This window comes from Zingiber officinale, chromosome 4B (assembly GCF_018446385.1).
Source record: "Zingiber officinale cultivar Zhangliang chromosome 4B, Zo_v1.1, whole genome shotgun sequence".
Lineage (NCBI taxonomy): Eukaryota > Viridiplantae > Streptophyta > Magnoliopsida > Zingiberales > Zingiberaceae > Zingiber > Zingiber officinale.
Genome location: NC_055993.1, coordinates 137,926,604 through 138,070,133, shown reverse-complemented (window position 1 = coordinate 138,070,133; position 143,530 = coordinate 137,926,604). Strand labels below are relative to the sequence as shown.

At 40.6% G+C, this 143,530-nt stretch overlaps 8 protein-coding genes across 12 annotated transcripts; 3 read left to right on the top strand and 5 right to left on the bottom strand.

Annotated features, from left to right (window-relative positions):
- Positions 1-376: 376 nt before the first annotated feature.
- LOC121977008 (probable carboxylesterase 18) lies at positions 377-1,719 on the bottom strand. Its single transcript, XM_042529477.1, has one exon. It carries the CDS (start codon positions 1,536-1,538, stop codon positions 462-464), a length of 1,077 nt encoding a protein of 358 aa, XP_042385411.1. The 5' UTR covers positions 1,539-1,719; the 3' UTR covers positions 377-461.
- Positions 1,720-39,157: 37,438 nt separating this feature from the next.
- LOC121977007 (probable carboxylesterase 18) lies at positions 39,158-40,513 on the top strand. The gene has a single exon (XM_042529476.1). The coding sequence runs from the start codon at positions 39,255-39,257 to the stop codon at positions 40,329-40,331; it is 1,077 nt and encodes a 358-aa protein (XP_042385410.1). The 5' UTR covers positions 39,158-39,254; the 3' UTR covers positions 40,332-40,513.
- A 23,726-nt stretch (positions 40,514-64,239) lies between these two features.
- On the top strand, positions 64,240-68,562 carry LOC121977006 (protein FAR1-RELATED SEQUENCE 6-like). Of its 2 annotated transcripts, none has more exons than XM_042529474.1 (6): positions 64,240-64,395; positions 64,860-66,979; positions 67,126-67,236; positions 67,527-67,637; positions 67,794-67,862; positions 67,939-68,562. In XM_042529474.1, exons 2-6 carry the CDS (start codon positions 64,880-64,882, stop codon positions 67,975-67,977), a joined length of 2,430 nt encoding a protein of 809 aa, XP_042385408.1. In that variant the 5' UTR covers positions 64,240-64,395; positions 64,860-64,879; the 3' UTR covers positions 67,978-68,562. The 2 variants fall into 2 exon arrangements, with proteins under 2 accessions (XP_042385408.1, XP_042385409.1); XM_042529475.1 differs by having other exon boundaries at positions 64,243-64,395; positions 64,852-66,979.
- A 1,734-nt stretch (positions 68,563-70,296) lies between these two features.
- On the top strand, positions 70,297-75,039 carry LOC121977004 (flavin mononucleotide hydrolase 1, chloroplatic-like). The gene is made up of 7 exons (XM_042529471.1): positions 70,297-70,566; positions 72,371-72,446; positions 72,804-72,855; positions 73,437-73,551; positions 73,920-73,990; positions 74,593-74,680; positions 74,812-75,039. The coding sequence occupies exons 1-7, from the start codon at positions 70,379-70,381 to the stop codon at positions 74,933-74,935; spliced, it is 714 nt and encodes a 237-aa protein (XP_042385405.1). The 5' UTR covers positions 70,297-70,378; the 3' UTR covers positions 74,936-75,039.
- A 1,255-nt stretch (positions 75,040-76,294) lies between these two features.
- Positions 76,295-107,994, bottom strand: LOC121977001 (4-coumarate--CoA ligase-like 7). 2 transcript variants are annotated; one of them, XM_042529468.1, is made up of 6 exons: positions 106,915-107,994; positions 106,525-106,711; positions 106,302-106,447; positions 106,152-106,219; positions 90,907-91,009; positions 76,295-76,457 (listed from the first exon to the last, which is right to left on the bottom strand). In XM_042529468.1, the coding sequence occupies exons 1-6, from the start codon at positions 107,944-107,946 to the stop codon at positions 76,332-76,334; spliced, it is 1,662 nt and encodes a 553-aa protein (XP_042385402.1). In that variant the 5' UTR covers positions 107,947-107,994; the 3' UTR covers positions 76,295-76,331. The 2 variants fall into 2 exon arrangements, with proteins under 2 accessions (XP_042385402.1, XP_042385401.1); XM_042529467.1 differs by lacking the exon at positions 76,295-76,457 and adding an exon at positions 90,313-90,783.
- LOC121977003 (4-coumarate--CoA ligase-like 7) lies at positions 76,576-79,231 on the bottom strand. 2 transcript variants are annotated; one of them, XM_042529469.1, is made up of 4 exons: positions 78,195-79,231; positions 77,310-77,496; positions 77,027-77,172; positions 76,576-76,946 (listed from the first exon to the last, which is right to left on the bottom strand). In XM_042529469.1, the coding sequence occupies exons 1-4, from the start codon at positions 79,218-79,220 to the stop codon at positions 76,875-76,877; spliced, it is 1,431 nt and encodes a 476-aa protein (XP_042385403.1). In that variant the 5' UTR covers positions 79,221-79,231; the 3' UTR covers positions 76,576-76,874. The 2 variants fall into 2 exon arrangements, with proteins under 2 accessions (XP_042385403.1, XP_042385404.1); XM_042529470.1 differs by lacking the exon at positions 76,576-76,946 and having other exon boundaries at positions 77,051-77,172; positions 77,262-77,496.
- A 1,601-nt stretch (positions 107,995-109,595) lies between the features above and the next one.
- LOC121977005 (protein HEADING DATE 3A-like) lies at positions 109,596-110,705 on the bottom strand. Its single transcript, XM_042529473.1, has 4 exons — positions 110,461-110,705; positions 110,315-110,376; positions 110,188-110,228; positions 109,596-110,071 (listed from the first exon to the last, which is right to left on the bottom strand). The coding sequence occupies exons 1-4, from the start codon at positions 110,653-110,655 to the stop codon at positions 109,845-109,847; spliced, it is 525 nt and encodes a 174-aa protein (XP_042385407.1). The 5' UTR covers positions 110,656-110,705; the 3' UTR covers positions 109,596-109,844.
- Positions 110,706-112,511: 1,806 nt separating this feature from the next.
- LOC121977000 (F-box protein SKIP16-like) lies at positions 112,512-120,503 on the bottom strand. 2 transcript variants are annotated; one of them, XM_042529465.1, is made up of 5 exons: positions 120,234-120,503; positions 118,037-118,753; positions 113,201-113,419; positions 112,982-113,088; positions 112,512-112,894 (listed from the first exon to the last, which is right to left on the bottom strand). In XM_042529465.1, the coding sequence occupies exons 1-5, from the start codon at positions 120,444-120,446 to the stop codon at positions 112,816-112,818; spliced, it is 1,335 nt and encodes a 444-aa protein (XP_042385399.1). In that variant the 5' UTR covers positions 120,447-120,503; the 3' UTR covers positions 112,512-112,815. The 2 variants fall into 2 exon arrangements, with proteins under 2 accessions (XP_042385399.1, XP_042385400.1); XM_042529466.1 differs by lacking the exons at positions 112,512-112,894; positions 112,982-113,088; positions 113,201-113,419 and adding an exon at positions 116,479-116,691.
- Positions 120,504-143,530: the final 23,027 nt, after the last annotated feature.

The window sequence follows — 143,530 nt, the reverse complement described above, 5'->3', positions numbered from 1 at the left end:
GTTTATCCTTAAATAAAAATTATCTATAAACTCATATAGTTAAATAGTACATCTTAATCTCAACGAATCAGTGTAATCCTATTAAATGATTTTATTCACAAGAAAAATAAAAAATAATTTAAATATGACTTAAGAAATAATTCTCTCTACTTAATATAATACTTATCTAAATTTATCAAGCTTCAAATCCTAAATCTAGTCAACTTATCATAGCCGTGTTTTGTTATACTAGTAGTAATAGACACTTATAAGAAAAGGATGCGAACTTATTCCTAGGGCCTAGGAGATGTTCTTTGTTTGGATAGGAACCGAGCAATGAACGCATCGCGCGCACATCGCTCTTGTGAGCTTAATGCATCATTTGCTTTGCACGTGCTTTTTCATGTACGGAGCGTTGATTTTCTTCTTCTTTAATATGAAACTGGAAATTAGTAAATTAGGGCAAACAAATTGAGCTGCTATCATTGATTTCCATCGCCGGCGTCTCCATCTTTCTGTTCGGTGGTGATGGATCGAACTCGAAGGTCGTCGATGAAGCCTTTGATTTCCTCCAGGACGATATCCGACTCCTTGATCTCCGGGAAGGCGTAGAAGGCGTGCATGGCCTCCGGGTACTCCACTAGCCGAGCTGCCCTCCCCCTAGCCCGCAGGCCCTCGTAGTACCTCCGCTGCCAGTCCTGTAGCGGGTCGAATCCCCCCACCACCACCATCGCCTCCGGCAGTGCCGCCTCTAGCTCCCCCTCTGCCCTCGGCCCAAACGGGTTCGCCGCCTCGTGGTCCCTGTCCGCCCCCTCCGGCAGGAAGGCTCGCCACATCCAGTCCGTCCGTTCCACCGACACCATCGGCGCTTTCGTCAACCGTAGCTCCGCCTCCGTCCGCTCCTCCCCGCCGAAGAACGGCTGAATCAGCACCATCCCCGCCAACCGTATTCGCTCCCACGCGTCCGCCGCCCACCGCCGCCCCATGTGGTGCGCGATGTTCGCCCCCGCGGAGTCGCCCGCCAGGAAGCAGCTGGAGAGATCCGCCAGTCCCGCGGCAGCAGCGTCAGCGGTTGCCAGCCCATTGCCGTCGAGGAATCGAAGGACGTCCGCCCCGTCCTCGTATGGCGCCGGGTAGCGGTGCTCAGGTGAAAGGCGGTAGTTAACGGATAGCACCAGGGCTGGGATCTTTCGGCAGATCCGGCGGCAGACGGCGTCGTAGATACGGGAGTCAGGGGAGAGAAAGACGAAGCCGCCGCCGTGGAAGAAGACGATGACGGGAAGGGACTCGCCGGAGCTAGGGACGAAGAGGCGGAACCAGAGGTTACGGGAAGGGTCGACGGTGACGTCGGCGGTGCGGACGCCGCGGACGGGGGTCGCGGAGGCCGGAGAGCGGGCGTCGATTAAGGAAAGGAGGGAGCGGTTGAGGGAGCCGTTGGAGCGGCGGCAGAAGTCGGTGACGGTGGAGATGGCAGCGACGGAGATCCGCGTCTTCCACGGGAGCTTGAGGGAGGCGGCGGAAGGCCAGGGCTTCGCTGGCGAAGTATCGGTTTCCGTCATCTTGGCGCTCGGTTTCCGTTTATTTGGAAAGAAAGGGGAAAAGGAAGGTGGGCGATTGGCTGATTCACGCTCTTGTGGTGGCCACTAACCGTAAATAAACATCCAGATCACGTGATCAGCTCGAGGAAGGAAGAAGAACACGTGTCGGTTGGTTTCCCTTCCTTTTTTTTAAATATCAAATAAATTGAAATAGATATTTACCACCTTTACTATTAAAAAAACAAATATACTTCTGTATTTTAATGGATAAAAATTTCATATAATTAAAAAAAACAGTAATTTTTTAGAGGGCGTGCTCAAAATTTAGGATTGTCCACAACACACATCAAGATTTGAGAATGTTTAAAAGGCACATCTCCTCTTTACTAAAGAGAAGAATGCAAGAGAAAAACTTAATTTTGACGTAAGAGAAAAATGGAAAAGAAATATACTTTTGAGTATTCTCAAATCTCAGTGTGGTTTTTTTGGACAATTATAAATCTTGGGTGCCGTCTTCATAAAATTGCCATAAAAAAAACAAAGAGCGAAGGTAAAGAAAAGTCTACTCTTCTACTAAGTTAAAGTGTACCCATCCAAGTAAACGCAGCACAATAATTGTGATGGAGCTTCTTTTAGTTGGTAGACCACTAAAATTCTATTATTTCAACGAACGCCATTAATCACATTTATTGATGTGAGCGAGAGGGCGGTGATCTTGGTGTGGTCGGTGGCGTGGTACATGGCCACGGCAAGTGTGTTGTGCGGGAGGCTAAATCCAAGAGAGGTCCTATCCATTCATTGATTGGATGAATTGAGCTCTATCTATAAAAAATTAAGGATAATCTAAGGATCTTGTACCAAAAGATCCTTGTCCGATGCGCGGGAGTCTGTTTAAAGTAAACAGGGCCTTATTAAGACTTTAATTATTTGGTGAAGAGATAGATGGAATGGAATCCATCTGTTGGGTTAAGGAAATATTAAGGATAGACACGGTCCATGATTTAATTTTATTTTTAGTTTCATCATTTTATATATTTATCTTTAATTATTTCTTTAAAAAAAATTTCTTAAGTATGTATATATATTTTAAATATGTGATGTGAGTTATAGACGTTAACATACACAGGATGCCCCTTTATATTTCACAATTTTATTGGAGATCTTTATTAGAGTTACAGTAAAATTATTGCATTGAAAATTGTTAGAATTAAATTCAAACTTATTCCTCTTCAGATGACATGTACGGATAATCTTAAACTATCATACTGAGGAGTTGCTGGGTTGTCCGAGTGCACTCGAGTGGCTTTGAGTGTCATGAGGTTTAAGTGGCTTGAGTGCTTCCGAACCCAAAGTCTCCCGAGCAGGTTGTTAAATATCAAGTCAAAACATAAGCGCTCCCGAGTGGCGAGCTGGCCAAGTGGGAGTGTCGAGCCATCCGAGCTACTGAGAGGATGCCAAGTGGTTACATTGCTTGACTATTGAGTCGGCCAAGTCCAAGTCGACCAAGCTATCGAGTCGGTCAAGCTATCGCGAGAGAGATACTGAGGTCTACATTTAACATAAGTTTCTTAAAATTATTTTGTCTCCTTCAATGGTGTTTCAAGGCCACGTTGGACATTTTAGGATAAAATAGTACAATCACATACACAACCAAATATTGATTGTTCTTAGGGAACTGAGTGAGTATCCGAACATGGTCACTGAAAGAGCTATCAAGCAAAGTGCATGATGGGGAGAAAGAACAAGGGGAACGAAAGGTGGAAGGATTCTGTGTCTCTTTCGTTTATGAGTATGCACTTCTATTTGTTGGATCCCGTGGTTATTTTGATGTGATCCACTAAGTTAGGTTAGACCATGTTTGATTTAATCCCTATATCTAAGTGTGCAGAAGCTTAGGAGCACAGGAAGTCGAGCGGAAGACGCGACTAGAGAAAAAGACGACACGGGAGAGAGTCAATGGGTTCGGTGTATCCGAGGGACGAGGTGCCACGGAAGAGTACACCGGTGGACGAGAAAAACGTACGTGACGTTTAAGGAGCGAGAAGCCGGAGCGGAAGCCTGCTCGAGGACAAGGTCGTAAATTGGGTTAGAGTGAGCCCTATTCTGGTGGCCAAAATCATCCAAGCGAGCGGAGCCGAAGCGGAAGACTCGGATCGAGGTGAGCAGAGGGCCCGGACGGTCGACTGAAAAAAGTCAACCATGTTGACTTTGGTGGTCCGAGCGCCCGAAACTCAAATTTTATCAAGTTCGACGCGTACGTTGACCAACACGTCAGGAACCGAATTCTATCACACTCCAAGCGCCCGGAACCCTTCCAAGCGTCCAGAACAGTGCTATAAATATAGCTTTAATTTCAGTAGATCAAACAATGACTTGTAATTCCTTTCTTTCTGTTCTACTATTAATTGTGAGTTGTTAACGTTGTAAGAGGCTACTCCACCCGAAGGAGATCTTCATAAAGTGCGATTCACTTTCTTTGAATTAGCAATCTTCTGATTGCAAACCAAGTAATTCTCCTGGTGTCTTTATCTTTTTTATTAGTCTCTTAATTGTTATTTACAAGTATTCATAATTAAGCTATAAGTCAAGAAAGGGTTGAGTTTATTTTTGCAGGGCAATTCACCCCTCCCCTCTTGCCGGCCACCAAGGGACCAACAAGTGGTATCAGAGCGAGAACGCTTCAGAAGGACTAACCGCCGACCGAAGCAAAGAAACCAATGGCCGGACCAAGCATCGTTCCACCAAAATAGGAGAGCGAGTTCACACACTAGAAACGCCGAATGGAGGTTGATACGGTGCATGGTCGTGGGGCCAGTAAGATGATGTGGTTAGGAGTCAAGACCACAGGATGGTCAGGAGTCAAGCTTACGTGGAGCTCAGAAGTCAAGCTTACGTGGAGGTTAGAAGTTCAGCATTCGTGGCTGGTCAGAAGTCAAGCTTACGTGTAGGTCAGAAGTCCAGCCTTCGTGGCTGGTCAGAAGTCCAACTTACGTGGAGGTCAGAAGTCAAGCTTGCGTGGCCAGGGCCAAAGTCTCAGTTGACGGATCAGTCAAAGGTTAAGATTATAAGTCGGACAATAGCCAACCCTGATAGATATCAGGGACTGGGCCCACGGGCCAGGCACAGTTGAGGACTGAGCCCATAGGCCAGGTAAAGGTAAAGGAAAGAAGGCCTCTGGCGCAGAACAGGCCTGGCATACCGGTCGGAACGTACAAGCCATGGATAACAGCAGATGCAGGTCGGGATACAGACTTGACGTATAGGTCGGGATGTACAAGCCGTGGATAACAATAGGCAGATGCAGGTCAGAATACAGACCTGGCATACAGGTCGGGACGTGCAAGCCATGGATAACAGTAGAACAGATGTAGGGCGGGATACAGACCTGGCGTACAGGTCAGAACGCACAGACCATGGATAACAATAGACAGAAGCAGGTCGGGATACATACCTGACATACAGGTCGGGACGTACAAGCCGTGGATAACAGTAGAACATATGTAGGTCGGGATACCAACCTGGCGTACAGGTCGGAATGCACAGGCCATGGATAATAATAGACAGATGCAGGTCGGGATACAGACCTAGCGTACAGGTCGAAACGCACAGACCGTGGATAACAATAGACAGATGCAGGTCGGGATACAGACCTGATGTACAGGCCGTGGATAACAGCGGACAGAAGCAGGTCGGGATATAGACCTGGTGTACAGGTCAGAACGTACAAGTCATGGATAACAGTAGAGACAGGTCGGGATACAGGACGGGCGTATAGGTCGGGACATACGAACCACGGATAACAGCATACAGAAGCATGCCAGAGTACAGACTTGGCGTGCAGGTCGGAACGTACAAGCCATGGATAACAGCAGAGGCAGGTTGGGATACAGGACGGGCGTATAGGTCGGGACAGAGGTATTTCTAAAAATTGACTTTGAGATTTGTTTAATAATGAAATATGGTTTTGTAGTTCCTATGAATCAATACGGAGAGGAGAAGGAGGTGAGTCTTCGGACAAAGAAAGAACAAAATGATTCCATAGCAAATAACAGAGGGGAATATCACTTGCTGAGTGTGCTGCCACCTCAAGAAGTCAACCACATCGAGAGCTACTCGTCGGCCAAAGAACTCTGGGAAAAATTCTTGGAACTCCACGAAGGCACATCCGAAGCCAAGCTCAAAAGATGAGACATACTTCGAAACAAGCTGACGAGTATACGTCTGGAAAGAGGTGAGAAGGTAGCCGATCTACACGCGAAGGTCAAAAGAGCTAATCATCGGACTCGAAAACCTAGGTGAAACGGTAACCAACCGGAACTCGATACGCTACACACTTAATGCATTTCCTAGGACTCCAGAATGGACCTCGATAATCGACACCTACTACATCTCAAAGGACATTGAGGTAAGTACCCTAGAGGAATTTTTTTTCTACTTTAAAATTACATGAAACCAGATGTGCAAATACAACAAAAGAGTCAAGCCAAATTATGGCACGAAATGAAACCAAGAAGGATGAACTCGAGTCAGATTCAAAAGAAGATTAAGAAACTTACATGGTAAAGAAATTCAGAAAATTCTTTAGATCTAACAAATTTAAAGAAATGCATAACAGAAAAAATCTAAGAAATAGAAGAAGGGTTCGTTACTACCAGTGTCAAAAGGAAGGACGCATAAAAGAGGGCTGCCCAGAACTCAAAATGAAAAAAGGTAAGATCCCCAAGCAAAACAAGTACAAGACTCTAAAGGCTACTTGGGATGACAGTTCATCATCTAAGTCAGAAATAGAAGAATATGTCGGACTAGCACTGATGGCGAACCATGAAGAGTAAAGCACCTCAGAAGCTAGCATCGATGAAGGGGAGCAACTTCAGATGAATGCAACGAAGCAGGGGGAGAGTCAGGCTTTAAGTCTGATATGGTAAGTGAGGTATGCCTCTTACCTCCTGATTAACTCTATTTTGGTATTAAATCTATGACAAAATCAATGTGCAAGTTAAAAAGTAAAAATGATAAATTGAAAACTTAGAAATAAAAAGAATTTTAGTAAAATCATGTCTAATAGAAAATTTTGAAAAAAGTAAAACTTGAAAAATGCTAAATTAAAGGAAGAATTAGAAAACTTAAAAAATTTTGCATGTTCAAATATTTCTGATTTAAAGATTAGAAACTATAAAGGATTAAACTGGTACTATAGATTTCACAAAGGTTAGATCAGAAAAGTAACAAAATATTATATCCTTAGAAAATACCTAATTAACCATGTATGAAAGAACCGATATTGGGTTCCAAAAACTTGTTTAAATTAAAAGTGAAATTAGACTTAGGGCTTTCAGATAGAAGATTAAATATTTAAATTCATTAAAAGACTTTATCTGGAAGTGGTTGATGATCCAATAACCAAGAAGACCTAGTACCTCGCAACAGCTTGGAAGCCAATTTCTAAATTGAATATTTAATTGACAAACTGATAAGCATGAATTAGTTAATTTAATTAAATACTTTCAATATTTGTCAATGGTTTAACATTTGTTAAAATATTTTTTTACTTAAAAACTTCACTTAGAAATTTTTTAATTGCAAGCTTCATTTAAATTGTTTCTGTTAAAAAAATTTTTACCCTTAAAATTTTATCTAGTACCCCTCTTTTTAATGTGATCAAATGGAGAGAATTAGAAATTAAGTTTAAGGGGGAGGTATATTTGTCAATTTTCAATCTATTACATAATATTTCATGTCTTTAATATTTCATGTTATTTTTACCCTAACTTAAATTGGGTTGATTCACATCAAAAAGTGGGAGATTGTTGGACCCCATGATTATTTTGATGTGATCAACCAAGCTAGGTTATGCCATGTTTGATTTAATCCCTGTGTCTAAGTGTGCATGAACTTAGGAGCACAGGAAGTCGAGCGGAAGATGCGGCTAGCGAGAAGGATGACACGGGAGAGAGTCGATGGGCTCGGTGCGTCCGAGGGACGAGGTGTCGCGGAAGAGTACACTGGTGGACTAAAAGAATGTTGGTGCAACCTTAGGTCAAGGTTGACCAGGTTGACCCGACTCGAGTTGACCTGACTCGAGTTGTATTTTGATGTTTGACAAGAACAGAAGAGTTGTATTTTGATGGGAGATTGTTGGTGCAACCTTAGGTCAAGGTTGACCTGGTTGACCTGACTCGAGTTGACCTGACTCAAGTTGTATCTTGATGTTTGACAAGAACAAAAACTTGGGAGGTTGTGGGTGCAACCCTTGGTCAAGGTTGACCTGGTTGACCCGAGGTGAGGTGACCTGACTCGGAAAAGTCCAAGCAGGGAGCTTGGCACGGGAAAAGTCCAAGCAGGGAGCTTGGCACGGGAGAAAGTCCAAGTATGGAAACTTGGCACGAAGAAGTCCAAGTATGGGAACTTGGCAAGTGGAAGTCGGAGAGGGCTCGGTAGCTCGTTCTCCGGACTAGGTCAGAGAGGGCTCGGTAGCTCGTTCTTTGGACCGGAAGTGAAAGACGGAGAGGGCTCGGTAGCTCGTTCTCCGAACTGTGGTCAGAGAGGGCTCGGTAGCTCGTTCTCTGGACCGGAAGTGGGAAAGTCCTGGTGAGTGAAGCCAGGCAGTTGTGAAAACCCTAGTGAGTGAAGCTAGGTGAAAGTCCTGGTAAGTGAAGCCAGGCAGTGGGAAAGTCCTGGTGAGTGAAGCCAGGCAATTGTGAAAACCCTAGTGAATGAAGCTAGGTGAAAGTCCTGGTGAGTGAAGCCAGGCAGTGGGAAAGTCTTGGTGAGTGAAGCTAGGCAGTTGGAAAGTCCTGGTGAGTGAAGCCAGGTGAAAACCCTAGTGAGTGAAGCTAGGTGAAAGTCCTGGTGAGTGAAGCCGGGCAAGGGAAAATCCAGATGGATCAAGGGTGATCGGACATCTGGTGTTGAGAAGGTCAAGTAGGTCAAGGGAGTGATCGGATACTTGACACGAAGAGAAAAGTTCAAGTGGGTCAAAGGGATTGACCGGACACTTGGTGGGGAGTCTTAGCAGGTCAAGGGAGTGACCAGATGTTAAGCATGATGTACCAACAGGTCAAGGTTGACCGGATGTTGGTTTGGAAGGCTTGGGACTTGGTTTGGGCGAAAACCAAGCTCTGGATCGATTAGTGGATCGATCCAGTGATACACTGGGTATCTAGATCGGTCTGGTGACCGATCAGTAACTACACAGTGAGCTTCTGTGTGTTATCTGATCGGACTGAAGACCGATCAGTGATCGATCAGTAGCATACAGTGAAGTTCCTGATCGGTCTGCAGACCGATCAGGAGACGATCAGAAGGAGGGAAAGGCCCTGATCGGTCACCATGACCGATCAGGACCCTTGTGGACCGATCAGGATGAAGCCTGATCGGTCCACATCCTAGCCGTTGCGTAGCAACGGCTAGTTTCTGTTGTGTCTTCTTCGCAGGTTATAAAAGGAGTTGAGGAGCTACTGTTCTTTATTCTTGCTCTTCTTCCTACTGAGCTGCTGCTGTGCTCTTGAGCTTTGTTGAGTTCCGAAGCTTCGTGTGAGCTTCTTCGACTGGGTTCCTGCTGTTGTAGGCGTCTCGTGAAGTTGCTGCTTCAACCAGTCGACGAGAAGGCAAGCGTGTTTGTTTTACATTCATATTGTCTTGTGCTTCTTTGTATTTTGTGTACTTCTATCTTGCTGTTGCAAGAGTTATTGTGGCGAGGTTTCTCCACCCACAAGGAGTATATATTAGTCGGTTCTCCGGGGACTCATCCACCGACGAATTGATAGGCTTCGTCCACCTTACGGACACGCCGAGGAGTAGGAGTTTCATCTCCGAACCTCGTTACATCGACGCGTATTGAGGTTTGATTTCTTGTCTTCGTTTCTTATTTTTATTTCCGCTGCGCTAACCCTAGTTTGTAGAAAGAAACGCGAAGATTTGGGGTCGGCTATTCACACCCCCCTCTCTAGCCGCGACCATCGATCCTAACAAGTGGTATCAGAGCGAGGTCGCTCTTCGCCGGATTAACACCCGAGGGAGCACAAGCTAGAGATGGATCAATTCGGAGAAGACATCACCATTCCACCCTTCTACGATCGCGATGACTTCGCGTATTGGAAGGTAAGAATGAAATATTTTCTTATGACTAATCTTGAAAATTGGAGTTGTGTCCAATTAGGTTTCAAGCCTCCGACGGACAAGAAAGGAGAAACCCTAGAGAAGAAGGAGTGGACCAAGGAACAAGTCCACCAATCTCTAGTCAACGATGAGGTATTGAAGATTTTTGAATTTTCTTTACCTAATGATGTTTTGTGTAGGATAGGAGGATACAACAATGCCAAGGAGTTGTGGAACAACTTGGCTAAGTTCCATGAGGGGAACTCCACTTCAAGCCATGAAGAGGAGTCAAGTGAGCCAAGGAGTTCACATCATGGAGAGATGGATTTAGAAGTTGAGGGCCACTCAACATCTAAAGAAGAAGAAGAGGAGAGTTCTTCTTCAAGTTCGGAGCAAGAAGAAGAAGCTTCTACCTCCGGAAGGGATGAAGGAGAGAGCGTCCATCCCACCTCAACCCTAGGTAACTCAAGCAATTTAAGTTCTAGTAAATTGCATATATTATGCTTTGAGTGTAGGGAATTTGGACATTACAAGAGTAAATTCCAAAGAGGGTTAGAAAGACTCCACCGGTGCCAAAGATCAAGGAAGCCGGAGTCCCAACACGCAAGAGCAAGGAGCACGTGGTGTGCTTCCAATGCAAGCGAAGGGGACATTATCGGAGCCAATGTCCGAGGGGGAGGCAACCTCACAAGGACAAGAAGACGAGCACATCGATAGGGGGAGCTAAGGCAAACCCTAAGGTAATATCTAAGGCTCATTTTTGCAATTCAAATAGAACACATGCTAGTAGCCTTATTGCTATTGTTAATAATGGTAAGCATGATAACATTAGAAATCTATACACATGCTTAGGTGCTAAACATGTTAGCCTAAATAAGGACAATTCTAGAAATGTTAACCCTAGAATTAACTCATCTAAGGCTAAGGAGAATCTAGGTAGAAATCCCAAATCAACTAGACACATGCCTAGGAATACCTCAAAGAAAAATGATAAATTAAAGCTTGAGGTATTAGAGAAAGAAAATCAAGTCTTGAGGTCAAGACTTGACTCTCTAGAAAAGGCTCTTGAGGATTTGACTCTAGGGTCTAGGGGTCAAAAACCCAAGTCCAAGGACAAGAAAGATTTGGGTCACAAACCTAAGTCCCAAGTGGTCAAGCCCACTTATCATAATGTTCCATTCGATTATGGAACAAAATCTAGGGCTAGGAAGACCATCACTAAGGTCACAAGGGGAGTCACCCCTAGAGTGATCTTGATGAGTCCCAAATGACCAAGGCTCCAAAGCCTAGGAGGGTCATTAGGAGGGTTGCTAGAGAAGTCATCCCTAGTGAATACTTAGTGAACTCAATGAGCTCCAATAGGTATTGGGTTCCTAGGAGCGTGATTCCATCACGCTAGATGAGTTAGGGTGTGCCAACTTTACTTGAATAGGTAGTTAACCTAATCATGGCAAAAGGTGGCACTTTAGGATTTTTCAAGGTATAATCAAGCCTTGAAAATGAAATTAAGAATTATTCCTAAGGTGATTAGAATGTGCCAATCAAATTTGAGGAGTTGTCTAGAGTCAATCTAATTGGCACATAGTGATCTAAACATCTTTGGTATATGATTTGAGGTCTATCACACTTAGGAATATAGAATTTATGGAAAAATGATCGAAATTATCAAAAATGGCAACTAAGGCTAGAATTAGGTATTTCCTATACCTTTACATGTTATTTGCCATATATTGTTTGCCATATGCCATGTCATGACATCATATTTATTTTATGATTATTTGAAATGTCATGATAATGCTTAGGTTAGTCAAATGTCATGCTTCATACCTTATGCCATGACATCATGACATTGGCACATGTTTCCATTTATGATACAATTATATGCCATGTCATCATCTTGTGCATTAATGATCAATGAAATTGATTTAAGGACTAAAACACAATTTGATATCGAGATCAAATTGTTGTTTAGAAAAATACATGAGAACTTAGATTAAGCTAACCTAAACTCATATCTCACATCAAAATTGACTTGGATGTGTTTGATACACCTTAGATGTGTGTGAGATATTAGGATGATGAGTTAGGAACAAGGTGCATAGTTCTTGTACCTAGATGAGCCTAATTCTAATTGGGGATCATAGGGAAAGCTTATGTACAAGTCATGTACATTTAGCCCAAAGATTGTGGTCCTAAATTAAATGGGTTAAAATCATTTCAAAATTGATTTGAAAAACCTTGATGAAGCTTTTCTAGTGATAGCATTCATCATTGAGCAAAGTGATACAAAGATGAGTTAACTTTGAGCTATTTCAAAGACTTTTGAACTTTGTATCAAGATTTGAAAATGGAACTTATTTTCATAGAAAACTATTTTTCCATGATAGTATATGTTATGAGGAATGTATCCTCAAAATTTTACAATTTTTGAAATTTTCTGTGATTTTCTAGAGGTTTCTGAATTTCGGAAGGAAATTCAGAAACTGATATCAGAGGTTGTGGACCGATCAGAAGGGAGTCTGATCGGTCCAGCCAGTTGTGGATCGGTCACGGTGACCGATCTAGGGAAGACCTGATCGGTTTGGTGACCGATCCAGGGAAGACCTGATCGGTCTGGTGACCGATCAGGGCGTGCCAGTTTCGACTGTGCTGTCTGAAATTTCAGCAATGAAGTTGGTATTTTAGATTTCTAAAGGGTTGAAACTCTCCAAGACATTGTTGGTGCAATGATCAAGGGGGAGTTGACCTTTAGGGGGAGTTTTACCTATTAGTCAAGGAGGAGTTGACTTTTAGGGGGAGTTTTTACTCCTAAAAGACTTAAGTGATATGGGATTATCACTAAGTTAATTGTTGACTCTAGTGTCAAGGGGAAATTAAGGGTTTCAATGAAAGGTATGAGACTTTCATTAGGAAGAAACTCTTGACCTTGATTCACTCCTTTTGATGTGTGTCAAAAAGGGGAAGAATGTCTAGAGAATGTTCAAGGAAGAACATTGGAGTTAGTGGGAGAGTTTATTGATCACGACGAGTGAAGTTGTGAACAACGATAACTTACTCTTCAGGGGGAGAGTTTGTTGATGTGTGCCAATAGGGGGAGAATGAAGGGTTTAAGTTAGGCCTTCATTATCTAAGAAGGAGGTTGCCTTCTTAGAAGGAGAATGTAAGGTTGTAACTTATGTTTCATTACCAAGTGGCATGAGGAAAGTTGAGGCTATTGGATTAGCCTAACTTAAAGGTATTGTCAAACATCAAAAAGGGGGAGATTGTTGGTGCAACCTTAGGTCAAGGTTGACCAGGTTGACCCGACTCGAGTTGACCTGACTCGAGTTGTATTTTGATGTTTGACAAGAACAGAAGAGTTGTATTTTGATGGGAGATTGTTGGTGCAACCTTAGGTCAAGGTTGACCTGGTTGACCTGACTCGAGTTGACCTGACTCAAGTTGTATCTTGATGTTTGACAAGAACAGAAACTTGGGAGGTTGTGGGTGCAACCCTTGGTCAAGGTTGACCTGGTTGACCCGAGGTGAGGTGACCTGACTCGGAAAAGTCCAAGCAGGGAGCTTGGCACGGGAAAAGTCCAAGCAGGGAGCTTGGCACGGGAAAAGTCCAAGCAGGGAGCTTGGCACGGGAGAAAGTCCAAGTATGGAAACTTGGCACGAAGAAGTCCAAGTATGGGAACTTGGCAAGTGGAAGTCAGAGAGGGCTCGGTAGCTCGTTCTCCGGACTAGGTCAGAGAGGGCTCGGTAGCTCGTTCTCTGGACCGGAAGTGAAAGACGGAGAGGGCTCGGTAGCTCGTTCTCCGAACTGTGGTCAGAGAGGGCTCGGTAGCTCGTTCTCTGGACCGGAAGTGGGAAAGTCCTGGTGAGTGAAGCCAGGCAGTTGTGAAAACCCTAGTGAGTGAAGCTAGGTGAAAGTCCTGGTAAGTGAAGCCAGGTAGTGGGAAAGTCCTGGTGAGTGAAGCCAGGCAATTGTGAAAACCCTAGTGAATGAAGCTAGGTGAAAGTCATGGTGAGTGAAGCCAGGCAGTGGGAAAGTCCTGGTGAGTGAAGCTAGGCAGTTGGAAAGTCCTGGTGAGTGAAGCCAGGTGAAAACCCTAGTGAGTGAAGCTAGGTGAAAGTCCTAGTGAGTGAAGCCGGGCAAGGGAAAATCCAGATGGATCAAGGGTGATCGGACATCTGGTGTTGAGAAGGTCAAGTAGGTCAAGGGAGTGATCGGATACTTGACACGAAGAGAAAAGTCCAAGTGGGTCAAAGGGATTGACCGGACACTTGGTGGGGAGTCTTAGCAGGTCAAGGGAGTGACCAGATGTTAAGCATGATGTACCAACAGGTCAAGGTTGACCAGATGTTGGTTTGGAAGGCTTGGGACTTGGTTTGGGCGAAAACCAAGCTCTGGATCGATCAGTGGATCGATCCAGTGATACACTGGGTATCTGGATCTAGTGATACGCTGTGTTATCTGATCGGACTGAAGACCGATCAGTGATCGATCAGTAGCATACAGTGAAGTTCCTGATCGGTCTGCAGACCGATCAGGAGACGATCAGAAGGAGACGATCAGAAGGAGGGAAAGGCCCTGATCGGTCATGGGACCGATCAGGGAAGAACCTGATCGGTCACCATGACCGATCAAGACCCTTGTGGACCGATCAGGATGAAGCCTGATCGGTCCACATCCTAGCCGTTGCGTAGCAACGGCTAGTTTCTGTTGTGTCTTCTTCGCAGGTTATAAAAGGGGTTGAGGAGCTACTGTTCTTTATTCTTGCTCTTCTTCCTACTGAGCTGCTGCTGTGCTCTTGAGCTTTGTTGAGTTCCGAAGCTTCGTGTGAGCTTCTTCGACTGGGTTCCTGCTATTGTAGGCGTCTCGTGAAGTTGCTGCTTCAACCAGTCGACGAGAAGGCAAGCGTGTTTGTTTTACATTCATATTGTCTTGTGCTTCTTTGTATTTTGTGTACTTCTATCTTGCTGTTGCAAGAGTTATTGTGGCAAGGTTTCTCCACCCACAAGGAGTATATATTAGCCGGTTCTCCGGGGACTCATCCACCGACGAATTGATAGGCTTCGTCCACCTTACGGACACGCCGAGGAGTAGGAGTTTCATCTCCGAACCTCGTTACATCGACGCGTATTGAGGTTTGATTTCTTGTCTTCGTTTCTTATTTTTATTTCCGCTGCGCTAACCCTAGTTTGTAGAAAGAAACGCGAAGATTTGGGGTCGGCTATTCACACCCCCCTCTCTAGCCGCGACCATCGATCCTAACAAAGAACATACGCGACATTCGAGGGGTGAGAAGCTGGAGCGGAAGTCTGCTCGAGGACAAGGCCGGAAATTGGGTTCGGGTGAGCCCTATTCCGGTGGCCGAAATCACCCAAGCGACCGGAGCCGGAGCAGAAGACCCGGACCAAGGCGAGCAGAATCGAAGCAAAGGGTCTGGACCAAAAAAAGTCAACCATGTTGACTTTGGTGGTCTGGGCGTCCGGAACTCAAATTTTATCAAATTCGACGTGTACGTTGACCGACACATCGGGGATAGAATTCTATCCCACTCCAAGCGTCTGGAACCCTTCTAGGTGCCCAGAACAGTGCTATAAATATAACTCTGATTTCAGTAGATCAGATAATGACTTGTAATTCCTTTCTTTCTGTTCTACTATTAGTTGTGAGCTGTTAATGTTGTAAGAGACTACTCCGCCTGAAGGAGATCTTCATAAAGTGCAATTCACTTTCCTTGGATTAGTAATCTTTTGATTGCAAACCAAGTAATTCTCCTTGTGTCTCTGTCTTTTTAAGTAGTCTCTTAATTGTTATTTACAAGTATTCATAATTAAGCTATAAGTCAAGAAATGGTTGAGTTTATTTTTGCAGGGTAATTCACCCCTCCCCTCTCGCCGGCCACCAAGGGACCAACACTATTTACTCATGGTCACGACCTCCTTATATAGAAGCTTTGACCCTCAGCTGCATTATCAATGAGTCCAAGCATGCATTCCCCCATGCCTTGGCCACTACACTAATGGCTAGTAGTCATCCATGATTTACCTCCTTTGTGTTGGCATAGGTATGGATTGACAGGGATGCTGGGGGATTGTGAATCGACTTTTGCCACATTTGATCCTCTGTATTGAATCACCAAGTAGTGGTTATTCAATGCTCGGGCATAATGATAGCTATCGACCATTAATGGTCGGTTATTTTCTATCTCAAAGATTATGAATTTGCCATTAACATCCGACCGTTTCAGATCTGACATATTTGAGCATGTAACAAAAAGAGGATTCAAGTGTAAATTATTAGTTGATTCGCTTGTGTAAGTTTTGTGCCGATCAGTCAAGCATTCAACATGCACAGGTCGTATTCACACACGAGTCATCTTAGTTTATTAGAATTTAAGTTCTCAATGTGCACCTCCTACGGGTTCGTGAATGAGAGAGAGTATTTCATCATACATGTTATAATTTATATTAGTTGTGATTCAATACAAACAAACCATAAGTCAAAAAAACTTTCAATATGAGATTAAACTCGGACTCATAATCTATCTCTTTGTCATTTATAATTTTTCCAAAAAATTTTTGTAAGTATTCTAGATAAGTTTTGATGTGATCAATATAGTTAAGTTAGGTTCTGTGGTGTTTTGATTCTTGTGTCTAAATATGTAAGAACTTAGGAACACAAGAAATTGAGCGGAAGACGCAGCGGACGAAAAAGATAGCACAAGAATCAAGTCGACGAGCTCGGTGCATCTGAGGGATGAGAAGCTGCGGAACAGTATACTGGTGGAGCGAGAAGGACAAGAATGACGCTTACGAGGGACAAGAAGTCAGAGAGGAAGTCTACTCTAGTAGAGAAGGCCAGAGTTGGGTTTGGGTGAGTTCAACTCTGGAAGGCCGGAGGATCACCCAAGCGACCGAAGAAAAAACCAACGACCTAAGAAGGTGTCAGACAATCAGTGTCGGCTAAATGATTCAAACACCTAGACCGTCTGGGTGCCCGAACTATCAGGGTGCCAGGATAAGATGGTCCGGGTGCTCGAACCACTTTGGTACCGAAAGGGAGCCTCGTCGTAACAGATCAAATTTGGACCTCATCAGCAGCGGTTCGGACGCTCAGGAGTGGATAAATCATTTTCCCTTTACTGTTGCAAAGCGGATTGAGACGACCAGCTAGGCCACCAGTTGGGGGCGCCCAGATCGTGCCACGTCATCTAATGGTCACTTTGATTAGTGAGCCTATAAAAGGAGCCCTAGTTGTCGAGATTTTATACAACACTTTCTGTACTTGAATTCTTTATTTTGTTTACATTTTCTGTACTTTCAACACTAGTAAGAGACTTCTCTGGCTACGACGAAAGGAGAATTTTAGTGTACTTCATTTGTTTTTGATTAACAATCTCCCCGGTTATAACCAAGTAAAATCTAGTATCCTCTTTTATTTTTATGCTATTTAGTCTTACCTTTTAAAGTGTTTGTCTTACTTAAATCAGAAGCTACGAGAAAGGGTATTTTTATCTTTCCAAGACAATTCACCCCCTCTTACCGGCTGCACGGGACCTACAATTGGTATCAGAGCAAGGACACTTCAGAAGGACTAACCGCTGACCAAAGCACACAAGAAATGACCTGGCCAAGCATCTACCCACCAACATTTGAGGGGGAGTTCGTGTTTTAGAAGAGACACATGGAGGTATTTTTCAAAACTGATTTTAATATTTTATTAACAGTTAAATATGATTTTGAAGCACCCAAGGACAAGAATGGAGAAGAACTCGAAGAACACTGTTGGATTGAAAAATAGTGCAATGAATTTTACACAAATAGTAAGGCCGAGTTCCATCTTTTGAGTGTGCTACCTGCTCAAAAACTCGGAAGAATTGGAACCTACAAATGCTCAAAAGAACTTTGGAAAAAATTCTTGCGACTCCATAAAGAACCAAGAAAAGAAGAATCTGTCTCTTTGATGGGCATGATCTCGTCATCAGATGAATTTGAGACCGAAGATATCACTGACACAATACTAGTAGTCGAATAACTACCCAAATACGAAACCACTTTCGAGGAGACCATCGACGAAGGGGGAGCTACTTTAGAAGAAAGCAACACTGAAGGGGAAACATCAGACAATAAGATCGATAAGGTAAGTAAGATACGATTAAAAGACTTTGACAAGTTAAAAATAAGAAATTAAAACAACAAATAGAAATATTGAAAAGAAATGATGCATGCCCAAATCCTAGTTTTTCAAAATTCAAAATTTAGAAATTATGATAGGCTTAATTGATACATTAGATATCATAAGGGTCAAATTATAAATGTTTCATAAAAATTAATTCCTAGAAAACATTTGATTAATCAAGTTGTAAATAATTTATTTTGAATACAAATATCAATACTTAGTATAATAAATTAATTTCATATGAATGCTAGTAAAATATTTTACTTGATTTATTTTTGTTTGGGAAAGTCAATTATTTCATTATCTTTCTTATCATATTTGATACTCAAAATTTTATCGGTGAAAATGGAAACATTATCTACTAAAATAAAATTTTAAATTTTTTTGATAGTCATATTATTTTTTTTGAATTTTTCAACAATAATTATATTTTCATAATTAAAATTATTTCACAGATTCAGTTTTTGGAAAAAAAAATAATATTTTTCAATGATAAATCATTATGTCATCTGTCAAAAAAAAATTGTTTCAAAATTTTCTTATTGTTGATTTATTTTCTATGATTTTTTTATCACAATGTCAAGTTTTAATATTAAAACTTTTCAAAAAGTCAATATTTGAATTTTTTTTTTATAGATACCGTTTTATATATTTAGAAAAGTTACAAGATTTTTTAAATTTAAAATCTATTTTTATAATTTTTTTGGAAAATTACAACTGATTAGATAAAATAATTTATTATTGTTGATATGAATCATGGTTATTTGTGAAAATTTTATAACTATTCTAGATTATTGTATTTAATAGTGACAAAATTTTGTCAAATAATAAAATTATTTTTAAAATTATTTTTTTAAAAACCTAGTTTTTAAGTTGTAAAAATTCAAACTTTTGAAAAATAATTCCTAATAAGTTTTAGAGTGTTAGTAACTATGTATGTATCCCTTAAAATTGTTTCCAAATTTATTTTCGATGTTTACCTCTATTTTTAATGTGATCAAAAGGGGAGAAATTCGAAAGGTAAAGTTAGGACTTATTTGTAAAATCTTAGATGAACTTAAATTACGTACGCCTTTTGGATAAAGCTTCAATATCTTCTTAGACACCTCTGATTCGACCCATGTCAGTTCGAGTGGTAATTTAGAATTGCAAGGACTCCAAATATGTTGAAAAATCATTATTTAAAGCTCTATAGGTACTGGGAACAAAATAAAATATAATCAGCCTCCGTTGGGCCTGATATGCTTCAATATCAGGCCCAACGTGGGCCTGGTATCGTATCGTTTCATAAAGTTTGATTCTATCTCCCCCTAATATAAACTTCAAACATTCTAACAGTGTCCTGATAAAAAAAATTAAATAACATCAATTTTAAAAGTCCCCTTCCATAGGGTTGAAAAGAAAAACTTGCACTGTTCCGTGCCAACTAGCACGGAACAATACCTTCTTAGAAATGGGGTATAAATACGTTTTGATACCAGATATACCTTATCCCCAGTCAGACCTTCATAGGGAACGTGATTTCAGGTAAATCCAAGTAGGGGAGGGTCATCAGTGGGTTTTGATCAAAACCCACTGATGGACCTAGACACCTCTGATTCGACCCATGTCAGTTCGAGTGGTAATCTGGAGTTGCAAGGGCTCCAAATATGCTGGAAAATCCTTATTTAAAGCTCTATAGGTGCTGGGAAAAAAATAAAATATAATCAGCTCCCGTTGGACCTGATATGATTCAATATCAAGCCCAACGTGGGACTGATATGAGTGCATATCAGGCCCAACGTGGACCTAGTATCGTATCGTTTCATAAAGCTTGATTCTATCTCCCCCTAATATAAACTCCAAACATTCTAACAATGTCCTGATAAAAAAAAATTAAATAACATCAATTTTAAAAGTCCGCTTTAGAAAATCTGTGCATTGTTCCGTGCCAACTAGCACGGAGCAATACCTTCTTAGAAATAGGGTATAAATACGTTTTGACACCAGATATACCTTCTCCCCAGTCAGACCTTCACAGGGAACGTGATTTCAGGTAAATCCAAGTAGGGGAGGGCCATCAGTGGGTTTTGGTCAAAACCCACTGATGGACCTAGACACCTTTGATTCGACCCATGTCAGTTCGAGTGATCATCTGGAGTTGCAAGGACTCCAAATATGCTGGAAAATGCTTATTTAAAGCTCTATAGGTGCTGGGAAAAAAAATAAAATATAATCAACCTCCGTTGGACCTAATATGCTTCAATATCAAGACCAACGTGGGTCTGATATGAGTGCATATCAGGCCCAACGTGGGCCTGATATCGTATCGTTTCATAAAGTTTGATTCTATCTCCCCCTAATATAAACTCCAAACATTCTAACAGTGTCCTGATAAAAAAAATTAAATAACATCAATTTTAAAAGTCCCCTTCCATAGGGTTGAAAAGAAAAGTTGTGCACTGTTCCGTGCCAACTGGCATGGAGCAATACCTTCTTAGAAATGGGGTATAAATACGTTTTGACACCAGATATACCTTCTCCCCAGTCAGACCTTCATAGGGAACGTGATTTCAGGTAAATTCAAGTAGGGGAGGGTCATTAGTGGGTTTTGGTCAAAACCCACTGATGGACCTAGACACCTCTGATTCGACCCATGTCAGCTCTTGAAACTGAGTGCTGGTCCGATCCTATTTGATTTTCTAAACAATCCCAACCGTTACCATGTTTTTAGTTTTGAGAAGATAGATATGCAAGGGGTGTCAATTCGGGTGGGTCGGGTCGGGTTGGGTCGGGTTGAGTTTTTTTTTTTTTTTAACCCAACCCGAACCCGACCCGAACCCGAGTTCAACCCAAAACACCTCAACCCGAACCCGAACCCGACCCATATAACTCGAAAATCTGATTCAAAACGACTTTTTTGGGCTATTTCCCCTATAATTCTTCACTTTTATCTCAATACTCCATCATTATCATATAAACATGATATTAATATACATAAAAACATCTAAAATTTTAAAATAAAATTTGATTTAACCCCAAAAAAACTCACAAAACCTTATATTTAAGCCAACACGGGTCAACCCGAACCCGACCCGACCCAACCCGAAAATTTTTTACTCTCCAACCCTCCAACCCGAACCCGACCCGAACCCGAAAATGGCCAACCCGAACCTGATTTTTTTCGGGTCGACTCGGGTTGGATCGTCAGGTCGGGTTCATTTTTGACACCCTTAATATATGGTGTGTAGTACAACTTATATACATTATCTCTTTTTTCACTGATAAGCACCAGCATCGCAATTTGGATGTCACAGGATATTGTGACTTATATTTGACTAATCACTACGCAATATAATTAATATTCCAGTTCCAGTTTATCCTCTTCTCATATGATACATAATACTGTATTAAATAACAAAGACTACATACAAACATATAAAACTGCCTACACTACGTAACTTAATTTACATTATCTACAAGTTTTTGGCTTATAATACTATGGATATTTAATGTTTTATGAAACGATACAATACCAGGCCTACGTTGGGCCTGACATGCACTCATATTAGGCCCACGTTGGGCCTGATATTGAAGCATATCAGGCCCAACGGAGGCTGATTATATTCTATTTTTTTCCCAGCACCTATAGTGTCCTTTTTATTGTAACGACTCGGCCCTTTTGGCCTCTTGGGCGGCCATTGCGGCGGCCCACTGGCGGCCCCTTATGTCGTCGGCCCATTTGGCGACCTCTAATCTCGTCGACCGACGACCCTCGACCGTGCGTTACTCACTAGGACTTTCCACCCCTGACCAGTGGATTTTTGCCTCCCCTAGGATTCGAACTCTAGACCTCCAGGCTTAAGTACTAGAGTTTATGAATCCTGGTAACCAAGTGAGCGGCGCTCACTTGGTTACCAGGATTCATAAACTCTAGTACTTAAGCCTGGAGGTCTAGAGTTCGAATCCTGAGGGAGGCAAAAATCCACTGGTCAGGGGTGGAAAGTCCTAGTGAGTAACGCACGATCGACGGTCGACGACCCGAGGGTCACCAAATGGGCCGCCAAATGGGTCGGGTTGTTACATATAGAGCTTTAAATAAGAATTTTCCAGCAGATTTGGAGTCCTTGCAACTCCAGAATATCACTCGAACTGAAATGGGTCGAATTAGAGGTGTCTAGGTCCATCAGTGGGATTTAACCAAAACCCACTGATGGTCCTACCCTACTTGGATTTACCTGAAATCACGTTCCCTATGAAGGTCTGACTGGGGAGAAGGTATATCTAGTGTCAAAACGTATTTATACCCCATTTCTAAGAAGGTATTGCTCCGTGCCAGTTGGCACGTAACAGTGCACAGCTTTTTTTTCAACCCTATGGAAGGGGACTTTTAAAATTGATGTTATTTAATTTTATTTGATCAGGACACTGTTAGAATGTTTGGAGTTTATATTAGGGGGAGATAGATTTAAGCTTTATGAAATGATACGATACCAGACCCACGTTGGGTCTGATATACACTCATATCAGGCCCACGTTGGGCCTGATATCGAAGCATATCAGGCCCAATGGAGGCTGATTATATTTTATTTTTTTCCCAGCACCTATAGAGCTTTAAATAAGGATTTTCCAGCATATTTGGAGTCCTTGCAACTCCGGAATACCACTCGAACTGAAATGGGTCGAAATCAGAGGTGCCTAGGTCCATCAGTGGGTTTTGACCAAAACCCACTGATGACCCTCCCCTACTTGGATTTAGCTGAAATCACGTTCCCTGTGAAGGTCTGACTGGGGAGAAGGTATATCTGGTGTCAAAACGTATTTATACCCCATTTCTAAGAAGGTATTGCTCCGTGCCAGTTGGCACGGAACCTAGTGACCTTGTGCACTTGAAATCGACTGTTGGTCCGAGCCTATTTGATATTTTAAACAATCCCAACCGTTACCATGTTTTTAGTTTTGAGAAGATAGAAATGGTGTGCAATATAACTTATATACATTTTGTCTTTTTCCACTAATAAGCACTAGCATCGCATTTTGTATATTGTGACTTATATTTGACTAATCACTATGCAATATTATTAATATTCCAATAATAGTTTATAATCTTCTCATATACTACATACCACTGTATTATACAACAAAGACTAAATACAAAGATATTAAACTACCTACACTACGTAATAAGTTCATTTACATTCTATACAAGTTTTTGCCTTACAAGGCTGGATATTTAATCCAATGTTTTAAAATACTTATCCCTCAAAATTGATACCATTACATCAATTCTAATCTTTTTCATGTCTCCTTGTTTGAAGTCCATCTTCATATTATATAGGAGACATCGAATGTATTGCATCACAAAGAAGCCACAGTCAACGCTGTAAACAATAACATTTTTATGGTCAATATTTTTTTATCAATAATTTATATTCACACTATGTGCTCGATTTACCTTGCTTGTTGTTGTGGACATTCTATTGTACGAGAGACCCATTTATCGAAAGGATAATGCATTTCCAAGTTTGGATGAATAGCAACGTGCTCACGACTATATAATTTAAAATCTGATACCTGAAGATTGAAGAGGAAATTTCCATTTTCCATCAACTAGCATTTATATTAAAATACAACCATACATATTATTATTAGATGCTCACTGTAAAATACCGGAAAAATAGAGAAATATTAATAAGAGAATTTTCCGGAATTTTTGGAAATTTTTCGGGAATTTTTCGGAACTCGTACGAACGAGTTAACGGGGATGAAAACGGGCCCGGGGAAAGCCTGTTTAGGCTGCCCCGTTTACATGAGGAAAAGTTTAGTTTTTCTTTTCCTTTTATTTTTGTTTTCTTTATTTTATTTATTCTCTCCCTGCCGTGAACCCTAGCCTCACTCGGCGATTTCCTTCTCCGCACAGACGGCGTTTCTTCTCTCCTCGCGCACAAACCGCCGGCTGCTTCCTCTGTGGTGAGCCTTAGCGCTGGTCGCCAGGCAAAGTTTCCTTTCCACTGCCCTAGCGACAACGGCCGGCCGAAACCCTTGTGCGCCGACACCGACTCCTTTCGATCGGCCGACCTCCCTTCTCTTCTTCGAGCGCCGGCCACCGGATTCCTCGAGCCACTGCCGGCCGAGCTCGTCCCTCTGCCTAGCACCGGTGCCCTAGCCGTCTTCACAGCCGCTCTTCTCTCTGCCCGAGCCGAGATTACGGTGACAAGATAAGGCTGAGCGCCGCTGTCTGTGAGCCCTAGCCGGCCGACCGCGACTCCCTCCTTTTCCTCCTTCCTCCTCGTGCCTCTGAATTGGAGCGATGGTGTTGTTCCTCTCTGCACTAGTGCCGGTAGTCATTCTCTTTGTTTCTGCCAAGTGCCACCGACCCCTCTTGTGACCTAGGCTCCATCTCCTCTTCAGAGTAAGGGGTTTAAGTAAGGTAACGGCAAGGTGAGTTGGGTTGATGTTTGATCCGTAAACTCCATTGCTTGGTCTTGTTCTTGATTCGTTTAATTCCAACAGTAAGGTTCTTTTCTGCAGGGTTGTGTGATGTGGATCAACTAGCAAGGTTGGGAAGAAAGAAGTTGGATGTTTGTTTGGGTAAGGAACTGAATCTGATTAGACATCTAGTTGATAATCTTTAATTGATTTTGAATTTATTAATCTGTTGAGATTGGAGATTTGATTTCATTTTCAGTTGTGGATTTAACTAGAGTTTAGTTACAGATTTAGATTCATTAGTAATCATTTATTTGAGGAATTGTTAAGGTGGATTATGTTAACAGAAAATGATTATCAGGTGTTGGATGAGTTTTGGAAGAAAAGGGTGAGGTCATAAGATTGGATTTATTGAGGTTTCGGCTTGCATTATCCGATCTACGATAAACCTAAGTGTTGATTGTATATTTATTTCAGGGTTTTGATTTGAGACAAGAGCTCTAATTAGAGGACATACAACACGATCTACATTGGAGGCGGGTACCTCTTGACTTATCTTTTATGATATTGTCATTTGGATATGCATAGTATTTTATAACTACAAGCAATGAACATGTTTGCCTTTGGTATGTCACTGTTTGATATCTATAGCATGTTAGGTTTGTCGCCTGTGATGTATCCGTGCTTATATCTCGTGATTTGTTGCCATGAGTATCTTATTGCCATGAGTAGCTTAGTTTCTAGAGTGGCATACCATGTTTTACTGAGGTTAGAATTAGGCTCTGGATTTTTGTTTCTGGCATGTGTATCCAAATTATCTGATACTTAGGTTTTTATGCCATGCCTGGATTGTGTATTTCTATTGGTATATCATATATGATTCGTGTACCTAGACCTTGTGGCTTTGATCTGTGCATATTGTTGGTACATATGCTATGGAAGGGGGATATGTTTAGGATCTAGGTTGTTATACCATAGAGGATATGTATACCCTAGATCCGTGGATTTGACCTACTGATACTGTGGTACCCATATTATGTATATATGGATTTTTCTATGCTGATCAGGATATTCCATACTTATTATGTTCAGGACATAGGTTTTTGATATTCTATCTGACTTGTGTACTCTAGATCTTGGTATGTGACCATCGATTTTACAGTACTCATTTTATATATATGGATATGGTTATGTTGATCAGTTTTGTTATGCTTAGTGTCATGCATCATGATTGCATGCTGTGCAATTGTCGGCTCCACTATGGTTGAACCCATCGCTAGTTACATGTACTGCACACACCACCACTCATGGATTAGTGGTTTATCATGCAGGTGTGTGGCGGTTCTGCTGTTTGACTCCGTTGGTCAGGTGACTCAGCGTGGTAGCCGGCAGACAGTTCCGCTCTGTTTGGCTCCGCTGGCATTTAGTGTAGCAGCGTGGTAGCCGGCAGACGGTGGACTTTGTTGGCTCGCTGGTCGTGACTCAGTGGTGGCCAGAGATACCTCCCCGTCATCGTAGGGAGATGAGAGCATTGAGCTCCCCATTTATGATTTGGGGTCAGAGGACAGTACTCGTCCACTCGGTCACTGTTCAGGAGCAGTGATGTTAGAGTGCACGGTCATCACATGCATTGATTGCATTTATTTGCTTGTGTTTGCTGCACTTATATGCTGCATTTTGGTGGATGCATTTGTTTGACATGCATACAGGAGACATACTGCGTATCGGTTTGATGACCCTTTAGTTCAGGATAGGAGTTCCTGGTGAGTACAGCTTCCTTGATTACTTTTCAATTTTGTATATTTCCTATATATTATTCGGAAGCTGTATTCCATGTTTATTGCTGTTAGATATATATCTTACTAGGCATGTCTATTGGTATTCGCTGAGTTGTTGAACTCACCCCGTGGACACTATCTTTTTCAAGTACCAGGTTATTTATGGTGTCGCTTGGAGCATCCTGTTTGCTAGTCCCCGCGTCACATCAGAAGACATGTCGCTGTCTTTTTGCTGTTTTATCATGGTATATGATATGTGAGTTTTTGGTTCTGTGTTCCGATTTTGTTTCTGGAAATGTTGCTTTGTTTATTGTGTAAGCCTAGCCGGCTAGCAGTTTTCATTTTGGGTTGTATGTGTTGTCTTTTTTCGTTGTGTTTTTGGTTTTAGCACAGCCGTGTAGGCTGTTAAATATATATATAACTGCGTGGTTGTTTATTTTGTTCCAGCCGAGTGGGCTGATGATATAAACTGCGTGGTTGTGTGTATATTCCAGCCACTTGTGGCTGATGTATATTTTGTATATAGAATTGCTTCAGATTGTCACCCGTACAGGGGAGGTGCTGCCAAAATTTCTTCGGACAGGGACTTCTCGGGGCGTGACAATTTAGTGGTATCAGAGCAGGTATACGATACTTGTTATGTGTTCTGGATTTTTGAGATTTATCTGATACCAATTTATTTGGTATCAGAGCACAGTTTATGAGTCTTATTTCCGATGTTTCGGATTTCGTGATTTTGTCTTCTCGATGTGACTTTTCGGGTGATGGGACCTGGCAGCAGCAGGACATCTCCAAGGTATAGGAGGTATGTTGGTATATACTGTTATCCTACATTTCTGTTAGTATATGCCCTATATTACAGTTTATCATCTGTATTATCATTCTTTATTAGTATCTGTCTGGTTGTTGTAGCACATATTATATGTGATGGGATAGCCACTGATCTTGATCGACCTTAATAAAGATTAAGGAATATAGTCTCTGCTGATTTTTCATATCATACCAGTAGTAGTATTAGCTTCTGTTACTACTAATTGGTTAGGAGATGGAGGCACATACCAGCCTCTGTTATTATTAGTGTGTAGTAGATAGTACCTTCATATTCATGTTGACTAGTCAGTAGAATACCGATATACTTTAGTTAGTTTTCGTCGGTAGATGATTATTGTACTCTGGTTAGATCGGTCAATAGAAAACTGATTTACACATATTGACTTGGGGTAGTCGTGGGTTGATTTACCTTAGACGCTTGTAGAGGTTTTATTTGTTCTTGATTAGTTAGTTGATGACCGATTAGTTTTGTTGATCCGATCAGTAGGGGATTGACCTACTTTACTTTTAGATGTTTGAATCTTGGGTTATTCGTGCTTAGTTGGATATCTTGAGCACATCGAGTACCTAGCTTATACTGAAGTGGGAAAGGACTAAATTAACCATATACTATTGTCGGTTTGGTCAGTCGATAGAGGATCGATGTATCTTATTCCATGGGTACTTTAATTTTAGACTGTATGTACCTAATTGGAAACTTAGAAGGTGGCATAGGATTTGTGTGGTAGATTAGATTAAATATGCTGATTCTGCATATCTATGTAGTGTGTATAGGCGATTATTACGGGTTGTAGGAGCGTTTTGATGGACGGTCTAATTGCATGTAGTGGGTGCATACTTTTCCAGTTATGATTGTTGTGGGTTTCTAGTAGATTATACCCGAGTGGTCTGGTTGGTTTATTGGAGGATTATGTCGATCATACATGTGTTGAGTGTGCCAGGTGTATGGTGGGTAGTATCATGATGATTCTACCTATGTTGAATGTAGAAGGCTTGGTGTCTACATTATGTTATTGTTTGTATTACCCTGTCAACTACTTCTCCTATTAGTGGGTGACTGACCCACTAGGATGATGATAGAGTTGACTATGGATTTGATTCACTTACTAGGTTGCTATACCCTAGGCTAACCACAGTGATTTGTGGTAGAGAGATTTCGTGCAGTCTCAAACTGGATAGTTAGGTGCCTTGGGCACTTATGTATTGGTTGTGGTGAAGCGTTGCTCCCACACATGTTACGGATTGTTTGTGGTGGAGCGTTGCTCCAACATATTGCGGATTGCTTGTAGCGGAGCATTGCTCCCATAATTATTGTAGATACATATTTCGGATTATTTATGGTGGAGCGTTGCTCCCACATATAGAGGATTTCTTGTGGTAGAGCGTTGCTCCCACATATGTGGTGTTTTGTGTGATGGAGCATTGCTCTCGCACTAGAGGATCTATTCTTTGGTGATTATATATCGTTGGTGATCAGATCTGTTTATTGTTGAGGATCTTATGGTTAGGAATGTCTGTGATACGGACATTATGTGTCTTGGTTTTACCATTAGTGCTTGCGGTGCCCTAGATATTATCATGGACTCGATGATTTGGGTATCCCTAGGATGTTTGGATTGGTTTCCATTGTCTTTGTTGACGATGTGGTGATATATTTCCGATCCGAGGTGGGTCACGTACACCATCTTTGCATAGTTCTAGAGATGTTTTGTCGGAAACGTCTATATGTGAAGATCAGTAGTGTGTATTTTTAGTTGTCTTCTGTGAGATGTTTGAGACGCACGGTCACCAGTAGGAGTGTACCGTGGTTTCCATAGGAGATAGAGGTTGTTATCGTTGGGAGTAGACGGAGTCTATAGAAGAGGCTCGCAACTTCTTTTGGTTTGACTCGATATTTCCGGAGATACGTTGAGGGTTTCTCTCGGATTGTTATGCCAATGACACATCTGACCAGAAAGGGCGTGAAGTTTACTTGGACTGAGGATTTCAAGACCAGCTTCCAGGAGCTGAAGCGGAGACTAGTGTCGTCTCCGATTTTTGGTTTTACCTTCTGGAGAGGACGGATTCGTGCTCTATACCGATGCATCTCTACAGGGTTGAGCGCTGTTTTGATGCAGCACGGCAGGGTAGTCTCCTACTTCTCGGTAGTTGAGGGAGTATGAGGAGAACTACCCAGTACATGACTTGTGACTGAACGCCAGTATGTTTGACTTGAAGATTTGGCAGCATTATCGGTGCGGTGTTACAATTGAGATTCTCACTGACCATAAGAATCTCAAATGTCTGTTCACTCAGCAGGAACTTAATCTCCGACAGAGGAGATGGATGGAGTTCCTGAAGGATTATGATTGTACCATTAGCTATCACCCAAGGAGAGCTGATGTTGTTGTCGTTGCACTTAGCAGGAAGTCCGGAGGGACTCTAGCTTGCCACCGAGTTGTGGTCACAGACTTGATTCAAGGTTTCTCCGGGTTAGGCCTTGAGGAGTAAGAATGGACAGAGAAAGGTATTCTTGTTACCATGGTTGTTCAGTCGTCGATCAGGACGAGGATCCGAGAGGTATAGGCTGGTGATCAGCACTTGCAGTTCATTAGTAGCCAGACAGCTTCCGGGCAGCAGACCGAGATCACACGAGACGAGGAGGGTGTTGTATACTTCCGAGGCAGATTATGCGTACCTCAGTCTCATCCGGTCTTACAGGAGCTACTTCAGGAGGCTCATCGCTCTTGATTTGCGATCCATCCAGGCGGGACCCGTATGTATCAAGATTTGCGACGTTCCTGTTGGTGGAACGGTATGAAGGAAGACATCGCGGAATTTGTAGCTAGATGTCTTGTTTGTTAGCAGGTGAAGGTTGAGCACTAAATACCTGCCGGATTGTTTCAGCGGATTCTTGTTCCTGAGGGGAGATGGGAACACATTACCATGGACTTTGTGGTAGGATTGTCGAGGACACGACGAGGCATGACGTGATTTGGGTTATCGTCGATCGATTAACCAAATCAGCGCACTTCTTAGCGATCCGGAGGACTGATTCCCTGGATCGATTGGCAGATCTGTATTATCGGGAGATCATCAGATTACATGGTGTTCCTTTGACTATCATTTAGGATAGAGACCCCCGGATCACGTCTCGTTTCTAGTAGAGTCTGCAGCAGGCCTTGGGCACACAGCTCCGATTCAGTACAGCTTTCCATCCACGGACAGATGGACAGTCAGAGCGGACTATTCAGACTCTTGAGGATTTGCTGAGATCATGTGTTATGGATTTCGGAGGCAGTTGAGAGGGCCATCTGTCGTTGGTAGAGTTTGCTTACAACAACAGCTTTCATTCGGCTATCCAGATGGCACCGTTTGAGGCGTTGTATGGTAGACCTTGTAGGACACCCGTCCTCTGGGATGAGGTTGGAGAGGCCCAATTGTTGGGACCTCATAGAGCTCAGCAGAATGCAGAGTTGATCCGTACTATCAGACGGAGGATGTCAGAGGCGCAGGACTGCCAGAATAGTTATGCTGATCGGAGACGCAGACCACTAGAGTTCTCTGTAGGAGACCATGTATTTCTGCGAGTTTCACCCACGAAAGGGATGAAGAGATTTGGCCTCAGAGATAAGCTAGCTCCGCGGTATATTGGCCCTTTCGAGATCTTGAAGAGGATCGGAGCAGTAGCTTACCGACTGGCACTACCTCCGTCCCTGTCAGGCGTCCACGATGTATTCCACGTATCTATTTTGCGGAGATATGTGCTCGACCCGACGCATGTGTTGGCTGATATTCCAGTTCTAGTTCAGCCTGACATTTCATATGATGAAATTTCGGTACGGATTTTGGACCGGAAGAAGCGTCAGTTGCGGAACAAGACTATCCGGCTGGTTAAAGTCGGATGGCAGCATCATTCAGACGAGGAGGCTACTTGGGAGCTTGAGGATACGATCCGAGCTCGATATCCCCACCTTTTCACTTGAGGTATGTGATTTAGTTTGTCGTTCAGCATATATACGCTTTACCTGTTGTTAGTACTTGCTGATGGTAGATAACCAAATTTGGGGACAAAATTTTTATTAGTGGGGGAGAATGTAAAATACCGGAAAAATAGAGAAATATTAATAAGAGAATTTTCCGGAATTTTTGAAAATTTTTCGGGAATTTTTCGGAACTCGTACGAACGAGTTAACGGGGATGAAAATGGGGTCCGGGGAAAGCCTGTTTAGGCTGCCCCGTTTATGTGAGGAAAAGTTTAGTTTTTCTTTTCCTTTTATTTTTGTTTTCTTTATTTTATTTATTCTCTCCTTGCCGTGAACCCTAGCCTCACTCGACGATTTCCTTCTCCGCACAGACGGTGTTTCTTCACTCCTCACGCACAAACCGCCGGCTGCTTCCTCTGTGGTGAGCCTTAGCGCTGGTCGCCGGGCAAAGTTTCCTTTCCACTGCCCTAGCGACAACGGCCGGCCGAAACCCTTGTGCGCCGACACCGACTCCTTTCGATCGGCCGACCTCCCTTCTCTTCTTCGAGCGTCGGCCACCGGATTCCCCGAGCCACTGCCGGCCGAGCTTGTCCCTCTGCCTAGCACCGGTGCCCTAGCCGTCTTCACAGTCGCTCTTCTCTCTGCCCGAGCCGAGATTACGGTGACAAGATAAGGCTGAGCGCCGCTGTCTGTGAGCCCTAGCCGGCCGACCGCGACTCCCTCCTTTTCCTCCTTCCTCCTCGTGCCTCTGAATTGGAGCGATGGTGCTGTTCCTCTCTGCACTAGTGCCGGTAGTCGTTCTCTTTGTTTCTGCCAAGTGCCACCGACCCCTCTTGTGACCTAGGCTCCATCTCCTCTTCAGAGTAAGGGGCTTAAGTAAGGTAACGGCAAGGTGAGTTGGGTTGATGTTTGATCCGTAAACTCCATTGCTTGGTCTTGTTCTTGATTCGTTTAATTCCAACAGTAAGGTTCTTTTCTGCAGGGTTGTGTGATGTGGATCAACTAGCAAGGTTGGGAAGAAAGAAGTTGGATGTTTGTTTGGGTAAGGAACTAAATCCGATTAGACATCTAGTTGATAATCTTTAATTGATTTTGAATTTATTAATCTGTTGAGATTGGAGATTTGATTTCATTTTCAGTTGTGGATTTAACTAGAGTTTAGTTACAGATTTAGATTCATTAGTAATCATTTATTTGAGGAATTGTTAAGGTGGATTATGTTAACAGAAAATGATTATCAGGTGTTGGATGAGTTTTGGAAGAAAAGGGTGAGGTCATAAGATTGGATTTATTGAGGTTTCGGTTTGCATTATCCGATCTACGATAAACCTAAGTGTTGATTGTATATTTATTTCAGGGTTTTGATTTGAGACAAGAGCTCTGATTAGAGGACATACAACACGATCTACATTGGAGGCGGGTACCTCTTGACTTATCTTTTATGATATTGTCATTTGGATATGCATAGTATTTTATAACTACAAGCAATGAACATGTTTGCCTTTGGTATGTCACTGTTTGATATCCATAGCATGTTAGGTTTGTCGCCTGTGATGTATCCGTGCTTATATCTCGTGATTTGTTGCCATGAGTATCTTATTGCCATGAGTAGCTTAGTTTCTAGAGTGATATATCATGCTTTACTGAGGTTAGGATTAAGCTCTGGATTTTTGTTTCTGGCATGTGTATCCAAATTTTCTGATACTTAGGTTTTTATGCCATGCCTGGATTGTGTATTTCTATTGGTATATCATATATGATTCGTGTACCTAGACCTTGTGGCTTTGATCTGTGCATATTGTTGGTACATATGCTATGGAAGGGGGATATGTTTAGGATCTAGGTTATTATACCAAAGAGGACCTGTATACCCTAGATCCGTCGATTTGACCTACTGATACTGTGGTACCCATATTATGTATATATGGATTTTTCTATGCTGATCAAGATATTCCATACTTATTATGTGCAGGACATTGGTTTTTGATATTCTATCTGACCTGTGTACTCTAGATCTTGGTATGTGACCATCGATTTTACAGTACCCATTTTATATATATGGATATGGTTATGTTGATCAGTTTTGCTATGCTTAGTGTCATGCATCATGATTGCATGCTGTGCGATTGTCGGCTCCACTATGGTTGAGCCCATCGCCAATTACATGTACTTCACACACCACCACCACCCATGGGTTAGTGGTATATCAGGCAGGTGTGTGGCGGTTCTGCTGTTTGGCTCCGTTGGTCAGGTGACTCAGCGTGGTAGCCGGCAGACAGTTCCGCTCTGTTTGGCTCCGTTAGCATTTAGTGTAGCAGCGTGGTAGCCGGCAGATGATGGACTTTGTTTGGCTCCGTTAGTCAGATGACTCAGCGTGGTAGCCGACAGAGATTTCCTCCCCGTCATTGTGTACCGGGAGTTGAGAGCATTGAGCTCCCCCATTTATAATTTGGGGTCAGAGGACAGGAGTACTCCGACAGCATTCCGTCCACTCGATCACTGTTCAGGAGCAGTGATGTTAGAGTGCACGGTCATCACATGCATTGATTGCATTTATTTGTTTGTGTTTGCTGCACTTATATGCTACATTTTGGTGGATGCATTTATTTGACATACATACAGGAGACATACTGCGTATCGGTTTGATGACCCTTTAGTTCAGGATAGGAGTTCCTGGTGAGTACAGCTTCCTTAGTTACTTTTCAGTTTTGTATATTTCCTATATATTATTCGGAAGCTGTATTCCATGTTTATTGCTGTTAGATATATCTTACTAGGCATGTCTATTGGTATTCGCTGAGTTGTTGAACTCACCCCCGTGGACACTATCTTTTTCAAGTACCAGGTTATTTATGGTGTCGCTTGGAGCATCCTGTTTGCTGGTCCCCGCGTTACATCAGAAGACATGTCGCTGTCTTTTTGCTGTTTTATCATGGTATATGATATGTGAGTTTTTGGTTCTGTGTTCCGGTTTTGTTTCTGGAAATGTTGCTTTGTTTATTGTGTAAGCCTAGTCGGCTAGCAATTTTCGTTTTGGGTTGTATGTGTTGTCTTTTTCCGCTGTGTTTTTGGTTTTAGTACAGCCGTGTAGGCTGTTAAATATATATATAACTGCGTGGTTGTTTATTTTGTTCCAGCCGAGTGGGTTGATGATATAAACTGCGTGGTTGTGTGTATATTCCAGCCGCTTGTGGCTGATGTATATTTTGTATGTAGAATTGCTTCAGATTGTCACCCGTACAAGGGAGGTGCTGCCGAAATTTCTTCGGACAGGGACTCCCTCGAGGCGTGACACTCACCGCTGCTTCAAATTCATATTTGTATTTACTTCCACTTGCTAGAGAATTGTACTGATTAAACATCATTGATTTGGTGCCCACCAGCAGCAAGTGGAAGTGTGCATTATCACTGCACAAAGGTATAAATATATATACCTTACCTCTTTATCTCCTCTATCCGTCTTTATCAGGTGTTGGAAGACAAACTTACTTGACGATTTCATTAATGACTACAAATATGTAAAGTCATACATACATAACCAAATAATAAAAAGAATTCTAAATTTTACTATACTCAAATCAATTCCTTACTATGAAGAATGTTGAACAATATATTGACTTGTTGTATGTGCTTCCAGACGGGAATACCCCCCCTAAATAGAATTTTACAATACGTGTCGATTACATCCCCTCTTGTCAACATCTCTCCATTCACACCAGATAAAAGGGAATACAAATTTAAACAAAAGGGTGGTTCCTCCCAAACTAAATCATTTGTAAACCTACAAAGTAAACAAATCAGAGATTATTTTTACAAATTTAATTTTGATAACCTTAGCTCAACTATGTAATTAGAGAAGCATATAATAGTCTTAACTAATCAACTATGTAATTTACATACTTTATTTCCTCCAAGGCTTTTAACAAGTACGCCACCTCTTCATCTTGTTTTTTTTCTTGGAAGACTTAAATTGCTTTTTCACATACTATGCACACAAACAAAAAAGACAATTAGATAATCCATTAAATCTAACAAATTACAATGAAATTTGCAGATATCGCCTTACAACAATTGCTTGTTTCCTCATTTTGTTATATTTGGCAAACATATCTACATCCTTCTCTGCCTCTTCATCAGATTTGTCTTCCATCAATTGTACAATATTAATTTCTTCTTTCATTTCATCCAAATCAATTTTTCCTTTCCCCTTGCCGACAACAACATATTCTTTGACAACTTTTTTTCCTTCACCTAGACTTGTAACTTTCTCCGTAGGCTCACTTATTTGTATATTTCTACGCTGCCTCTTAGGTAAAGTTTTGAGCCACAATGGACTATCAATTGGAGTATCCCTGTAATCATAGCGACTTCTGTCATGTCTTCTCCTACTTCTTGTTGTAACACCTACAGGTTCAATTTGAGGATCGTCTACAGGCTCGCTATATTGAGATTCCATGCCTTTATTTTCAACTATTGTAAGTAATTTTTTCACCCTCTCCTTCAATTGCATGTTCTCCATTGTTAGCTCTTTAATTCTATTTGCTTGAATAATGCAATTACAACACTCCTTATTAATCTGCCTTCCTACTTCAGTGACTTCAATTTGTGATGCCTCCATTGCAGGTGGACTATCAGCAAGGCCAGCAAGGTTCTCAACCAATGATTTTTCATCTTGGTTAGGGATTAGGTCAATCACAACCTGTAAGAATATATTAAACCACATGTTAAAACAAGACTTTTTAACCAAGCTATAGTCAAAGTATTCAAAATTTACCTCTTCAGATGAGACTTGGTCAATCAATTCTCTTACCTTACTAATATGTGAAGGAATATTTCTCCATTTATTTATTCTTGCTCCTTTGATTTTGTATGGTTTTTGGATTGGAACATGCTCTAAAAACTATGCCTGATTCACCATCACAAGGGTTAACTATTTTAAAAATGTCCACAAAATATTAAAAAAATTCACATAAATTATACACTTACTGCCAAAAGACTGTTTTGTCTCAGTTGATGAAAATATGTCTCAGTTGGAGCCATAAATTCATGGATTGCTTCAACCCAGTTGAATCTATCAAGATTCTCAAAATCATCTACTATATCTATAAGACTTAACGGGACCTTATATGTACTAGAAGAAAATAAGACACAAACAAACATATACAAAATATAGAATTTGCAAAATAATAAAACATCATCTTCACCTTCAACGCAATTGCCATAAAATTTAAGCAACTCCTCAATTCTTGATCTAGTAGCTTCTTTTTTGTTTGAGAAGTAAGTTAGATAGAGGTCACTGGATGCTTTAGCTAAATTGATCGGAATTGAAGCTCCACGGTCTGCAATACCGAGCAGCAATGAAACGTCTCCTCTTGTGAAGCCAACCGGAACACCTGACCAAGTTAAATTATTATTAGACTTCTACCAACACATACAAAAGTATTAGGAACACCGTGGACATGATACGATGCCATATCAAGCACACGTTAGGCCTGATACGGCATCGTATCAGGCCCACGTTGGCCCTGATACGGCATCGTATCAGGCCCAGGTTTAGCAAAAGATTAAATTTTACCATATAACTACTTTGTGATTAAAATACAAAATTATAAATTGTACCTGAGAATCTAAAGGTTTGACTACTTGAATCCCAATTTTGAAATATATTTACCAAAATCCCACGGATGTGCTGCATATCTTCTATGTCCAAAAAAATACGAAAGGGTGACTGTTTGATCAGCACTATGTGTCGGTCATGTAAAATAACAGACCCTTCATGCGTTCCTTTCTTCGTGGATGCTTGAAAAAAACTTTTAAAGTGATCGAGGACACTGTTCCAATGCAGTTTCTGTCCAACATCAACTGAACCCTATACTTTATAAAAATAAAAAAAAATTAAATCATACTATTTCAGCTTCTCAAGATCACAGAGTTTGTAAAATGATAACATTTACGGCTAATTGATGTGGAGAGGATGATGATACACCCGATCGACGTCTTTGCGCCATTATGATACTAGCTGATTGATGTAAACCCTAGAATCCTTCACTGTTGGCGCGTGAACAGTCCTGCTTTTTAATTGAACTGAAATGCTTGATGTCGCTTGAGAAACACTCGAGATCACTAAACTAGGGTTTCACAAGAGGGAGTTGCACTCGCATGTCATGAAGGAGGGAGGTACACTAATGATCGAATTTATTTTTTTAAAATCAAAGTTATTCAAAAATGTAGTTCAGATGCCTGGGAAATGATGACTGATCAGAGGATATTGACGGAAGGGTTATATTCGGTATTACACATCATTTATCTGTGCCTTTTGGTAAATACCAAACGATGATACACCTTTTGATAAATACAATATACCATGTACATCTTTTAATAAATTGTCATTCAATTTAACATTAACGGATTTCGATATCTATCCATTTTTATTTTTATTATACATTAAATAAATATAACTTTAATGATATTTACACAAATTAAGTTATTATTGAAAAATTAAAATTTTCCGTTGATTAATTAAAAACTATCTGACTGAAAGACTTTTTTAAAATTTTTTAATTTTTTTAATAGAATATAATAATAATAATAAAAATAATAAGAAGTTTTACCCATATGGGGTGGGCCATATACGGATTAAAAATAAAAAAAAACACATTGAACTCGTTCAATGTTTGTTTTTGGATCTCATATATGTTATAACTATTCTTGCATTGATTTTAACGTCCTATATGAACGTTATAACATCTTGTTAATTCTCCAATGCAGTTGCTTTGATACTGGGTAGTTGTTGGGTTATCCGAGTAATTGGATAAGTGCCAAGTGCTTTCAAGTGGTCTTTAGTGTCATGAGGTTTGAGTGGCCCAAGTGAATTTGAGTGTCGCCCGAGCGGGTGGTTGAATGCCAAGTTGAGATATAAGCGCTCCCGAGTGGTGAGCTGTTGAGTGTGAATGTCGAGTTATCTGAACTACCGAGATGATGCAAAGTGGTTGTATCGCCCGACTATCGAGGCGGCCAAGCTGTCAAGTCGATCGAGCTATCACGAGAGAGATACTGAGGTGTGTATTTAACCTAAGTTTCTTAAAATAGTTTTTGTCTCCTTCAACGGTGCTTAAGGTCACGTTAGACGTTTCTGGATACAACATTACAACCATGTAATCTCCGAGCACTGCACCGACACCAAGCATGCAATCTCCTCCCAATCATTCCCCTTCAACTTCACTCGATTCCGGAGCACCCACTTCGACTCATAAACCTCCAGCAAATAGAGGACTCTGCCCTCGCTCCACTTGTCCCTCTTCCCCTTGTCCAGGACCATCCAAGGGAACCCTAGGCAGCAAGATAGATCCAGGAAAGTAAAGATCACACCACAAAAAGTCTCTCGTTTGATGAACAAGTAGCAAATCGAAAAAAAAAATCATCGAAAAAGAACAGGGAGTCTATCATAAGCAATTGAGTGGTAGCACCAAAATGATTGAAAGATTTTCTCCACATTGATTGAAAGTGAACGGAATTGGAATCGGCTCGCTAGTGAGCACGAGGCAGCCCTGCACAGTTGCCAGCAGCTCACGGGTGAGCGTGTAGGGTTGCCTTCGTGGGGTTGGGCAGGGCGACCATCTGAGAGAGGTCGGCAGCCGTGCAAGGCCACCTATGCGGGGTCGGGTAGGACGGCCATCCACGCGAGGTTGTGGGCGGAGACAGAGACGTGACGATGAGAGGAAAGGAAAGTTGTTCCGCCAGATTTTGAAGGGATAGAAAATTGTTCACAAATGGATACGCGGATGGATTTATAAATCCGTCCGCATATAATTTCGTAATAAGTAAGCATACAGAAGGATAAAGAATCCATCTCCTTCGGCAAAATAAACAGAAGAAAATTTTCCGTACAGAAAACTTTCTTTAATTTTTGAATCTGTCTTTCCAAGTAAACAGACCCTAAGTAATGACAAAAGAAAGGAAAGCAAACTATGTGTCCTTCCACCACGTGCTGATCAAGTGATCTTGATGTTTATTTCACGTGATGTGTTTACCCGGTATAATTTTTTAACCTGAGAAAGATATATATATATATTATTTTATTAGGTATATGACATAATTTTACAAGTTAAACAAAGTATATATGTATTATTTTTTTAATATATAATATAATTTTATAAATAAATAAAGATACATTATTATTATTATATATATATATATTTATTTAATTTTAAAACCATCAATTTTAACTTTTAAAATTATCCGTTATCTAAATTAAATAGAATTTTTATTAATAATCATTTATCCCTGATCTCCACCGCATGTGCGTGAACTCATGCGGACGGAAACCATCAATTTTTATTAATATTTAATATTTTATTTAATTTTAAAACCATCAATTTTTATTAATAATCAGGATAAGGCACCCTGATCTCCACCGCATGTGCGTGAACTCATCACTCACTCCCCCTGTTTTCCCTTCCCAAGCGGACGGAAACCGAGCGCCAAAATGACGGAAAACGATCCTTCGCCAGCGAAACCCCGCCCTGCCGCCGCCTCCCCCAAGCTCCCGTGGAAGACGCGGATCTCCGTCGCTGCCCTTTCCGCCGTCACAGACTTGTGCCGCCGCTCCAACGGCTCCCTCAACCGCTCCCTCCTTTCCTTACTCGACGTCCGCTCTCCGGCCTCCGCCACCCCCGTCCGCGGCGTCCGCACCGCAGACGTCACCGTCGACTCCTCCCGTAACCTCTGGTTCCGCCTCTTCGTCCCTAGCTCTGGAGAGTCCCTTCCCGTTATCGTCTTCTTTCATGGCGGCGGCTTCGCCTTTCTCTCCCCTGACTCCCGTATCTACAACGCCGTCTGCAGCCGGATCTGCCGAAAGACCCAAGCCCTGGTGCTATCCGTTAACTACCGCCGTTCTCCGGAGCACCGCTACCCGGCGCCGTACGAGGACGGGGCGGACGTCCTTCGATTCCTCGACGGCAATGGTCTGGCAACCGCTGACGCTGCCGCCGCGGGACTGGCCGATCTCTCCAGCTGCTTCCTGGCGGGAGACTCCGCGGGGGCGAACATCGTGCACCACGTGGGGCGGCGGTGGGCGGCGGGCGCGTGGGAGCGAATACGGTTGGCGGGGATGGTGCTGATCCAGCCGTTCTTCGGCGGGGAGGAGCGGACGGAGGCGGAGATACGGTTGGCGAAAGCGCCGTTGTTGTCGATGGAACGGACGGACTGGATGTGGCGCGCGTTCCTGCCGGAGGGGGCGGACAGGGACCACGAGGCGGCGAACCCATTCGGGCCGAGGGCGGAGGGGGAGCTGGAGGCGGCACTGCCGGAGGCGATGGTGGTGGTGGGGGGATTCGATCTGCTACAGGACTGGCAGATGAGGTACTACGAGGGTCTGCGGGCTAGGGGGAAGGCAGCGCGGCTGGTGGAGTACCCGGAGGCCATTCACGCCTTCTACTTCTTCCCGGAGATCAAGGAGTCGGCGATCGTCCTGGAGGAAATCAAAGGCTTCATCGACGGCCTTCGAGTTCGATCCACCACCACCGAACAGAAAGATGGAGACGCCGGCGATGAAAATCAATAATCGCAGATAAATTTCTCTGCCATAATTTAATAATTATCAACGAAAAAGCACGTGCGAAGCAAATGTCGCCGGCAAAGCAATAAATCAAAGCAATAAAGCATCCATAGATGCTGCCGGTAGCTTAGTTGCTTGCAATACAGCTCTTCACTAGCTTGAATCCAAAATAGTCTGCATCTGCACTACTTTCCTGCTTTTTATTTTCTTCTTCAGTTATTTCCACAGAGGAATTGTCTAAGCCTCAGATTAGCTGCAGATGAGAACAGAGATGATGGCATGGATGGCGTATACAGCTTTGTCCTTTCTGCAGGCGAGAAAGATGTTAAAGATTGGGCACTCTCACATGGGGCGGCTTGCCACAGACCTAAACCACATTGTTCCGTTGAAGCATGACCTCTGTCGAATAGGGTGATCATATATCGGATATAATATATTATTAAGATACAAAATTATCCGATCTTAGATCATATAATATATTATTAAGATTAAAAATTATCTGATCCTATTAGATTATATAATATAATATCACGTTCTATATTTGATTTTATATCTGATGATTATTATATATTATATATCTATTGGGTTGTCAATTATTTGAATATCTAATTTTATATTTAATGAAATATAAAATATTTTAAAATGATAATAGACATTAATTATTATACATTGTAATAATTAATCATTAGTAATTGTTATAACGTGTAGTAGTTTATCGATAGTAGTTATTATAATGTGTAGTAATTTATTGACAGTAGCTATTATAATGTGTAGTAATTTATCGATAGTAGTTGTTATAAGTAGGGTTAATCAAGGATCGAGTTGGTTCAATTATTAGGATAAAAAATTATCTGTTCCTACTAGATCGGATAATGTAATATCAGGATTCTATATCCAATTTTATAGGGATGTAAATGAGCCGACCAAGCTGAACAGTATTGGGTTCGAGCTCAGCTCGGTTAAGTTATATTCGGGCTCGAGTTCGGCTCGAGCTCGAATCGAACTTTTATCATAAGGCTTGAGCTCGGCTCGTTTTAGAATTATCAAGCTCGCGAACAGTTCGAGCTTGGTTCGTTATTAGCTCGCGATCGATTATCAAAGTTAACGAGCCTAACTCGTTAAGCGAGCTCGGGCTCGTTTGCGGGTTCGTTTAGAGTTTGTTTTTTGTTCGTTTTAGAGCTCGTTTTTTTGTTCATTTTAAAACTCATTTTAAGGCTCGCTTTAGAGCTCGTTTTTTTTTTCTCGTTTTAGAGTTTGTTTTTTGACTCGTTTTAAGGCTCGTTTTAAGGTTCATTTTTTTTTGACTCGCGAGCCTATAAACGAACATGTTCGCAAGCTCACGAGCCGAATATTCTTAAGCTCAAGCTCGGCTCGATAAAATTGTCGAGCTCGAAATCGAGCTCGAGATCGGTTCGATAAGATAAACGAACGAACTTGAACGAGTTTTTTATTGAATCGAGCTCTAAATAATTCGTGAATCGTTTGATTCATTTACATTCGTACAATTTTATATCTAATAGATCTTTTTTTCGATTTGAATCGATATAAACGAGTTAATCGGTTCGATGGATTGACTCCTCACCCTACTCTAATTCTTAATCTGACAAGTTCTTAATCTGACATCATCGCCGACATAAGATTCCACTTCGAATGAAGCTGATACAGGCCAACAAAAAAAGCAAAGCAGTAAACTTCAAAGTCTTCTTCTGCTGCCTCCATTTTCGTCTTGCCTCGCCGAGCCGGAACGTATCTGGGCTTGCATTTTCTATTGCTTACGTGGAAAAAATCAGATCGTGGTTTTCCTTTTGCTCAAAAGGAAGATAATTTTTTCGTCTAAAACTAAGCATCCAGAATCTATTTTCCTCCTATTGAATTTCTTAATGTTCTTCTGTGCACCCTATGCAAACCTCATATTTTCATCTCCATCTTGTTCATAATATTTGAGCCATTCACTCTTTTGGTCGTCAAACTCAGCGAGGAGCCTGCAACTTCAATTATTGGGCATGACTCCATTTACGTTTAATTCTCCTGGACGAAGGCTGTATACTACTCATACTGACCTAAGGCTGTCATCCAGTGATCTCCATTTCACATTCACACTTAAAAAGTAATTAAGGTGGCTTCATTCACAAGATCAAAATGATAATCTAGAGGAGTTTTCAATGATAAGCTAAGTCACACCTATCATTGCTGTAATTATTTATATTTCTAGCAGTAACAATATCACCAGGTTGATCGTTTGGACTATATATATGGTTTCTTTGCAATGTGAAATTATGGATTTGATAGCCTCTATTTATTTTCTGTTGTTCTCCAACATATACTGCACCCTCCACATAATTCTAGTGTCTTAGAAGCTGGTCTCAAGGGGTCTGCTATATATGTCCAACTCGAGCTCAATACGTTTCCATGATCATGATAGAGGAGCATTTTAGCAAATCCGACTCAAACATTTCTTTAAGACTTCTCTCTTATCTCATTATATATTTATGTTTCCTCAACTTGGGATGATCTTGGAATTTTCACGCTTATTTCCCCTTTACATTAAGAGGTTGGACATTCAGGAATCTTGAGATTGAGCATATCATTATATTCTTCTCGACTCCATCGGTATTTTAGGAGTTGAGGATCGAGTTATCATCCCCTGGATAATGGAAGGGTCACCTCGAAACTACACAAGGTTCGAGCGCATTTAGTTCTATATTTTGAATATGAATTGTAGTTTTTCCTCGCGGCTTTACTTGAAAGGCCCAAATTCCTTCAACTTGGATATCGTCAATGTCGAGATCTTCCAGGCTGTGATATCAACCTCCCCTTCTCACAAGGGTCAAATGCATATCGTATTGTCTGCGTCTTTTTCAAGGCTCATACTCCCCCAACTAGGATATAGTTGGGGTCGAGATTCTATTGGCTACGATATCAACATCCCCTTCTTACAAGGGTCGAGCGTATATTATATCGCTCGTATCTTTTTTAGGGCTCAAACTCTTCCGACTTGGATATAGTCGAGGTCGAGATCCTCCTGACTGCGATATCAACCTCCCATTCTCACAAGAGTCAAACGTATATTGTATCGCTTGCGTCCTTTTCAGAGTCCAGACTCCCCCGACTCGGATATACTTGGAGTCGAGATCATCCCATATATCATAAGAGTCGGGTTGCGATATCAACCTTCCCTCTCATAAGAGTCAGGCATATATCATATCGCTCACGCCCTTTTTAGGTTCCAAACTACCTCAACTCGGACATACACTACAAAAAAACAGTCGTATAGGAGCAATTGTTTAGGAGTGATTTTAATACCTCTTTTGAAAATCAACCAACTGAATTGGTTTGAACTAAACCATTTTTATTGCCTGACCTTTTAAGAACAATTATAAAATTAAACCACTCTTGTTGCATAGCTATAGCATCGATTCGAAAAAATCGCTATTGTAAATCGCTCTTAATGGTACAACTATTAGAAGCAGTCTTAAAATTATTGATATTAGCTACTTTTAGCGATAATTCTAAGTCAAATGCTGCTACTAACTGTTTCTATTACTCTAACTTCTAGGAGTAATCTTCTAGGAGCTACTGTAATAGCATATGGAGACTTTCATTTGGACTTATTGTATCAAGTTTGTAAAATGTATTTGAGTAGAGATCTCTGAAGAATATACAATTAGATTTTCTTCTTTAATGAGTTGAAAATTATTTTTACACCTATTGGACTCTAGTTGAAAATTGTTTATACATCTAATGGGGTTTAGAGCTAGAGTGGTTTGAAATATTTCTAAATTTTACTTTATGTTTTGAAGTGCACTTATACTCATGACATTTAGGTGTGGTTTGAAATTGCTATTAAATTTCAAGAATCAATAACGTTTCGAAAGCGCTCTTTAACCGCGTTTGAAGTGCTCTTATACCCATGAAATTTAAGAGTGGTTTGAACTCGCTCCTAAATTTTTAGCATCAATAGTGTTCCAAAATCGCTTTTATATATAGTGTATAGTGTTAGGACCTTCGGATGCGGCTAGAGAGGGGGGTGTGAATAACCGACCCCAAATTTTCGTTTCTTCCTACAATTTAGGTTAGCGCAGCGGAAATACAATGTAGAAACGACACAAAGAATAGCAAACCTTAAACTCGACGATGTAACGAGGTTCAGAGATGATACTCCTACTCCTCGGCGTGTCCGTAAGGTGGACGAAGCCTATCAATCCGTCGGTGGATGAGACCCCGGATAACCGGCTAATATGAACTCCTTCTGGGTGGAGAAACCTCGCCACAAACTTCTTGCAACAGCAAGATAGGAGTACAAAGATACAGCATAATACAAAGGCAGTAAGAATGTAAAAACACAGCTTGCCTTCTCGTCGACTGGATGAAGCAGCAACTTCATGAAACACCTACAACAGCAGGAACCAGCCGACGAAAGCTTCCACGAAGCTTCAGGAAGATGAGAGCTCAGCAAAGCTCTGATTGCAGTAAGATCAGAAAGAAAAGAGAGGCAGCTCCTGTAGCCCTCGACCTGTTATATAACCTGCGAAGAATGAGACACATAAACTAGTCGTTGTGTCGCAACGGCTAGGGCCTGGACCGATCAGGCTCCACCCTGATCGGTCCAGACCTTCTCTGATCGGTCTTGGGACCGATCAGGACCTATGCTGATCGGTCCCCAGACCGATCAGCACGCTTCACAGAGAGTTGCCCAACTCTCTGATCGGTCTGTGAACCGATCAGGACTCAGGTGGATCGGTCCACAGACCGATCCCCCTCTTTCTTCTCCTGATTTTCTTCGCTTCTGTATGATTACTGATCGGTCACCAGACCGATCAGGTAATTCACAGAAACACACTGTTTGGTTACTGATCGGTCACCAGACCGATCAGTCAACCAGCGTATCACTGGATCGGTCACCAGACCGATCTACCGAGCCCTCCCAACTTCGTCCGGTCCTGAGAACGAGCTACCGAGCCCTCTCTGACCTAGTCCGGAGAACGAGCTACCGAGACCTCTCCGACTTCGTCCGGTCCAGAGAACGAGCTACCGAGCCCTCTCTGACCTAGTCTGGAGAACGAGCTGCCGAGCCCTCTCCGACTTCGTCCGGTCCAGAGAACGAGCTACCGAGCCCTCTCCGCTTCGTTCGGTCCAGAGAACGAGCTACCGAGCCCTCTCTGACCTAGTCCGGAGAACGAGCTACGGAGCCCTCTCCGACTTCCACGTCCGGTCCAGAGAACGAGCTCCCGAGCCCTCTCTGACTTAGTCCGGAGAACGAGCTACCAAGCCCTCTCCGACTTCCCATGCCAAGTTTCCATACTTGGACTTTTCCCGTGCCAAGCTCTCTGCTTGGACTTTTCCGTGCCAAGTCTCCATACTTGGACTTTTCCGTGCCAAGTCTCCATACTTGGACTTTTCCCGTGCCAAGCTCCCTGCTTGGACTTTTCACCAGATGTCTGGTCAACCTTGACCTATCTGGATTTCCCTTGCCTGGCTTCACTCACCAGAACTTTCCAACTGCCTGGCTCCACTCACCAGGACTTTCCCTTGCCTGGCTTCACTCACCAGGACTTTCACCTGGCTTCACTCACCAGGATTTCCCGAATCAGGTCGACTCACCTTGGGTCAACTAGGTCAACCTTGACCAAAGATTGCACCCACAATCTCCTAAGTTTGTATTCTGTCAAACATCAGAATACAACTTTTCTACTCTCGTCAAACATCAGAATAGAACTTTTCTATTCTCGTCAAACATCAAAATACAACTCTTCTATTCTCGTCAAACATCAAAATACAACTCGAGCCAGGTCAACTCGAGTCAGGTCAACCAGGTCAACCTTGACCTAAGGTTGCACCAACAATCTCCCCCTTTTTGATGTTTGACAAAAACCATAATCAAGTTAGGTTAACCCGATAACCTAACTTAGGTTTTCCAATGTTCTTCCTTGAACATTCTCCCAAAACTCTAATGTTCTTCCTTGAACATTCTTTGGACATTCTCCAATTCTCCCCCTTTTTGACACACATCAAAAAGAGTGAATCAAGGTCAAGAGTTTCTTCCTAATGAAAGTCTCATACCTTTCATTGAAACCCTTAAATTCCCCCTTGATACTAAAGTCAACAATCAACTTAGTGTTAATCCCATATCACTCAAGTCTTTAGAGTAAAAACTCTCCCTAAAAGTCAACTCCCCCTTGACTAATAGGTAAAAACTCCCCTTAAAGGTCAACTCCCCCTTAACCATTGCACCAACAATGTCTTGGAGAGTTTCAGACCTTTAGAAATCTAAAATACCAACTTCCAGCTGAAATTTCAGACAAAACAGTCGCATCGGTCACCGGACCGATCAGGATCTCCCTGGATCGGTCCAGTGACCGATCCAGCATTTCTGGACCGATCAGGGAACCTCCTGATCGGTCACACATCTGATTTCTGAATTTCTTCCTCCCGAAATTCAGAAACCCCTACAAAATTACAGAAAATTCCAAAAATTATGAAATTTTGAGGATACATTCCTCATAACATATACTATCATGGAAAAATAGTTTTCTATGAAAATAACTTCCATTTTCAAATCTTGATACAAAGTTTAAAAACTTTGAAATAGTTCAAGTTTACCTCAACTTTGTATCAACTTGCTCAATGATGAATGCTATCACTAGAAAAGCTTCATCAAGGTTTTTCAAATCAATTTTAAAATGATTTTAAATCATTCAATTTAGAACCATAATCTTAGGGCTAAATGTACATGACTTGTACACAAGCTTTCCCTATGATCCTCCATTTTGAATTAGGCTTATCTAGGTACAAGAACTATGCACCTTGATCCTAACTCATGATCCTAATATCTCACACATATCTAAGGTGTATCAAACACATCCAAGTCAATTTTGATGTGAGATATGGTTTAGGTCATCTTAATCTAAGTTCTCATGCATTTTCTAAATAATAATTTGATTTCCATATCAAATTGTGTTTTTGTCCTTAAATTAAATTAATTGATTATAAATACAAAAGATGATGACATGGCATAAAATAATATCATAAGTGAAAACATGTGCCAATGTCATGATATCATGTCATAAAGTAATGAAACTTAAATAAGGCATGACATATAACTAACCTAAGCATTATCATGACATTTCAAATGATAGTAAATTAGATATGATATCATGACATGGCATACGGCAAACAATATATGGCAAATAACATATAAAGGTATAGAAAATACCTAATTCTAGCTTTAGTTGCCATTTTTGATAATTTTGATCATTTTGCCATAAATTCTATATTCCTAAGTGTAATAGATCTAAAATCATATGCTAAAGATTTTTAGATCACTATGTGCCAATTAGATTGACCCTAGAAAATTCCTCAAATGTGGTTGGCACATCCTAATCACCTTAGGAATAATTTTTAATTTCATTTTCAAGGCTTGATTACACCTTGAATATTCCTAAAATGTCACCTTTTGCCATGAGTAGGTTAACTACCTATCCAATTAAGGTTGGCACACCCTAAACCATCTAGCGTGAAGGAATCACGCTCCTAGGAACCCAATACCTATTTGAGCTCATTGGGTTCACTAAATATTCACTAGGGATGACTTCCCTAGCAACCCTCCTAATGACCCTCCTAGGCTTTAAAGCCTTGGTCATTTGGGACTCATCAAGATCAACTCTAGGGGTGACTCCCCTTGTGACCTTGGTGATGGTCTTCCTATCCCTAGATCCTGTTCCATAATCGAATGGAACATTATGATAAGTGGGCTTGACCACTTGAGACTTAGGTTTGTGACCCAAACTTCTCATGTCCTTGGGCTTTGATTTTTGACCCTTAGACCCTAGAGTTGGCTTTTCCAAATTCTTAAGAGCCTTTTCTAAAGTGTCAAGTCTTGACCTCAAGACTTGATTTTCCTTCTCTAATACCTCAAGCTTTAATTTTCCATTTTTTTTGAGGTATTCCTAGGCATATGTCTAGTTGTTTTGGGATTCCTACCTAGGTTTTCCTTAACCTTAGATGAGTTAATTCTAGGGTTGGCATTTCTAGTATCATCCTTACCTAGACTAACATGTTTGGCACCTAAGCACATGTATCGATTTCTATAGTTATCATGCTTATCATCATTGGCAATTGCAATAAAGCTACTAGCATGTTTCTTATTAGAATTGCAAGAATGTGCCTTAAAGGTTACCTTAGGGTTTGCCTTAGCTCCCCCTATCGATGTGCTCAGTCTCTTGTCCTTGTGAGGTTACCTCCCCCTCGAACACTGGCTCCTATAGTGTCCCCTTTGCTTGCATTGGAAACACACCACGTGCTCCTTGCCCTTGCGTATCGGAACTCCGGCTTCCTTGACCTTTGGCGCCGGTGGAGTCTTCCTAATCCTCTTTGGACATTTACTCTTGTAATGCCCAAATTCCCTACACTCAAAGCACATTATATGTAATTTACTTGAAAGTAAATTGCTTGAGTTACCTAGGGTTGAGGATGGTTGTATGCTTTCTTCTTCATCCCTTCCGGAAGTAGAGGCTTCTTCTTCTTGCTCCAATCTTGAAGAAGAACTCTCCTCCTCCTCTTCCTTAGATGTTGAGTAGACCTCAACTTCTAATTCCTTACCTCCATGAAGTGAGCTACTTGACTCACTTGACTCCTCTTCATGACTTGAATTGGAGCTTCCCTCATGGAACTTAGCCAAGTTGTTCCACAATTCCTTGGCATTATTGTAACCACCTATCTTACACAAGATATCGTTAGGTAATGAGAATTCAAAAATTTTCATTACCTCGTCGTTGATTACGGATTGGTGGATTTGTTCCTTCGTCCACCTCTTCTTTTCAAGAATTTCTCCTTCTTCATCGCTTGGAGGAACAAAACCTACTTGTACACAATTCCAATTAACTAAGTTAGTAATAAGAAAGTACTTCATTCTTACCTTCCAAAACGCGAAGTCGTCGCGATCGTAGAAGGGTGGAATCGTGACGTCTTCTCCAAGTTGATCCATTCTCTAGCTCGTGCTCCCCCGGGTGTTAATCCGACGAAGAGCGACCTCGCTCTGATACCACTTATTAGGACCTTCGGATGCAGCTAGAGAGGGGGGTGTGAATAGCCGACCCCAAATTTTCGTTTCTTCCTACAATTTAGGTTAGCGCAGCGGAAATACAATGTAGAAACGACACAAAGAATAGCAAACCTTAAACTCGACGATGTAACGAGGTTCAGAGATGATACTCCTACTCCTCGGCGTGTTCGTAAGATGGACGAAGCCTATCAATCCGTCGGTGGATGAGACCCCGGATAACCGGCTAATATGAACTCCTTCTGGGTGGAGAAATCTCGCCACAAACTTCTTGCAACAGCAAGATAGGAGTACAAAGATACAGCACAATACAAAGGCAGTAAGAATGTAAAAACACAGCTTGCCTTCTCATCGACTGGATGAAGCAGCAACTTCACGAAACACCTACAACAGCAGGAACCAGCCGACGGAAGCTTCCACGAAGCTTCAGGAAGATGAGAGCTCAGCAAAGCTCTGATTGCAGTAAGATCAGAAAGAAAAGAGAGGCAGCTCCTGTAGCCCTCGACCTGTTATATAACCTGCGAAGAAGGAGACACATAAACTAGCCGTTGTGTCGCAACAGCTAGGGCCTGGACCGATCAGGCTCCACCCTGATCGGTCCAGACCTTCTCTGATCGGTCTTGGGACCGATCAGGACCTATGCTGATCGGTCCCCAGACTGATCAGCACGCTTCACAGAGAGTTGCCCAACTCTCTGATCGGTCTATGGACCGATCAGACCGATCCCCCTCTTTCTTCTCCTGATTTTCTTCGCTTCTGTATGATTACTGATCGGTCACCAGACCGATCAAGTAATTCACAGAAACACACTGTTTGGTTACTGATCGGTCACCAGATCGATCAGTCAACCAGCGTATCACTGGATCGGTCACCAGACCGATCCAGGTTTAGAGCTCCCAACCCTAAACCCTACCTGGTCCTGAGAATGAGCTACTGAGCCCTCTCTGACCTAGTTCGGAGAACGAGCTGCCGAGACCTCTCCGATTTCGTCCGGTCCAGAGAACGAGCTACCGAGCCCTCTCTGACCTAGTCCGGAGAACGAGCTGCCGAGCCCTCTCCGACTTCGTCCGGTCCAGAGAACGAGCTACCGAGCCCTCTCTGACTTAGTCCGGAGAACGACCTACCGAGCCCTCTCCGCTTCGTCCGGTCCAGAGAACGAGCTACCGAGCCCTCTCTGACCTAGTCCGGAGAACGAGCTACCGAGCCCTCTCCGACTTCCACGTCCGGTCCAAAGAACGAGCTCCCGAGCCCTCTCTGACCTAGTCCGGAAAACGAGCTACCAAGCCCTCTCCGACTTCCCATGCCAAGTTTTCATACTTGGACTTTTCCCGTGCCAAGCTCCCTGCTTGGATTTTTCCGTGCCAAGTCTCCATACTTGGACTTTTCCCGTGCCAAGCTCCCTGCTTGGACTTTTCACCAGATGTCTGGTCAACCTTGACCTATCTGGATTTCCCTTGTCTGGCTTCACTCACCAGAACTTTCCAACTGCCTGGCTCCACTCACCAGGACTTTCCCTTGCCTGGCTTCACTCACCAGGACTTTCACCTGGCTTCACTCACCAGGATTTCCCGAATCAGGTCAACTCACCTTGGGTCAACTAGGTCAACCTTGACCAAAGATTGCACCCACAATCTCCCAAGTTTGTATTCTGTCAAACATCAGAATACAACTTTTCTACTCTCGTCAAATATCAGAATAGAACTTTTCTATTCTCGTCAAACATCAAAATACAACTCTTCTATTCTTGTCAAACATCAAAATACAACTCGAGTCAGGTCAACTCGAGTCAGGTCAACCAGGTCAACCTTGACCTAAGGTTGCACCAACATATAGGAGCAGTTTGAAATTGTTATTACATCTAATGTGTTCTAGAGCGGTTTGAACTGTTCCTAAATTTCAAACTTTAATAGCGTTTTGATGTGCTTCTATACCTACATTTAAGAGCGATTTAAAATCGCTCATTAATGTTTAGCATTAATAGCGTTTCAAAATCACTCTTATATCTATGGCATATAGAAGTGGTTTAAAACTATTCTAACATATAAAGAGTTTAAGAATGGTTTGAACTGCTCCTATATTTATAGCTATAGAAGTGGTTTGAAACTGTTGTTATATCGTGTAAGATCGATTTCAAACCGTACCTATAATGTATAATAAGAGCGGTTTTTAAATTTTTACCAATAGTTACAAAAATCACTTCTATAGGATATAAGGACGTCAACAAAAAGAGTGATTTTTAAACTGTTGGTAAAAGTGTAGGAGTGGTTGAAAACCGCTCTTGAAAGTCAAGAAAACTGCCCCTATATGGATGTTTTTTTTGTAGTAATAGTCAGACTCAAAATTCTCCCGATTGCGATATCAACCTTACATTTTCATAAGGGTCGAGCGCATATCGTATCACCTACATGCTTTTTAGGTATCAAACTCCACCAACTCGGACATAATCGGGATCGAGGTCCTCCTGGTTGTGATATCAACCTCTCATTTTCACAAGGGTCGAGCGCACATCATATCACTCATATCCTTTTCAGGACTCAGACTCTTCGACTAGGACATTGTCGGGGTTGAGATCCTCCCGATTGCAATATAAATCTCCTCTTCTCAAAAGAGTTGAGCGCATATCGTGTCACCCGTGTCCTTTTCAAGGCCCACTCTCTTCATAACTCATATATAATTGGAATTGAGCTCATATATTCCTGTAAGCCTCCCCTGAGCAAGATGTTGGTAAGCTTCTCTCTAAATCCGCCAATACTTGGGAGTCACGGATCAAGTACGATGCCATATATGCCTGTAAGCCTCCCCTAAGCAAGATGTCGGTAAGCCTCTCCCTAACTCTACGGATACTTGGGAGTTACGGATCGAGCACAATGTCATATATGTCGGCAAGCCTCCCCTGAGAACGATTATTATTATCTCCCAACTTGGATATAGTCACGAATCGACTTATTTTCTCTCCGACTCTATCGGTACTCAGGAGTCGTAAGATCGAACTTATTATTGTCTCCGGGGGGAATAGACGACCTACAAAATAAGTTAGAACCTTCTCTTGCTTTCTTTCTTAGCAAGGACACACATTGATTAAAAGTAAATAAATAACATAAAAATAAAAAAGAGATTCGAGAATTACTTGGTTACAATCTACGTGATTGTTAACCCAAGACAATTGAAAGCACTAAAAGAAAACACCTTCTTCGATAAAAGTCTGAGGCGAAGAAGTCCCTTACAACAGTTAGAAGCTCAGAAATGAAGTATAAAAGTTGATTCTAAGTGTGTTATTAAACTCCTAGCTCTAGGGCGCTATTTATAATATTCTGGTTACAAGTGACCATTGCTGATGTGGCATTAGAGGTGCCTGTAATGACATCCAGGGTTTGAGATAAAATCTCATCCTCGTCACAATGGCTCCAAAACAATTCTGTGGCATTGGAGGCGCCTCCAGTTGACCTAAGGCGCTTGAACCACTATTCATCTAAGTTATCTCTAATCAACTGAGACACCTCAGGTCTCTTCTGCAGCAGTTGGTCTACTGGGCATCCAAGGCTCCTTAAGCCAATTGAGGTGCTTCGGGCCTTTATGGTCAACTTCTGAGTTGACATAGTCACGGATCGACTTATTCTCTCTTCGTCTCCACTGGTACTCAGGAGTCGTTAGATTGAGCTTATTATTATCTCCGAACTTGGACATAGCCGTGGATCGACTTATTCTTTCTCTGACTCCATCGGTACTCGGGAGTCATGAGATCGAGCTTATTATTATCTCCTAACTTGGACATAGTCACGGATTGACTTATTCTCTCTCTCAACTCCACAAGTGCTTGTGAGCCACAAGATCAATAATTATTATTCTCTCTTGACTCAAACATAGTTACAAATTGAGCATTTCCTCTATCGAGGATGGAGTCACCACTTATTCCCCCGACTATGAATAAGTTATGAGTCTGACCTAGAGGTACTCAGCCACATGGACCCAGACGTTCGTTGAACATAATACTTGTTTGGTCAGTCGGCCTATACCCTCCTTTGACTAGACTTAAGAGGATACTTGTGATACAGAGGTAAGTAAGGGTCCATGTGACGAGTCCTTGACTTAGTCAATAGGGAAGCCATGTGGTAAGGTCAAGGTTCGGTCAATACAAGGATCATATGAGACTCTTCAATACTTTGTTAACATAACCTCCACGTCGCATATCAACAATCTCTGACCTTCCGAGTCGGTCCGATTTGCCGACCCACCGAGTTGCTGATCTTCTTGACCTCTAGACTAATTGACCTTTTGCCTAGCCAAGTCACCGAGTTGTCGAGCTGCCGATCTTTCGAATTTTCGGCATGTGACATTTACTAACATTAAAGGACATGGAGGTTACAAGCATATCCTTTAATGTCTCTTTAATGACATTTAATAACCTTTAATGACTTTTTAAGCGTGAGTTTCTTGGGCTTCTTCCTATAAGATAAGGGGAGGAGACTCTCTAAAAGGGGGGATTCAATTATGCTATCATCTCATATGCTCTATAATCATATACTTTACTCTATTTTCTTGTCATTTGCCCGCTTTATCTCTCTATCAAAACTCTATACTAACTTAGGCATCGGAATGGTCTCGCTGGGGCAACTCCTAGCAAACCCTTTGATGTTTGTTACTCTCCATAGGAAATCACCGCGCTACGAAAAAAAAATCTAGGAGAAGGCCTCAACATCATTGTTCTTTATGCCGAGAAGGATTTATGCAGCCGCGCCATTGTGGTAAGATTTCTAGATCAGTGCCGAGATGGATTTCTATCGCCGCATCATCGTGGTGAGATGTTCATGCCGGATCAACTAGGATTAGTACTTTAGGCATTTTAATGTTCAAAGTTAATATATGTAAACCATGAAATTCTTTTGCATATTTCCTGTCAAAAAAATAATGTGAAAAAAAAATCAGGATTTTATGTGTTTACTGAAACTTAAAAGAGAAAAATTAGGATTTCATACGTTTGTTAGTGGTGGGAGTACTAGATAATCGAATCTGATTTTGATATTGGCAAAGGTTTAAAGTTAAGACTTATTTATGTTCTAACTGTTGGATCGAGTCGCACGTGAGAGAGGGGGTGGGGGTGAATCACGTGGTTTTTGAATAACTGGTCTTTTTTGTTTTTAAGAACTCAGTACGCAACGGAAAGCTACGAGAAAAGACGGAAATAGAAAAGCAAGTAAAATAACACGCGTTCGATTTTACTTGGTTCGAAGCCTTTGGCGACTCCTACTCCACGACTTAGGTGGTCTCATGGACCTATCGATGGACAATCCACTAAAATACCTTTTTCGGTATCTCCGAAAAAGAGAATAAAGTACAAAAAGAAAGAACAAGTGCAACACCCTACACTTGTCATATTGCAAATACTTAAATACACAAATTACAGCTCGTTACCTAACACCTTTGAAGATTGTCAGCTTAGGCTCGGTGTCAGTCAGTTCCTCAGCAGTAGTCGGGTGCAACAGCGTCGTAGCAGAGTCACAGCCGTAGGTCGGAGCAGTCTGAACCTTAATCGGATACGTAGAAGCTTGTATGTGAGTTGTATCTTGAATCATGCCAAATAGGGCTTATATAGGTTGTGGAAGGCGCCTTCAACCTCCTCCAAGGCGCCTCCACAAGCAAATATTATCCCCCTATCTTCAATGATGATAAAATATGCAAACTGCAAGTTTTATCCTGTAGAAGGCGCCTTCAAAACACTTCAAGGCGCCTTCAAAGCAAGCTCAAGGTGTCTTCCACTGCTTGAAGGTGCCTCTAACTGCTGGTCTGACACAACAATCTTCCGAAGACCATAACTGTTGACTCTAAACTCGGAATCAAACTCTGTCAGTTCTTACACATGCAGAATTCAAAGGTCTATATTTTTCTCTACAACATAGAGTTATAAAAATATATTCATGAATATTTTATAAAGATTTATGAGTTAGATCCTGTCTTCCCGAGACCAGAATCTAGTCAGGGTCTCAATTTAGGTTTCCGAAATGGACCTAAATTGGACCGACGCCTATTATCCCCTCAAACGGGACACGTCCTCACCGAGTCACTCTCTTCCAGTGACCTACCTTTACTTACCAGTTTGCCTGTTGTCCGGTTCGCAGACCCAACTAAACTTCCTGCCAGATATCCGATAGGCCCGTCGACATATCTGGTCTTTGCACCAGATATCCGATCGGTTTGTTGACCTAGTTGGACTTCACACTGTAGGTCCCTTTGGAGGCCGGCAAGAGGGGAGGGGTGAATTGCCCTACAAAACAAAACAAAAACCCTTCTCGGATATTCAACTAACTTAAAAGAACTTGTAATTAAAAAAGCAGAGACTAATTAAAACAGAAAATAGACACAGAGGAATTACTTGGTTTGCAATCAGAGGATTGCTAATCCAAGGCAAAGAAAGCGCACTATCTGTTTCTCCTCTGGGCGGAGTAGCCTCTTACTGAACGTACAAGAAGAAAAGTAAAGCACACGAGTTGATTACAAGTTCGCTGTTCGATTAATTGATTTGCTTTTGGACCAAGGCTATATTTATAGCCTTGGTGGGCGCCTGGAAGGGTTCCGGCGCCGGGGATAAAACTTTATCCCCAACGCGTTCGATCGAGTTTGACTCGATCTGGTCAAAATCCAACTCCGGTCAGCCTTATGGTCCGGGCGCGCCGGACCCCAAAAGTCAACTCGTTGACTTTTTTCGTCCGGTCGCTTCGGTTCAGCTCGTCTCGGTCCGGATCTTTTGTTCCGGCTCCACTAGCTTGGGTGATCTTGGCCATCCGAATAGGGCTCACCCAACCCCCGGCCTTCTCCTCGAGCAAGCTCCCTCCGGCTTCTCGTCCCTCGAACGCCGACGTTCTTCTCGCCCACCGTGTACTCTTCTGGGACCTCGTCCCTCGGACGCACTGAGCCCGTCGGCTCTTTCTCCTGCATCCTTCTCGCTAGCTGCGTCTTCCGCCTTCTGTGTTCCTAAGTTCCCGCACACTTAGACACAAGGGTTAAATAACAAGACCTAACTTAACTTGGTTTGATCACATCAAAACACCCTGGGTTCCAACAATCTCCCCTTTTGATGTGAGCAACCCAAGTTAAGCTAAGAAAACAGATGCAATAAAAACAATTTATTTGTAATAGGGGTAATAAAAACAAGTTAAGATTTTTCATAAAAAGTTTATCTACCTCCCCCTAGATTTAACATACTTCTCCCCCTTTGATCACATTAAAAATAGGGGTTCTTTAAACAAGTCTAAAAAAAATTTTAAGTGAATTTTCATAAAACTTTCTAAGGCAATTAATATTAATTTCTAAGGCAATGTTTCACAAGAGAATATTTAGTTTAAAAAAAATCTAAGTCAATATTCAGAATATCTTTTATTTAGTTTCATAAAAGATTTCTAAGGCAATTTTCAAAGGAAAATGTCTAAGCCAATATTCATAGAAAAATTTATAAGTTAATTTAAAAAAATATCTAAGTCAATAATTTTCAGAAATTTTCTAAGTCAATTAAAAAAAATTATTTTAATTTTTTTTTTTAAATTAATTTTAAATATTTTCTAACACAAATTGAATAACTCTTTTAAAGCATTAGGTAAGTTAAATTAATACTTTTTCAGTTAGTCAATTAAACTTTTCATTTCGATACTTGGCTTCCAGGTCGTGGCGAGGCACTAGGCCTTCTTGGTTATTGAAGCAACAACCACTTCCTTAGCCAAAGCCTTATAATGAAATTAGTCGTTTAATTTCCTTGCTGAAAATGCTAAGTCTATTTTTAAATTAAACAGGTTTTTGGAACCCAGTAGAGGTTCCTACCTACAGGGTTAACCAAGTATTTCCTAGGTACATAGATTTTTGATATATTTCTAATTTGACTTTGATGAAATCTATAGTACCAATTTAAACCTCTATAATTTCTAAAAGTAGAAATATTTGAACTTTTATATTTTTTCAATTTTTCTATTTCTTCTTTTAGTTTTTCATTTTCAATTTTCAATCTATCAAAATCCTCTATAAGACATGATTTTGCTAAAATTCCTTTTGTTTCCAAAATTTCATTTTTTAATTTGGCATTTTCTTTTTCTAATTTATACATGGATTTAGTCATTGCCTTAATGCCAGAGTAAAGTTGATCAGGGGGTAAGAGGCATACCTCACTTACCATGTCAGACTTAAAGCCTGAATCTCCCCCTGCTTCGCTGCCTTCATCCGAGGTCGCTCCCTCTTCATCGTTGCTCGATTCTGATATACTTTGTCCATCGTAGCTTGCCATCAGTATCCGCATATTCTTGAGCTTCTGATTTAGATGAAGAAGTGTCATCCCAAGTTGCTTTTAGGTTGTGTTTCTTGGGAGACTTCCTTTTGTCCTTTTTGAGTTCTGGGCAGTCTTCTCTTATGTGTCCCTCCTTCTGACACTGGTAGCATCGCACCTTTCTTCCTCCTTTTTGATTCTTTTTATTCTGCATTTTAAATTTATTAGACCTAAAGAATTTTTTAAAATTTCTTACCATGTGCGCTTCTTGATCGTCTTCGGAGTCTGACTCGAGTTCATCCTTCTGAGTTGTGTTCAGCGCTATAGTCTGGGTTGTATCCTTTGTCGTTCCTGCACATCTAGTTTCGTGTAATTCAAGAGTGGAAAAACATTCCTCTAATGTACTTACCTCCAGGTCCTTTGAGATGTAGTAGGCGTCGATTATTGACGTCCACTCTGGAGTTCTGGGAAAGGCGTTGAGTGCGTAGCGTAAGGCGTCCCGATTTGTTACCTTTTCACCGAGGTTCTCGAGACCAGTAACTAGTTCTTTTACCTTTGCATGTAGACCGGCTACTTTCTCACCTTTCTCCAAGCGGATGTTCATTAGTTTGTTTCGGAGGATGTCCCTTCTAGCGAGCTTCGCTTCGGATGTGCCTTCGTGGAGTTCTAGAAACTTATTCCAAAGTTCTTTAGCTGATGAGTAGCTTCCGATGCGGTTTACTTCCTGAGGCGGTAATACGCTTAGCAGGTGATGTTCCGCACGGCTGTTTGCTACGAACTCATTCTGCTCTTTTTTTGTCCAATTGCTTTCTTCTTTTTCTTCACCGTTCTGATTTGTTGGAGCTACAAAACCGTATTTCATAATGAAATAAATTTCAATCTCGGTTTTTAGAAATACCTCCATACGACGCTTCCAGTCTGTGAAGTTCCCCTCGAATTTTGGTGGAACGATGCTTGGTCCGGCCATCTTTGTTGCTTCGATCGGCGGTTAGTCCTCCTGAAGCGTCCTGGCTCTGATACCACTTGTAGGTCCCTTTGGAGGCCGGCAAGAGGGGAGGGGTGAATTGCCCTACAAATTAAAACACGAACCTTTCTCGGATATTCAACTAACTTAAAAGAACTTGTAATTAAAAAAGCAGAGACTAATTAAAACAGAAAATAGACACAGAGGAATTACTTGGTTTGCAATCAGAGGATTGCTAATCCAAGGCAAAGAAAGCGCACTATCTGATTCTCCTCTGGGCGGAGTAGCCTCTTACAGCGTTGAACGTACAAGAAGAAAAGTAAAGCACACAGAAGTTGATTACAAGTTCGTCGTTCTGATTAATTGATTTGCTTCTGGACCAAGGCTATATTTATAGCCTTGGTCGGGGCGCCTGGAAGGGTTCCGGGCGCCCTGGGGGGATAAAACTTTATCCTCCAACGTTCAGATCGAGTTTGACTCGATCTGGTCAAAAGCCACATTCCGGGCGCCCCGGATGGTTCCGGGCGCCCCGGACCCCAAAAGTCAACTCTGGTTGACTTTTTTCGTCCGGTCGCTCTGCTTCGGTTCAGCTCGTCTCGGTCCGGATCTTCTGTTCCGGCTCCACTAGCTTGGGTGATCTTTGTTGGTGCAACCTTAGGTCAAGGTTGACCTGGTTGACCCGACTCGAGTTGACTTGACTCGAGTTGTATTTTGATGTTTGACTTGGGAAGATTGTTGATGCAACTTTAGGTCAAGGTTGACCTAGTTGAGTTGCATGTTGATGTTTGACACTCGTGAGGGAGTTCTATTCTTGATGTGGGACAAGAATAGATGTTTGGGAGATTATTGGTGCAACCGTAGGTCAAGGTTGACCTGGTTGACCTGATACGCGAAAAGTCCAAGTATGGAGACTTGGCACGGGGAAAGTCCAAACAGGGAGTTTGGCACGGGGAAAAGTCCTGGTGAGTGAAGCCGGCAAGGGAACTGGTGAGTGAATCCAGTGAAAATCCTAGTGAGTGAAGCTAGGTGAAGGTGAAAGTCCCGGTGAGTGAAGCTAGATTGGAAAATCCGGTGAGTGAAGCGGTGAAAATCCTAGTGAGTGAAGCTAGGTGAATGGGAAGTCCTAACTGGATGTTAGGCGGTGTGGAAAGTCCCGGTGAGTGAAGCCAGAGTGTGGAAAGTCCCGTGAGTGAAGCCAAGCAGGTGGAAAGTCTTGATGAGTGAAGCGGAAATCCTGGTGAGTGAAGCCGGTGAAAGTCCCGTGAGTGAAGCCGGCAAGGGAAAAACCTGGATCCAGGGATGGGACTTGGTGTTGGAAAGTCCAAGTAGGTCAAAGGATTGACCGGACACTTGGCAGGAGTTCAGCAGTCAAGGGTGACCGGATGTTAGGGATGAAGTACCAATAGGTCAAGGTTGACCGGATATTGGTTTGAAGTCTTGGGACTTGGTTTGGGCCAAAACCATCTGGATCGGTCACCAAACCGATCCAGTGATACTGTTGCTCGATCGGTCCGGTGACCGATCGATATCGAAGCTCTGTTGTTCTTGATCGATCGGTGACCGATCGCCAGCAACGAGGCAAAGAGAGGCAGCTGATCGGTCCACGCATCGATCAAAGATGTCCCGATGCGTGGACCGATCGAGACGCAGCATCGCGAGAAGGAAGGAAGGGATCGGTGGACCGATCCTGATCGGTCCACGCATCGATCGAGTACGCACGTATGTCTTCAGACCGATCGATCGGTCCGGGACCGATAGGGCCTGATCGGTCCACGCATCGATCGAGTTCTAGCCGCTGCAACGCAACGCTAGTTTCTTTTCTTCTTCGCGGTATAAAGGAGCGAATCTTCAGTGCATCTTCTTCTTCCTCTTCTCTTCTTCTTTAAGTGGCTGCTGGTGCTTGAGCTTTGTTGAGCTCTTCTTAGCTGAAGCTTCTCCGACTGAGCCGCTGCTGTGGTTGGCGTCTGAGAAGATGTTGCTTCTTCAACAGTCGACAAGAAGGCAAGGGTTGTTTACATTTGCTGTGTATTTACTTCTTGTTTCTCTTGTATTTGTACTCCTTATCTTGCTGTTGCAAGAAGTAGTTGTGGCGAGGTTTCTCCACCCATAAGGAGCTCATATTTAGCCGGTTCTCCGGGGACTCATCCACCGACGGATTGGTAGGCTTCGTCCACCTTACGGACACGCCGAGGAGTAGGAGTTCATCTCCGAACCTCGTTACATCGGTTTGTTTTTCTTCTCCTTAGTTTCTTCCTTGTATTTCCGCTGCGACTAACCCTAACTGTAGGAAGAACGCGAGAATTTGGGGCGGCTATTCACACCCCCCTCTCTAGCCGTACGAAAGATCCTAACAATCTTGGCCATCCGGAATAGGGCTCACCCGAACCCATGTTCCGGCCTTCTCCTCGAGCAGCCTTCCTTCCCGGTTTCTCGTCCCTCGAACGCCGCGCACGTTCTTCTCGTCCACCGGTGTACTCTTCCGCGGACACCTCGTCCCTCGGACGCACCGAGCCCGTCGGCTCTTTCCCGTGCTGTCCTTCTCGCTAGCCGCGTCTTCCGCTCGACTTCCTGTGTTCCTAAGTTCCTGCACACTTAGACACAAGGGTTAAACAACGCAGGACCTAACTTAACTTGGTTTGATCACATCAAAACACCTCGGGGTTCCAACACACACCAGCTATTCGATAGACCTGTTGACCTAGATGGACTTTACACCAGCTATCCGGTCGACCCGTTGACCTAGCTGGACTTCCTGTCAGATATCCGATCAGCCCGTCGACCTATCTGGACTTCTTACCAGATATCCAGTCCTTTAGATCTGTCAATTCCTACACACTTGGTAAACCCATTAGACAAATACTACATCTAACTTTAACCTATTTGTCATACATCAAAACTAATTATTAGTGCAACCTGCACCAGCACTAACGAGTTTGACTAAGTGGATTATAGTTAAGAGTATTTGTGGTCTAATTACTTTACCAAGTATGCAGGAGTTGACGGGTCTGAAGGACCTGACACCAGACTAAAATCCAGTTAGGTTCGTAGGACCGATAGCTGGTGTGAAGTCCAGATAGATTCATGAGACCCGATATCTAGCGAGAAGTCTGGTTGGGTTCGCGGGACCTAACAACTGGCCGAAGTCCAATTGGGTTCGCGGGACCTGACAACTGGCTGGAAGATCTGGTGGGTCAAAGGCAAGTCAAGCGATTGCAATTAGTAAATAAAAGGTAAGCAACTAGAGGAGAGATCCAGTGAGGACGTGTTCCTGGTTGAAGGAACTGTATGTGTCGGTCCAGCTTAGGTCTATTTGGAAAACATATACTGAGACCTTGACTAGATTCTGGTCTCGAGGAGACATGATCTAATGACTACTACCATCTTACTGTATTGTGCTAACTCTATTTTGCAGGGTGATTTTTATGCTTAGATTAACTTTTTATTGCAGAGAAGAAAAGAGACAAAAAGTGGCGTCGGAAGATGGTCTGGGCACTCGGAGTTGGTCTAGGCCCCCAGATCAAAAATTTCATCCCAAAGCTCAGTTGGAGTGCGATAACTGACCGAACCACGTCAACAGTCAAGGGGCCTGGAGGGGGTCCAGATGTTCGGAGGTGTAGACTCGACAGATCAAGTTTCGATGAGAGATCGCTACATCAGCAATGGTCCAGGCGCCTGGAGGGGTTCCAGGCGCCCGGAATAGACCTATATAAAAGCCTTCGACCAGTAGCTTTAGCATATCATCTGCTACAACTTTCGTTCTTGCACACTGCTCCGAGAAGGCTCCGACGATCCTATAAAACTGCTCCAACATCTGATGATTAAGGAACTCGATTCATTCTTTTTTCTTGTCGGTAACTTTTCAGTTTACAATTCGTGTACTAAAACTTTGTAATTCAAATATTCGAATTGATAGTGATTGCCCAACAAAAACGATCGACAATCGCAAGCCTTAGAACAAGAGTCGTCACAGACTCCGAACTAAGTAAAACTTGGCCTTGATAGCATTGTTTTTGTTTCCTTTATTCCGCTATGTACTTTTGACTTTTCAAAAAATCGACAATCACAATTCACCTCCCCCTCTAGAATCTTTCCGATCCAACAGGATGGGATAGACTCGACCAGGATAAAGCTTCGATGAGGTGTCGCCATGTCAACGATCCAGGTGCAGGGAGTGGTCTAGGCACTTGAAATTGGATAAGTTGGTCAAAGGTGGATCGGATATACCTCAGTGGAGGCGCCTGGAATAGCCTATAAAAGCAGTTTCAACCAGCCGTCTTCAACACCATTCTTCTACGATCAAACGACTTCCGAGCTACTCTGAAACGTTGTTATGATACTGAAATGCTACTTCGATGACTACGCTCAAATGTGGAACCGCCACATCAGCGGCTCACCTAGAGTCGGTCCCATGGATATAGAGGGAGGTAAATATAGGTGCACAGCTGTAAGCGCATGGCCAGGACGCTAACCCTAGGTAAACCGACGACTACACTCAAGCTTCTATTCTAAGTTGTTAGTATACTTGTTTCATTTAATAGTACTTTGAATTTTATATCTCTCTGTAACCTTCGTGTTATTAGTGAATTGTTCAACGAAAATACTCAACGAATGTGAACATTGAACTAGTAGTCGTCAGACCATGAACTAAATAAAAATAAACAACATTAGTTTTGTGTTTGTTTATTTCTTTTCCGCTATATCGTCTCTTGTGTTTTTTTAAAAAAATAAAAAAGTAATTTGTACTATTCATCACCACCCCGTCTAGCTCTCTGCTTTTATTCTTCAACCAACACCTTTAAGTTCCTTCATTAGCGAGTTATTTTTATTTCATTCAATATCAAATTTTTAATCTAATAATAAAATTAAATTAAATTTATTTAAATATATATGATAATATAAAAATGATACAATTTAATAACGTAAATGATTCATATAGTGAACCAATTTAATTATCATTGTTATTGTAAAAGTATTTCATGTAACTTATTGTAAATAATAGCGTGTTTGAGATTATTTCTCAAAGAATATGTGCAGCAAACTAAATGAACTTGAGACAACGTTAAGGGATGGTTGTGAGTCACATGCCAGCTTGTAATTTTGGATACTACTAACCCAAATGGATTGTCTACTTGCTATCAAAATCCAATTAGATATTTGCATTGGGTACTTATTCTACTTTTCTAGTGATACCCTAATATTGTGGTAATAAAGATGAATACATTTGACCCCAGTACCCCCGTCAATCCATCCCAAAATTAACACGGAGGAGATAAATCATGGACGACTATTAACCTTTAGAATAGTACCTAACACATAAAGGAGATAGTGATACTCTAATATGACGAATGGGTACCCAGCACAGTCCAATTATTTGCAACAACAATAATACTAATTAAATCTTATTCCACTATGTACGACTAGACCTTCGATCAAGGAGTCAAATTTCTTGAACAGAAATATGATCTGAATTGAGGGGAGAAATGATACGAGGGTAAAATAAAACAAATGATAAAGTGTAGGGGAGAAATGAAATTATTTTTCAAATTTCGAGAGGCATTTTGTGAAAAGGTAAACTTCAGGTGCAAAATGGAAAAATTTCCTCCATCACCGAAACTCCCAGTCCCACTTCAAGATCAGTGCACGTTTGATGAATGTAAAACCACCTAAATCCGGACCTGAAATGGTTTCAATCCCGGAGTCACGTCGTCGTCCGCCCCATCCATCTTTTCTCCGCAGCGTTGCCCCGCGGACCAACTCCGGCGATAGGTTGCTGCGACACTGGGGAGGGGCTCCGGAGGACGGACAAGTACTCTTCTCGTCCTTGCGCTATTATTTATCATCTTGTTGGCGCTGCTCGTGTTTTTAACCCCCCTCTTCTACCTGGCGGTAGATCTGCCGGAATTGGCCTATGCCGGTCCCAATCCGAAGAACTCTACAACCTTTGGCTTGTTCATGAGTTCTTTGGATCGTAACCAAGTAGGGACTGTGCGCTGGGGTCGTGCTCTGTAACCACTGGCACAGTGATCTCTAGCGTTTGTATTTCCATATGATTGATTCATAATGGAGCGAGTCGTTGTTCCAAAACCAAACTAGTTTAGAAATTTCCAAGCATCATAATGGAGCGTTTTGTATTTTCTTGTTTACGCCTGTACTTAGGTCCAGTTTCGGTATTTGTACATGTTGCCTTGTGTTAAGTTCCTTTTTTTTTTTTCTTGAAGCTTCTTCTTGTTTATTTTTGGGGCTTCGTTTGATGTTGTTGAAGGTTTTCAGGTTTTTCATTGTTGGAAGAGATGGGCGATGAATCTTTTATGGGCAGTGTATTAGACGAGAAACTGGACAATTATGAATCTGTCAGTGGGAATAACATAGCAAATGTGGAGGATGATAAGACTCCTGTCGTTGGGATGAAATTTAAGTCTTATGAGGAAGCTCTGGATTTCTACAGGCAATATGCACGGCTAATGGGATTTAGTGCACGCTTAAAAAGAACAAATTATAACAAGTTCGGTCAGTACCAATCTGTGGAATTTATCTGTTCTAGAGGAGGCAAGGGACGAACTGATGATCCTAGCTACTTGTGTAGGCCTACAGCTAAAACAAATTGTCCAGCTACAATCCTGTTTAAGTTGCGGGCTGATGGTTTGTTACATGTAAAGAAAGCTATTCTGGAACACAACCATCCGATGGATCCATTGAAGGTTGAGTTGAAGAAGCGCAGGAAAAAACTTCCTTATTCTTCGCCAAGACATGATGAGAACAATGGGAAGATCCCGATAAGAAGACTCAAGAGGTTCCAATCACCCTCTCTCAAGCTAGTTGAAGATGTGTCTTTTGGTGATAAAAACCTAAGAAACTCTGGTGAAAGAGGGCATTTGATGCTTCATGATGGTGATGCTTCTGCCATTTACCAATTTTTTACAGACATGCAGAAGAGATTTGCAAACTTCTTCTATTCCATGGATTTGGATGAGGAAGGACGATTAAGGAATGTGTTTTGGGCTGATGCTGTATCAAGGGCAACATACAGGTTTTTTGGGGATGTGGTTTTGCTTGATACATCCTACTTAACATGCAAATTTGATATTCCTCTTGTTCTATTTCTTGGTGTTAACAATCATGGCCAGTTAGTTTTGCTTGGATGTGGCTTGGTGTCAGATGAGACATTTGAGACCTACTTTTGGTTATTTAAGGCATGGTTGGCATGCATGTCAAGACAACCAGATTCATTTATATCCGACCAGTGTGTAGCTATTAAGGAGGCAATGGCAAAGGCTTTTCCAGGAGTTCATCATCGTCTTTGTCTTTGGCAAGTGATGAAAAGGCTTCCAATGCACTTTAGAGACCAAGAAAATTGCACTTCCATAAAGAAGGCACTAGAGAAGATAGTCCATGACTCATACACCACTGATGAGTTGGAAAAGGATTGGAAAAGAATGATTGAAGACTTTGGGCTTGAAGCCAATGAATGGCTGAATTGGTTGTATGAGAATAGACATTCTTGGATACCTAGCTATCTGAAAGGCACATTTTGGGCAGGCTTGACTTGTAGTGAACGCAACGCATGCTTGAGTTCATTTTTTGATGGATTTGTGTATCCTGAAACTTCCTTAAAGCAATTTTTAAGCATTTATGAGGTCGCTTTACAGAGCAAATATGAGAAGGAAGCTCAAGCTGAATTGGAGTCATTTAACAAAAACCCAAATCTCGTGTCTAAATTTTACATGGAGAGGCAACTTGTCGATCTTTATACTTACAACAAATTCAAACAGTTTCAAGATGAGCTGAAGGCTACAATATATTGTAATGTTTCATTGATCAGTGAAGATGGCCCAACTTCAACTTATGGGATCAAGGAATCTCTTCTCTTGGAGGACAGTAACCCCACAGATTACAGAGATTTTAAAGTTATTTACAAAACACATGAGCTTGAGGTCCAATGTTGTTGTGGTTCTTTCCAAACCAGTGGCATTCTGTGTAGGCATGCTTTATCTGTGCTTAAGTTACATCAGATATATGAGATTCCGCCTCATTACATAATTGACCGCTGGAAAAAGTACATAAGGACATTGCATCCAGTGTCTTGTCCGAGCGATGGGTTGGTTGGAAATAATCGATGGGAGCGCTATGACAATTTGGCTAGATGTTGCCTTCAACTTTTAGATAATGGTGTGGTATCCAGTGGCAAATACCATCTGTCTCTGAAGTTGCTAAAGGAGGTTGACAAGTTTCTATCGAATGATAATAATCTTGGAAACATAGATGTTAAGATTGTTCCCACTGAAACAAGGACAATCGATGAAACTGAAGAGGTACAAGTAGCAACTTCGAGGGCTGGCAATGTGCAGATTTTGTCGCAAATGAAACGGAGAGGTCGGCCTCCCAAAAGAAAGGTATGCTGCCTTATTCTTGAAAATTATTTTAAATAGGATAATGGAGCTGAGTTATGAGGTGAACAACTTTCACTTTTCTAAATATAGTCATTTCATTGTATTTTGTTTTCTTTTGTAAATATGACATTTCTGTCCATATTACACAGGATGATCAAGAAACCCTACCTTCTCGAGATCATAGTGGGATGAATCTTTCCTTTCCTTCTGTTTCGAATGCTGGGGCAGATATTGATGTACAAGAAAGCTTGACTGCGTTGGTAAATGCCAAAATCACAACGAGAACTTATAAGTTAACATCACTTTGAAATTCGTGCATTAACTATGAAACACCATCTCTGAGTGTGCCATAGTACAATAATTGAGGCACTAAACAGCTTGGCATTTCAGGATTTTGGTTACAGAAATAGTATTCTGTTTCTAGTAAAGCTGAATAATATGACGACCTTAAATTCTGGGAGGCATTGTGCCCAGAACCATCCATTTTGTAATATCTAATATATTCTGACATACAGTTTTGAACTGAAGAACGTACTTGATCAACATGCAGGCAGAGGTGAGCCCAAGTGATTTTTCACTTGGCTGTCATTATGGGCCACCACTGAACCACACACATCAAAGCAATGATCAATCGAGGATACCATTGGGTGGAATGTTCCAGGTTTGTATGCCTGGCCAATGAAAAATGTGTTCCACCACCTTGTCCATAAACAGAAATGATCAATTCGTTTCACATGTTGCTTTTTGAAGACTCAGCAGCATGAACTCTATTGTTGTACCATGTCTCATGATTCATGGAGTAATGTTTACACTGTAGGGTCAATTTGATCACCAAGCTGTTGAAGGGCAACCAAGAGCTCAGTGGATCTATCAGCAAATGCTGCAGGTTCACTTAAACTATCTTTCATGTCTTTCTTTTGGCGTTAACTTTGTTGCTGAAGTTTGATTTGACCAACCTGCAGGAGACTCAGACACCAAATGCACCTGGATGGACTGGCTAGAAGGTGCAACATGCCAACACTAAATTCTACACAAGTTATGAAGTTGCCCAACACGATTGTTCCCACTCCAAAAACTGCTGGAAGTTAATCGCACGATATTTGAATCAACCATCAAATAGTGTAATAGATTTTATCGGTGTTACAACAACCTTTCTAGATACTCATTCTGTTGTTGGAGCACTCTCTTTTCTACATTTCATATGGATAAAGAAGGGCTATTTGGGAGCAAGGCGTCCACTAAATCAGTTCGACATTTCAGAATAAGAAGAATAGAAGTTGAAATATCTGGTCAAGGCGTTAGCACTTGGTGTGATGCTAAGAACAAGGCTGTGATTGTGACAATAAGTCTCACTGTAAAATTTGGCACCCGAACAGGACCTATGGAAATGGAGTGCACTATCTTAAAGAATCTTTGTTTATATCATTTAGTAGCTAGAACAAAAAATACAAAGTGGGTGTGTATCTGTTTCTGAACTTCTTTATTGTGTTGTTTAGCCAACCCGGTTTTTCGGTTAATGGCATACTCTGTATGTATTGAACTTGTATTGTTTTGGAATTGATGAGTACATCGAAACCCTTATTCAATCATTGTCCATAGTTATATTCCTGAATCATCTTTATGGTATCTGGTAACCCTAATCTCAAGTGTGCATGAAAATCATCTTTGTGAGATGAGTTATTTAGAGGGAGAAGACTACCCTTGTAAATCATTAATGATAAATATGTGCCTTACAAGTTGCCACAGTTAGTATATGCATGTGTGCTTATTTCAATAGATTTGAGATTAATTTTTAACGGATGTAAAATATTTCGTTGGGTGTTTGATTATTTCTCATGATTTATTTACATGTGTTTTGTCGTAGGGTTGGGATTTTGGACTGTTCATTTCATTTTGGACTGTTTGGAATGAATGATATCATCCTTCAAAAATGATAAACAAGTGTCCTTGTATTATGGTATTGATTTAGAGAAATAAATAAAAATAATCAGGATTTAAATAAAGAAAATTGGGATTCTTTAAACTATTACTTTGAAGGTTGATTTTTGAGTTTTTATAATTATAGTAAAAGGTGGAATTTGTCATTCAGTGATTTCACACGATTAATCCCACGATCATATGTAAGAGCATCTACATCAATTTTCCTATTATTATATCTAAAATTTAGGGTAAATGACTCATTTTATTAAATTTAGACAATCACTTTTCACTACACACTATATCAACTACCCTAAAATTTCTATCATCCTTAATTTTTTATTATTTTCTTCTTTTTATTATTATTATATTTATGGAATAAGTGGAAGAAGGAAAATGGAGTGAAAGGAGAGAGATTAAAAAAAAATATTATTTTATTTTTAGAGTAGTGATTTCATTCCCTAAATTTAAAGAATCACTATTCATCAAATCTAAATTTAGAGAATAGATAAGGTAGCTCATGTAAAGATTTTTTAGCTACCTAATCCAAAATTGATAAAATCTTTAGATAGAGTAATTAACGTGGGTGCTCTAAGAAAATAAATCGAAATGCTATAGTTGATTAATACGGAGAAGGACTTTTTACTCGATTTTGATTTCTGAGTCTTTATAAGACCCTTTGTTCAGGGATACTAGATACTTAATGAAATATTTTTATATATATTGAAAATTAATTTTAAAATTTATTAGAACTATCCATATAGATACAACCATATCAATCTGTCAGAGCGAAAGTCGGCTATCTCTGGAATTAATTAAGCTTTGCTTAGACATATAGGTTATCAAAATAATAATGATAAACAAAGTCTTATAGGTGTGGTGTAGCAGTAAAATATTCAGGAAAAACAAATAAAAAAAATCAGAATTTGAATTTTAGTAGGGTGTCGATCTCTAAGTGATAGAGAGAAGGTCATCTATTTCCACAATTAATGTGACAATTATAAATAAAATCACACAAATATTTTAAGGAAAATGTAATTACAATTATGCGCATAATATTATCATCATTGAAACATTTTAATAATAATATTAATAAATTTATAAATATTGGTAGAGATCCACATTAATTTTAAATTTTAGGAATTTCAAATCCTTTTGACATTCTTAAAGCTTTCTTATAATCTCCAAACTAGCTTATTTTAAAACTTGATTTTTGTTGAAACAATTGTAATTGAAATTTAATTTGGAGTGAAGTAAACAGACGGTTTAGAAAAGAAATCCAGATCATTTTTAGTAAACAATTTTTGTTGAACAATTTGGACTTAAATTAATTGAGATTATCAATTTTTTTTTAATTTTTTTTTTAGAAAATTTGTTGGGATGTCCTTCTTTTATCCACTTATAGCACGTCTATATCGCGTGACTGGAGATGCAGATCAAAAGATCTACTCTTTTTCCCCCTTTACAAGTTTCAATTATTGCTTAATGGCCGTCGTAGTCTTCCGGCCTCCATCCATCGCCCCGATTCCGAAAGCAACACGGGTCATGGCCGCCACCGCCTTAAATAGCGTTTCTGGGTTGCGGCGACATCGGAAGCTCCCCATTTTGCTGTTCGACGTTATGGACACGCTCGTCCGCGATCCCTTCTACGAGGACATCCCCGCCTTCTTCCAGTTCGACTTCCTCTCCTTATCCCTTTTTCTTTTTTGACGAATCATCTGGGAAAAGATGGCTTTTTCCCTCGCTAAATCTTTTGCCTTTTGTGCTCATAATTTACTGCGGATTAGTCTGGGAATGCCAAAATCGTGGTAGATGTTTTGATCTGATCGATTTAAAAATGAACTAAAATGGTTGGGATATCGTTTCCTTTTTCTTTTATGTGATTGCATCAATTTCTAGTACAAATGGATGATTGCTGCTCCCGATATTTACCTTTAGCCAGTGGATTTGTACTCTGACATAATATGAGAAGCAACAGGATGGCTGTTAAACTAATTAGATTTCCTTAAGGTTGTATTAAGGCTGCACTATATTATGAGTTTAATTCGCGATCTCCTTCCTACCGACAAATAGTCAGCGATGTATTAGATCCCTTTCTCTGACAAAGAACTTTATATTATTTAGATCTAATAACATATTTCTTTGAGTAGTTGTTTCTGTTTTTTTTTTTTATGTACAATGTCTTGAATTATCTCTCAGTGATGATCAATTTAAAATTTCAAGTCAATAGATATATTAGGATTATGCATTCGGGTTAGTAACATTCCATCTGATGTGAGGCTGACACAATTAATTAAAACCTAACTCGTGGAATTTCTTTGAATGAATTTAAGCTGTCCTGTGAACTTTTATTTCATTAGGATAATTAATTTTGATTAGGAAACAATGGAAAAATCCATATTGAAGTGAGTAAATAAAAGATAACAGATGAAATGACGTCAGACTATGCTTGCATCAAACACATTTGAGATGTTATCATAAGGAGGATAAGCATGAGTTTATGAATAAGATCTAATAGCAACCGATTGCATAGATCTAATAGCAGCTGATTGCATAGGAGCCAACAGAAAATGATCAATATAACTGTCCCAGTAGATGTTAGTCCAAATCCAAGGCATCCAGGTGTACACTTGGACTGACTTAGGCGGGTAGACTGAGGATGCTGAGAAGGTTCCACCAAGTGATAGTGTAAGAAAAGCCATTCATAGTGTATGTGCTGGTAAATGAGATGGAACTTCCTTGGTAGCTTATGCTTGAATTGGATGGTCATTGCCATTGTAGATAGTCTTGTCAATGATTCAATTGCGATGTTATTATCTAGGGCCATATCGTAACACCTTATGGAGGTGGAGGCAAGATATGCCCTTGTTGAACCATTGTTCTCTCCAAAGAATTGGTGCTATATCTAATACCAACGTGATTGCTTAGATTTGCTTAAATTTATTTGTCAAATTTTAGTTATCTAGATTGATTTTCTTTCTCGTTTTAAAAAGTGTGTTAGAAAGAGTACTACAAGCTTCTCTATGAATCACAAAACTTTTTGTTGCACTTTAGTTTCCTTGGTCTTTCATTGCTTATTGTGGTGGTTTACTTCAGCTATTAACAATACCGAAGATACTATTTTCCAACAGCAATATGGACATTTTTTAGAATCTACCACTGTCAATAATTAAAATGTATAAATAATTAAATTAGATGAGTTCTTAGTCTTGGATCAGTCCAATTAGCTCACTAGCATGAGAACATATGAGAAATGATTTAGAATTTCTTAGTATAGATCAAGTATTTTCTTTTGATTTTGGAATAAATGATCAACCAATCTAACATGACATAAAAATTGTGATATGGTTGTGAAACTCAGTCCTTTGACTTTCTTAACACTCATTACAATATATTTTATTTTTTATTTTATGGCCAGGATGTGTTTATGTTATTTATCAAGTAATTTTTTTTTTTTTCATAATGTTCCATTTACAGAATGTCTATGAAAGAACTTTTAGAAGAGAAACACCCCACTTCATGGGTAGAGTTTGAGAAGGGATTGATTGATGAGGTAACACTCTGGAAGAAAAAATCTTCTCTGATATTAATCATCTCTAATCCAGATATTTCCTTCCTTTATCTCTTCTATGTTTTCCTTTTTGGTAATTAGTCTGAGGGATGTTCTAATTTCCTCTCATCATATATTATAGTAGTGGTGTTGATGATTTTTTTTTTGTGGCTCTATTTCATGTTAAATAATTCTCAGCACACCTTTGTTAACTAGAGATGGTTCATTTATGAATGAGATTAAACTCTTTTGAGATATATAAGAGTTTCACAACCACTTTGAGATATATAAGAGGCATTCATAATCTTTTTCTATTCATCATGTGTCATTAACTATTTTTAACATTATTTTTCCTTTCAGAAGGAGCTTGCTAGGAAATTCTTTAAAGATGGGAGATCTTTTGATTTGGAAGGTAAGAACAATTTTTTTTTTCTGTAGGGAAAAATCAACTGTTTTTAATTTTCTCATAACCATACATTTTGAAATTTGTACTTGGAGGCATCTGACATATTTTCTTGAAACTATCTACATACCTTGACCTTCACTATGTGGACACGAATGTTGCTACAATGCTACAGCTGCATTTGCTTTATCATAATTCAATTAAAAAAATGTATGCAACTAATTAGAGTTGTTATTACTTATTAGCAACTTTGCATCCACTCTTAACTTCTTTAGCTTCACTTACATGGGTCAGTTTGGTTCACACTATTGATGCTAAACTTGACTGCATTTTCTGCAAATGAACTAAAGTACCATTTAGGAGAGGTAACTTAATCCTTACAATAAATTAACCTAGGAACTAGACATTAAAACCAAACGGAATTTGCAATTCCACTGCAAGATGCTCACTGAGAGATGAGAAAATAAAATCTCAAATGGGTCAAGTGCAATTCTTGTCGGCACAGGAATGTTGATGGTAATAACCACCTTGTTTCTTTCATTTTGTTTCTTCCCAGTTGTGCATGGTGTTTGACTTCATGATTTCTTTAGGTCTCAAAGAATGCATGGTAAGAGGATATTCTTATCTTGATGGCATTGAGGCACTGCTCAAAAATTTGAAACTGAAAAGCTATGAATTACATGCGTTTACTAACTATCCAATCTGGTGAGTTAAGTTGGCCTCCTCATAATGTAATGATTTCCGTTCGCCTTTTCTTATCAAAACAGCTGATTCTAAATATTCATTTGAAGAATCTTGAAATGGAAGGCTAAAGAAAAAAGGGAATAGAAGAAAGGTTATTTCTATACTACAGTTTTGCCTCAGGCATCTCTAGCAAACTTCCATAGCTCTCTTTTGTAGTCTGTGTGCCTAATCAGCTTTTAAGGTTGTTTCTAACATGCTATAGTCTCATTTCAGGCTTATCTAGCAAACTTCATAGTCCCGTTTTATTTTATTAGCTTTAAGTAGTATGTTTGCCTCATGGACAACCTTTGCATATTTCTTATTTGATTTATTTGGGCTTTATTTTACAGGTACATAATGATCGAAGACAAGTTAAAATTGTCAAAGTATTTGTCTTGGACGTTTTGTTCCTGTAAACTTGGTAATATTTCTTCACAAGGCTGTTATTTGTTTAACTTGAATTGTGACTTGTGATATTGTAACTTGAATTGTTTAAATAATGAATTTGTGCAGTAAGAATTTTTGCCTAGCATAGATAATTAACAAAAAGACAACAGTGATAAAGACTCTGGGTAATGCTAAATTGTGAACTGAATTTTGTCTAGAATTAATTAATATTACCTTGGAACTAAATATTCTCCATTGAATTCATTGTCTCTACATATCAAACTCATTCAAAATACACATTTATTGGAGCAAAAGGTGAAGCCATCACCTTAGCAGCCCTTCCAGAATGACCCCACACTCTTTGGAAGGGGTAAACCACAGCGGCATTTGCCCTAACGCAGTAGCCCTTTGCATGGCAAGCACCTAGTGAGATATTTTGCATAAGTTAGAAATTGACCTCAAGACCTATTTGAGCAACCATCCATGCATGTACCAATTGCACCAACCTGTGGAGGCCAAAATACACATTTATGATCCTTATCAATGTGCATTGAACTAATAAATGTTATGATTAATCTACCATTTACCCACAAAAGTGTATACTAATGCATCCCAAACTACTGATTTATCTTATAGGAAAACGTAAGCCTGCTTTAGATTTTTATATGGAAGTTCTGGATCTTCTTGGAGTTGAGCCAGCAAACTGTATCTTCGTTGATGACAGGTTCTTACATTACCTGGTTTAACCAAACTCTTAAGTTTATGCTAGCTATTCATACTCCAACATTTGACATTTTTGATCAAACTGTGAGTGCTATGAACTACAAAAAGTTTTGTACTTAACTTCAATTTCAGGTTGGTAAATATTGAGGCAGCTAAAGATGCAGGGATGATTGGTTTGCATTTCAGAAACGCAGAGACTCTTAAAGAAGATCTGATATCTTTGGGAATTGAGGTAACAACTTCTGAAGTTGCATAACTCTTCATGTACTTTTTCTTTTCTTTTCTTTCTCGTCCATTGTTTTGTTAGTTTATATTTGTACCCCATACGATAAATTAGAGAAAGAGATTTTCCTATTCAAATGGCATGGTTTATTTTCCGAAATCCTGGGAAATTTATTTGCAACTTTCCTCTAAAAACTTACTTTGGAGGATGCTTATTTTCACAATTAGGATACATACTCCTGAAATTTTAGATGAAAAAAGAAAACCTCGATGCAGTATAATGTCATCAAGAGAAGCTTTTCCACAAACTCTTGAATATGAAAAAAATTATTTTAATGTTTGATTGTAAATATGAATTGGGAATTTCATTTCTTATGAAATTATGATTTCTTTCTTATTCATAAATAGTTATTTCCAATGGAACGGGTAAATGGATCAGTTGGATTGAGCGGATCAACCAATCAAGCATATTGTTTGGAACGGTTAGATGGGGGACTTGGATAGGTTAGACATGGTTCAAGCATTGATAGGTCGCATCACACTTGGTCCAAGCTACAATTATGCTTAGGGCAAGCGGCACTATCCTGTGTTTGATGGTTTAGAACTGCCAGTTTCCAGTCAGAATCAGCCGCTGAATCGGCGGAGCTCAAGCATGAGGGGGTTGGCTGGCATTCCTGGAGAGGTCAAGATTCTGGAGGCGGGGGGTGTCACAGGCGGCAGCAGGGGTAGGCATAACCGGTGACATTGGTGCCGGAAATTCCTGGCCCGCAGCAGGGGTCTTGGGTCTTCATCGTCCTCACTCCACCCAGCGACGAGGGTGGATTCAGGATCTTCAGACACGGCGAGGAGGGAAACACCCTCTGGCGACAATGCTGCCATGTGAATGGTGCAGAGTATACAGTAGAATCCGTCGTATCTAAGTTTCAGAGGAAATTTTCCAACTTGGCTAGGGAGGCCGCAGACCAGTATCAACTAAGATTAAAGGTGGTGGTAATTATGTGAGCAGCAGGGTAAAGTGAGATCATCAGTGGGAGTCTTAGAAAATGCATGTTGTTTGTCAGTTTGTGGCATAACAGTAGCAACTCCACTAGTTACTCCATCATGTCATGAAACCTTGCTTGAGAAATAGCTTGACATGTTAATTCTACAGCTTCGTCCTTTGCCATTGTATTAAGCAAATAGCAGGAAGGCGAAAAGATTATCTACCATCTAGAACACCACAAGCACATGGACATACTTCCAGTCTCAACTGTGATGGACTTTGTTGCGACCTCGCTATTGTTCATCTTCCTCTTCGTTAAAAATCAGGGTTTTAGCCAGATTTAAGCAAAACAAATGGACCTATGATTGGAGAATTCCATCTCTTCTCCAGAAGAGATTATTTTCATACTTGGAATAAGTGTTGATAATACATAGGATTTTATGTACAATCATGGTTTAGAAATGGAACTGAAAACTGAATGGTTGCGCAGTTCTGCCCTCGCTATCTTTCCAGTTGGTGTTTTGGGTATCGAGTCAATGAACACAACTTTGCGAAGCTTCTTGTATGGTATTACCTATTACACAGCAATATGAAAATAAAGGATTCAGTCCTAATCTTATTTTCTTCAAGATCAAGACCGGTTGAGTAAGAGAAGATTTGATTAAATGAATAAAAAAAAGGGTGAAGTTAAAGATAAACCTGCTTGGCTATGAAATTCATTATTTCTTCTTCACTGAGGTTGATTCCTGGCTGTAGTACTACGAAAGCCATGGGCACTTGACCTACCTCCTCATCAGGATATCTGTTCTTTAGCAAACAACCACATTAAGGTCTCTTGGCAAATAAGAAAAAGATTACATGATATATTATATTCCTTCTGTAACATTAAGTTGAAGTAGGTGCAGAGTTTCAAAGTCTTGCCGATGAGAACACTGGTGGTTCAGCCCAGCGAATTTCAAGTTCTACAAAAGCTAGATTAACTGGCTAGAACTTACGGAACCACAGCAGCATCGGCAATGCCGGGAAGAAGTTGAAGCAAATGCTCTAACTCAGCAGGTGAAACCTGCATTCATCCAAAGTGGCATAAACAAAATTCTATTCTATAGATTTGTTTTACTTCTATGGTTAGAGTTTTATCGTCACCGGGGCGGCTCCACACTTTATCAACTCCTTCAACCGATCCACAATGAAAAGAAACCCGTCTTCGTCAAAGTAGCAGAGATCCCCTGTTTTCAGCCAGCCACTGGAATCGAAGGTGGCATCATTTGCATCTTCATTTCCCACATAACCTGAGTTGGTAAACAAACAAACAAACAAATGTGAGGGTTTAGAGTTAAGATTTCTCGCCTTTCATTTGATTATGGATTGGGTAACAAACCTAGCATGATGGAAGGCCTTTCATTTGATTATGGATTGGGTAACAAACCTAGCATGATGGAAGGGCTTCTAAGCCATAGCTCTCCAGTCTGCCCGACTGACAATCTTTCTCCTGTGGTAGTATCCACAAGCATAGCTTCAACGTTTTGGACGAGACGGCCAACCGACCGCAGACGACGACACTCGTCCTGATCTATCATCATTGATATCGTTCCAGTTTCCGAGGATCCATAAATCTACAAATGGTAGATCATTTAAGCAAAATATCTACTTATGTATAAGTAAACAACCAAGCAGTAAAAGAGAATTTACTCTTGCTTCTCAATTTACTATTGCTACTTCAAGGAAAGGAAAAAGGTTTAAAATTATCGAAAATCTTATTTAATTTAATTAATACATCTATAAAAAAGACATACAATTCAGAATTTATCAAAAATATCTCCTTATATTTATACTTTGAGATAAAAATACCTTAAAATTTTTATAATGAATATTTTATTTTAAATTATAAAGGCTAAATAAAAAATAAAAATATCTGTTATTTTATTAAAAAAATAAATTTGTATTTTTAAAAAAACTATAGTAAAGGTAAAATAACTTAAATTTAAAAAAAATGTAAACTAAAAAAATAATAAAGTAAAAAACGTAAATTATTGATTTTGTAACGAATGATAATACAATACAATAAATATTATATTAAATTATACATTAAAATTTTAAAATAAATTAAATAAAATAAAATAATATTAAATTATATTTTATTCATCATAATATTAAATACATATAACCTTAGTTATTCCCATAATCAAAGTCATACATCATAATTTGAATCAAGGCACAGTGTGTTGAACAATGAGTTGCATGCATCTATGTTTTCTTTTGTTTAAATTGAAATTAATTAATTTAATTATTTTTCTTTTGTTTAAATTGATACCTGACGGAGCTCAACATTGGGAAACCGTTTCATGAATCGCACGGCGGCCGCCTCCGGGAGTGGTCCGCCGCCGCAGGTCACGTGCTCCAGGGCCACCAGGTCCAACGGTTCTGACCAATTCGCCATCTTAACCACCACGGGCGGCGTGGCCGTCAGAGAGTTCACCCGGTACCTCTCCGCCGCCTGCACCATTTCCTTCACTCTGGCCCTGCCCCCGGTCAGCACGGTCGTCTCACCCAGCGCCAATCCTTTTAACAAAAAGTTGTACCCCATCCCATGGAACAACGGCGTTCCCAGAACCGTCGCTTCTGGTCCGCCCCGACGACGCTCCGCCGCCGGGTTCCGTAACGAGTGAAATCCCGCCACGATCGCGATCATGTTCCGATGCGACGCCGCTGCCGCTTTCATCATCCCCGTCGTCCCCGACGAGAATTTCACGATGGCCACATCTGACTGCGCCACTTCCTCAGCCGCTTCCCCTCCATCGCCGTCGAGAAACGAGCGGAAGCGTGGCGAGTCGAGGATGATGGCGGCGAGGCCCGCAGGGAGCTTGGCGACGGTTTCGGAGGTGGCGAAGGCCACGCGGGGGTTGGTGATGGAAATGAAGTGGGCGATCTCGCGCGGGGTGGAGGCAGGGTTGCCGGCGGAGACGACGGCGCCGACGGAGAGGAGAGCGAGGTAGAGCGGGGGAATGTCGAGGCGCATCGGGGCGAGGACGAAGACGCAGTGGCCCCTGGCGATGCCGACTCGCGAGCGGAGTGCGGCGGCGAGGGATCGGATCTGTGAGAGCAGCTGGGGGAAGCTGACGGTGTCTCCGGTGGCGGCGTCGATGAGGGCAGGGTTGGCGGGGAGCAGGGAAGGGAGGAGGGAGATGGCGTAGGCCGCGACGTTGAGGCGGCGGTCGACCGGCGGAAGTGGAACGGAAGGGCGAAGGCTGTGGAAGGTTCTGGATGGGGCGTGGAAGCCGCTGGAGCGCAGGCGGAGGGAGGAGGAAGGCGAAAATGGCAGAGCATTTCTCTTCTCCATTTTCCTTTTCTTCTCTCTGCATTTCCCGAAACAGAAATGCAGTTTTGAAGCGCAGATCCATGGCGGATATGGCCCACCACGTCCGATTTAAATTGATTTACGGCGGTTCAGTCTGATTGATATCGAGATAAGATCCTTGATCCAAATTTTTCTGAATTAGAAGAGGTCTTATTCATTCAATGGATGAATTAGACCTCACCTATTAAATAAGTGGATCTAAGTCATTCAATCAATGAATGAATAAAAGATCATAATTGATCTAGGGATTCGGGATCAGAGGATCTCTGTTCATTGATATCTCCACCGACTCCGACTACTCATGTGGTAGTGGAGACAAGCAGATTATTAGAGAAGCCTAATTATTAGAGCCCGGATTTTCTGGATCACTTTTTACGGTCTAAGAGATGGTCTCTAGATATATATTGATGGAATAGATGACTTCCACTTATAAAATTGATAGAGATCATTCATCTCCATCAATACATATCTATTGGATCGTAAAAAATTGATCTTGAGGATTTGCCTTGAGTTACATGATGTTCTTGTCTTTTTCTTCTTCCAGACGGGTAATAATTAACGATAACTTAGGACTTACTATAACAATAAGTAATTAAGTAAGAATATTTTTATCTACAGGACAGCCGATAATATTAAAAATTAATCATCGAGCAGCACGTGTAATATAATATACGATGTATCGAACTGCAACAACCTATTTTTCTTGGATATTATAAGGCCAAAGAATTTTCGACTGCTAGCTATAATATTATCTTTATTTGATGATAAATAAATTATCTATGCCTCCTTTATCTTTCATATATTTCATAAAATAGAGTCTTTATGAATCTCCAATCTCACATAAATGGCTAAGAATCTAATAAGTCTAATATTGATTCCTTTCGATGTATCGATTGGACAAATACGTTTGTAGTGACATAATTGTTGTACTAAAAATTATAGCAAAATTGTTATAATCAAATAAAATTTTAATAAAATAAATAAGTATTTAAATATCTTTCGAGGGGTGAAACAAAAAATAAAATTCACTATATTTTTTTCTTACTTCTAAACTAGATTAAATCTTGAAATAATAGTAAAATAAAAATAATGATATTTTTTTTGTAAAATCTAAGCCACATAAATTATAAGAATAGTATAAGAATTCATATATAGAAAATATAAAAATATATGAACATAAATCTTCATTTTATCGATTAAACATGACATAAGAAAAATAAATATATAAATAAATATAACAAAGAATTTGATTGAAGAGTCATCCTTGTCTTTAGCGTCGTCCAGAAATAATCCTTATGAAAGAGATTGCAGTGGAAAGCAAAGGAAGGTCTTCCAAGGGGCTTAGGGGTAACGATGCCAAAAAACTTTAGGTCAATGGGGAACTAAAAGCTCTGTCAAGATTAAAGCCCTAAACTCTTGGGGACCAACCCTATATATAGTGGACATCTATTATCAGCTCATAGATGATAATAGATGCGAGACTATATATTCTTTACATAAAGTTCTAAATCCAATAACTAAAACCCAATAAGCCTAAATTAGATCACTTTAACGGGTTCAGTTTGTACTTATATGCACAACTTACAATTAAGTCCACCAATTAGAGATAATAACCAGCAATCTCCCATTTGGACTATTTGTGAGTTGTATATGAAATACAAGTAAAACTTCAGTTGATATCAAACTTTATGGGTATAGAATACCCCTGTAAACAATTTGGTCCATTAACATCATTTGTATAGGACTAAAGAGATCATAGCTACTATATATTATCGTAACAAGCCCCAATAGTAATCACAATACCAATGTCATTAATGACATATATCAAGATAAAGATGTGTAGAGTGAAAATTAAATGAAATACGATCAGTATATGCCAATTTTCAACTAGTCCTAAGGTGACCTTAAAAGAGGTTAGATCATATTTGTGAAAAAATTTATGCTAAACTGCAATAGCAAATCATGATCAACTTTATGATTCCAAAAGGAATCTGTATCATATTTACAAAGACCTAATGCTAAATATCAATAGTAAATAATGTTATCACAGTCAGAGTGTCAAACAAACATATAAATTCCCATTAATATTTTGAACTTTAAGTACGTATAATAATCAAAATAAAATGTTTATTTTTATTATCAAATATAGAGTAATAAAATAAATATAGACTCCCACTAAATGAGTTCTTCTTCCATAAGAAAGAAGGACTCCCAGATTCACAACATGCGCATGAAATACCTTAACTACCAAGCCTTTGGTGAGTGGATCAACCAACATGGAATTTGTGCTGATGTACTCTACTATAATCTGACTACTCTGAACTTTTTTTTAACCGTTAGAAACTTGATGTCAATGTGCTTGGACTTCGACGAACTACGGTAGTTCTTGACATAAAGTTCTGCGACTTTATTATCACAGTAGATCCTCAGTGGCCTGTCAATGCCATCAATGATCTGTAATGTTGTGATGAAGTTCCGTAGCCAAATCCTGTGATTGGATGCTTCGTAGCATGCTACCAACTCTGGATCTATAGTTCAAGTGGCTACTAGCGTATGCTTGACGCTCTTCCAAGATATAACTCCTTCAGCAAGCATGAAAATATAACTCAAAGTAGATCTCTTGCTATCCAAGCATCCAACAAAATTGGAGTCTGAATATCCAATCACCTCCAGATGATCTGATCTCCATTGGTATGAGGCCTTTTGGTTAGATCCTAAAAGCAAAACCATGAGGGCTTAGGCCCAAAGTGGACAATATCATGTCATTGTGGAGATATCTAAATTCTTTACAATCCTACAATTGGTAATAGAGCCCGGACTGCCAGAATGACTAACCGCCGACTGTGCACAAGAGTCATGGTCCAATCGAACCATGTGGGTGGAATATTGACCTCAAACGAAAAAGTGGGGGCTCCCGTGTCCGAATCAAGAGAACCAGACACTAGGCAGGAAGTCCTAGTTGCGGCTAGGCAAGAAAGTCCTAGTAGGTCGAATGGACCTAGGGGCAGGAAGTCCTAGTTGCGGCTAGGCAAGAAAGTCCTAATAGGTCTGGTGGACGGAGGGGCAGAAAGTCTTAGTGGGTCAAGAATTGGACGTTAGGGAGCCTGTGGTCTTTTGTTTGAGGGGGGGATTGTTGGGATTGCAAGGTTGCAAACATAGTCTCATATTGAAAATACATGGGAAAGATCATGAGTTTATAAGAGAAAAGATATTTCCATTGGTATGAGGCCTTTTGGGTAGAGCCCAAGAGCAAAATTATGAGGGCTTAGGCCCAAAGTGGATAATATCATGTTATTATGGAGATATCTAAATTCTTTTCGACCCTACACCTAACATCCCTACTATAAATGTTATATCTGGTCGATTATAACCTTGTACATACATGAGACTTCTCACTACTGGCGCATATGTGAATTGTTCCATCTCTTTTATTCAAGTTTAAGTCATGGACACTGCTGCAAGCTGAACTTATTATCTCTTGACACAGATGTGTCATCAGGTGTACAGTTCTGTATACCATATCTTATAAGCACATTTTCAATATAGGACTATTGTGAAAGTCTAAGAATGTCTCTTGAACGATCACGATAGATCTGTATGTCTAAAACAAAGGATGTTTCACTAAGATCTTTCATTTCAAAATTACTAGATAAAAATGACTTGATTTGATGCATCATACACTTATTATTACTCGCAAGTAATATATCGTCCATATACAAAACAAGTATAATAAACTTGCTCCCACTAAACTTGACATATATGCACTGATCAACAGAGCTCTCTTTAAATCCAAATGAGGTAACTACTTGATCAAATTTTTGATACCACTGATGGGCACCTGCTTTAAACCATACATGTGTTAGTACCCTAAGGTAGTTTTGATGTGATCAATCAAGTCTGATTAGATCCTGTTGGTATTTAACCCCTGTGTCTAAGTGTGCAGGAACTTAGAGTACAGGAAGTCGAGCAAAAGATATAGCTAGCAAGAAGGATGACATGGAAGAGAGCCGACGGGCTCGGTGTGTCTGAGGGACGGGGAGCTATGGAAGAGTAAGCGGGCAGACGAGAAGGAGGCGCCCGACGCTTCAAAGGGACGAGATGCCAGAGTGGAAGATTGCTCGAGAAGGCCAGAAATTGGGTTCGGGTGAGCCCTATTCTGGATGGCCAAGATCACCTAAGCCAGCGGAACCGAAGCGGAAGACTCGGATCAAGGCCAGGGAAACGAAGCGAAAGATCGGGACCGAAAAATCAACAAAAGATTATTTTTTGGTTCGAGGCGCCCCGAGCTAGTCCTGGGCACCCGAAACCCTTCCGAGCACCCAGAGCAGAAAATTATCTGAAATGCTACGTGGCATGTTTCGTTGCGACGGGAATAAAAGTTTATCCCCTCTCAGGTACTTGAAACTTTTTCAGGTGTCTCGACCAGGGCTATAAATACAACTCTGATCCCAATGGTTCTGTAGAACACTTGTAAACGCGTTTAGTTTGTCCTACTATTTGTTTATGAGCCATCAACGCTGTAAAAGGTTTCTCCGCTGAAGGAGACTGTTTACTGAGCTTTTAACTTCCTTGGATCAATAACTTTCTCGGTTGTAACCAAGTAACTCCTTCGTACCTCTACTCTTAGTTTACTTGACGTTCAGCCAACTTAAGGAAGGCGACTATCTCCCCGCCGCTCTATCAAGCAAGGTCATCAGTCGGGACAAGCTGATTGTGTCGTTGCCTGACGATGTATTAGATTATTTGGTGTGAGCCAGTTGAGAGTTTTGCCTCAATTAGATTATTTGGTGTGAGCCAGTTGAAAATTTTAAAGTTTTAATGAATGCTTGTCCGTCTTGCTAGCCATTATTTTCTTGTATTTCAATTTTGCAACTCGATTTTCGAGCATCACGTAAACTCGTGCGGCCTCATGTTTCTTCTGATTCGATCGACAAAAATTTATCTACTTGGCTGATCGATCCATTTTGTTTTCAAGGTTGCTTGACTATTTTAGCGTACACGAGGGATTAAGGTCGTCGCTCAACCGCTGACGTAGATAGGGGTTTAAGGTCGCCTCTCGACCGCTGACGTAGACAAGAGTTTAAGGTCGCCGCTCGACCGCTGATGTAGACAGAGGTTTAAGGTCGCTACTCGATCGTTTTAGCGTAGACGAGGGTTTAAAGTCGACGCCCGACGACTGACGTAGATAGGGGTTTAAGGTCGTCGCTCGACCGCTGACGTAGACAGGGATTTAAGGTCGTCGCTCGACCGTTGACGCAAACAGGGGTTTGAGGTCGTCGCTCGACCATTGATGAAAATAGGGGTTTAAGGTCGCCGCTCGACCGTTGATATAGACATGAGTTTATGATCGCCTCTCGACCGTTGACATAGATAGGGGTTTAAAGTTCCCGCTTGACCGTTGACGTAGACAGGGGTTTAAGGTCACCGCTCGATCGTTGATGAAGATAGGGGGTTAAGATCATCGTTAGACCTTTGATGAAGACATGGGTTTAAGGTCGTCGTTCGACCGTTGACATAGACAAGGATTTAAGATCACTGCTCGACCGTTGATGAAGACAGGGGTTTATAATCGCCGCTCGAATTTTAACTTGGCCTGGCGGCCCAAGAGTCTGGAAAACTTTAATTTTTATTCAAGTCGACCCTGCATCTAAGAGGTATATACACAAGTGTATTTATATTTGCTCACGCACCTCTCACCCAAGCCTGTAGGATTGAAGATGATTCGTGTTCCATGGCCGCTCGAGTAGTCTCCCACTTTCGTCTTTCTAGTAATATGCCCCCGAGAGGAGTTTTTGTATGACCCTGTAAGGTCCCACCCATGGAGCTTCAAGTTTGGTGACGTCGTCGGCCGACTTGATTTTCTTTCACACTAGATAACTGACCTGGAAGGACCTCGGGATCACCTCCTATTATAGTTCTACCTCATCCGTTGTCGATAATCCATTAGCCGAACGACGGCTTTATCCTGTGCTTCATCCACCAAGTCGAGCTCCATTAGTCTTCGCTCACCATTTCCTTCGTCATAGTGTCGCACCCGGTTGGATTCTATTCAATCTCTACCTGAACCACCGCTTCTCCTCCGTACACCAGCTGAAATAGTGTTATGCTAGTCGGCTCCTTTAGAGTCGTGCGAAGTGCCCACAAGACCAGAGTCGGGGGAGGGGGGCGGGTTCAACGATGGCATTCACCTCCAAGCGAGGTGTCTTCCGAGCGGCTAGTGCTTCCATTCTGACCATCTCAACGTAATAACGTCAAGCGGCCAATTGATCTCCTTTGAGTTCACCTACTTTGTTATCCACCAGGAATTTTGATCTTCTGTCAGTAGGTGGACACCACCGCTCGGAACTCATTGAGTGTCGGTTGCCCCAAAATAACGTTGTAGGCCGAGGGCTCATCTCCCACTATGAAATTTGTGGTTCTTGTCTGCTTCAGGGGTTCTTCTCTGAGTGAGATGGCCAACTTGATCTGGCCGATCGACAATACTTCGTTGCCCGTAAAGTCGTAGTGCATAATTGACATGGGCAGTAGTTTGACTTCGGTCAATTTGCAATTGATCGAAGGCTTTTCTGTATATGATATTTACCGAGCTTCCTGTATCAATAAAGGTTTGATGGACTGTATAGTTGGAGATTACCACTCGGATGATTAATGCATCGTTGTGGGGGGCTTCCACTCCTTCCAAATCCTTAGGGCCGAAGCTAATCTCGGGTCCCTCAGCTTTTTCCTTGCTGTAGCCGACAGCATGTATATTGAGTCGTCGAGCATGCAACTTCCTTGCTCGGTTACAATATCCGTCGGTCAGACCGCCGACGATCATTCCTATCTCCCCTCGGATGGCATTACTTCAGTTTTCTTCTTCCCTTGCGGGCGGTCTGGTCCGTTCGAAAAAGGCTCGGGTAGGGATTCGGCCCCTATGGTGGTGTCATGACCCGGTCGTACTCCCCTCCTTCCTTCGTTTTGCTTATCGACTTCGGTGACCCCGGTCTGGAAGTGGCGATCAACAGTGATATTCGCGTGGAGTTGCCAGGTCATAACAATCCCTGGTGTTGTGTGTCGTCGACTAGTGGAAGGCACAAAACATTGGTGTCCACCTCTTTCCTTTTGGACGAGCGGTCACCACCTACTGCACGACATGTGGCTTAGTCGCCTGGTGCGAAGGGGGCTCCCGACCAGGGCCCTTTAGGTGGTTGATGACTGCTCGATTGACGTCGCTCGAATGCTACTACGGGATTGGCGGTCGTCTCTTTCTTCCTTACCGCATGAGCTTCTTCCACATTAATGTACTCATTGGCCTTCTTTTGGAGATGTCCAAAGTCCTTCGGCGGTCGTCGAATGAGCGATTGAAAGAACTCTCTCTCGGTGAGCCCTTGGGTGAAGGCCTTCACTAATACATTTGAGAAGACTGCTGGGATGTCCATCGCCACCTGATTGAAGCGTTGTATATAGGCCCTTAGGGCCTCTTGGGGTCCTTGTTTCAGCGAGAATAGATTAACGCTAGTCTTCTGGTGACGGTGGCTACTAGCAAAGTGGTGTAAGAATGCCGCTCGGAAGTCCTTGAAGCTGTAGATTGAGTTGTTCGACAACCGTTTGAACCACCGTTGCGCCAATCTAGACAGAATAATAAGGAAGACTCGACATTTCACCCCGTCTATGTACTGATGAAGGGTGGCCACGTTGTCAAACTTAGCCAAATGATCGTCGGGATTGGTTGTTCCATTATACTCTCCGATCATCTATGGGGTATAATGCTTCGGCAGAGGGTCATTAGGATCTCCTCCGAAAATTGTTGATTGACTCGCTCGAGCGAGTCATCTTCCCTCGGCACTTGTCCCTTTCGTGCATGCCACATGGGTGCCTCATCCGAGGAAGATCCCTGGTCTCTATCCGTTCGGCCTCTTTCTACTGGGGGAGCCCATGATAGCGCTCGGCTGAAGGGGATTGGCGCATTACAAGCGTTCCCATAGGAGCCGATCGATCTCCTATTTGGCTCCCGAGCGGAGAGTTGATCCGCTCGATCTTCTCTTTCTCTTTTAGTCCGCTGATCTGCTGCAGAGGCAGCGGGCTCATGTATTGACCGATCGACCAACACATGTTGTTGTTGCTCCAGTATGTTCGTCACTTGAGCTTGTATTAATGCATCAAGTTCCTCTTGCGTCAGTGTCATTGTTGTACGTCGTCCAACATCTTTCATCTTCTTATTTGGATACAAGCAACGTTCCCACAAACGGCGTCAAATTGATCCTATCCGAATGAAGGAAGCTGGAAAGCCGGGGATGGGATGACCATTGACGGGGTGAAGACTTCAATCCTGCAAAACAAAATCAAACCAGGGAAGAGGTCCCTAGCGTTGGCCCTCTGACGCTCAAGTCAAAATCAGGAAGAGAGTGAGTAATCTAGAAAAATAGAAAATCTTGCCTTTCTCATACCTGACGTACCCTTTTATATCTTTTTCTGTGATCGTTCGTCTATCCTTATTTAATGATATTAATTGCCAGAGGAAGACTTTTTTGTCTTTATTTCCGTGCATTGATAATAAATGTAGTGTTCTGTTTTATCTTGGCTTCCTCATATTTAATGATAGACGGCGTGTTTTCTTTTGCTTTCTTGTCTTCTCTTGTGTAATGTCATTCCTTACGCCGGACGGGCTGTCCGAGCGACTTGTTTACCTGTCGACCGGCCCATGATTCCTCGACCGACCGTGTGATGTCCGCTCGACTACTCCTTTGCTGATCGGGATAACTGTAAGCCCGGCGTTGACCATCTTGACTTTGACTGATATCGTGTCAATTGACTCGTGATAGGTGGGTTCTTCCTTATCACTGCATCAATAATCATTCTAAGATGACAACTTAGTAATTATAATACCTACTTGCATAGATTCTAAAATTTCTACCCCATAGTCCTTAAATTTTGAAACAATCACTTATAGATTATGAATTTTATCTATTAGAGGAGAATTATTATCTAACTTAAACTCACATTATTTTTTTTAACAAGAAACTTATCTGGTCCTTATTTTTGGATAGCATATTCATGCTCCAAAGTTATCCAAATCTCTCTTGAATTCTTTACCGTCGTGAATAAATCATAGAGCATGTCCAAAAGTGCGTTGAGGATGTGACCCTTACATAACACTTCATCCTCCCGCTTGGTCCATTGCTTCTTTAATTCTTCTGAATCATCATGTAGGATCATGCGAAGATTAAGGTTGAGCACGTAAGCACCTTCAATGCGGTAGAAAGAATATCAACTTATCTTTCCACCGATTGAAGTTTGTTCCTATCCCATCAAGTCTATCTAATTTGACAAAGTCTTGATTCATAACCTTAATGGTAAATTCTTGAGTGGACTCCATGGTTATGAATAATTTAACTCTTTAAGATTGTTGAATAACTTGGGTTGGTGAGAGAATGACACATAACTTGAACAAGAATTGAATCTAAGGTACGTGAATACTTTCCTTAAAAGAGTTTATTATCTTTACTATCTTGCTAGACTTGATTATAATAGATAATTTCTTCTAAGATATAATATATTCTCAAATAACAAAGTAGTAAGTTCTTTGATTATTTGTATAAGAATATAGAATGATTGTAGTTTGTTTAATCTGACTAAGAACATTTATTTATAGAGTTCTTAAGTTTAACAATGGTTGTTCCAACATTGAGACATCAAACAACAACGTTGGTTTACACAGAAATACAATTATTTGTTCAAAATTAGAATTTGTATTTATTTATTTTTTTAGAAAATAGTGCAATGTTGCAGCGTTGGCTTTAATGTTGCAGCGTTGTATTAAAAATGTTGCATTGTTCTATGAATGTTGCAACATTTCAAAGCTAATTCCAATTTGAGTGTTGCTGGCTCGCTTTTGTAATGCTGCATTCGAATCGGCTACACCTTAGTAACGTTGCAGCGTGACTTCCAACGTTGCAGTATTACACTGCAACTTTCAAACTATTTTATTTTTAATCTATTACAATACAAACTAAACTTCAACAGATTGAATATGAATGAATCTTGCCCCTAGCCTCTACATCATGTCCCATGAGACAGCTACATGAGACAGCTATATGTAAGGTTGAGGATTCGGTCAAAATCGAACCGATCGAATCGAATAGACCGAAAATCGAATAAATCGATTTTTTTTAACCAATCAAACCAACCGAATTCTCTACAAAAACCGAATCGATAAAAGATCGGTTAATTCAGTTTTTGACCGAATTAATTAAATTTTAAAATTTTATTTGATTTTAATTAAAAAAAGAAGAGATTTTATTTTATTTATTATATTTTTAAATAAAAAAATTAATAAATATTTTTATTCGGTTTAACCGAATTACAAAACTTAAAATCGAAACCGAACCGAATTCACCGAAAACCGAACCGAATTTTAAAAAAAAAAAATCGAAAACCGAATTAACCGAACCGAATTCCTAAATTCGGTTGGTTCGGTCCGGTTAATTCAGTTTTACCGAATTTTTACTCACCCTTAGCTACATGTAAGTTCTCTCATGTTGTCACTATAAAATCTGGGTTCGAATCTCGATAAAGTCGAGATAAATTATTAGTCACTATTCCAAAAGCTAGTAGTCACCTATAATTTACCTCCTCTATGTTGGTCCTATATTCTCTCGGCACGGTCTAGTAGCTAGCGCATGAGATATTGCTATCATCAAGTCTGGGGTTCGAATCTTGATAAAGTTGAAGTAAATAACTCCCTTATGTGTTAGTCACTTTTCAAAAGCTAATAATCGTCTATAATTTATCTTTTTTATATTGACGTTCAGATAAATTGACAGAGACATTAGAAACAAATGTATTCATTTTTTACCGGCACGAGACAACTACATATAGATCGTGTGCAATGTACACATGGCACCCAATATGCTGATGCATGCATAAGTGCATGCACATGAGGTGCAATATGACTCTTTGTTAGTACACTTAACGTGTGAGATGACAATAATGGACCACTCATATCAATGGAATTGAATGGAATCGAATTTATTCGTAGTTGTGCGACCAATTGACCTAATAGGTTAATGTGAACTAGTAGTTTAAAAGCCAAGAGTGGGCTATGCAAATAACATTAAATTTTATTGCAAATTCACAATAACAACAACATCAAAGAAACAAAATATCATCTCTACATCTGATAATCAACCTTCTTTTTCCTACTAAAGAATTCTTTAAATCAAATGGACCACAGGCTCAGCCTTCAGTTTACACAATCTTCAAAATAAGTACACTTTTCAAGAACATTTGCATGTGTTGTTATAAGTCGATGGCATTCGAATGCTCTTGTAAACTTTGATTTTCAGTTCCATGTTTTGCAAGCTTAGCAGGAGTATCTTCTCCAGGAGATTATTTTCATACTTGGAATAAGTTTATAATACATATAGGATTTTATGCACAGTCATGTTTTAGACATGGAACTGAAAACTGAATGGTTGTGCAGTTCTGCCCTCGCTATCTTTCCAGTTGGTGTTTTGGGTATCGAGTCAATGAACACAACTTTGCGAATCTTCTTGTATGGTATTACCTATTACACAGCAATTTGAAAACAAATGATTCAGTCCTAATCTTATTTTCTTCAAGATCAAGACCGGTTGAATAAGAAAAGATTTGATTAAATGAATAAAAAAAAGTGAAGATAAAGATAAACCTGCTTGGCTATGAAATCCATTATTTCTTCTTCATTGAGGTTGATTCCTGGCTGTAGTACTACGAAAGCCATGGGTACTTGACCTGCCTCTTCATCAGGATATCTGTTCTTTGGCAAACAACCACATTAAGGTCTCTTGGCGATTAACAAAATATTACATGATACATTATAAGAACCTCTATGTTCCAAGTTCGAACAAATGATTCTTCTGTAAGCATTAAGTTTGAAGTAGGAGCAGTGTTTCATGTTGGATTTAATCTTCTATTAGGTGGCCTCACATGCGTTTTGTCATGCCGATTATGCCGTTAAGATACCGAACTCATTAAGTGATCTAACTCCGGTTTATTAGGTTTCAGATTATTGAATGTGGGTTAGATATGTAGAACCCATTAACCCGATCCGTTATCATTAATGGGTTGATAACATATACGAATCCGCTATATATTGGATTGGTCCATATTGGATTAGAGCATGAGACACAACTCCTCGTTTCTCATTGACGAGAGTTTTCGGCTCCGTCATCCTAACTCCTCCAGAAGACCTCTCTCTCCTTCTTCTTCCACAAGATCTCGAGATCAAGGAGGACGACGCTTTACAACAATAGCTCTTCAACTGCAATCATGTTCACTGTCGCTGTTGATGCATTTATTTTGTTATGCCATACTTTCTGATGAAACTAAATCTCATGCTTAGGATTGTTTTCCCTGTTTAGAATTCTCCTTCAGTTTGTAGAATTCCTGAGGCATAGGGATAACAATTTCTAACAAGTGGTATAGAGTCAGGTTGTTTCACCGTTTTATGGCAATAAAGTTAGAGTTTTTCGTCGATCTGTTAATTACATGCCAGATTAAGATTTGCTAGTATTTGATCGTCGAATATCTTGTAAAAGAAAAACCTAGGATAAGACTTTGTTTTCCTTGTGATTTGTATTTTACGAAGAACGGCGGAGATCGTCGCTGTTTTCGTGGAAAACCGTTGCTGTTTTCGTGGAAAACCGTTGTGTTTGATCTGTTTTTAGGTTAATTCGTGATGGCTCAATTGATTCCCTTGGTCGGGCAATCGATTGCCAAGCCAAAATCTTCGAACAGAATCATTTGGAATCGACTGGCTTGATTGATCGGTTGACTCGATCCTAAAATCGATTTGAATTGATTACTTGCATAGACACATAATCAATCGGAATCGAATGAAGCTACATTTATTAGTAGAAAGCCGGATCGACTGCTTGAGGCAATCAATTGCTGGTTTTCAACAATCGATTACCAATTAAGGAGTTGAGCACAGAAGGCTCTGGGATCGACTAGCAGATCGACCGGTAATCACCAATCGATTGCCAAGGATCAACAACTGATTGATTAGTGTGTTATCGAGCACAAAAGGTTGTGATCGACTAGCGGGATCGATTGGGTGATCCAATCGATTGACACACAACATCAATCGATTGATAGTCGCAAAGTCGGATACAGAAGACTTATTGGTCAATTGGGTAATTGATTATCCTATAGTATCAATCGGCTGATAAGCCCAAACTTGAGTGTTCGATTAAAATTCCAAGGGATTTTTTAGGTCTATATACACACGTGCTACTAAATTGAACTATTATGTCGACCCAAAGGGAAGACAAGTAGGTGTAGTGCATTTTGTGTAAATAGACGTATATCTCTGCTAAAAGTAATTAATCAAAGGAAAGGTACTTTTATGTCAAATATATGTTCAAGTGGAGCAAAATTTTTATTTTGGTCAAATTATGCATACAATATGTTGGCCCAAAGATAGGCATATTGCGTGATTGTCTAAGGTTGTTATGAGCTATGAACCACTATATCACTCATATAAAATGTCAAATTATGTGCACAATGGGTCGATCTAAAGGAAGACACATTGTATGGCCAACTAAAGTTTCAGTTATATAGAGAGTACCGCCAATAAATTACATTTTAGTCCAAAGAGTAAAATGTAATGTTATCTTTGATATCTCATAAGGATTCCATTCATATGCTTTTATTGCATATTTTTTATGATATTTATTATCTTACTATCTCTGTTATTGGCTTTAATTAAATTGTGAGCTTACATGTTTTCACTCTTACAATTTTAGTACAATTAGTAATTGTCAGTATTAATAACATCCCTACATTAACTAGATCAAATTTTGTAGAATTAAAAGAATACATCATCGTAGTCTTGAGCTACATGAACTTAGATTATATATTGAGACATGATCGCCCCGCACTCCTAGCTAGTACTAGTACTAGTACTTCAGAGCAGAGCAGAGCAGAGCAGAGGGCTGAATTTGAAAAGTGGAAATGATCTAACTGTATGAGTCTAAGTATCATGAGACTCTCTATTCCGACACCAATAAGAGGCTCAATAACTGAAAGGGAGGATGCTAGGAGTTTCATAAGCCAACTTGCAGACCGTTTTGTGACAAACAAAAAGGTCAAAACTACTACACTTCTTTACTGTCCATGCAATATAATAGCAAAGGAAATATCAAGGATTACATAATAAAAATGTCCAATATCACCACAAGTTTGAAAGTACTAAAACTCAAAATGTCTGAGAGTATGTTGGTGTATTTCGTCTTGATGTTTCTGCCTGCACGGTTCACTACTTTAAAATTTCTTATAATACTCAAAAGAAAAGTTGACATTTAATGAGTTTATAGCTCAATGCGTGCAAGAAGAGAAGAAACTGAGACATGAGACATCTAAGAGTTTTCACCTAGCATCTGGTTTTTAAGGTTCGAACAAGAAGCGAAAAAGGATCAACAATAAGGGTACAGGAAGCAAACTGTAGATTCTAGGGATTATGGTCATTAGGAGCATAAGAAACAAGATAAGGAGTCTACTTGTTTCTTCTCGAAAAGAAATGTGATATGAAGAAAGACTATCCCAAATACACCAACTGACATGTAAAGAAAGGTAAACTTCTTAATTGTTAGTTCGGAAGTCCATTTAGTTATAGTACTCACTGATACTAGGTAGATAGATACATGTACTACTACTCACATAAACGTCACTATATAGGGTTGTTTCAGAAGTCGTCTTCCATATGATACTGAAAGATACATCTATACAGGGAATGGAAAGAATGTGCAATAGAGTCCATAATTGTTTTTAGACTTTATTTAGGAATTGATGTCTTTCTGAATTTAGAAAATACATTTATTGTACTGTCTTTTAGATAGAATTTAATTTCAATTTCTTGTTTGAACAAATCATGTTATTCTTATTTATTTAGAAATAGAATTTTTAGTATTTTCTTTAATTCAGTGTTGGTTGGCAATGGTTGCTCGGTTGATAAGCTTTATAAATTAAGGATCTTCATTCCTACGGTTGACAACGTGATTATGCATAGTATATGTATGAAACGTAAATTGACTAACCAGAATCCTTCCATGTTGTGACATAGACGTTTAGGACATATATCCAAACAATGCCTAGAAAGGTTAATGTTACACAAAATTCTTAATTCCCTTGACATGTAAGACTTTGATGTCTACGTAGAGTGTGTTAAGGAGAAGATCACTATCAAAATAAATAAAGGAGCTAGCCGTTGTAATGATGTTTTGGAACTAATACATACGGATATTTGTGGATCATTCCCTAAAGCATCTTGGAATGAGCAGATATATTTTATTAGCTGCATAGACGACTACTCTCAATTCAGCTATTTGTACCTTATTCACAAAAAATCGCAATCTTTTGACATGTTTAAAATTTTCTAAACCGAAATTGAAAATCAACTAGGTAAGAAAACTAAAGCTGTCAGATATATATTGTTGGTGCAATTAGCACTAATAATCAAATTCAGATTTTGATAAATGACAAATGATTTAAAGTTAGATATTATGTTTGTCTAATCTCTTTACCAAGTGTGTAGGAATTGACGGGTCTAGAGACCTGACACCAGGCTGAAGTTTAGATGTGTGATTCTGACACGAAGTCTAGCTGGGTCTGGGACCTGACAACAGGCTAAAGTCCAGTCGGAATGCTCGATTCTAGACGATTGATTTAAGTCCGAATGTGCAATTCCGACAGGAAAGCCTGGTGGGTCAAGAGGCAAGTCAAAAAATTACAAATGGTAAGTGAGGTAAGTTAATTGGAGGAGGGTGATCCAGTGAAGACGAGTCCCAATGGGATTGTAGGCGTTGGACCAATTTAGATTCATTTTGGAAGTTTAAGCCGAGACCATGACTAGATCCTGATCTTGGTAAGACAAGATTTAACTCATAAATAAACTATTTATGCATATATTTTTCTAACTCTGTGCTATAGATACGTATGCAGATCTTTAAATCCTGCACGCGACAGAGCCTGATTCCAAGTCCGAAGTCAAAAGATATGGCCTCCGAAAGATTGTTGTATTGAATAGTGATTGGAGGAGCCTCAAGTGGATGGAGTGAATCAAACCGGACACGACTAAACTAAATCAAATTGAACCGAAGCAATGGATAAGATCTGAATTATTTAATTAGCTTTCTCTATAGAATTATCTGTAAAATCTGAAGTCGGAAAGTTTATCCTGAAATCAATGGATCTAATAAGAACAGGTTCATCTATAAAAGGATGCTAGATGTCCAAGAAAACAAATAACATTTCTACACGATTCTTTGACCGTCCGGCTGCTCTGACTTCGTACTATTGTTGTGTCGCGATGCTGCTACACCCGACTACTACAGACAAACCAGCACCAATGCACGAGCGGATTCAGATCTCCATCTAAGTATTGGGTAACAGTTTTGGTTTAAAGTTAATTATTGCTAAAAGAAAGTGTAGTTGTTGTTACACTTCTTTGTTTGTGTATTCAATTACGATTGATTAGTGGATTACCGGTCGAAAAGGTCCAAAGGGTCTGGGTCTTAGAGTAGGAGTCATCGAAGACTCCAAACTAAGTAAACTACAATCGTGGCGGTAAATATTATAGTCAATAAGATGGATCAGGCAAATAACGTTCAGGATCTTTTGTGAATTACCTTGCTGAGTGGGGGATTGTGCCTCAATATACCATGCCTGGTACTCCCAATTAGAATGATGTAGTTGAGTGATGCAATCGTACCCTAAAAGATTTGGTAAGAAGTACGATGACTTTTACTTCTTTACCTGAATTTTTATGAGGTGAAGCATTCAAGACTGCAGTTTACCTACTTAACAGAGTATCAATTAAGGCAGTAACTAAAACCTCATACGGGTAGGAAGCCTAGCATTAGGCATTTACACGCGAGGCTAGACCTTATAGGCCTGATAAAAAGAAACTTGACTCAAAGACTATTACTTGTAATTTTGTAAATTACTCTAGAAAGTCCTAGAGGTATAAATTTTATAATCCTCCTAATAAATTCTTCTGTCAAATGGGAAATACCAAATTCATTGAGGACGATGATGTTGGTACAATTAGCACAAATGGTCAAACTCAAGTTTTGATGAATGACAAATAGATTAAAGTTAGATGTTGTGTGTTTTAATCCTTTTACCATGTGTGCAAGACTAAAAGACTTGATAAGGATCATACACTAGGCTGAAGTCCAGTCGGGTCAGGGAGGACTAAATGATTGGTTGGAAGTCCAGCCGAGTTAGAGGACTAGACAGTTAGCAGGAAGTCTAGTTGGATCACCAGACGATTGACTGAAGTCCAAATGGGGCATCTGGCAGGAAGACTTGATGGGTCAAGAGATCAAGGCCAAGTAAGTCAGTAAGGGTAAGTGAGGTAAGCACTGGAGGAGAATGATCAAGTGAGAACGAGTCTCAATCACGTTGGGCCAGCTTAGATCCATTTTGAAAGTCTAAGCTGAGAGCATAACTAGATCTTGATCTTGGTAAGAACGGATCTAATTAATAATGTTGTCTTATTTCTATTATGCTAACTCTGTTTTGCAGAGTACATTTATTATTTGGACTAATGGGTTTTGAATGAGCTAAAATGCATAACTCAGCTTTAGATGAACAGTGCTCAAGGCACCTCAAAGCTACGGGGAGGCGCCTCATGTTGGTGCAATATCCTTTTGGTCAAGGTTGACCTGGTTGATTAAGCTTGAGTTGGCTCAAGCTTGAGTCTTGATGTTTGGGTTTCGATGTTTGACAATACATGGAGATTGCAGATGCAATTGCCCGTTTGGGGAGCTTGTTGATACAATTCCCCTCTGGTCAAGGTTGACCAGTTAGATATGAAGAAGAGTCAGGTAGATTAAAGGGTTGACTGGATACTTGACTGGGAAAGTCCTAACTGGAGTTTAGGCAGATGGAAAATCCAGGTGAGTGAAGTTAGGTGAAAGACCTAGTGAGTGAAGTTAGGCAGTTGGAAAATCCTAGTAGATGAAGCTAGATGAAAGTCCTAGTGAGTGAAGCCAAGCAGGTGAAAATCCCGGTGAGTGAAGCCGGGCAGTGGAAAGATCTGGTGAGTGAAGCCAGACAGGTGAAAGTCTCGGTGAGTGAAGCCGGGCAGTGGAAAAATCTTGGTGAGTGAAGCTAGGTGAAAGTCCTGGTGATTGAAGCCAGGCAGATGGAAAGTCCTGATGAGTGAAACTAGGCAGATGGAAAGACCTAGTGAGTAAAGCCAGACACGTGAAAATCTAGGTGGGTCAAGGTTGATCGAACACCTGATATTGAGAAATCTAAGTAGATCAAAGGATTGACCGGATACTTGACACAAGGAAATGCAGATGGGTCAAGGGTGACTAGACATCTGGTGGGAGGAAGTCCAGGTGGGTCGTGGAGGACCGGGCACTTGGCACGAGATAGTAAATCTAAGTGGGTCAAGGAGGACCGCACTTGGTGATCAAAAGTCTAACAAGAAGTTGGCAAAGAGAAAGTCCTGATGGGTTAAAAGTTGACTAAACACTTAGCGGTCGTAAGTCCAATAGGGAGTTGGCATGAAACTAGGAAGTTCGGACGTAGAAAACTTCCAAAAATCATAACTCTTGACTCGGATATCGGAATAAGGTGATCTCAGATGCGAAACGAAGCTCGTTTCAAGCTCTACACAGTTTTCTGCTTGCTAATCGATTGGCCAATCAATTGGAGGGTTCAATCGATCAGCCAATCAATTGGTTGACGCGATTTTGTACAAAAACTGTCTTGATCGATTAGGTAATCGATCAAGACTTCCCCAATCGATTGGTTAATCAATTGGGAGAGTTTCTGAGCGAATAGTAAGCTTCTGAATCGATCAGTTGATCGATTGAAACCTCCAATCGATCAGTCGATCGATTGGGAAGTTGGAAATCGCGCGATAGAGGCTGAATCGATCGGGCAATCGATTCAGGCATTTTCCAAAGAGCACAAAGGCGCTCTGAATCGATCAACCGATCGATTCAAATCTCCCCAATCGATTGAGAGTCATTCAATCGATTGAGATCCGACCGTTGCGCAGGTTATAGCCGTTGGCGAGTGTCTTCTTCGTGATCCCTCTCCAGCGACAATAGTGCATCTCAACGACGATTCACGAGCTCTCTCCATAATTTCACGGCCAGTTCTTGAAGGCACTTGGAGACAAGTGTAGTTACACTTTCAAGGTTCAAGAGGCAACAACAAGCAACAACAAGCAACAACTAAGTAAGATGAAAGAGTTTTCATTTGTATCTTTTGTATTTTCTTGTGGGTGTTGTATATTGTTGTGTAAGTTTATACGAGGCTTCTCCGCCTCCGGCTGCGACCGAGAAGGAGTGTTTTGATTAGTGTAATGTGTGTCGCGTGTGGATCCTTGGATTAGTCACCTCTTCTTGAGGTGGATACCAAATAAATCCTTGTGTTAGCGTTGTAATTTTGTTTCTTGTTCATTCCGCTGCATATCATCACCAAGAAGCAAGCAACGAGCTATTCCCCCCCCCCCCCCCCCTCTCCAGCACTATTTCGATCCTAACACCTCAGAGCTGCAGGGAGGCGCCTCAAAGCTCAAGAAAGGCACCCCCGCACGGATAAACTTCAGGGATAGAAGTTCACTGAGTGAATGCACCCTGTAGTAGATTGGAGGCACCTCGGAGCGCATTGGAGGCGCCTCGAAGCTAATGGAGGCACCTCGGAGCAGATAAGAGACGAAGACTTCGAATCGGATAAGTGACATTGGAGGCACCCTGAACCATTAGAGGCGCCTCCAATGGTGTATAAAAAAAGGTCTTCAGCCAACATTAATATACCACTTCTCTACGCTTATTTTTGACCATCCAACTGCCCCGAGTTCGTGTTACCACTTTGCTGCGACGCTACTACACTTAATTGCTATAGTTAAGCCATCTCCAACACCAGAACTCAATCCAGATATTCTTCATCACGTGTTGGGTAACATTTTAATTAAGTCATTTATTTCTCAAGAAAGTGTAGGGTTGTTACACTTTTTTTTATTTGTACTAATTTTACAATTGATTAGTGGATTACCCATCGGAAAGGTCCAAAGGACCTAGGTCTTGAAGTAGGAGTCGTCAAAGGCTCAAAACCAAGTAAAACTGATCACATCTTATTTTATTATTTTTAATTCCGCTGCGCACTTGCTTTTTAAAAATCGAAAAAGAACGAGTTTCTCAAATACATGTGATTCACGCCCCTCTCACGTGCTTACGATCTTACAAATGTGAGCGCTAAGGTTAGAGAAATATATTTTTAGGAAAGCGTTAGTGATCCTCCTGTGGTTATTACTAGTGTAATCAATAGTGGTATAATTACCATACCCTACATTATGGATATTGCACACCCAATAGGAGTAGTAAATCAAGATATTCTCATGTTATCTCCAATGAAATTGGAGAGTCCTTCCACTCAGAGTGAGATATTGTCTTATATTGATGAACAAGTACCTCAATCACCTTAAATACAAGGGTCATTAAGGCGATTCACGAGGGAAAGGAGATCCATGATTACTCGTGATTATGTTTATATTCAAGAGCATGAGTTTCACATAGGGTTGAAAAATAATCCTACATCTTTCTAAGAAATTAAACAATGTTCAAATCATAAAAGGTGGATTAACGTCATGCGAGAAGAGTTGAAATTTACGACAGACAATGATATTTGGAAACTTATCGAATTGCCTGAAAGTACAAAATTTGTTGGTTGTAAATGGATATTCAAAACCAAACAAGATTCAAAGGGCAATGTCGAAAAGTATAAGACATGTTTTGTTGCCAAGGGATTCACTCAAAAAGAAGACATTGATTACAAAAAGACTTTCTCACCTGTGTCAATGAAAGACTTCCTTAGGGTAATCATGACATTTGTAGTTCATTTTGATTTGAAGCTAGATCAAATAGACGTAAAGATTACATTCCTCACCAAAGAACTTTGAGTCCGAGGACTTAAAACGCCTAGTATGTAAATTAAAAAGTCCACTTATAATTTGAAACAGGTGTCCCATCAATAGTATCAGAAATTTGATTAGATGGTTATCTCATTTAGATTTAAGGAGAATCCTATTAATTAATACATATATGTTAAGTTCAATGAGAGCAAGTTTGTTATACTTATTAGATGATATATTGCTAGCAATCAATAATAAAAGTCTATTGTATGAAACCAAGTCATTTTTATCCCGTAATTTTGAAATAGAAGATCTTGGTGAAGCATCCTTTATTTTAGGCATACAGATCAGTCATAATCATTCGAGTCATTCTTGTATGCAAAATTGTGCCGCCTATGTCTAGAAGTGATAGATTCAATTTGTAACAATATCCATGGCTTAAGCTTGAAATAAAGGAGATGGAACAATTCCGTTATGCATCAGCTGTGGGAAGTCTCCTGTATGCATAGGTTTGTACATGTCTAGATATAACGTTCATAGTGGGGATATTAAGCAGATATGTAAGTAACCCAGGACTGTCGCACTAGAAAGCGGTGGAGAGAGTAATGTGGTATTTGTAAAGAACTAAAGGATCACGTATTGGAGATCAGATAACCAGGAGGTGATTGGACATTCAGACTCCGATTTTACTGGATACTTGGATAGCAAGAGGTCCAATTCAGGCTATATTTTGATGTTTGCTGGCAGGGCTATATCTTGGAAAACCATCAAACAGACACTAATAGTCACTTCTACTATAGAGGCAAAGTTGATAACATGCTATAAAGATCCAATAACGGGATTTGGCTGTGGAACTTCATCATAGCGTTGCAGATTGTTGATGGCATTGTCAAGTCATGAAAATCAACTATGATAATAAAACCGTAGAACTTTATGCCAAGAACAACTGTAATTCATCAAAATCAAAGCACATTGACATTAAATTTCTAATAGTTAAAGAAAGAGTTACGAGTCGTCAGGTGATGATAGAGCACATCAGCACAGATTCTATGTTGGCAGATCCACTCACTAAGGGCTTGGTGCCTAAAATGTTTCATGCGCATGTTGTGGATATGAGAGTCCTTATAAAATAAGTACTCATCTAATGGAAGTATGTATTTATTTTATTACTCTATATTTGTTAATAAAGACAAACATTTTATTTTGATTATTGTTTTATGTGCATGTCGTGAATACGAGAGTTCTTATAAAATAAGTACTCATCTAATGGGAGTTTGTATTTATTTTATTATTCTATATTTGTTAATAAAGATAAATATTTTGTTTTGATTATTATACGTACTTAAAGTTCAAAATATTCATGGGTATTTTGTTTGGCACTCTAAAATGAAATATCATGATTTATTGTTGTTGTTTAGCATATAATGTTTGTAAATGTGATATCGATTTCTTTTGAAATCATAAAATTTAGATCATGATTTGCTACCGCAATTTGTCATAAAGTATTTTGCAAATATGATCATACCCTTTTGGGTCACTTTTAGACAAGTTAAAAAGTGACATGTATTGATAAGATTTTATGTAAATTTCATCCTACACATTTGTTGGTGTAGTTAGCACTAATAATAAAACTCAAATAACATCCACATATTAATCTATTTCATTAATGACACTAGTATTATAATTATTCTCAGGACTTGTTACAGTCATATATAGTAACCATGGCCTCTTTAGTCCTATACTAATCAGGGTTTTCAATAGCGGCGAATAGCGCGCGACATAGCGCGCTATCACGCGCTACGATAAGCAAACGCTCTGCAGCGTTCGCTGATTAGCAATTGTCCCGAATAGCCCACGTTATTCGGGACAAAAGCGTAGATAGCGAACATAGCGTGCGCTATCATGATTTAGCGGCTCATAGCGGGCGCTATAATTGTAAATTGCTTATATAGTAGGTAGGGGGTAGGGCAAAGGCGTCGAATCGTGACCGTCGAGGTAGGGCAGAGGCGACAGGCGGCGATCGGCGAGCGACAACTTGCGAGAGGCGAGCGGCAAGCAGAAACCTATGAGCGGCGACGAGCAATGACCTGTGATCGATGGGCAACAAGGCGGGCGAGCAGTGACCTGTGAGCGGCGGCGAGGGATAGCGATTGGAGGTAAGCTTTTCTCCCTCCTTTCGTTTTCTTCATTTCTTCGTTTTTTTTTTCTCAAAGGAGCAAAGATTTCGCGAGTCGGGTATCTGGATCGATCCAGACGCCCTGGATCGATCCAATGATCGATCTTCTAGATGCCTTGATTGATTCCCATTTTTTTTAATTAACTAATTATTTGTTTTGATTTTTTTTCTTTTGTTTTTCTAGGATTTTGATTGTCTGGTTAGAATTTGCAATGTCTATGAATTTGTCAAAAAAAGATAAAAAAGATATTGGTTGGAAATATTGTTATCAAAATGAAGGGGAAAAATCTGTTCGGTGCAAATTTTATCATAATATATCGAATGGAGGGATTACTCGCTTGAAGGAACATTTAGCTCAAACTCATAAAGGGGTTGCACCTTGTGTTAGTGTTCCGGATGATATTAAGAAAGAAATTAGAGAATCACTTGACAAAATTAGAGCATCTAAAAGCAAACAAACCGAATTGTTACGAGAGATTGGTGAAGGTCCCGAGAGTATGAATACGCAATCATCAAAAGTTGGAAGTGTAGGGGGAAATTCAATTGGATGTTCTGGTAGTGGTGAATCAAAAGGTAAAGGTACCCTTCATGGGTTTGTTAGTTCTGAACCTCGACAAACAACTCTGAATTCGACATACAAAAAAGATTTACTGGTTGATGTGAAGCGTAGAGTTGGCCGTTTTATTTACTCTACCGCATTTCCGTTTAATGTTGTGAATGATCTTTATTGGTTGCCTATGGTTGAGGGCATTGCGGAATATGGAAGAGGGTTCATGCCTCCTTCAATGCATGAGTTAAGAACTTGGATACTTAAAGTTGAGGTTGGTGGCATCAACCTAATATATGAGGAGCATAAAAAAGCATGGAAAAAATATGCATGCACTATTATGTCCGATGGTTGGACGGATCGAAAGAATAGAAGTTTGATTAATTTTTTGGTAAATAGTCCCGCCGACACTTTCTTTTTGAAATCTATTGATGCATCAGCTTCTATTAAAAATGGAGAATTGATCTTTAAATATCTTGATGATGTTGTTGATGAGGTGGGAGAGGAAGATGTAATTCAAATTGTCACGGATAATGCTTCGAATTGCATTAAGGCAGGGAAAAAAATTATGGAGACTAGACATAGAATTTGGTGGACACCTTGTGCGGCGCATTGCATTGATCTAATGTTGGAGGATATTGCAAAGTTGAAGATTTTTTCTGACACAATTGAGCAAGCTAAGATGGTTGTGAAGTTCCTTTATGGTCATGGGACTATACTTTCTTTGATGAGAAAGTATACAAACAGTAAAGAAATTCTCTGTCCCGCTGTTACTCGCTTTGCTACTTCATTTCTCACTCTTCAGAGTATGTATAAGGTTAAAAGACCACTTGAGCAAATGTTTGCTTCCGAAGATTGGGTTTGTTCACCACTATCTTAAACAACTCATGGGAAGGTCGTGAAGAGAATTGTTATTAATGATCCCAACTTTTGGCCACATGTTGCATTTTGTGTTAAGAGTGTTGTTCCTCTTGTAAGTGTGTTAAGGGAAGTTGATTCGGAGGGGAGATCGGCCATGGGATATATTTATGAACTTATGGATAAGGCAAAAGAGACAATAAAATTTAATTGTGGGGGAGTTGACAAAAAATACAAGCCCATTTGGAAAAAATTGATTCACGATGGACTCCACAACTTCATCATCCTCTACACGCGGTCAAGTACTATTTGAACCTGCAATTGCGTTATGAAGAAAGATTTTCTGATTGTGATGAAGTTAAAGATGGATTGTATACTTGCATGGATAGGATGTTGTCTTCTGATGATCATCTTAAAGCAGACATCCAATTGGACTTGTATAATAAAGCTGAAGGAGAATTTGGAACTCCAATAGCAAAACGAACAAGAATATTACGAACTCCGGGTAAAATTTTCTTCTTGTAACCGTTCTTGTAAAATTATACTAGCATTCATATTTTAAAATTATATATATTCTTGTAATTTTTTTTAATGTTATTACTTATTAGTCTCGTGGTGGGAATGTTTTGGAAGTAAGACACCCGAGCTTACTACATTTGCAATTCGAGTGCTTGGTCTCACTTGTAGTGCTTCGGGATGTGAAAGAAATTGGAGCACTTTTGAATCGGTGAGTATTCTAAGTTTCTAACTCTACTTGAATTTTAATTGTTTTATAATTTTCATATCATTGTTTATTTTTAATTTTTATATATATGTTTTCTTCTTTGTAATATTAGATTCATACAAAAAAGAGAAATAGGCTTAAACATGCAAAGTTGAATGCGTTGGTGTTTGTGAAATATAACTTCAAGCTTAGGGAGAGAAGCATTAGGAGGAGAGACAAGATTGATCCCATTGTAGTTGATGAACTTAATTCGGATGATGAATGGATAACTGAGAAAGAAGGTTCAGTTCTCCCCGTAACTACTAAATGGCTTGAAGATGATGAATTATTTGAAAGTGATCCTATTGTGAGTGTGTCGTCGGCTACCTTTGAAAGTCTTTTCGACTCAGATAAGCGAATCGAAGATGTTGAGGATATAGCTGAAGTTCCTCCTACGAATTAAAAAAAAAAAAAAGAGTTGTTGAAAATTTAAGTAAGCACTAAGCATGCAAATTATTTATTTATATCTACTTCACCTATAATTGATTCTTAAATGTTGTATCTCTTATATAATAGGTGGAAGCAAAGACAAACAAGCAAGGTTGAGTCTTGTTGATGTGGAAGATAATCATCTTGATGCTGAAAATTATGGAGGAGTAATTCCAACAACTTTTGATAGTGGAAATTTTCCAACCATAGACATTATTGATGATGATAGTGATATAGAATTGGATGATACTAATTATTTTTAGGTTATGTTGTTTTAATTATAAGACTTTTTAAATTGTTGTTATGGGATATTTTGACATGTAATGAATTATTATGATTAATTTTAGGTTATGCTATTTTTATTTTACTTATATAAGTATATTTTTTAAAAAAATTTAAACATTGACGTGCACGAAAAGCTTACGTTATACGCTTCGCTATTTACGCTGCGATGACAAGACAAAAACGCTATGAACCAACGCTACGCGATTTAAAACACTAATACTAATAAAGTTAATGGAGCAGATTGAATACAGGTATTCTATACCTATAAAGTTAGACATTGTTGTTGACATCAACTAAAGCTAAATTCATGTGTTGTATATAAATCACATACAGCCCATGTGGGAGATTGTTGAATTTAATCTTCTATTAGGTGGGCTCACATGCATTTTGTCATGCAGATTATGCCATTAAAATACCGAACCTATTAAGTGATCTAACTTCAATTTATTAGGTTTCAGTTTATTGGATGTGGGTTAGCTATGTAAAACTCGTTAGCGTGATCCATTATTATTGATGGGTTGATAACGGATGTAGATCAGATTGGTCCCCGTTGGATTAGGGCATGAGACATAACTCGTTTCCCATTGATGAGAGTTTTCGGCGCCGCCACCCTAACTTCTCTAGAAGTCCTCTCCCTCTTCTTCTTCTTTCGCATGATCACGAGATCAAGGAGGACGACACTTTACGACAATGACTCTTTTGCTACAATCAGGTTTATTGTTGTTATTTATGCATATATTTTGTTATGTCATGCTTTCTAATGAAACTAGATCTCATGCTTTGGATTGTTTTCAATGTTTATAATTCTCCTTCCGTTTGTAGAATTCATAATAATGCTTAGGGATAACAATTTCTAACATTTCAACGCCCTGCCAATAGGTGCACTGGTGGTTCAGCCAATTTCAACTTTTATTCTAGAGCGGAAGTTACAAAAGCTAGATTAACTGGTTAGAACTTACGGAACCACAGCAGAATCAGCAATGCCGGGAAGAAGTTGAAGCAAATGCTCTAACTCAGCAGGTGGAACCTGTATTCATCAAAATTGGCATAAACAAAATGCTATTCTATAGATTTATTTACTTCCATGGGAAGAGTTTTATCGTCACAACCTGGGAGGCTCCACACTTTATCAACTCCTTCAACCGATCCACAATGAAAAGAAACCCATCTTCATCAAAGTAGCAGAGATCCCCTGTTTTCAGCCAGCCACTGGAATCGAAGGTGGCATCATTTGCTTCTTCATTTCCCACATAACCTGAGTTGGTAAATACGAGTGTTTAGAGTTAAGATTGCTCGCCTTTCATTTGACTATGGATTGGGTAACAAACAAACCTAGCATGATATAAGGGCTTCTAAGCCATAGCTCTCCACTCTGCCCAACTGACAATCTTTCTCCTGTGGTAGTATCCACAAGCATAGCTTCAACGTTTTGCCCGAGACGGCCAACCGACCGCAGACGACGACACTCCTCCTGACCTATCATCCCTGATATCGGTCCAGCTTCAGTGGATCCATAACCCTACAAACGGTAGATCTTTTAGGCAAAATATCTACATTTTGTATAGGTAAACAAGTAAAAGAGAATTTACTCCTTCAAGGAAAAGGGTCAGTTAGTTTGATCCCTCAGTGTCTTTAACAATGAGTTCTCTAATGGCGTGCGTATGTTTTCTTCCGTTTAAATTTAAATTAATTTAATTTAATTTCTTTTGTTTAAATTGATACCTGACGGAGCTCCACATGGGGAAACCGTCTCATGAATCGCACGGCCGCCGCCTCCGGGACCGGTGCGCCGCCGCAGATCACGTACTCCAGGGCCACCAGGTCCAACGGCTCTGGCCACCTCGCCATCTCAACCACCACGGGCGTCGCCGCTGTCAGAGAGGTCACCCGGTGCCTCTCCGCCGCCTGCACCATTTCCTTCACGCTGGTCCTGCCCCCGATCAGCACCGTCGTCTCACCCAGAGCCAATCCTATTAACAAAAAGGCGTACCCCATCGCATGGAACAGTGGCGCTGCCAAAAGCGTCGCTTCTGGTGCTCCCCGACGACGCTCCGCCACAGGGTTCCGCGTGGAGTGCCATGCCGCCACGATCGCGATCATGTTCCGATGCGACAGCGCCGCCGCCTTCATCATCCCCGTCGTCCCCGACGAGAATTGAAAGAAGGCCACATCCGACTGCGCCACTTCCTCAACCGCTTCCCCTCCATCGCTGCCGTCGAGAAACGAGCGGAAGCGTGGCGAGTCGAGGATGATGGTGGCGAGGCCCGCGGGGAGCTTGGCGTCGGTGGCGGAGGTGGCGAAGGCGACGCGGGGGTTGGAGAGGGAAAGGAAGTGGGAGATCTCGCGCGGGGTGGAGGCAGGGTTGGCGGCGGAGACGACGGCGCCGATGGAGAGCAGAGCGAGGTAGAGCGGGGGAATGTCGAGGCTCGTCGGGGCGAGGACGAAGACGCAGTGGCCCCTGTCGATGCCGGCGTGTGATCGGAGGGCGGAGGCGAGGGATCGGATCTGTGAGAGCAGCTCGGGGAAGCTAACGGCATCTCCGGTGGCGGCGTCGACGAGGGCGGGGTTGGAGGGGAGCGGGGAAGGAAGGAGGGAGAAGGCGTAGGCCGCGACGTTGAGGCGGCGCTCGACTGGCGGAAGTGGAACGGGGGGTCGAAGGCTCTGGAAGGTTCTGGATGGGGCGTGGAAGCCGCTAGAGCGCGGGCTGAGGGAGGGCGGAGTCGGAATTGGGTGAGCAGCATTTCGCTTCTCCATTTTTTTCTCTTCTTTCCTATTTTCGGATATGACAAAAAATGCATCATTTTCAAGCCCAGATCCATGGCGATTATGGCCCACCCCGTCCGGTCCGATTGAATTTCTTCAGACTCCAGTGGCCAATCATGTTGCAGTGGAGAAGAAGACAAATTAAGCAATCTGATCCGATGGTGGTCAAGTAGGTGAAAGACGCCCAGTGAAGTGATGTTTTTGTCCTTTTAGTTGTATATTAAAGTAATTTGTGTCATTTTCCGATGCCCCAGAACACTGAAGCTCCGCCGTTGTGGACGAATTAAGGAATACACTTGTCTAACTCCAAAACTAATCGGGTCTATTCGACTATGAACATTTGAATTTAAAAACAAAGGCGTTGGACGAAGAAATGGAAATATGCGTGGAAAACAAATTATTGAAATATCTACGATGGCGTATTTTAAATTAAGTATTCAAATCAAATATTAAATCCGGATAGTTTCTTCTATCACCTCGTTTGAAATCTCAATCAAATTGAGAGAAAACAGTAAATTGGATCCCAACTGCTGTCATGTCTTCTTCTTTAGCTGCTTGCTGACCTGTTGGACAAGACATGGAAGCTAATGCTCGTAGCACCACTTGGACAGGACATGACAAATTAGGTGATCAGTCTTGTAACTTAACAGACGTCCATTTCATTAACTTTAAAAAATTTTAACTAACATATAAAACGACGATATTTTAATATAACAATATTCCATTCGTAATCATTTTAATTGTGTGGTTGAGAAGGACGAACCTATTACGCTGGATGAGGTGTACATGTCCATATCAAGTGCAATATATGACTCTTTTGTTAGTACATGCACTACTTTTACGTGCAAGATGATCAATAATGGACTGACCACTCATGCTAATGGAATCAAATTAATTGAATCGAATTTAATCTTAATCTGCGACCAATAGACTTAATAGGTTAAGGTGAAGTAGTGGTTTAAAAGCCAAGAGTAGGCTATGCCATCCCCAATGTTGAACACGAATAATTAAGCTTAGTTTGTGGTTCATGAACATGAATAAACTCATTTATAGATAAGTTAATAAATAAATTTTTTTATAAATTAATTATAAATTTGAACCCTAGCTAGTCTACAGTAGTCCTAAGGAAAGGAAGACGACGCATTGCACCTCGAAAGGTCATGATTATTAATTTGAAGATAATGCATGATCTAAAAAGAGATAGAGAGGAATCTAGATGATATATAATGATTATATATGGTGTGCATCGATGCCATTTTAGTTGACTCTTTGAAAAATCTCACATGACTAACCATCATTAAGTGTTGTTAACATGAGACGATGCGAAGATAGCTTCGAGCATTAGTCCCGCGTAAGAAGAGAGGCGAATGACAAGATAAAAAGTCATATGAGCGACATAGTGCGTGCATGATTCTAAGAAAAAGTGAAGATCTAAGAGGAGATAAAGAGGAATCTAGCTAGATTGATATATAATCATCAATCGCCACTTTCTTTAAGTCAAATGGACCACAAGCTTTTAATTTCCTTGAGAGGGCAAACCGCAAAAGACTCGAAGAACTAATTGCACACCATTAGTGGAACAAATTAAGCCTCCAATTTACTATGTGCAATTGGTTCAACATAGACAACGAAAATAATCGACATTAGTTTGATTGTTGTAAGCTCTGAACAAGCGTATTGGGTCGAAGATTTCTCATATTAGTTCTATAGATATGGAATTACATAGCTAAAGTTCGTTCAGCCTTTGGCTATAGCTCACACAATTCTTCAATAATAATAAATACACTACTTAAGCAATGCCATTTGCGTGTGTTATTGTAAGTCGATCGATGACATTCAATTCAAATGCTGTCGATCGATCGTAAACTTTGATTTTCCGATCGCAGTAGTTATAAGTACCTTCTTCCACCACACCCATTCTCTCTTTGGCAATTGAAGTACATTGCGGCCACAGGGGCCCCGAGGTTGTAAAGCGCTGCGAAGTCCCTGCTGTTGAAGTTTTGCCTCCACCCGGGTGCATATATGGTCTGACGAACCGATTGCCGGAACAACACGAACACAAACCGGTGAATTCCGGCAGTCGGACGCGGGCTCTCATACGGAACGATTTCATTTCCTGAAAATTAAAGCACATGTATGGAGTCGGAACAACTTTACATTCCAAACGAGCAAAACAACAATTGCTACTTAATGAACTCGGTTAAAGTTCCAAAAATAGATAATGAATCTCACCATAACTAGCATTAGCCGTTTCCGGTATGTCGGTCACCAACCTGATAAAAAACAAGTTAGTTTCTTCTTCGATCAATCCATGACCACATTCCAATGGCACACAATTCGATCGATCGATCAATCTTACCAATGCAAGTGCTCCCTCTTAGTAGGGTTGCTCGGGCTCGGTGCATCAGGATCAACCATCACCTATAGTCAACACGACTAGCTGCCACGTTAGCAAACGGACAAAGTTTCACTCGACCGAACCCAACTATGATCATCAACACTTACAAGTGTGTAAAGAGTAGTCCTCGTATCGCGGCCCCGGATCTCGACCCTCGGCTCATTTACGACGGCCGACGGTTTGAGCTCGGACCCATTCATGACTTCCTTGTTGTTGTAGAGCAGCCGGAGGGTAGCCGACTTGACGAAAGGGTCCAAAATGTCCCCAATGACATTGCCCACCACAAGAGGATCCCTAGACATATCTTTGCCTCAGAGATGCCCTCCTCTGGGGATTACTGATGTGTTCTATATCATAGGAAGGTATTTATAGAGCCTGCAAATGATTGGACCACTCATTACATTGAAGACTCAAAGAGTAGTCTCCTCGATCCAGAGGACTCGGAATCTTGCTTTTTTGAGTGTAGAGTATTGATCGAGTCCTTGTCGATTCAAACTATCCACAAGAGCTAGCCGCCAGAAGATCGATCAATGGTGAATAAATCCGCCGACTTATTCTCAAGAACGATACGATCGATCGAAAAAGTTAGATTGCCTTTTGACCTCCTCACCATGCATGCTTCATCATCCAATCCCTTTCGTGGAAGTGGCGGCGATCGAGCTGCATGAATGCAATTCAATGGCGTTGTAAAGAGATTCTGTGGGGCTCGACGTTTTTGTTACTCCTTTCCTTCCTACCTTCCTCTGTTTTTGTCATGGTGCGGCATGTCGTATTAACGTAGATTCATCTATTATATTGTAGTCGACCAAGATAATATCGCATGGTCAAGGTCTCAAGGAAAAAACAAATGAAAGAAGGTCAATAAAGAGGAATCTAAATTGGTACATTTTCCGTCTGTCTCACGCAAGAAGTTAGAGAGCCGATGTTGGTTTTGAACTGGGCCAAGCAGAATTTGGATGGTGTGTGGTAGATATAGGTACTGTGGTCCGTGGAGTGAGTGGCTGATGATTGGTGGCAATGATGAGAAGAATGTGGGGTTTCGTTGATTGTTTTTCTTCCGCTCGTTTATCCACTTCCAAATTAGAAAGAAAGGTGAGTGAGTGAGGGAGGGAGAGTGATTCCAGCTAAGGAAATAAAGGCGAAGCAGAGTCTAGGACCACTAAATGGGCACGCAGCATTTTTGTTCTTATATATTTTTAGTGAAGAAGAACATGCAGACGCACCAGCCGCCGCCGCCGCCAGTGCTCCTTCTTTGTTCAGGTGGGTGGCAAATGGCCAAGGGAAAAAGGACGACTGCAACAGGCCATAGGCCATAGGCACAGGCCATTGAGAGAATGGATATGTGTTGTATTACATGCCAAATTGGGGTTTTGGGTGCGAGACAAGACTGGAGAGATGATTGCTTAGACTCGTGCGGTGGGATCTTCCACTCGGGCTAGACTGTGGCACCAACTCCAATTGAAGAAAGGACAAAAATCAAAAGGCCGTTTCAACTTTACCGAATCTTCGAATGGACTTTCCTTTTATAAAAATAACATCCTAATTAACATGAATTATTCAAAATAAGTCCATTGTCTTATCTTAATTTAAATTAATTGAACATAAAGACCTAAATAAAAATAAGTATTCAAATGCTAAAACAAATGAATGGACGTATAATCCCTATCTACTATATCAGTATTATTATCTTATATTAATTTTAATTAAATGAAATTGACATTCTGATTAAAATAAATATTTAAATTTTAAAATAAATACAGTGAACTTCAAAATTGCTCATGAAAAAGTTATAAATAATGCGAGAAAAGGAAAAGAAGAAATAAAATAGTTGTTTTGGATTTTAGGGACCATTTATCAAATCAGGTACTTGAGTTTAAGGAATACTCAAAGTGGGTATTTAAATATTTATTACAGGGCACAGTTTGTTTCAAACCAAATCTCTTTCTCTCCTCTCTCAAGTTTTGCCAACAAACTATAGGGAAGACAAATAGTCTTCTGTTGGTGCCGCAGTTTTGCGGCTAAATAATCACGAGTTCCATGGCCATGAGATTGCTGCGAGATTGTGATATACTGCAAGCTCATGGATGAAACTCGAGAGAGTACAGCTGAGAGGTTCTCTGGTTCGGTTCAAGTAACAAAAAAAAGAAGTTACAACAGATTCAAACCATGCCTTGTGTGAAGTAGTTGAGGATCAACCACTACACAACACAAGCTAAACGATTCAAATCTCATTGTGGCAACAGATTCGAATACTTCAATAATTTTTACATAACAAGCAAGAATAATGATCAATGCAGAAATCTACACCACTTTAAGCTCCATCTCCACGGCACATAGGAGCATGCAATATTTTTAATATAAGATGCGAACCATATAGGAAGATAGCATCAAAAACTTTGAGTATCATGACCACAATTATGGAATACCTGATAAGATAATATGAGAAATTTTGCAGTGGACAGCTAGAAAATGTAGTCTGGTTTTTCGAGGATGAAAGGTGCAACTTTCACATCAAATTGTCTTCCCTCAGGTCTGCTTAACCTAAAGCCCACAAGAAAACAAGATCAGGCTTTGAGAAACAAGAAAACAATATGTAGCTGTTGGAAGATGTCGATTAGCTGGGGATACCTGCCAGGAACAAATGTAAATGAGCCCTCAACAGATCCAGGAACACCGGGTACGGGAGTGCAACTCTGATATACAAATTCTTCCTCGCCAGGAAGTAGGAGTGGATACTGCAGAAACAGCAAGGAGACGTTCATTGATTAAGTTACCCGAATTCAATGTATGATAAATTCCTCATGACACACTAAATTTAATCAGTATCCGAATAAATAGAAACGATACCTGTCCTATTACAGCTTCTCCATGCACATTGGACACGATTGTATCTTTGGAACGGATAATCCAGTGACGTGAATGAAGCTGGCATGAGGAGTAGTACACGCCATCTAACATGCATCCTTCAGGAAGGAGAGACATGCGAATTGAGTAAGAAAAGTAGTAACTTTCTTCTCCTCCATTGGCATCAGAAGCTTCCGGCACAAAAACAGCAGAGGCACGAACCTAAAATATCAATTACTGCATTATAACAAAGCCAATAATTGCTTGACACTGCAACTCAGAATATATCAAAGAAATGCTATTAAGTCCTAGTTGATTAGCGTCAGCTATATGAATCTTTTCTTTGTTGACATATTTGGAAATTTCATGACTTTCCAATTGGAATCACAATGTACAACATGGTCATATTATCATCATAAAAAAGTCCACATGATCCGACAATTAGATATGTTGGTGCAGCGGGGCCGGCAAGAGGGGAGGGGTGAATTGTCTGTAAAATAAGAACTACCCTCCTCGTACTTTCAACTCTAAAATAGCAACAATAAAATAAAACAAAATAACAGAAAGGAAAGAAAGAAGACGCAGGGATTTGACTTGGTTACAACCTATGTAGTTTTTAATCCAAGCTGGTTGAACAGCTCTACTAGAAACGTCTCCTTCACTGTAGGCGGAGAAGCCTTTTTACGCACTAAGAAAGTTCAGATGTTGCTAGGAATTGAATACAGAGTTGAATGATTTATTTCCTAGCTCCAGGCGCCTTTATATAGCTCCTGTAAATCCTATCTCGAGTCTTGAGGGTGCCTCCAAAGGGGTTGAGGGCGTCTCCAAGGGGATAAACGGATAAAACTTTATCCGCTCGCAAACGGTCTGTTTAACCCAGTTGAGGACGCCTCCAAGGGCATTGAGGGCGCCCTCAATGCTGTTGAGGGCGCCCTCACTCTAGTGAGAGCAGAGGCGCCTCAACAGTTGTTGAGGGCGCCTCCAGCTCCTTTTCCAGCACTTCTTCATCTTCTCTTTTGCTTCCGAAGTCCCGATAGCTTGGGTGATTATGACCAACCGAAATAGGGGTCACTCGAACCTAATTTCCGACCTTCTCCTCGAGTAGGCTTCCGTCCCGGCTTCTCGTCCCTCAAACGTCGCGCACGTTCTTCTCGTCCACCGGTGTACTCTTCTGCAGATCTTTCGTCCTTCGGATGCATCGAGCCCGTCGGCTCCCTTCCCGTGCCGTCCTTCTTGCTAGCTGCATCTTCCGCTCGACATCCTGCGCTCATAAACTCCTGCACACTTAGACACAAGGATCAAAATCAAACAGGACCTAACCTAACTTAGTTGATCACATCAAAACAATCACGGGGTCCAACAATCTCCCCCTTTTGATGTGCATCAACCCAAGTTCAAGTTAGGGTAAAAAAAATAGACAAGTAATAATTTAAAGAAATTACTAAACTAACATTTTAAGCATAATGATTGCAATAATAGAATTTGCAACACTAATTAAACAAAAGATTTAATTTGTTTTTTAATATTATCTTGTTCCAAAAAAAAATTTTAAGTACCAATTTTAAAAAATATTAACTCCCCCTAAACTTGTTCCTATCTCTCCCCCTTTGATCATAGTAAAAAAACGGGATAGGAATTTTTCAAAATAAATTCTAAATTAACAAAGAACTCTAACTTTTAAGCAATTTAAACAAAGTATTTTTAGAGAAATTTCCAACAAATGTTTAAAAAAAACTTGTTAAAGCATTGTTTAATTTTTATTTTCATGCTTTATCAGTAAGTTAATTAAACATTTTATTTCAATATTTTGACTTTCAGGTAGTGGCGAGGCACTAGACCTTCTTGGTTATAGGAGCAACAACCACTTTCTTAGACAAAACCTCATAAAGAAATTAACTGTTTAATTTTTCTTGCTGAAAACGCTAACTTACAAAAATTTAGTCTAGAAAAGATTTTGAAACCCAGTATAAGTTCCTTCCTACTGGATTAATCAAAACTTAGGGGGTATATAATTTCTGGGAATTTTTCTAAGTTGTCCTTGGTGATGTTTAATATACCAATTTAATTTCCCATAAGTTCTAAATTTTATTTTTTGAAATTTATTTAAGCATGTATGATCATTTTTCAATTTTTAATTTCAATTTTCAATTTATCATTCTCTAATTTTAGATTATCGTACATTTCTAGAGGACATGTTTTTGCTAGGTTTAATTTTAACTCATCATTTTCCCTTTCTAACTTAACTAAGTCTTTATTAAGCACTTTAATGAACTGAAAGGGTTGCTTGGGAGTTAGAGCACGTACCTTACTTATCTCAATTTCTGATGCTCCCCCTTCATCGCAATTTTCTTCTTCTAATGATCCTCCTCCTTCATCTATGCTCATTTCCGAGCTAGTCATCTTCTTCTACTTGATGGTTGGTCATCAATGCTAATCCCGAGAAGGCTTCGACTACAGATTCGGAGGATAATGATTCATCCCATGTAGCCTTCAGACTCTTGCGTTTAGTGGAAGTTGGTCTTTGGGACTTCTCCTTGTCCCTTTTCTTCAACTTTGGACAGTCATCCTTGATATGCCCTTTCTCATTGCAGTTGTAGCATCAGACTGTCCTTTTGTTGCGTTGATGCTTTCTCGACTGCGATCTAAATTTATTAGTTTTAATAAACTTATTTAACTTCCTTACCAATAGCGCCACTTCATTTTCATTGATCGATACTTCAGAGTCGGGATCGTCCATCTCAACTTGTAGGGCAACATTGAGATTTGACTTCTCTACTTGTTTAGGTTCTACAATTCGAGACTCGTGAAGTTCAAAAGTTGAAAATAAGTTTTCTAGTGTACTTACCTCAAAATCCTTAGAGATGTAGTATGCATCTACTAAGGGCACTCATTCTGGAGTTCTTGGGAAAGCGTTGAGTGCATACTGGATCGAGTTTCGGTTTGTTACCGATTCTCCGAGGTTGTTCAGTTGAGTTATTAGCTCCTTGATTCTCGCTTGGAGTTGCGCTACCTTTTCGCCGTTGTTTATCCGGAGATTTGTCAGCTGAGTCCGGAGGATGTCGCGCTTTGTTAACTTCGCTTCTGAGGTGCCTTCGTGGAGCTCCAAGAATTTTTCCCAGAGGTCTTTGACGGAGTCGTAGCTTCCGATCCAACTTACCACCTGGGGTGGCAGGACGCTGAGCAGGTGAAACTCTACCTTTCCGTTGGCCACGAAATCAGCTTGCTCCTTTTTCGTCCAGTTGTATTCTTCCTTGTTTTTAAGGACTGCAAAACCGTATTTCATAATTAAAAGAATATCAAATTCTGTTTTGAAGAATACCTCCATTCGGCGTTTCCATGTTACGAAGTCTCCGTCGAATTTCGGGGGATGAATACTTGCACCGACCATTGTCTTGATCTTGATGCTTCAGTCGGCGGTCAGTCTTTCTGAGGCGGTATGGCTCTGATACACTTGTTGGTGCAGCGGGGCCGGCAAGAGTGGAGGGGTGAATTGCCTGCAAAAAAGGACTACCCTTCTCATATTTTCAACTCTAGAATAATAACAATAAAATAAAACAAAATAACAGAAAGGAAAGAAAGAAGACTCAGGGATTTGACTTGGTTACAACCTAGGTGGTTGTTAATCCAAGGCGGTTGAACAACTCTACTAGAAATGTCTTCTTCACTGTAGGCGGAGAAGTCTTTTTACACACTAAGAAAGCTCAGATGTTGCTAGGAATTGAATACAGAGTTGAATATTTTATTTCCTAACTCCAGGGGCTTTTATATAGCTCTTGGAAATCCTATCTCAACTCTTAAGGGCGCCTCCAAAGGGATAAGCGGATAAAACTTTATCCGCTCGCAAACGGTCTGTTTGACCCAGTTGAGGGCGCCTCCAAGGGCATTGAGGGCGCCCTCAATGCAGTTGAGGGCGCCCTCACTCTGGTGAGGGCGGAGGCGCCTCAACAATTGAGGGCGCCTCCAGCTCCTTTTCCAGCACTTCGTCTTCTCTTTAGCTTCCGAAGTCCCGATAGTTTGGATGATTGTGGCCAACCGAAATAGGGCTCACTCGAACCTAATTTCCGGCCTTCTCCTTGAGTAGGCTTCCGCCCCAGCTTCTCGCCCCTCGAACGTCGCGCACGTTCTTCTCGTCCACCGGTGTACTCTTCCGTAGCTCTTTCATCCTTCAGACGCACCGAGCCCGTCGGCTCCCTTCCCGTGTCGTCCTTCTCTCAAGCTGTGTCTTCCGCTCGACTTCCTGCGCTCTTAAGCTCCTGCACATTTAGACACAGGGATCGAAACCAAACAGGACCTAACCTAACTTGGTTGATCAGATCAAAACAACCACGGGGTCCAACAAGATATAGATAAATGCAATTCATTCCAAGAGATGGTAATATCAGATAGCTGAAGTTAAAATGGGATTGGACACTAAAAGTTTTGAAGGAGCTCAAAAAGATTACAGAAAACAGAGTTCATGCCCAAGTTATTATTTGCTTAGTAAGGTTTAATGAACTTTCGTGATAGAACTATTAAAAGTTTAAAACTACAGGAAACTTGAAGTTAAGAGCCATATCATTTCTATGTACTCTGATCAAGGATGAAAGGTCAGGCTGGCTGAACAGCAATCATTTATTTGTCCTCCCTAATCTCTCAACCTAATATGCACTTAGAAAATATGAAATTCGCATGGTACAAATGTAACAATTTCAAGGCACCAGAAAGAGAAAACAAATAAATCAATTAAGAATAACTTAAATGAAAGGATTGATACAACAAACATAATTGTTTCTTCTGGAAAGATTATAACAGTCATAGTTAGAAAAAATAATTATCATTGACAACTATTAGTTTCTGTACCTGAACACCGTTAGTTACTGCAACAGAACAATAGGGCGAAGTCTCTGGAAAAAGGCATATACTCCGAGAACTTGGGTGGCGGGTTTTGATCATGCTACTTCGCAGTCGCCTATTGTGCTCTTCTAACCACAACAGAAGTGCATCTTGTGGCATATCAAAGTTAGCATCAGCTTTTAGCCTTACCAATTCTCCAGGTACACATGGCATCATTTCTCCATTTTCTAGCAGATTGCTTGTGCCAACATAAAGTTGACCACTAGAACAATTTAGGCAAAAGAACTTTGCCATGTAGAAGGATGCTGCCACAACAATGTATTTGGGCATAGTCAACATGCTCACTTCTTTGGTTAGATTTTTAGTTTGTGACACAACCATTCTTAATGGCAACAAATGCACATTTACCAAATGTTCATAGAATTCGTATCCACCTATAATTCCCAAATCAGCAAGATATTTATTTTTAGCAGCGTTTGTAGTGAACGTCTCCTGACCATCACACAGCCTGTACAGCACCTTGGTTGGAGCAGGTAACTTAACCCCAAGTATTTTCTCAGCCTGCTGTATTTCAGCTTCAGAAACACCCTTCCTCAAAGTATCACTAATTTCAGGACAATTATCAGACAACCAACATCTTATCGAAGTCCAACATTCCTTTGCTCTTTTAACTAACGACAAAGGGTACATGGAAAAGGATCCAAACCAACTTTTGTATGCTCCCTGCAAACATAATACACTTCATAAAACTTTCATGTTCAGTTGACCTAAAGGTTAGAAAAATATCCATTTTTACAAATTACAAATATAAAAGAAAATGCAGAAGAATATTAAATAAGCTGGATTTTGTTATACAAGCAGACTTAGTTTAGTTACTTCATATGTTACGTCTTGCTGATCTACATCTCAGATAACAAAACCATCCTTAAAATCAATAATAAAAAAGAGCTTAAAACCAAACAACAATGAACCGTTCAATTGGTAAAATTGCATGGGGTAAAATTCACCACGTTCAACTTCTGTAAATGTACCAAATAGTAAAGATTAAAGAAGAATTCTATTTCACTGAAGTGATTTTCTGCAACTACAAGTTTGCCTCCTCTAGTCTGGTTTTTCTTTGCGGCCAATAGGGTGAAGGTAACCTCTTGATTTGCTTCTGCACAAAAGGATCAATGCCAAAGATCTAATTGCAAAAGAAAGGGATCACTTTAGCAACTGCAGCTTTATTTTTTGTAACAGCGACCTTGAAATTGCGATACACCTACTTCAGCTTTGTTGGGTGGCAAGGAGAGAATGGGTGTGCATCAGTAATCTCTTAGATACTCCTTCATCTGCTTGCTTCAGTTGCCAACGTTGCTGAACCAAGCACCCATGGGGGGAAGAGACCCAGAATACCAACCTAATGAGGAAGTTAAAGAGGATATCAAATCTTTAACTTTCACATGGGGCTCTTCAAATTTTCTTTTCCCTCTTTTTTGGCTAGATTTGACCAATCAATATTTGGCTGTAACTCCTCTCAAACAATTAACTTCACGGTCATTCTAGGTTCTGCTTATGTAATCATTTAAAAATCTTATATTAATACTGGTGTGCTAGCACACCAGATCCAACTTTAAAAAAAAGGAAAGAAAAAATGACCATCTTAAAGATTTGTGAATGTTAGTATAAAAATCCCATAAACCTTTCTCCAAATTTAGCAGATTATATATTCTCTTGTTAAATTCATTTGCCTGTTCACAACAATGGTTTTATTATTCTCTATCAACTTGCTCCTGAAATTCTTTTGCCGCCTCCTAGAGTAAGAGGCCATGCCATCAGCCATCAGGAGTTTAGATTCACAAAATCTATATGAAAAAGGAATTTCAGTTGAACTGCTTTGGTGTGTTGTTGTCGTCCATTCAGATGTCCAAAGGATGCCTGAACAAAGAACTTCAAAGGTATAAACATCTCCAGAATACGACTTACCAAGAGGTATAATCCTTCATTTCACTTTAAAATCTTAGACCCAAATGTTAATCTGACATCCAAAAATCCATACCATGCCAATCAATCATCTTTACCCACACGGATTACGCCCTAAAGTTGGGAATTTTCAAGCTTAAATACACTCCCAGACGCTAAAGAAGGGATTTGCCACGTTCTCTTCCTCGATCGGAAGCCTTGATATTGTTTATAAAGATCGAAAAGAAGGAGAAGACTCCACCTTGAAGGAGGGGCAAAGAGCTCCGTCGGGATCGAGGGGTTGATCGTAGAGGGCAAAGTCGCGGGCGCAGAAGTGACGCCAGACGGCGTCATCGGAAGCGGCGGAGCGTAGCCTAGTGCTGACACAGGCGGCGGCGGCGGCGTGCTTGGCGTCGAGCTTGAAGAGGATGCTCTCGAGCACGAACCCGCCCAACGACTCCAACCCTGCCGCCATCCTTCACCCCTCTCTCTGACTGCCCTCTGTTCCTGGGAGCGAGCTGCTCCACCAATTGCAGTAAATAAGTAAATAAATAAAATTTCTCCAAAAAGTATATTTTGCGATTTCCACTACATATTATCTAATTTATCAACTAACGAGACTTATTAACTTTAAAAAGATGCCAATTATTTGGTTTGAGATTGTAATGAACGGAGCAGAATTTTATAAATTAAGTGTGCCTTTTAGCGAATATTAAAGTAAGATATTTCTTAAATTTAAGTGGGTGAATTGATAAATTACTCAAATAATTACAATAAATTCCTAGATTTGTTTATTATTGGAAAAGGGAGAACTTCAATTTAAAGAATATATATATATATATATATATTTTGCTTCGACATTAAGTCAATTAGATTTTGCATGTAGGAGTTGGGTTCAAACTAAAAAAAAATTAAAAAAAAAAAAGTGCTTACGAGATATATATATTTAGGATGTGTGATAGTAGTTTTTTTTTATTATTTTGATTAATTAGATTTTATATGTAGGATTTAAGGGTTGTATTATAGTGTTCAAGCTAAAAAAATTTAAAGCTAAAAATTTTTAAGTGATCACAGTGTATAGTATATATATTTAGAATTTAAGATTTAAGTAAATGTTAATTTTTAAAAAATGAAAAAAAATAAATTGAGACACTTAGATCAAATCAGGCGCCTCAATTCACTGTAGTGCGGACAAGTCCATAGAGTACCTTTTATATAGAGAGAGAGAGCAGTAGTAATAGTAGAAATATCTCGCCTACTGTGATTTGTGATTAATCTATTGCAAAAAAAAAATAAAGTCTATGTTCCTGTTTGAAATCCATAAAAGTTTGACATTGTAGACTCACCCTTAGACAAAATTCAAATTTTTTTTTTATATTTACCCCTAATTTTTTATGTGATTAAAGAGGAAGAGAAATTTAGAGGTTAAGGGGAAGCTAATTAATTTAAAATATTTTAGCAATACTTAATTATAAAATTCATGTTTTAAATTGTCAATGTATTTTTTCAAATAAATTCTATGTTTATTTTACCCTAACTTTAACTTGGATTGATGCAAATAAAAAAGAGAGATATTGTAAGTACCTCGGGTGATACGGTGCATGATAGTGGGGTCGGATAACTGGCGTGGTCGGAGGTCAAGCCCATGGGGTGGTCAGAAGTCAAGCCCACGTGACGGTCAGAAGTCAAGCATACGTAATGGTCAGAAGTCCAGCCTACGTGGTAGTCAAAAGTCTGGCCTACGTGGTGATCAAAGGTCCAGATTCCAAGACGGTCCAGGTTGAGCATAAGTGGCATTCAGGGCTTAGGCCTACATGTCAATTGGGAACTCAGAAGGTAAGACATACAGGTCAGGGCGTACAGGTCGGGATATATGAACTCATATGTACAGGTTAGGATATACGGATCAAGGCGTGCAGGTCAGGACTCACAAGATAGAACAGGCAGAACAGGAGACACAGATCAAGACGTACAGGTCAGGATATACGGACTAAGATATACAGGTCAGGACGTACAGGTCGGGATATACGAACTCAGATGTACATGTTAGAATAGGCAGCCTGAGGCTTGCAGGTCAGGACTCACGGGATAGGACAGACAGAACAAGAGACACGAATCAAGACGTACAGGTCAGGATATACAGGTCAAGGTGTACAGGTCAGGACAGGAGGATTAAGGCGTACAGGTCAGGATATACGGACTAAGACGTACATGTCAGTATATACGGATCAAGGTGTTGGATCGTGATCGTTCGATGGAGGAGGGGTGAATATTGAAAAACTTTCGCAAAGAGTTAAGCAGCGGAAAAGGAATAAGCGAAAAGAGTAATGCTGACACAGTTCGATTTACTTGGTTCGGATCCTGTGTCGACTCTTACTCCAAGGCCCGCACACAAGGGTGCTTTCGATGGACAATCACTAATTAATTTGAGTAATGATTACAAAAGAATTAAGTACAAAAATGCTAGAATTAATTAGGAAAAATAAAAACCGACAATTAGTAAAGAAAGAGCGAACTAGAACTTTGTCGGAGAGCTTTTCGCAGCGTCGCAGGAGCACCAGAGATCGAAATCAGAGTTGTTGTAGGAGCTCCGCCTTTGACCCTCCTTATATATGTGACTCGGGGGCGCCTGGAACCTTCAGGGCGCCTCGACCATGACGTAGCCGACCCAACCAGGATGCTCCACATGGCGACGGCGCGAAGAGGATAAAATTTGCCTCCAGGCGCCCGGGTACCTCCCGGGCGCTCGGACCTCCGGGCGCTTGGGTACCTCCCGAGCATCCGGACCCAAGTTTCCAGCAGACTTCTTCGTGCAAGAAAAACTTTAGTCCGAGGCAATTATACCCTGCAACACAGATTGTTAGCACAATTTTATATATAAGAAAAATAGTAATTAGATTCCGTCTCTTCGAGCCCGGAATCTAGTCAAGATCTCGACTTAGATTTTCAAGATGGTTCTAAGTCGGATCGGCGCCTAAGCTCCCTTCCCGGGAACGCGTCCTCACAGTTACTCCCCTCCAGTGACTTACCTGCCAGACGTCCGGTCAGTCCTTCGACCCGTCTGGACTTCGTGTCAGCTATCCGGTCAGCCCGTCGACCTAGCTGAACTTCGTGCCAAACGTTCGATCAGCCTGTCGACCCGTTTGGACTTCGTGCTAACTATCCGGTCGGCCCGTCGACCTAGCTGGGCTTCGTGCCAGACATCCGGTCAGCTCGTTGATTTGTCTGGACTTCTCCTGCACACTCGGTCAGAGTGTTAGATCAACAGCAAAACTAACTTAACCTATTTTTTCATTCATCAAAACCTGGGTTCGACTGTCAGTGCTAATCGCACCAACACAAGGCGTACAGGTCAACACAGGAGAATTAAGGTTGATAGTTCAAGGTAAGCGGACTAAGGCTTACACACGGATCCAGGCGTACAGGTCAAGACAGGACCGAGGTTTACAGAACGGGGTCGTACATACGGAACGAGACTTAAGGAACGGTAAGTGAAGGCCTCGACTGGCAGGGCGGTAAGCGGAGAGCTAGATCTACCAGGATCTACTGAAGGGCAAATAGAGGGTTAGACGTACAGATCTGGATCTTCGGAGCGACAAACACAAGCCAGGGAATGCGCCAGGGAATGTAGGTCTGGGCCCACGGGTCAAGAGTTGCAGGTACAAAGACCCAGGTCAGGGTTAACAAACCGGGGCGGACACACACTATATGATAATCAAGCCAGAGAATCGTAACAACTTGTCAGAGAATATTCACCGCCTGTCAGGAAATATACTAACGGTCTAGGGTTCATTGCCCGCTGATCCCCTCCCAGACCTATGGGAGGACGCCACGTGTCATTCACCGCTAGACAAATCCTGACATCCGACATTCCCTGACACTCGTCAGATTCCAGAAGTACCCACTGTCATATAAAAAGGGAAGCTTTTTCCCTTACGCAGGTACGCTCACTCGTCTTTTCGTACTCATCTTTTATTTTTCGTCCTTTCACTGTGCTTCTGGGGGAAAAGTACATGACTTGAGCGTCAGAGGGCCTGACCCGGGGACTTTTTCCTTGGTTCGTGGTCACTAACGTGAGGGCGGCTTGTCTGAGTGTATGCAGATCCCTCGCCTCATCGTCCCTGTCATCACCCCCCGTCATCCACCCGTGGGAACTTTTCCAGGAGATACCAGGTCAACCAGGCATCTCAATGACTTTCCGTCAACACCAAGGACAACGCAGCCAGCCTCTGTCCGACTCAGCTTCCAGACAGGATCAAATTTGGCGCCGTCTGTATGCATTAACAATAGAGGCTTCAACTCGTGTTTTATTTTTCACTTTTTTCTTCAAATGATATAAGAATATGTTGGTAATATAACAAATTATATTAAATATTAATATATAATCGAGAATTAATCATTTTTTTCTCATTCAAAGAGTCAAAGTATAGAAAAAATAAATTCTACCTTTCAAATGGATACATCTATGAAAAATGGACAGGTCCTCCATCTTTGGCCTCATATGACAAGTGAACCAAAAGATGTTCCATGGAATCAAAAAAAGAGGGTGGAAATATCCTTTTCAAATTGCACAAAATGATTGGAATGCCTCTCTCTAACATCTCCATGTGTAAACGATTCAAAACTGTTGAGCAAATATCATGTAGGAAAATACTTAACTCCGTAATTTATTGAATCGAGAATATAAATCAATGGTTATCATTAATTAATATTAGTTAAATGCACATGGATTATATAATATATATAGTGCCCTGGTGAGCGATGCGCATGCTCCTCGCGGTGTGGGCACGTTCTTCAATTGGTCGAGGGCACATTCTCCAATTTATCCTATGAAAGGACTTGCTAGGAAAGTGCATCTGATACCATACTTTAACAGACATGCATATCCCTAACATTACAGTAAAACTTTTGTCGTACGATTCGCCGATTGATCATGTCGTGTGTTAGCGGTGTTATTTCCCAAAAAGATATTGAGAGATACTCCAATGATTCCACTTTTCGACCTAGCGGGGTGACCGATCGGCTGGGACTCCGCCGATCGTTCGACCTCTGTTGTTCTTTCTTGTGGTGCCTGGATATAGTTGCTTGTTATCGCCCGACCGGACTAACGTTCCGGTCATCCCAACGATCCTCTGCTCCATGACGAGCGCCTCAAAATCTTGGATGTACGGACGTTCTACTTGGACCAACACTTTACCGATCCGAAGCTTTACGCCTAATCGGCCATGAAGTAGAGCTCCGGTCGGCTCCTTTTTGGTGAGCCCATTGGTCCTCTGACATTGACCTCCTTGACTATGACCTCCACGTTGGTTACTATCTCTATCCTTTGACTCACACTTAGTGGGCCCTTTTTTATTACCACATTAGTCGAAATTCAAATCCTTACTCTATAATAATAATTCTATCCCATACTAACTAACTCAACCCTATACAGAAATAAAAAATTTACGCAAAATCTTACTATAATATAGAATGATAAAGACATTATGCTAAGATAAAAATATTCCTCATAAATTATTTACCTGTATTTAATTGGGAATCGACAATATTGAACCATTTAAAATGGACGTTATCATATTTTCAAACAACTAGATACTATGATAGTCAAAATAAATAAGTGCATTAATTTTTAATATATACATGTTAGAATGGTAAAAATATGATAAAAAGTGGGAATGATAATAAGGGGGTGTTTGGTTCTCTCCTAGGAATCGGAATGAGAATCGGTATCATAGTATTATGGAATGAGAATGCGTATGAGCTTGGGTATCATTCTTAAAAATGATGTTTGGTTAGTTAAATTTTTTCAATCGGAATGAACCTAAATTTCCTTTTTTACCCTTACAGAAAAATAAGAGAAAAAAATAGATGAGAGCGAAAATTGAATATGAAAGAAACATATGATGAGAGAAAATGATGAAAGAGAAAGTGTGATGAGAGAGAAAGTGTGTAAGGAAAAAATAAAGAGAGAGAAAGTATGATGAGAGAAAATGAGGAGAGATTGAGAAGAGAAAAAGTATGATGAGAGAGAAAGTGTGCTAAGAGAGAAAGAGTGATGGGAAAAAATTAAGAGAGAGAAAGTATTTGAGAGAAAATGAAAGAGTGAGGAGAGAGAAAGTGGGTTGAGAGAGAAAGAGTGGTGAGAAAAATGAAGAGAGAGAAAGTGTGACGAGAGAAAATGAGAGATTGAGGAGAGAGAAAGTATGATGAGAGAAAGAAGAGTGATGGAAAAAATAAAGAGAGAGAAAGTATTATGAGAGAAAATGGAAAAGCGAGGAGAGAGAAAGTATGATGAGAGAGAAAGAGTGATGAAAAAAATAAAATGAGAGAAAGTATTATGAGAGAAAATGAAAAAGCGAGGAGAGAGAAAGTATGATCAAAGAGAAAGTGGGTTGAGAGAGAAAGAGTGATGGGAAAAAATAAAAAGAGAGAAAGTGTGATGAGAGAAAATGATAGACTGGGGAGAGATAAAGTGTGTTGAGAGAGAAAGTGTGATTAGAGAAAATAAAGAGAGAGTGTGTGATGAGAGAGAAATTGTGATGAGAGAAAATGAGGAGAGAAAGTATGCTAAGAGAGATTGAGGAGAGAGAAAGTACGATGAAAGAGAAAGTATGATGAAAAAATAAGGAGAAAGTGTGTAATGGGAGAGAAAGTGTGATAGAAGAGAATGAAGAGAGAGAAAATGAGGAGAGAGAGTGTCTGATGGGAGAGAATATAGAGAGAAAATGATAGAGAATATGTGATGAGAGAGAAAGTATGTTGAGAGAGAAAGTGTGATGATAAAATAAGAAAAGAGAAAATATAATGAGAGAGAACAAGGAGAGAGAGTGTGAAATTAAAAAAAAATGAACAAATATATTAAGGGTATTTTTGTCGATCAAAACCCAAGAGAGTTGGTGGATTTCATCCATATCCAAAATTTTGAATTCCATTCAAAAATCTTGATTTCATTCCCATCAACCAAACATAAAGTTTAGGAATGAATTTAATCCCTCATTCCCAAACTCATAAATCAAACATCATCTAAATTAACACTAGTAATTTATTGAATCGAGAATATAAACCAATGGTTATCATTAATTAATATTAGTTAACATGCACATGGATTATATATATATATATATATATATATATATATAAATGTGTTATATAAACTCGTATAATAGTATAATGAAAGGCAGTACTCAAAAACTTTAATAATAAATTATTATAATGGATCCTACCTTAAAGAATAACATTTAATCAGATGAATAATTTTCAAAGGTGATTTTACCGTGATAAAAAAAAAATGGCGGCAATCTTTGAAATTTAACGCGATGCTCAGTTGGATTAATCTGTTAAGAAAATGTAGGTTAATTAAAACTATATACATATATATATACCTCAAAGAATGAACGACCGAAACTTGTTCCACAATCAGGCTTCAATCCCTCCATCGGCGGCGACATGGCGACCAGGTTGGCCAAGGGGAGCAGAGTGGAGGTGATGCGGCGAAACGCCGACGACAGCCGCACACCTCCGTATTCATGGCGCTGCGGCGATCTCCTCTCCTTCAATTCCCAGCAGTTCATCGTTCGCCGGCCTGGACGACCCCGAGGTGCCGGTGCAGTGCGTGTCGAGGGGCTGCATCCGCCCTTGCCCTCCTCCCTTCGTCTGCCGCTTCCGGTGGAAAGCCGGCGACCCGGCCGAATTGTTCGAGGACCACGCGTGGTGGCCGGCGAAGGTCGTCGACGTGGATGATCGCCGTAGGGTCGTCGACGTTTGGCGCTGGAACTCGGCGACGCAGATCCGAGTTCGCCCCTCCAAGCTCCGGCAAAGGAAACAATGGATTCACGCGAAGTGGTCGGTGATCGATAAGTCTGAGGTATTTATAAATTATGACATCGATAAAAAATCGAATTAATTAATTTTATGCTTCTTTGTCTTATTAACATCTGTAATGGCAGGCGGAAGCAGAGGTTCCTTCTCAGCCGTGCGAGGACAGAGAGTCCTGCAACATGTCCGGTCGGAAGAGGATGAGTCCGTGGGAGGGAGAGGTGGAGAGCCGTCCCTGCCGGCGCCAAGTTGTTTTCTGGACGTCTTCGGTGGATTATTCCAGTGATTCGACATCGTCGTCTTCGGTTAACAGTCCGGAAAATTAATTGCTAATTAGTTGAGGTAGGATTACAATTTCGTAGGTTAATTTGGTTAACTGATGTTGTTTGTATTGTATTGTAGACTGTTGAACAATGTGTAAATGATTTGATTATGTTTATATTAGAAAAACAATTATATGTAAATTGTAGTGCATTTATGGACTCTGTGTTCTTCAATTGGACTACTTCTCAGCCGTTTTATTGTAAATAAAGTGAAAAATGATGGTGTTATATATATATTGTGTTAGGTTTGTGAGTCTGCGGCTTAATTATATTCTTCTGGTTAATTTCCTCTCGTTGTTTGCCATCTCTTTTTTCTCTTGTTATATATTGTGGAAGGCAGGCCGCTCCCAAGGGCGCTGCGCTAGGGATGAGGAGAGCAAGACCCGGCTAGATCTGTCGCCTGTCAGCTAGGTCTCATCCTAGGATGAGGAAAGTAAGACTTGGATAGATCTATCGTGTCGGTTAGCGATCCGGTTCAACTAATCAGATCTAAATAAATTCATCTTATGTATACTTATTCTATACTTTTATTAAAGTCAATTTATTTTAAATTCATTAATCTTATTTAATTCTCGTGTTAATCTTATTTTATCTTTTTATTTAATCATACATTTATTAAATATAATTTATTTAATAATAAAATTATATATATATATATATAGTAAAAATTATCATTAAGCATATAAAATTGATATATGATCATACTAAAATATAATAATATTAATAATAAATAAAAAAATAAATAATCGGTTCTCGATTTTTTGGAAGTTCATAAATAATAATAATATTATTATTATTATTATTATTAATATTATTATTATTATTATTATTATTATTATTATTATTATTATTATCTTACTATTTTATTAAAAATCTCCCCCTTTACTAACTAACTTTGGTGAAACTTAAAATGAATTTACGTTAATATTCTTTTTTTTCTATTCACACTAAAAAATAATTCCAAAATTTATTAGTAATTTCACAAAGCGAAACAATCAGTGATCTAGAGTTCGAGACTCAGCTGCGGCATATTATTATGAATTTTTTTCATCATTAATTTTATTTGATTGTTTTATATAAAAAAATATAGTTCTCTTTAGTCTCACATCTTAGAATTGACAACACTATGACTTCTATAAATATTTTAGGCCAACAATGTTAAAAAATATATTTTTCTTAATTTTTTTAATTAAAATAAGTATAATATTAAATTAAATTAATTTTTTTCATATGGAAGTCGTAAGGGTGACATTCGAAAATCCAAACAATTTGAATTTTCAAAGACTCAAATAATTTAGATTTTCAAAAGTCAGGTACTTTTATCCTAATGACTCTACTTTAGTATTTTAATGCTAAAATACTTTAATTAATATAATTTCATTATAAAGGGTCAATGTGATTTCAATGTATTATATTACACACGCGATGTTTTTTAAACGATCAAACTATTCTGAAGTATTATCCGATTTAAATACCCGACAAAGACAAGGAACTACAATTACACCAGTTAGTTGCTAACTAGATACACATTGCATGCATTTCTTCTACGATTACTTGAAATACTATTGCAATATGCGTACTCTGCAACATAAGTATTGTGTCAAAAGGATATCCACATATCTCCATAATAGTATAATATTATTCATTTTAGACTTAGTCCCTCATGGTTTTGCTCTTGGGTTCTCCCCAAAAGGCCTTATGTCAATGAAGATATCATGCATCCTTTTAACCTCATGATCTTTACCAAATCTTTCTAATGTGGGACTTTGATTGAACCCCAATAATTCTCCCCTCAAACGAAGGACCACAATTACTTTCATGGTCCGGACCTCCCCGTGAGCATCTAGTTACACTTACCTGCTCTGGGCCTCCCCGCAAACATCCGCACCCGGTCACCTTGACCTACTCCGGACCTCCCCGTGAACATTTGGTCACCTTGACCTGCTTCGGGCCTCCCTGCGAGCATCTGATCATCCTGACCTGCTCTAGGCCTCCCCGCAAGCATCCAGTCATTCTGACCAGCTCTAGGCCTCCCCGAGAGTATCCGGTCACCTTGACCTGCTTCAGAATCTCTCCCACAAGTATCCAGTCACCTTGACCTGACCTGTTCCAGGCCTCCCTGTAAGCAGTATGATCCGGTCAATCTTGACCTGCTTCGTGCCTATCCGTGAACATCCGGTCACTTTAACCTGCTCCAGACCTCTCCATAAGCATTCAGTCATCCTAATTAACCTGCTCCGGGTCCACCCTCAACTTCGTTCAAGGCCACCCCACATGACATCTAGTCCGAACCATGGCTCTGATTCCATTTGTTGTGCCCAAAGGATGTCCATATATCTCCACAATGACATGATATTATCTACTTTGAACCTAGGCTCTCATGACTTTACTTTTGGACTCTCCCCAAAAGGTCTCATGCCAATGGAGATATCATGCATCCTTTTAACCCCATGATCTTTACCAAATTTTTCCAATGTGGGACTTTGATTGAACCCCAACAACAAGAAACGTCAATGCCGAGCCAGGGAAGGGGTCCTCAGCGTTGACACTCCGACGCTCAAGTCAATCACCAGAAAGAGGAAAAAGATGGAGTAATAGTAGACACGGGCGTGAATAGTGAATAACGCGTACCTCCGCCGGTGTATAGACTCCCCTTTATATAGTGCCCTGGTGGGCGACATGCACCCTCCTCGAAGCGTGGGCACGTTCTCCAATTGGTCGGGGGCACATTATCTAATTTGTCCTATGAAAGGACCTGTCAGGAAAGTACCTCTGACACTATACTTTAACAGGACATGTATATCCCTGACAAGACAATAGAAGTTTCCATCGTACGATCCGCCTATTGACCATGCCGCGTGTTAGCGGCACTATCTCCCAAAAGGATATTGAGAGATACTCCAATGATTCTGTTGTTCGGCCTAATGAGGTGACCGATCGGCTGGGACTCCGCCGATCGATCGACCTCTACTGTTCTTCCTTGTAGTGACTGGGTATAGTTGCTTGTTATCACCTGACTGAACTAATGCTCCGATTGTCCCAACGGTCCTCTGCTCTGTGTTGAGCACCTCATGATCTTGGATGTACGGGCGTTCTGGTTGGACTAGTACTTTGCCGGTCCGAAGCTTAACATCCGATAGACCAATGAAGTAGAGCTCCGCTCGACCCCTTTTTGGTGAGTCTGTTGGTCCTCTGACATTGACTTCCTTGACTTTGACCTCCACGTCAGCTGCTATCTCCATCCTTTGACCCACACTTAGTAGGCCCCTCTTTATCACCGCATCACAAACTTTCTCCTTAAGTCTAATCGAAGAAGGTTGCAAGTCCGACTGACTGAACGAGCACTACATCGGGGTGATCTCCTCTGATCGGAAGCTCTCTATGCATCGGATGTCGGTCGACTATGAAGGGCGCTGGAATTCCGTTTTGTTTAAATTTCCCGTACAAAAATTGTACAAGTACAGAACTATTCCTAGCAACCCGCACGTTCGATCAGGCATGTGTTTAATCAATCAAGCAAGTTCTTGAATGATCAAAGCACGCCTTGATCGAAGTACAAGATTGTTGGCCTCTTGTGTTGGTATTCAAAATCGATACCCAAAATCGATAACACCACTATTCTTTTCTTCTATTCCAAACCGCCGGCCACAAAAGGAGTCTCTAGGATGGGGCACCTTCTAATCTTCTTCCTTTTATTCCTCTTCTTCTTCTCTTCCTCCTCTTCTTCAAGCCGCCGGCCACCAATGGATGGGAAGAGGCGCTGGTCAGCAAGGGAGAAGGGGAACTGTCGGCCCTAGCCAAGGTGGAGGAGGATACCGCCGGCCCTTTGCAAGGGAGAGGTTGGTGCCGGCCCTAGGTGGGGAAGAAGGTGGTGCCGACCACAAGGGGAGAAGAGAATTAGTTGTGCCGCCGGCCCTAGCAAGGGAAGAGGGGGCGGCAACCACAAGGAGAGAAGGGAGTTGTGGAGAATTAGAAAGTTAGGTTTTATGGACCATATCCTACTCCTTTTTATAGACTTATCGTCGGTTACAAGGAAAGAAAAATTAACAAAATTTTGTTTAGAAAAAATCTAAACAAACTATGTTAAACCAAACCAAGTGAAGTTAGACTAAACCAAGTTAAGTTAAACCAAACCAAGTTAAATTAAACCAAACCAAGTTAAACCAAACCGGTTATGGATGGGTGGATGCGAGACTTTATATGTAGAGGCTACAATAGGGACTTAGAGGAGGAATTGGTTTAAACCTCCTGATGGACTTGGGTTTCCTGAGTTCGCCCCGAACACCCAACTCAAGCCCATCAATAATAACTCATACCAATAAAGGGTTATTATTGAACTACCACACCAATCTCATATTACAATATGAGCTCATTCTTATTATGAGTGTGTTAATCTCCCCGTGTTTAAGATATCATATGTCCGTTAATTAAATAAGTTACTGACAACTCAGTTTATTAACATCTTAGTCCAAGAGTAGTACCACTCAACTTTATTATCATGCCAGACTAAGCCCACCTATAGGGTTTACATGATAATCCTTATGAGCTCCTCAAGGGGACGTCATCAACCTAAATAATTATGACACAGTTTCCTTCTATAATCAACAACACATCATATAAACAGTACTATTTCCCAACTCATCGGGCCTATTGATTTAACGAATAAATCTCACCCATTGATAAGTTAAAGAAATAAATACTAAGTATACATGCTTGTTATTATATAGGGATTAAAAGAACACACATCCATAATAACAGAGGTTATGTTCTTTTATGTAGTCAGCATAAATCGAACAACCTCAAATGGTCATGCTCAATACACACATAGTGTACTAGTGTAATTTTATAGTCAAGACAGACTAATACCAAATTACACTACAACCATTCCAATGGTTTGTCCCAATCCATCTTGGTTGTGAGCTACTATTTATAATTTATAAGGAACCAATAACATGATCTTCTATGTGACATCACACATCATGCTATCTACAATATAAATTAAATGGATAACTGCATTGACATATACAGAAATATAAAATGCAGACATTTGACCAAAGTGATTCTCATTTCAAAATATTTCAAAACAGATGTTCATACAAAAGCTAGACTTATAGTATACATCACAACAGGTTAATGTCTTCTAATCACTGTTCGACTTTAGTTTATTAACTTGAGTCGAAGCGTCGTCCGGATATATTGAGCGTCGAAGTTCTATTGTCGAATCAGAGATCTAATTCGCCGACCAGACATTCGTCTCTCTGTCCCAAGATTCTCCTGAGCTTGATGGTGGATCAACCGCTAGGCTATATCATAATAAGATATCTATACCGATCAGGATTGTTGACGCTAGTACTTAGCGAATTTTTCCATTTCTCTATGCTTTCTTGGACGAGCGCCCGTTCACTGCCATGCCTTTTAATTAAGTCTCATTAATGTTCTCCCCCGATGCCACATGTCCTACCTTCTGCCGTCACACGTTTGACATGATAGACGGATATCCACTAGTGATGTGACAGACACCTTTTCAAATTCCACAGCCAGATTTCATCCTAGTTTTGCGCAACCCTTGATGGGAAGGTTTTGGGCGATCGACCACAAGGTTTATAAACCTTCGTTTGCTTGCCGTCGTCCTTACCTTGCACTTTCCTCTTCGAGCACTCTCTGCGACGCTTCTCCTCATCTTCGTCGACGGCCTTTCTCAATAAGGTTCTTCTGTTGGATCGTGAAGAATCGATAGAGGGGGGTGAATATCGATAAAAATTTTCGTAAATAGTAAGCACAGCGGAAAAAGAATAAGCAAGAAAAGAGCAAGGCTAACACAAATTTTTTTTACTTGGTTCGGAGCCTTTGGCGACTCCTACTCCAAGGCCCGCACACAAGGGTGCTTTCGATGGACAATCCACTAGCAATTCGAATAAGTTTTACAAATTGAAAGTATAGGAAATGCTAAAAGAAATGAAGTACTGACAATAATAAAAATAAATGAAAGAACGTGTTGTCGGAGAAGCTTCAACGACGCAGGAGCACAGGAGAGCAGTTCTTCAGTTTTTTGAGCTTCTGACTCCAGCCTTGACCCTCCTTATATAGGAGGTTCAGGGTGCCCTGAAGTGACGTAGCCGAGCCAACCAGCGAACTCCACGTGGCATCGCGATGTTGGGGATAAAACTTTGCCTCCGGGCACTCAGGTACCTCCCGGGCGCCCGGGTACCTTCTGGGCGCCCGGACCTTGATTTCCAGCAGCTTCCTTCCTGCAAGAAAACGTTAGTCCGAGGCACTTATATCTCCTGCAAAACAGATTATTAGCACAGTTCATAGTTTAACAGAAAGAGTATTAATTAGATTTCGTCTCTCCGAGACCGGAATCTAGTCAAGATCTCGATTTAGAGTTTCGAAATGGTTCTAAGTCGGATTGGCGCCTAAGTTCCCTTCTCGGGAGTGCGTCCTCACAGTCACTCCCCTCCAGTGACTTACCTTTACTTACCTGCCAGACGTCAGGTCAGCCCTTCGACCCGTCTGGACTTCGTGTCAGTTATCCGGTCAGCCTGTCGACCTAGCTGGACTTCGTGTCAAACGTATGGTCAGCCCATCGACCCGTTTGGACTTCGTGCCAGCTATCCAGTAGGCCCGTCGACCTAGCTGGGCTTCGTGCCAAACATCAGATCAGCCCGTCGACCTATCTGGACGTCTCCTGCACACTCGGTCAGAGTGTTAGATAACAACAAAACTAACTTAACCTATTTTGTCATTCATCAAAACCTGGGTTAGACCGTTAGTGCTAACCGCACCAATATCTTCTTCCTTCTTTTCGTTGAATCCGTGCTTTGCTTCTTCTCGCTTCCCTTGACTTCGATGACCGATTCTCTGCAACCTCTTGTGCCCCAAACCCCAGGTTGTGGTGAACTTCCACCGCGTCCAAATTTAATGGGGATGAGATAAACCAGATGAAATATACCTACCATTTCCCCAACGATTATCAAATAGCCATTCCCTCCGCCTATGACCGGCCACACAAACCTCCCGCCAGCTTCCTTCCCTTTTTTTAAGGACCTATTTTGTGCCAGTCTTTGATTTCACGCTCATCCTTTCTTTTCTGTCATCTGTAAATATTTTCATATATTCGTGCACCAACTGGTTCCGAACTCCTTTAGGTTGGTATCGGTCCCGGTCTTCCGCACCAGTTCCCCCCGCATTTGTCCGGGTCTTCCGCTCTCGTTCCACTCTCTTGGGTGATTTCGGCCATCCAGAATAGAGCTCACCCGAACTCATTTTCCAGCCTTCTCGATCAACCTTCCGCTTCGATCTCTCGTCCCTCGGAAATGTTGTACGCCTCCTTCTCGTCCACCCGCGTGCTCTTCCGCAGCACCTCGTACCTCGGATGCACCGAGCTCGTCAGCTCTTGTTGGAACCCCAAGGTTGTTTTGGTGTGATCAACAAGTTAAGTTAGGTCCTGCGTTGTTTCTAACCTTGTGTCTAAGTGTGCAGGAGCTTAGGAGCACAGGTACTCGAGCGGAAGACGCAGCTAGCGAGAAGGACGGCACGCTGTGCGTCCGAGGGACGAGGTGCTGCGGAAGAGTACACCGGCGGACGAGAAGGAAGTGCGCGCGGTGGTTCCGAGGTACGAAAGTCGGAGCCGAAGACGCAGCTAGCGCGAAGGTCGGCACGGGGTGCGACCGAGGGACGAAGTTTGCGGATGAGTACGCTGGTGGACGAGAAGGGACACGCGGTAATTCTGAGGGACGAGAAGCCGGAGGGAAGCACGCTCGAGAAGACCGGAAGATGGGTTCGGGTGAGCCCTATTCCGGATGTCAAAGATCACCCAAGCAAGCGGAGCCGGAGCAGAAAGACCCGGACTAGAGGCGAGCTGAACCAGAGAAGAGAGCACGGACCAAAAGTCAACTGGGTTGACTTTTGGCTCCGGGGCGCCCGGAAGGGACTTTTTCACAGGATCGAGCTTTGACTTGATCCAACCGTTGGGGGATAAATTTTATCCCCCCAGGACGCCCGAAACCCATCCAGGCGCCCCGACCAAGGCTATAAATATAGCCTTGGTTCAGAAGCTTTTCAACGATCACGATCATTCTATTTCCAAACACTTGTATGCTTTAGTTGTAGTTAAGCTTCTGTTTTCTGTGCCTAAAACGCTGTAAGAGGCTTCTCTGCCTGAAGGAGTTTTTGAGCTTAATCTTCCTTGGATTAACAACCACATCGGTTGTAACCAAGTAAACATCTAGTGCCTCGTATTTAATTTTATGCTTTTATTTATCTGCTTAATTCATTTTACAAGTGTTAGCTTAATCGTTCGAGGAAGGGTTGTCTGTTTTTAATTGACAGGTTATTTACCAACCCTTCTAGCCGGCTCAACGGTCCTACAAGTGGTATCAGAGCCGAGTACGCCTCAGAAGGACTAACCGCCGTCTGAAGCAACAAAACAATGGCCGGAGCTAGCGACTACCCACCAGCATTCAAGGGGGAGCTTGCTTCATGGAAGCAACAAATGACGGTATTTCTTAACTCTGATATTGGTATTTCTCTAATAATGAAAACAGGTTATGAAGCACCGAAGAACACGAACGGAGAAAGACTCGATCTACGCCTCTGGAACAAGAAGCAGCGTAACGAGTCAATGGCAAACGGTCGTGCAGAGTTTCACATTCTAACCGCAATACCAAATGAAGATTTCGATAGAGTTGGCGAATACAACAGCGCAAAAGAACTTTGGGAAAAGTTCTTAAAACTCTACGAAGAACCAACTGAAGCCGAATCCGACTCTTTGATGGACACCGAGCTGCCGACAGAATAGTCTGAGATGGAAGAAATTACCGAGACAACCCCAACAGCCGAAGTACATCCCGAGAGTGATGAAGGGGGAGAATCTTCGGATAAAAGCAACTCGACAGGGGGAGAATCAACTACTGAAAAGGTAAGTCAGGTATGGACTCGAACCTCTGATCAATTAAATGACTCAATCGAAAAATTGCCTGAAGAGTCTTTCGAATCAGAAATTGAATCATCGAAAGAATTTTTCGAATTAGAAAATCAATTGTCAAACTTGCCTTGCAAATTATTATTAAAAGAATTTTGCAAGTTAGAAATGATGTCAAAAACTTTCTTCGAATATTTTTTCGAATTACAAATTATTTTCTTGAAAGAGTTTTGCAATTCAGAAAATGAGTCATCGAAAAAGTGTTTCGGATTAAGAAATCTATTATTAATAAATTCCTGCAAATTAGAATTTTTTTCTTGCAAATTACAAAATATTCTTTCAAACGAATTTTGCACATTGTCGAAAGAATTTTTTATAGCGTCGAAAAATTTTATCAAGTTAGAATCTATGCTATCGAAATATTTTTGTGAACTTGAAATTCAAAAAATAATAGAAATTAACATGATACAAATTGTTGCATGTTTAATATTTTCTTCTTTAAATTTGAAAAAGTGTGACTTAAGAATTTTTGATAAATTAAAATGAAAATTTAAATCTTCTGATTAAAGCATAAAATATATAAATAAATAAATGCATAGAAAATTTCTCTTTATGTTATTAATTCTCTGAAATTTTCTTGCATAAAGCTTTCTGTTTAGAAACTTCTTAAATCTTGATGTCGAATGACTTAGAAATTTGTCTTGACTTAGAAATATTTCCCTGAAAATTATTGAAATATATTTTCAAAATTTTTTTTAATGTCAACCCTTAGATTTCGTTTGTACCCCATTTTTATTGTGATCAAAGGGGGAGAAGGGAAAGTATGAGTCTAGGGGGAGGTAGAAAAAATTGAAAATTAAAATTTGGAATGTTTGAAATTTATTTTTTTTTCTATCATGTTGCATGTTATTGCAATAAACTATTTAATTTCATATCTATTGTTGACCCTAGCTTAACTTGGGTTGATCACACCAAAAATGGGGAGATTGTTGGAACCCCAAGGTTGTTTTGGTGTGATCAACAAGTTAAGTTAGGTCCTGCGTTGTTTCTAACCTTGTGTCTAAGTGTGCAGGAGCTTAGGAGCACAGGTACTCGAGCGGAAGACGCAGCTAGCGAGAAGGACGGCACGCTGTGCGTCCGAGGGACGAGGTGCTGCGGAAGAGTACACCGGCGGACGAGAAGGAAGTGCGCGCGGTGGTTCCGGCGGAAGATTGCTCGGGGAGCAAGAGACGCAGCTAGCGCGAAGGTCGGCACGGGGTGCGACCGAGGGACGAAGTCTGCGGATGAGTACGCTGGTGGACGAGAAGGGACACGCGGTAATTCCGAGGGACGAGAAGCCGGAGGGAAGCACGCTCGAGAAGACCGGAAGATGGGTTCGGGTGAGCCCTATTCCGGATGTCAGAGATCACTCAAGTAAGCGGAGCCGGAGCAGAAAGACCCGGACCAGAGGCGAGCTGAACCAGAGAAGAGAGCACGGACCAAAAGTCAACTGGGTTGACTTTTGGCTCCGGGACGCCCGGAGCTGTCCGGGGCGCCCGGAACCATCCGGGGCGCCCGGAAGGGACTTTTTCACAGGATCGAGCTTTGACTTGATCCAACCGTTGGGGAATAAATTTTATCCTCCCAGGGCGCCCGGAACCCATCCAGGCGCCCCGACCAAGGCTATAAATATAGCCTTGGTCCAGAAGCTTTTCAACGATCACGATCATTCTATTTCCAAACACTTGTATGCTTTAGTTGTAGTTAAGCTTCTATTTTCTGTGCCTAATGTTGGAGTGTATACTGAAAGCCTAAGCTTTGTAAACATTCATTATGAATAAAGAATCACATTTGGTCAAATTGTCTACATTTGTTTGTAGTTGTTCATATAATTTATATTGTAGATAACATAGTATGTGGTGTCACATGCAGAAGATGATGTTATCAGTACCTTATAAATTATAAACAGTAGCTCACGACTAAAATGGAAAGGAACAAACCATTAGAAGGTCGTAGTGTAATTAGGTATTAGTTTATCTTGACTATATAATTACACTAGTACACTCAGAGTGTATTGAGTAGGACCATTAGAGGTCGTTTCTTTTATACTGACTTTATAAAGGAACAAAGACCTCAGTTATTATGGAAGTGTGTGCTCTTAATCCTAATATAATAACAAGCACATATGTTTGATATTTATTTCTTTAATTTATCAATGGGTGAGATTTAGTTCGATGAATCAATAAACCCGATAAGTTGGGAAATGGTATCACTTATAGTGTGTGTTGTTGATTATAGAAGGAAATTGTGTCCTAGAGATACTAGGTTGATAATGTCCTCAAGAGGAGCTCATAAAGATTGTCATGTTAAACCCTGCAGGTGGACTTAGTCCGACATGATAATAAGGTTGAGTGGTACTACTCTTGGATTTAGATATTAATTAAATGAGTTGTCGAACTCACTTAATTAGTGGACATTCGATATCTTAAACACAGGAGACTAACACACTCATAATAAGAAGGAGCCCAAAATGTAATTTGGGATTGGTGCGGTAGTTCAATGATAGTTCTCTAGTGGAATGAATTATCATTGATAAAATTAAGTTGTGTGTTAGGGGAACACGGGATGCTTAATTTTATTGGGAGACCAAACCAATTCCTCCTCTCGGTCCCTATCGTAGCCTCTTATTTATAGAGTTCTATACCCACCTATACCCACCTTCTATACCCACCCAATAGGGGCCGGCCAAGCTAGCTTGGGAACAAGCTAGATTGGGTGGCCGACCCTAGCTTGAACCCAAGCTAGTAGGGCGCCAAATTAAATTAAAAGAGAAATTTAATTTTAAATTTTATTATTATGTGGAAGATATAATTTAAAGAGAATTAAAATTAAAATATCTCTCTTGTAAAAGATCTACAAAGATTAAAGAAAGAGATTAGATCTCTTTCCTTATTTGTAGATTGGAGAGATGTTTTATTTTCTCTTTAAAAATTATTCATATGTTGATAAAATTAAAATTATAGAAATTTCCTTTTATCAACCATGAAGAGATTTTAAAGAGAAATTTTATTTTTTAAAATTTCCGGAAACAAATTAGGAAGTTTTAATTGTTGATTAAAACTTGTCCAATTTGTTCTCCAATGATGTGACCGGCCATGAGATTGTAATTTGAGAAATTTTATTTTATTTTTCTCAATTAAATCATGTCAAGGAAATTGAGGAAATTTTATTGTAATTAAATTTTCTAATTTGCCTAGGCCAAGGAATATAAAAGAAGGGGTGAGGGTGCCTTCATGAGACACAACATCTATTATTCCTCTCCCTCTTTTGTTCCTTGGTGTGGCCGGCCATCCTCTCCTCCTCTTCCTCTTGTGGTGGCCGAACCCTTCTCTTCCATTGGAGCTCTTGTGGTGGCCGGATACTACTCGGAGAAGAAGAAGAAGAAGGAGAGAAAGCTAGCATCTCTTGGAGCTTGGTTAGTATTTTGGTTTTCCTCCTTGGTGAAGTTTTTCCTTTGTGGCCGAACCTTGCTTGGAGGAGAAGAAGGTGGTTGGTGGTTTCTCATCTTGGAAGATCGTTGCCCACACAACGTTCGAGGTTAGAAGAGGAATACGGTAGAAGATCAAGAGGTTTTTTTTACAAGGTATAACTAGTAATTTTTTCTTTCCGCATCATGCTAGTTATTTATGGAAATAATACCAAATACAAGAGGCTTACGTTCTAGAATTTCGAATATGTTTTTTCGAAGTTGTGTTCTTTTGTTTTTTTTCTTTTCCTTGCGATTTGATTGTTCTCTTTGGTTAACCTAAAGTTATTTTAGGAAATTAAATATTATCTTTCTATAAAAGGTTTTGTCTAGTCGGTGGTGGTTGCTCCCATATCCAAGAAGGTCATGTGCCTCGCCACGTCAGTACTGGGAACCAATTATGGAAATTAATATTTAATGGAATTAATAACTTAAGGAGACTTGGGTCGAACGTGTTAAGTTCCGCAGGAGATCCAAGTCAAAACCTAAAAGAACAAATAGATTAAGTTTTGGATCAAACGTGTTAAGTTCCGCAGGCGATCCAAAATTTAATTTAAAAGAACACATGGTAGCTAGGAAAAGGTTCAGACCTTTGTACAAAATTTTTGTACAGTGGAACCTATAGGTTTTCCGAGTAGCAACCAACAATTGGTATCAGAGCTAGGGTTTTGCCTCTGTGTATTTGGTATTTAGTTTAATTATACACATGTCATACATAATTTAGGCAGGATAATAGTAGGATGTGCTAACTTTGTGGATGCAGGATCCAACTATTATGACTTTTAGTTATTATGTGTGTGATTGGACCCTTGGACATGTCAAGGGCATTAATATGTGTGTGCATGATTGTATTTAAATACAGCAGGAGCTGTATTTAGTTTTTATTAGGATTTTATTTTTGATCTAGATACATGTACATTCCTTTTATGGAATATAGGATCAAAATGTAAAATTCTATTTATGTCGCGGATCGAATCTTGCAAAGCGTGGAACCTTCTAAGGACCAGAGGCGCAGCGGAACTAGGAGCAAGATGGATGCGACAGGTAGACCCGGAGGCGGTGGCCAAATATGGCAGCAGCTTGGGATGACAACACACGGAGGACAATTAGAGATAAAAGCCATAATAGTTGAAAATTAAATTTTCTATTTATTGCTTTTATATTGTGCTGTGTGTGCATGTTAGTTTACAAGTATTAAGTAGGCTAGCATAGTTAAAATTCCTCATTTATAAATAACTAAGTGGGAGAGAGATTTTTAAATAAATCTCATGGTCTCCATTACTGGTTTGTAAGTGATGCAAACAAGCTTGCGCGTTGGCTCTGAGTGCCTTCCTCCATAACGGATGAGCTTGTTTGTGGATCACTAGAACATACTTCCATTTTTGGATGACTATAGGAAATTAATTAAGAGCGTGTGTTCTTCCCCAACGGAAGGGGCATAATCTTATTAATGGACTTAGTGTCAAGTAATGGTACACACTTAGACACATCTAATAGTATCCTCCCCAACGAAGTCACTATTATTATTTGTGTGACCAAATAATACCAACTATTAATTTTATTTGTCAAAAAGTTAGGTTGACAAGATAATAAAATTAATGGGTTAAAATCCTCCTTTTACAAATGTTGAATTTGTATACGTCCACACTAACGTGGCATACAAAATTCACGGTGTGATGAGGTGTTGGTTAATTTAAAATAGTATTGTTTGAGGAATCAATATTATTCTAAATTTAGAGTTCTGACCAAAAGTTATTTGTGATTCTTAGGATGACTTTCAACCCACTGTCCATCATACTTCAGCAAAATAGACTTACTGGACCTAATTACATAGATTGGAAAAGGAACCTGGACATTGTTCTGACTGCTGAAAGCTATAAATTTGTACTGACTGAACCTTGTCCTGATGCACCCACTGGTGAATCTACCCAAGAGGAGATTGAATATCATAAGAGATGGGTAAAGGCAGATGAGATGGCGCGGTGTTACATTTTGGCTTCAATGTCAAATGTATTGCAACATCAGCATAAAGATTTACCAACAACTTATGATATTATGAACAATCTCAAGGAACTCTTTGGTCATCAGGATAGGGCTTCTAGATAAGAAGCTATGAGAAAGATAATGACAGCCACCATGCAAGAGGGTACTCCTGTAAGGGATCATATCCTAAAGATGATGGCTTATCTGAACGAGATACAGATCCTTGGAGGAGAAATTGATGGGGAAACCCAGATCGATATGATCCTCCAAACGCTACCTAGAAGTTTTGAGCAGTTCCGCCTGAACTATAATATGAATAAGAGGATTTATTCATTAGGGGAACTACTAACAGAACTTCAAGCGGCAGAAGGATTATTTCGTCACAATTCTCAAATTCACTATGCTGAAAATGGTTCTACTTCTAAACCGAGAGGAAAGAAGAAGAAGAAACAAGCTGGTTCAGCAAAGAAAGTGAATAAATCTCAGAGTACGAGATTTAAAGCTGGAGTGAAGAAGTCGAATGGCAAGTGCTTCATCTGCAAGCAGGCAGGACATTGGAAGGAGGACTGTCCTCGTAAGAACCAAAACAAAGGTATATCTCATGCTCTAGTTGTTGAAACATGTTTAGCGGTGTTATCTACCAGCACCTGGTGTGTAGATACGGGAGCCACTGATCATGTCTGCAATTCCTTGCAGGGGTTCCAGGAAACCCGACGACTATCTGAAGGGGAGATTACCGTCTACATGGGCAATGCTACTAAGGTGGCAGCTGTTGCAGTGGGAGACGTCTACTTATCTTTTAGTAGAAATAAAAATTTGGTTTTAAGAAATTGTCTTTATGTACCCAGTTTTAGAAAGAATTTAATTTCAGTTTCTAAACTGTTTTTAGATGGATATTCAGTTTCTTTCAGTAACGATGTAGTTATTAAAAGAAATAAAGTGATTATCTGTTCTGGTGCATTAGTTGGCAATTTGTATACTTTAAATCCAATTTCTTCTACAAAGCAAAA

What these genes read in the sequence shown, in the direction of transcription:
- LOC121977005 (XM_042529473.1), bottom strand. Translation starts at nt 110,655, where the DNA reads ATGTCTAGGGATCCTCTTGTGGTGGGCAATGTCATTGGGGACATTTTG. An exon ending in AAGAGGGAGCACTTGCATTG is followed by an intron (nt 110,229 to 110,314) that starts GTAAGATTGATC and finishes GTTTTTTATCAG; the next exon opens with GTTGGTGACCGACATACCGG. An exon ending in AACGGCTAATGCTAGTTATG is followed by an intron (nt 110,072 to 110,187) that starts GTGAGATTCATT and finishes TTTAATTTTCAG; the next exon opens with GAAATGAAATCGTTCCGTAT.
- LOC121977003 (XM_042529469.1), bottom strand. Translation starts at nt 79,220, where the DNA reads ATGGAGAAGAGAAATGCTCTGCCATTTTCGCCTTCCTCCTCCCTCCGC. An exon ending in CCAATGTTGAGCTCCGTCAG is followed by an intron (nt 77,497 to 78,194) that starts GTATCAATTTAA and finishes TACCATTTGTAG; the next exon opens with ATTTATGGATCCTCGGAAAC. An exon ending in TAAAGTGTGGAGCCGCCCCG is followed by an intron (nt 76,947 to 77,026) that starts GTGACGATAAAA and finishes GGATGAATGCAG; the next exon opens with GTTTCACCTGCTGAGTTAGA.
- LOC121977001 (XM_042529468.1), bottom strand. Translation starts at nt 107,946, where the DNA reads ATGGAGAAGCGAAATGCTGCTCACCCAATTCCGACTCCGCCCTCCCTC. An exon ending in TAAAGTGTGGAGCCTCCCAG is followed by an intron (nt 106,220 to 106,301) that starts GTTGTGACGATA and finishes TGATGAATACAG; the next exon opens with GTTCCACCTGCTGAGTTAGA. An exon ending in TGGATTTCATAGCCAAGCAG is followed by an intron (nt 76,458 to 90,906) that starts GTTTATCTTTAT and finishes GCTGTGTAATAG; the next exon opens with GTAATACCATACAAGAAGCT.
- LOC121977006 (XM_042529474.1), top strand. Translation starts at nt 64,880, where the DNA reads ATGGGCGATGAATCTTTTATGGGCAGTGTATTAGACGAGAAACTGGAC. An exon ending in GTCGGCCTCCCAAAAGAAAG is followed by an intron (nt 66,980 to 67,125) that starts GTATGCTGCCTT and finishes CATATTACACAG; the next exon opens with GATGATCAAGAAACCCTACC. An exon ending in TCTATCAGCAAATGCTGCAG is followed by an intron (nt 67,863 to 67,938) that starts GTTCACTTAAAC and finishes ACCAACCTGCAG; the next exon opens with GAGACTCAGACACCAAATGC.
- LOC121977000 (XM_042529465.1), bottom strand. Translation starts at nt 120,446, where the DNA reads ATGGCGGCAGGGTTGGAGTCGTTGGGCGGGTTCGTGCTCGAGAGCATC. An exon ending in CTCTTTGCCCCTCCTTCAAG is followed by an intron (nt 118,754 to 120,233) that starts GTGGAGTCTTCT and finishes TTATGTTTGCAG; the next exon opens with GGAGCATACAAAAGTTGGTT. An exon ending in CAGTAACTAACGGTGTTCAG is followed by an intron (nt 113,420 to 118,036) that starts GTACAGAAACTA and finishes TTGATATTTTAG; the next exon opens with GTTCGTGCCTCTGCTGTTTT.
- LOC121977008 (XM_042529477.1), bottom strand. Translation starts at nt 1,538, where the DNA reads ATGACGGAAACCGATACTTCGCCAGCGAAGCCCTGGCCTTCCGCCGCC.
- LOC121977007 (XM_042529476.1), top strand. Translation starts at nt 39,255, where the DNA reads ATGACGGAAAACGATCCTTCGCCAGCGAAACCCCGCCCTGCCGCCGCC.
- LOC121977004 (XM_042529471.1), top strand. Translation starts at nt 70,379, where the DNA reads ATGGCCGTCGTAGTCTTCCGGCCTCCATCCATCGCCCCGATTCCGAAA. An exon ending in GACATCCCCGCCTTCTTCCA is followed by an intron (nt 70,567 to 72,370) that starts GTTCGACTTCCT and finishes TTCCATTTACAG; the next exon opens with AATGTCTATGAAAGAACTTT. An exon ending in GTTTTGTTCCTGTAAACTTG is followed by an intron (nt 73,991 to 74,592) that starts GTAATATTTCTT and finishes TTTATCTTATAG; the next exon opens with GAAAACGTAAGCCTGCTTTA.